Raw genomic sequence first — 144,179 nt, 5'->3', positions numbered from 1 at the left:
AAGTGTAATGCAATTTTACTATATTGCAATAAAAATTGATTTATAGCGTTGATAACAGATTAGAACCTCATCAAAAAAGCGGTCAGAATATTACGCGATTTTGGCTTTCAGCCAACGATATTTACTTTTAAATGACATCTGCCAAATAGTATTACCGAAATTGGTATGCATAAGTTGCTTTACCCGCTGATGAAATTTATAGCCAAATATGGCGGTTTCAGCCTAGATTTACAGTAATATTCTACAAACCTTCCAAGTCAATTTTCTTCAACGGTCGCGAAGGGAAACCGGAAATATTAATAGAATGGATATAATGGAACGTTAACTAGAAAACGTTCGAAAAATATTGGGTATCCACTTGCCTGTTTCGGAAGAAATCTCGGGTGAACATGCTGTAAAATGGACTTTTCCAACCCTAAAACTTAATTTTATTAGTATATGGTAAGACTTACGACCGTGAATTTTTGTCAACGCACTAAACTCTTTAATGGCTATCAAATGTCACCAACGTTAACGCTGTGTTCCTAGGGGGAAGCTAACTTCGTCGCTAGGGAGCGCAGCATTAAAATTTTGGTGCTACGTTATTCCTGTTGACTTCCTGGTAACAAATATGTAAATTTTATATGTGTCTGGTAATTTTCTAATTTCTACCGCATTTTGGGCTTTTCAAAACACTGTGCGAAGTGGCCCTGATATTCACAAACCTGGAACCGAACTGTCCTTAATACACACATACCTAGCACCGAAGTGACCTAGACACCGACAGAAATGGCAGCGATTTGGTCTAGTCACCAAAAAAACCGGCACCAAATTAACTATTATACCACCCAACTAAGCATTGTTATCCGCCCACCGGTTTAAAGGCATTATAAGTCATGGCTTATGCCTTACGTGGTGCTTTTTGTATTAGCATAGCTTATTATTCAAATTGATAAAAATTAAAGAATTTGCAAGAAAAACTTGTGAAATTAAAGATTAAAATATTTAAATTTTTATTTTCAAGTTTAATGAGACTGAATGACGAGCCGCGACTGGAAACATCTCACCAAAATATAAATATTTTTATCTTAAATATACTGAGTCTTTCAAATAGATTTAATATTGTAAATAAGGAGCCAAACAATTGGGATCTAGAAATGGTAACGTGTGGCAAAGATTCAAATTGGGTGGCACCAACGTGACCTAGACACCGACATAACTGGCAGCGATCTGACCTTAACACCCACATGTCTAACGCAGAAGTGTCATAGACACCGACATAACTGGCAGCGATCTGACCTTAACACCCACATGTCTAACGCAGAAGTGTCATAGACACCGACATAACTGGCAGCGATCTGACCTTAACACCCACATGCCTAACACAGAAGTGTCATAGACACCGACATAACTCGCAAAAAACTGACCTTTACACCCCAACACTTGGCACCGAAGTTACATGTACTTCGACTAAACTGGCCTTAAGTTACCAGGCCACCGACAAAAAAAGCACCGAAGTAACTGGCCCGAAGAGACTTTTAAACCAACCAAAATGGCACCAAAGTCACTTAAGCACCCACATAAATGCCAATGAATTGACCTTGACATCCTCATACCTAGCACCGAACTGAATTTACTTCCTTAATACCTGGCACCGTATTGACCTAGACACCGATTCAATGTCCAGTTAAGTGACCTAGATACAGAAAAAAACTCGCACCAAACTAGCCCTAATACACACATACCTGTAAGTGAAGTGACAAAGACACCGACATAACTGGCCCAAACTGACCTAGACACCAAACTTACCTTAATACCTGGCACCGAAGGGAACTAGACAATGACAAAATTGGCATTGAAATGACATAGACTGTACATAACTGGCCCGATGTAACACAGACACGAACATAACTCTCACCAAAGGGACCTAGACACCCTCAGTTTTATTACTCGAATACCTGGCAAGGAAGGTACGTAGACACTGTAAAAACAGGCACCAAACTGTCCTTAGTATTCATATTCCGGATAGCGAAGTGACATAGACACCGACATATCTGACCCAAAGTGACCTCAACATCGACCAAACGGACAGCGAAGAGACGAAAACACCCACATTCCTGGCCAAAATGTCCTAGACACCCATAAAGCCAGTATGAAACTGACCTTAATACACCAAATACTTGGCACTGAATGGACCTAGCCACCGATACAAATGGCAGCGAAGTGACATTGCCTCGGATTTAACTAACCAAAATAGGACCGAATTGACCTAGAAACTGACATATCAGGCACAAATGTGACCTAGAACCCCACATTCTTGGCCCAAATTGAACTCGACACCGACAAAACTGGCCCCAAAGTGACCTTGACACCCCCATACCAAGCACGTAATTAAGACTGCATTTAAGTCTCTTCGTCCAGACTAGAATTTAAAAATAATATATATCCAGACTATTGCATCACTGCATTTTAGACACTTCGTCCGGACTAGAATTGAAAAATAATGTTTCTTGCATTTAAGTAACTTCGTCCAGACTAGAATTGAAAAAAAAACACACATTTGTCCAGACTACTGTATCACTGCATCGTCAAGACTTGAATTGAAAAATAACATTTGTCCCGACTATTGCATCACTGAATTTTAGTCACTTCGTCCAGATTAGAATTGAAATATAATATATGTCCAGACAACTGCATCACTGCATTTTAGTCACTTCGTCCAGAACATTGTACAACGTTTAGCATATGTGAACTTGTCCCCGTAGATTCTTTACAGTCACAGCTGCCTAGATTGTCCAGAATCAACTGCGTTTTAGTCACACCCCTAAAATCGTGCTTGCTTTCCACGATAGAAATAGTGAACATGGGATGACTTCATCTGCGTCACATGTTTTCAGCGACTGCATCAAAACATGTATAACATTTATATTGTCCTTCGCTTAATAAACTACATGTAAAGGCAAAATGTTTTACGACATGATTCATCCAGGGCTCAATTAAAAGGAGGTACGGTGCTTGGTTGATCGTATGGGGAAATGTTTTTATCTATAATGTTGGAATAGCGAAGTCGTATTGTGGAATTAATCTGCTTAAGCTCTTACTTTCGTTAAAGCTATAATAAAATCATCTTCTTTACATTCATTAGAATTTCAATGTCTTCGTTGGGTTTTGTTGATTATGCTATTATCTCCGGAGTTCAAATTTTGACGTTAGTCTTAGGCGTGTATTTTGCGAAATCGAAACAAGGTCTGAAAAGTTTCGAGGATTTCGCCTTGGCGGGAAGAAACGTTCATTTCCTGCCTCTCTCAATCTCGCTTATGACAACCACAATATCCGGGATTTCCATGATAAGTGCGACTTCGGAAATATACGAATTTGGAATAGAACACGGATTTGGTTTCTTCTTTTACGGAATTGTTGGACCCATTGTTTCAGCGCATATGATAATTCCAACCCTCCAAAAGCTTCAATGCGTCAGTGTTTATCCGGTGAGTAATGCTAACAACAATCCTGCGTATTTATCAAATATTACGGAATTATTGAAAATAAATCCCTTACAAAGCGTCACTGTAAACAGTGTGACCCCTTTAAAATATTACTACAGAAAAAGGCTGCTCGAATAACCAAATTAAAAAGAATTGAAGGTCGAGATCACCAATTTCAAGGTCAAAATCACAACGTTTATTGAAGTTCTTTCTTAGACAGTTGCCCATCGCCATTTTCTATAGAAAGAGCAAAGAATCCTGTATGGGTTAATAAACCTTTATACCACCAACGATTAAAAGTAAGCGCGACCTTCGTTATTTTACAGTTATTTTAAGTTTGAGGTAAGAATTCGAAAATTCATTTATTCAAGAAATTCGGCTGAAACAGATTTAATTTCATGTTTTTGAACTTCATCAGATAAATGTTCTCTCGGAAATTATTTAAAAAATAAGCGGCTTAGTAACCAATTCCGAAAAGAACTATCTTCAACGAAAAATCCCTTAAAGGTAAAATATTAAAAATACACCGAAACAACTGTACGCTACCGCATAGTCCAGTGGAAATGCTCAAATATCATTGTTATTACTTTTTAACTATTATCCTTAGTCTCGGTGATTCGAGTCTTCAGATTTCCTTGTGAAATGAGAAAATTTACGTGGACGTCGGTACTAGTGTTAATTTATAAAATCCGATTTCCCTATAAGTTAGAATTTGCCATAGATCTAACTAAAAGAACTATTTCTCCCATAATAGTTAAAACTCAGTTAATAGTGACTCACTGTGGCGAATTTTTGCCAAATCTTTTTATCTTCTTCAACTTCCGTCGAAAGCGGAAACGACTTTCTCCATGGAAACGAGAAGAAGCGCGCGAACTAAGCATATAGAGCGGAGTTAGCCCTAACGACGCGTGTTTTCACATTTGTGGCGATGGGTTGTTGTTGGCTGGTGAAAACACGAATGGGAAGAAATTAAATGAAAACATATTTTGAAATAATATTTTATTAATTTCAATGTGAACAGGAGTGGTCGTAAATATTCGAAGTTTAAATCTTATCTCTTCGCGACAACTCGCGTTAGGCTAAACGAGCTTCGATCCCCTCGTTGCAACTAAACTGATTTTTAGTAATATTAAATAGACGAAAATTCGAGAATATATTTTGAAATATATTAAAATAGCGGTTTCGTCTCATATAAGCTGTGTTCAGATCTGCAACGTTAAACCTCCATTCGGTTCTGAAACTGTTTTATGGACCCCATCTGGAATAAGGCCAGTTCCCTTAGACAGTTGTGCACCTCTGCAGATCAATCCACTCGAAAACAAACCATTGGAAGTGATAGCGTGACTCTCGACGTTCTCGTTAAAACTTGTCTTATCCTCTTTTTTTCTCCAATGGCAATTACATTTTTGTTCTCCAATGGCAATTACCTTTTTGTTCTAAAATGGCAATTACTTATTTGATCTCCAATGATAATTACTTCTTTTTTATCTATAGACAATCACCTTTTATTTATCTAATGGCAATTACTTTTTATTATCTATGGACCATTGTATTAATTTCTCTAATGGCAATTGCTTCCTTTTTTGTTTTCTAGATATTGAGACGAAAATATGGAGAAAAATTTCAGAAAGTCTACGAAGTGACCACAATATTTGATCAAGTAAAATTTATTTTTTAAATTTAATTGCTAATTGATGAATTTAGAAATAGCATTTGTAGATTAAATAGTTTGAAAATGTATGTTTCATCGAAAAGTTTATTGAAAAAGATCTTAAATTACATTTCGACACATTTTAATTACAAATTATGTATGCTTATGAATAGCTATATACGAATCGAATTCATTTTATTTTTATACTACGAGGAAAGTAGGGATTAATTTTTTTAACAAGAATGTATTTCATAATTTTCATTTTTCTTAGAGATAATGCCTATGTTGATACGACCCGCGGTCTTCATGGTCGAATTTACTTTCTGCTCGAAACAGGGAAGGGAAAAAATTTCTCCGGCGTACGCTTCAATTTTATGGAACTACAATTTTTTAAATGTCAGCTCGAATATAATATTTAACTCTAGAATTTTGAGCTTTAAATTTATACACGCCCTTGCACTCGAATATGACATTCTATTGTAACATTCAAACTTAGATTACGGAAAAACGATTGTTCGTATGGAAATTTTGCAATGCAATAAATTCAATGCGTACGCCATATTTGGGCGCCTTTTAGTTGCGACCTTTGACATTATCTGTTAAAGGGGCTCCAAAGTTCGGTGGCAAAATGTGCTTAAAGTCAGTAAAGTGTGAAATTTACGGTTGACTCTGCCCGCCTCTGCCAAGGCCAAGTGAGGGGTTGGGGGGAATGAATAGCTCAATTTTCTTTTTTTTTTGCCACCGAACTTTGGAGCCCCTTTAACAATATATCCAAAGATGCGTTACAAAATTCAAGACGTTTGTAATTTTTCTGAAGTTAGGGAAATTAAAGTTTCTGAACTATAAGGCGATGATTACCTTCCGTTTGGTTTAGAATACACCCCGTAAAAAACGATAGAAAATATTGATCAGCTTAAGAATTTAACGAAGCGGGATACTACCATCCCGTTAAGAGCCTTTTCAATTTAGCTCGCTACCTATTTCAATGGAATAGTTTTATAAGTAAGAAATTTTATCGGGAACCTTTATCCGCGCAACGTACTATAACTAGATTTCGAACTCTAAGAGATCTATTCTGTTATTTTCCGCAGGAAAGAAGCATTACAAGGGTTAGTCCATATACAGAGAAAAATTATAAAATCTTCTTGTGAATTGTTGGAGCTAGATTTTTGGTCCTACGAATCGTCGTCTGCTGCAATCTACATTATACAGCAGCTGCACGTGTGGGTAATGGAGGTTTATTCAGGGGGTTTGAGTTTCCCAATCTATGGATACAAAAAGGGTTTAACTGATAAACCATTAATAACAAAAATGACCAAAATAAATATAAGAAGAGATCTTCAACAAAGAGGAATTACCAAAAAACGTTATTTACTAAAAAATTTAAAAATAGAGCTATTCCAAGTAATTTAAATGGTGAACGATAATAAAGCAATTTGATTCATTTTGAGGCAAAAGGTTTTTTTTCGGATTTGAGGAATATTTAAAAGATAATATGTATATACAATACAGTCATGATTCGTCCTAATACAGTTATTTAATTATGTATTTTATTTTGTTATATTGATTATTTGTCTTTCTGCACATAAGCCAGCTTTTGGCTTCGCAGTTGTTGTTCAATAAATAAATAAATGGGTCGATTAAGTTGGCCCCCCTTTTTTGATTTCCCAGAAAATTTCTCTATCAATTTTATGCACCCACAATGCGACAAAGTCGAAAAACCAGAAAAAGAGATGCGACTTAACCATTATCGAGATCTAATTAAAATGAAAAGGAGGGCTAAATTGACGTCTGACCCCATAATTTCGTTATTCAACCAGGATACAAAATTATTGCCACTACATATCAATGCGAAGAAATGCGACAGATATAATTTTGATTGCGAAAAAATAGTTTATGAGAAAATTAATAGAGAAAGTGAAGGCTAACTTAACAGTAACCCCCCATATTAATTCATAATTTTAATTAACCTTAATATAAAGAGACGTCAATGCGAATTAATGCGACACTGTTTTAACGAATGTGAAAAATTAGGTTATGAGATAATAGACAAACGAAAAAAGGGGACTAATTTAATGGCAGCCCCCGAAATATAAAAATAAGTTATAAAAATATTTAAATTACTTCGTTTACGCGGAACAATGCGACAACCATTTTTCCAAATGCACATATATAAAAATAGTTCTTCGTAACCAGATTGGAATGTGACCAGTAATAGATGAAATTAAATGGGGGCTAATTTAATGGCAGCACCCAAATTTTAAATATATAATTCGTAAAAAAAAATAAATAACGTCGTTAACGCGAACCAATGCGACAATCATTTTTCCAAATGCGACATCAATAGAAAAATTTCTTCCTTACCAAATTGGAATATGACCAATAATAGATAAAAAGGGGGCTAGTTTAATGGCAGCCCTCAAAATATAATAAAGAAGTTTAATGAAAATAAGTTGCGTGTTTAACGCTAATTAACATGATGTCCAATCGTTTTTTTTCAAATGCGACATCAATAGAAAGAGTATTTCTTAACCAGAATTTTTCTATCAGAATTAGAAAAAAAAATCAATCCAGGGAGACGTCAATCAAATTAATGCAACACTATTTTTAACGAATGTAACAAATAATTTAAAGTGACAAGACGTACGACGGTCAGAATACACACAATCCTTCTAATGTATTAAGTTTGTTTGAATTTTTCACAGCAACCTACAACGCCGGTGACATAACCAAAATATATCCACGGCCACACATAATTGTATTAACACCTATTTTCTTATTTGTTGCTTCAAGTCATACGTTGTAAGCATCGCGTATTACTCCGATAAGTGTCACACTTATTTGTTACTTTTGGTCATATTAGAACGGCCTCCGATAAGTGTCACACTTAATTGTTACTTCGGGTCATACGTTGTAAGCATAATACTCCGATAAGCTTCACAATTATTTTTTACTTCGGGTCATACGTTGTAAGCATAATACTCCGATAAGTGTCACACCAATTTGTTACTTTTGGTCATATTAGAACAGCCTCCGATAAGTGTCACACTTATTAGTTACTTCAGGTCAACGATGTAAGCTTCGCGTATTACTCCGATAAGTGTCACACTTATTTGTTACTTTGGGTCATATTAGAACGGCCTTGGAAAATGCCAGAGAGAAATTCGCGTAAATTCTCTATAACCACGCGTATTTCCAATGTTGGAGTTGATGGGGGTACTTATACGCGGTCCAAAAAACCTTACTAAGAATTAAAATTAAGCAACGAAATTGCATTTTTAGGCTATATGTAAACCACAGCTATTCAAAATTATAACTTTCATGAAAATCGGACTTAAATTAAGGAACGTTATGTCGACTTTGAGGCGGAAATATAAAACCACGAACATTGGGGTCCGGTAAATAACCAAGAAAACTATACTTAAATTTAATATTTACTGATATAACCGAAGTTGTAGTTCAACTGAATCCTAACCTATCCAATAATATTTTTTTTATGTTATCGGACTTAATTTTAAAGAAAATATCTACCACATAAAGCAAAATCACCGAAAATAGGAAATTGGGTAAATGCCCAACTTCTTGGGCTCCGATTTGAAAACTTTATGAAAGGCAATCAATGGTAATGTATGTACATTCGAACGAGATATCATTCACTCTTCTAGCCCTTAACGTTGAAGGGATATGGGCGACACGGCGCCATCGGCGGCATCGGCGGCAACGGCTACACTGTACGTGAGACTAATACACACACATCCTTAGGATTGTGTGTAAAAAGGGGGGCTAATTTATTGGTTGCCTCAGAATATTAAAAATTTAAAAAAATATTAAATTATGTCATTAACGCGGACCAATGCGACAACACCTTTATTAATTGCGACAACATATAATACCTGCGAAACAAACTAATCAATGCACTTTATTTGTGTTTTAGAAGCGATACTTTTATTTTATTCAAGAAAACTGATAGCACCGATTGCATATGATTACGAATCATCTCGATTCGAAAGCGACATCTGGGTGACTGCTTGCGACATCATTTTAATGAATATGACCTTATTTTAAATGAATGGTACATCATTTTAAGTGAATGCGACATCAATATAATAATGTAACATCAATATAAATGAATGCGACATCAATATAATAACGTAACATCAATATAAATGAATGCGACATCTATATAAACGAATGCGACATCAATATAAATGAATGTGACCTCAATATAAATGAATGCGACCTCAATATAAATGAATGCGACCTTTTTTTAAATTAATGCGTCATCATTTTAATGCGAAACCATAAAATGAATGCGACATCAATATAAATGAATACGATATTAATATAAATGAATGCTACATCAATGTAATCGAATGCGAAATCATTTTAAATGAATGCGACATCAATATAATCGAATGCGAAACCATTTTAAATGAATGCGACATCAATATAATCGAATGCGAAATCATTTTAAATGAATGCGACATCATTATAAATGAATGCAACTTCATTTAAAATTATTATGATTCTTCCTAATAACTTTTGGGAGAGCTAACAATGCTCGAGTTTTAATTTCCAAATGACTTGCGTTGAGTCCGTTGAAGAGCCCCCAAATTCGACCCCTTCTACCGGTCCGTCAATGTAGAGCCTAGGGAGCGCCCATTAATAGAGTAGTATCACTCCGTAGCTTTGGCCATGGCCGCCATTGTGGGCGCGAATTTTTTATGAATAGGAAAAAGCATGGGTGACGTTGTGTGACGTAGAACTGCCATTACTCTATTACGTGAGGCGATCGTGGCGATTTTTCGACCCCCCTCCCCCCTTAGTGAGATGTCGTGAGATTTGGCTCGTCCCCCTCCCTCCCCTGTAGAGTCTTCAACTGGGATAGAAGATGTTGGAATTGTATTACTACGTTAATTGGGAGAGCTATTCCGTCTTCAAATTCAAATGACCGACTGAAAAATCATTTGAATTCCTTTTACTAATTTTAAATTATACATATTTTTAAAAATCTTTTACTTTTTAACAATTTAATTTTGACAGCGTTATATTTCCGAATCAATGGTACTAAATAAAGACTAAACAGCAAAGTAGTAAAATTATCACTAAATGCGCGACATTTTTCAACACCCCCCCCCTAATATCACGTGTGATTTAGCAAAATTCGTATTTTTAGTGTAAATACGTTGGCGGGGAAAAAAAAGTACGTGATATTGCCGAAACCCCCCCTCTCCTCCTCGTGGGATTGGGTGAGATTCAACTGGACCCCTCCCTCCCCTAAACGCCATGGGTCGGTGTGTGCAATAACTGGTGGCTTTACCGGGGAGTCAGGGTCCGGCTCTTGTAACCCAGCACGGGCGGTGGCGCGCTGGGAGATGTTAGCTCCGTCCAAATGGTCCTATCTCCACCTCCGACTTCGGTCCGTAGGGGGCTGGTAACTGGGCTTCGGCCCAGGCTAACGTAGAGGGGCCAGGCAACCTGGCTGTCTCGGCGGATTGAGTTGCCTGCTGTGGGGCTGTGGGCCACCGTATGAGGGCACGGCGGATCCATCTCCCGGTCTTTTGGGTTTCCACCGGGATATCCGGTGCCAGCTGTGCCGGGTTATGCGGGCTGCTGTGTGCCCACCGTTCCCCTTTAGGCGCTCCTTCCAATGGGCTTGGCTCTCTGCCTTTCTATGTAGGGTGTCGGCTGGCGTTGCCAGAGCATCCGCTCTTATTCCCACTGCTGTGTGCGAAGTGTCGCGTTGGTTGGCCCATTGCTGCACCTTCTGCTGGGTTGAGCGGCTTGCGTCGAGGGTGCGACCATCAGTAGTAGGGTTCTGCTACCCATGCTGGTTTTGTCACCTGTCCGAGCGTGTGGACGCTGGCGTAGGGCATTTGATGATGGACCTCCGGTGGTGTGGTTTCAATCTTACCGGTACACCGGGCTATAAATCTGACGCATGTCCCCTAAACGCCTCACGTAATTTATCGACGCTCCCCTATGGGCAACTAAGGTAGTAAAATTTTCACTAAATGCGCGACATTTTTCTACCTTCCCCCCCCCTAATATCACGTGAGATTTTTAAAAATTCGTATTTTTAGTATAAATACGTTTGCGGGGAAAAAAAGTACGTGATATTTGCCGAAACCCCCCCTCGGCTCCACGTGAGATTGGGTGTGATTCAGCTCGACCCCCTCCCTCCCCTAAACGCCTCACGTTATTTATGGACGCTCCCCTATGGGCGACTAAGAGAAGCGAGGTGAAAGTCCAAAGACGAGTAAAATAAAACTGAAAATTGAATTAGATTAATAACCATGTCAGGTATTTGGAATTAGGCGCGTTTAGTTGGAAATCAGGCCCTGAACATTGAGTTAAAATTTCAAAGCTCTAGAGCTGACCATAGAGAAAGAAGGAAGGGGAGAGATATTTAGAAAGGGGGCGACGTAAACTCGACGGTAGAGGGAAGCTTGTACACTAACGCGCATCGCCGTTGCGCATCGTCATAATATGTGAGAATTTGAAACTTTGACCCACAGTGAAAGCTTGGATTAACAATAGTAGTGCCAACCTGGATATATCAATCTAGCGTTCCGCGTGCATTTCCCAAGTGTTTGTTACGGGTTCTGCCTTGTAAAAGGCTTCGTGTTACGGGAATTTCGGATTTTCTCCGATAACTTCGCCAAAGCGGCGCTGCTGTCGCAAAAGTCATTTTCATGTCAGGATTTTTCCAAGTCATATATCCAGGTAGGCACTACTATTGTTAATCCAAGGTGAAAGAGACAGCTGTGGTTCTCCACGTGCGTATAGGTAGTGAGTTTTTAATTAAAATGGTTTACCACACAAAGTGCTGCTATAAAAATTGCAATAGCAACACTAGATATACTAGTCAAGAAATTTAAATTATGCCATATAAAATTATAACTACTTTTAGTTCTATAATAAATTTTTACCGATTCTACCAAAATTTGGTAAGCCTTTGCCAAAAACGTAAACGAAAAGAGAAAGCTCTCTCTTGTGTCTTGACTATGTCGTAGTTGCGCACAACGATGCGCGTTATTGTTCAAGATTCAGTCGGTAACCACGGTAGCCATATGACGCGAAGAGCCACTTCGTGAAAAGGGGAAATACATTGAAATTCCCCTTCACCATCTCTCCCCTTCCTTCTTTCTCTATGAGCTAACCGTCCCCGAGTTTTTAGGAACATGACATATAAATAAATTAATAAATAAATAAATAAATAAATAAATAAATAAATTGCTCTCGTCGAGGTAAGACGTGCCTTTTTTCTCTCCGTGTTTCCCGAGTTTTTATCTGCCGCATGAAGGTTTTTAATCTTTTTTCGTGCCAGTTTTCGTTCTACACAGTAAGTTTTAACTTTCTATACAATTTCTTATTGAATTTTAACCCTTGGATGCGACTATGTCGCAATCCATCAAAGAGAATGGTGACGTCCGCCAAGGAAAGGACCCGCCGGACAAGCCAAGGCAACAATATATAAGACCGAAGGCCCCTGCTATGACTCGTGAACATGCAGTTGTCTTCAACTCCGAACCAGTAATATCTTCCATCGATTACGCCATAGCTATCAATGACGTAATCGGTAAGTCAAATACAATTTATTTCGGCCGTATCTCTCGAGGACGTGCCCTAGCTTATCTTAGAACCCCCGAAATGGCTGAGCAAGTAGCCATGACGGGTTTTGAAATTAATAACACCCAAGTAAATGTCGAGCGTTTAACGAAATCATCTGAAAAAATAATAATATCCAATGTCATGCCCGAAATCCCCAACGAGTATCTCAAGTCTCAATTAACTAGATTTTCCAAAGTTACGTCAGACATAACAGACATTTACATACAACCTACCACAGAAAAGGAACCAAGACTAGGAGGACCTCTTTTTACGTTAAAAAGGCAGGTCTATTTACTATTAGAAAAAGATCTACCAGCAAGCACCAATTTTAAATTTCAAGGCCAATCTCATACTATTTATTTCGAAAAAGCCACTACAAAACACTGCACCTATTGCGATAAACGGGGACATAATATCGAAAATTGTTACAAAAAAAAAGGCCGTAGACAATGAAAAAATAGCCAACGAAAAAATAGACTCAGAAGAAAGGGGGATTGAAGAAACTAGACCAAAAAATGTTGAAAATCAGATTTCCGAAACTAATACCTACGCAGCTGTTACAGACCCAGAAATTAACACATCACAGGAAAAAATTAAGTCTCCGTCTCATGTAAATTATACAGAAGATTTCCCCGTTCTCGAGAACCTTACATCTACTCCTAAAAACACCAATTTGGGAAACAACAGTATAAATTGGGCAGACACCCCTGTTCCAAATAGAGGTCAAGGTAATTTAATAGACCAACTGAATCTAAATACTCCTACTAGTACAGAACCAACGAAGACATCACAAAAAATAATAAACGCCCAGCACCCGAAAACCAAACACCACCAGGAACAATAAATCTTGACGACAACACGCAAAAAAACAAAGAACACAACCAACATCAATAAATGCTAACCAAAGTAAATTATCGCCAAAGAAATTTCAGGAATTCCTAGAAGGAGTAAAATTCAAAAAAGTCCCAAAACAATTTGCAGCAAAATATACGACAAATTTTAAGGAATTAGTTGACCAAATAAAAAAGAAACTTTCCACCGAAAAAGATCAAGCGGAAAAAACAAGGTTAAAAACGCTAATAGAAAATTTACAAAAAAATTAAAACCAAAAGTAAATTAAAGTAAGTAAGCTTTAAAATGGGAGTTAAAATAATGAGCCATAATACCAGAGGGTTAAATAAAACCAATAAATTTATAAAAGAGTGTAATATAATTAGTCAGTCATCAGCGGCGTTAGTCTTCTGGCAAGAAACTTTGTTGTTCGGAAATCCAGCTCCTGCAGTCCTTCAAAATAGATATACGTATAATTTTAGTGGTCTAACAAACCACCAGGGAGGCGTAACTACAATTTACAATAACTAATATATAACACACAATGGCGTAACGATTGTAATACAAAACATCGTTCAAGGTTTTATACAATGCTGCATTTTAACTTATGCAAACTTAAATTTTAAACTTTTTATCTACAACATCTATATTCCGCAATCAAACTCCGGAGCCCTACAAGCTTTAGAGAAAATTTTAGATCATATTGAAAGCAATAACGCTGTAAATATAATTTTATTAGGAGATTTTAACTGTACAGTGGATTTTAAACTAGACAGGCTAAACACTGAAGAGAAGAGAATTCCAGTTAAGAACAAGCTAGTACAAATAATAAACAAGTACAAACTAATGGACGTTTACCGAACATTAAACCCGAACGGCAAAGATATGACGTGGCAGCGCGCCTCCGACCCAAACAAGCAAGCTCGTCTGGACCGTTTTTACGTATCCCCTTCAATTTGGCCGAATGTTAAAAAGTTTCAAGCGTTTCCAGACAAAACCAGTTCCGATCACGAACCAATAATACTGGAACTAGAAATAGACCAATGCAACAATAATCGAAACATATCCGATACGTGGTGTTTTAATAACTCACTCTTAAAGGACAAGAAATTTGTCAGTATTTTTAATTATTTTTGGGAAAAACGCTTACGTGACACTCCACAAACTGACGAAGACCCGCTCCCCTGGTGGGAAAAAACCAAATTTTTAATCAAAGAAATCACTAAAGAATACACCTACCAGTCCAGAGTCAATCTTACGTGCGAAACAAAACAAATATCCGACAAGCTTACTCATAATCCGAATTTACCGGAAAACGAAAAAATAAATTTACTAAAGAGGTTGGAAGAACTCGAGAATATAAAAGTGGAAGGCGTCATTACACGGTTGAAAATAGATAACGCAGTCGCCGCGAAGTACCCCTCCAAAGAGCTTCTTAGACAGGAAAAGTACAAAACTGTAAACAACATTTACAGCGTTAGGACTGAAAACGGCGACGTAACAACTACCCAGGCCGAGTTATTTAAAGAGGTTGTCAGATACTATACAAATCTGTTCGCCGACGAAAAAACCGAAGAATGTCAGGAGTACATAAATATATTGCCGCAATTAAACGTTGAGGAAAAAAATGAATCGAATAGTCAAATTCTAAAGTCAGAAGTTGATAATGTAATACAAAGCTTACCGAAAAATAAGTCTCCAGGTAAAGACGGACTTACTAACGAGTTTTATAAATTTTTTTGGCCTGTTATCGGCGACACACTTTTTTACATATTTTTATCGATTTTAAATTTAAACTATATACCCAGCTCTTTTACTATTGCCATAATTATACTTTTGTATAAAAAAGGCGACCCGAAGCTTTTAGAAAACTGGAGACCAATATCACTTTTAAACTCAGACTTAAAAATTTTATCAAAAGTACTCGCGAATAGAATTCGCAAACACATCGGAAAGATAATCGATCATGACCAAACCTCAAGTATCCCTGGACGCAGCATTCACTCGAATTTAAACATTTTAAGAGATGTAATAAACCACTATAGCTTCAACGCAAACGATAGTCTAGCCATTATTTATCTCGATCAGGCGAAGGCGTTTGATCGCGTGAAACACTCCTACCTGTTTAAGATTCTAGATCACGTTGGGTTTGGTAATAAAATATCCAAGTATATTAAAGGCGTTTATTCTTCAGCTGAAGCGAGAATAAAAATAGAGAACACGCTTTCGTCGAAAGTCAGAGTCGCGAAGGGGATTAGACAAGGCGATCCTCTCTCAAGCTACCTATTCAATTTGTCCATGGAGCCTCTCCTTTGCCACCTACGGAAAAATGCAGCAAAATACGCCGTTAAATTACCCTTTACACCAAGGCCATTGACAGTGTTGTCATTTGCCGATGACTCAAATTCATTCATCACCGAGGAAAAAGGCTTCGAAGTCTTAAATGAAGAATGCGCAAAATACAGCTCAGTGAGCAACGCCAAATTCAATTTGGCGAAAAGTAACGGCCTTTGGCTAGGGAGCTGGAGGAATAGGATCGATTCTCCTCTTCATGTCGTTTGGAGCAACCAAGAAATTAATATCTTAGGCGTTAAGTTTACGACGGATAATGATACTTTAAATTCCCACGCTGAAAAAATAGGAATCGAAGTTGTGCAAGATTTAAAAAACGCGTCTAATATAGCAGAGAAGCTAGCTTACAAGTCCAGAGCGCGGCTCTGCATCATTATTCTGTGCAAACTATACTATATCTTACCAGCGTTGCCCTTGCCTTCACAGCTATCAGATACAATTTTCCGCGTTTCCGTTAATCTGTTATGGGCCAATGAAAGACATTGGTTAAACTCACACGACGTGACTCAACCACCATCTATCGGCGGTTTCGGGTTACAGTCCCTAGCGAATCAGTGAAAAGCTTTCGCGTTCACAAAACTACTACGACTATTCGACGGCAAATTTCACCCAGTTGAAGGCGCTTTCGTAGAAAACTATCTCAAGCAAACCGATATATATCGATTCAGCTATGCCATCTTAGCAATGAAAAAAATAACCCTGAAATACGACTTTATACCAAGATATTACGTCGACCTTTTCACGTTCTGGCACACTGTGCCAGTTCGCCTGAAGAAACCAACAAACATCGAGTTGATCTTAAGACTTTCAGTTCTAAACAATCCTTTTTACGATTTGGACTTTTACCACCCTAAATGGAAAACGCCTGGTTTTCAAGTAATTAGTGACATTTTTAATATTGCAACATCAAGTTTTTATAACCCTTTTGTAAATAAAGGACTCTGTGCACCAACGGAGCGTTCATTAACAAAACAATTTGAAAAAATTAAAAAAATAATAACTGATCAGTTCGGTACAAATAGTATAAACGATCCGGATAATAAGTTACCACAAACAAAAGAATTTGTCCTTGAAATGGAAATTAATAACGTAATGGTACCAGTCTCAAAGATATCGAAAACACAATTTAAAACCTATCTAGCACCAAATTCAGAAGCTTTACAAAATAGAATTAAATGAAAATTTAGTACAACTGAAAATTTTTCGTATCGTTTAAGCCCAATTTGGTACTCGTGTTTTTTCTTCAAAGACAACAACATTCTTTGGAGAATTACGATGGGTAACATTACGACACCAATTTTAGCAAATAAATTATTTAATGTAAACAGCGTCTGTTCATTGTGCGAAAATTACCTTGGCGAGTTGATACACATGTTTTTCGATTGTCAAACCACTCAAGAATTTTTAGAAGGCATTTTAAATTATATACAAAAGTACCGGAATATGTAGTCTCGAAAATGAAAAAATTGTTATGCTTTTAAAGTTATAGAGAAAACGATGTGTGCAAATTTTGTGTAACCATTGTTGTTTTCTAATAAACGCTTACCTAATTGTTGGGTAGGCTTAAAAAAATAAATAAATAAATAAATAAATAAATAAATAATATGCAGATTAATGTAGAACGTCTCACAAAATCACCAGAAAAATTTATTATATCAAACGTTATGCCCGAAATTTCAAATGAATTTCTAAAACCGTTAATCACAAAATATGCGAAATTGACATCGGATATTACCAAAATTTCTAATAATCCAACGGGCGAAGATGAAGCCTTACTAGGATACCCAATAATAACTTTTAAAAGACAGTTTTTGCCCTCCCCGAACGCGAGCTACCCGAGAGGATCAATTTCAAGCACGACAACCACTCTTACGTCATTTTTATTGAAAAAGCAAATACGAAATTGTGCAATTTTTGCGACAGAAGGGGACATAACATCGAAAACTGTTATCAGAAAAAGGCCCAGGACAGAGAAAAAGCGATAAGGGAAAATGAACCTACAGGAAATAAACCAAATACTGAAGACCAGTCTAATAAAGAGCCTACTTACGCCGAGGTTGCTAACCCGGAAGTAGAAAAGTCGTTAAACAAAAGCTCGGATTTTCCCGCCACCGAGGGATCCTCCTCTGCACCAAAAAAGAATAATCCAAAAAAATACACCCGATTGGACATTTCCTGTAAATAGTCAACCAATTTCAAACATTTCTACTACCGCCAATTCTATAAATATCTCTTTAAGTCAAACAAATAATAATAAACGTCCGGCGCCTATTTCCAAATCACCCCCTGGTTCTGCAAACCCAGAAAAAAGCATCTCTAAAAAACAATGTATCTCCAGCAGCCCAAAGAAAGGTTTCCTATCACAAAAAAACTCGAAGAATTCTTAGTAGAGGTTAAAGCAAAAAAAGCACCAAAACAATGCGCCGCAAAATATACGACTGATTTCAAGGCCCTAGTAGAGCAAATACAAATAGAAAAACTATCGAAGGAAAAAGGACTCGCTGAAAAAACTCGCCTGTTAAAACTATTCGAAAATCTCCAAAAAAATTGAATCCAAAAGTACATAAACAGAAGTAAGACTTACCTATTAAATCATGAGTATCAAAATCCTTTGTCACAACACCAGGGGTCTTAATAATAGAGCTAAATTTATTAAAGAATGCAATCTAATCAAATTAACGTCTGCAACCTTAGCTTTTGGCAAGAAACGCTTTTATCCATGAATCCAATTTCCGAAGTCTTTCGCAATGAGTATAAACACTTCTTTAGTGGACTTACCAACCACCAGGGCGGTGTTGCAACTTTGTACCATAATAAATACATAGTACAAAACGACGCAAAAATTGAAATTTCGATTTTAGTCCAAGGATATCTTCAGTGCTCTATTTTAACTTATACACGCTTTAATTTGATTTTATTTTTGTACAACATTTACATACCCCAATCCAACACAGCGGCGCTCAACCTATTAGACAAATTGGTTGAGCACATGGAAAACAACAACGTCATAAACGCAATATTACTAGGTGATTTTAACTGTACCATAGATTTTAAAATCGACAGAATTAATACTGAAGAGACTCGCTTTGTCATTAAAAAAAAACTAAACCAGATAATAAATAAATTCCACCTAATGGATGTATATCGCACGCTTAATCCAGACGGTAACGAAATGACATGGCAACGAGATTCCGATCCGAACAAAAAAGCAAGATTAGACCGTTTCTACGTAACCCCTACCATCTGGCCAATGGTGGACTCTGTACAAACAGTAAACAGCGCCCCCAACTCTGATCATCAACCTATACTGCTGTCACTTAACACAAGACTTCCTAAAACAAATAGCAACATAAGCGACACATGGTGTTTCAATAACTCTCTGCTCTCTGATGACAGGTACAACAATATTTTTAAAATAACATGGGAAAATCGTGTCAAGGAATTACCTAAAGGAGACGAAAATGCACTATTATGGTGGGAGAAAACAAAACAAAATATAAAAACAATAACAAAGGAATATACTTACCGTTCGAAGCTTAACCGAGTAAACGAATCCAAACAGATCTCTAACAAGCTGATTAACGAACCCAACCTTCCGGAAAATGAAAAAATTAAAATAGTAAAAAGACTTGAAGAATTAGAAAATATAAAGGTCGACGGAATACTGACCAGAATAAATATAGAAAATGCAGTCGCGGTTAAATACCCATCGAAAGAACTCCTGAGGCAAGAAAAAAACAAAGCCGCTAACACTATGTCGAGCGTCAGAATAGAGAACGGCCACGAAACTACTACGCAACCCGAACTTTTTAACGAGGTAACAAATTTTTACACGAACCTATTCGCCGACGAAAACACGGATGACTGTCGGGAGTATATAAAAATACTCCCACAACTCTCCGAAGAGGAGTTTAAAGAATGCAACAGCACTGTCCTAAAATCCGAGGTAGATCAAGTAGTCAAAGCCCTACCAAAAAAGAAATCCCCAGGCAAGGACGGTCTCACAAACGAGTTTTACATACACTTTTGGCCAATTATAAGTGAAACTTTATTTTATGTTTTTACTTCTATTTTAACTTTACAAAATATACCCAGCTCTTTTACTTATATACAAACACGGTGATCCTAAACTTTTAAAAAACTGGAGACCGATCTCACTCTTAAACTCGGATTTCAAAATTCTTTCAAAGGTTCTAGCGAATAGAATTCGTAAGACAATCGACAAAATGATCGACCCCGATCAAACATCAAGCGTCCCGGGACGCAGCATCCATTCAAACCTAAACATTATAAGAGACGTTGTGAATCATTTTAGCTTTAATTCAAATGAAGGCGTGGCGATATTATCCCTCGACCAAGCAAAAGCGTTTGACCGCGTCAAACACTCTTACCTTTTCAACATTATAAGACACGTCAATTTCGGACCAAAAATTACAAATTTCGTCAGAGGAGTATATTCGTCCGCGGAAGCGAGGATAAAGATTCGAAACACGCTGTCTTCAAAATTCAAAGTTGCGAAAGGAATCCGTCAGGGCGATCCGCTCTCGAGCTTCCTTTTCAATCTCTCCATTGAACATTTCCTCTGTCACCTACGAAAAAATCTAAATCCGTACTCCATCAACTTACCTTTCATCCCGAGACCGTTGAGCGTTATATCGTTCGCGGACGACATTAATCCGTTTATCGCCGATAATAGAGGTGTCAAAATTCTAAATGAAGAATGCGAAAACTACAGCGCAGTCAGCAACTCAAAATTTAACCTCGACAAAAGCAACGGTCTCTGGTTAGGCGACTGGAGGAACAGATCCGATACTCCGATAAATGTTGTTTGGAGCAACGAAGAAATTAAAATTCTAGGTGTTACTTTCACGGTCAGTGAAAATATACTACAAAACCACGTTAATAAAATTGAAGAGGAAGCCACGCAAACGTTTAATAACGCCATCAACGTAGCCGAGAAATTGGCGTACAAATCTAGAGCCCAGCTAGCCAACATCATCCTGTCCAGACTCTATTATATATTGCCAATAATAGCCATGCCCGTTCGAACGTCAGAAAGAATGTTTCGAAGCTCCATCAATCTAATCTGGGCAAATAAACGACACTGGATTAACGCCGAGAACACCATGCAAAGTCTTGCCATTGGTGGTTTTGGTTTACAGACACTATTAAATCGGTGGAAAGCTTTCTCAATCTCGAAATTATTTCGCCTACTCGACGGAAGGTGTCATCCCGTGGAGAGCGCCTTCACGCGATACTACTTACGTCAGACAAACATTTACAACTTCAGCTATGAAGTGCTAGGTATGAAGAAAATCGAATTAATCTACCAACACATACCAAAGTACTATATGAACTTGTTCGATTTTTGGCACACCTGTCCTTTCCGTTTAAAGAAACCGATGGACATTGAAACCATTATAAGACTCCCCATATTATACAACCCGTTTTATGTGATCGATTTTTACCACCCGAAGTGGAAGACCAAAAACTATTCTTTTATTGGTGATATTTTTAACCGTGAAACCTCTGACTTTTATAATCCCTTTATTAATAAAGGCCTTAGGGCCCAAACGGAACGTTCTTTGTCCAACCAACTTAAGAAAATAATTGAACTTATTAAAAATAATATACTTCCTGCAAAATTTAAACAACATAGACTATACAGCAACAATTCCTAAATTTGAACTAGAACTAAATTTTAAAGGCCAGTGGCTCCCCATAGATAAGATTTCAAAATACCAAGTAAAAGATTATATTATGCCCGAAACAAATGTTTTACGAAATAGAATTCTAAAACTTTTTAACATGACCGACAACTTTTACTTTCGACTAACCCCCTTATGGTACCCTTGTTTTTTCGCCAAGGAAAATAACATTCTTTGGCGAATTACTATGGGAAATGTAACAACACCTATTTTAGCGAAAAAACTTTTTGGCCTCAGTGATATATGTCCTTTCTGTGAAAAAAACCCCGGTGATTTAATCCACATATTTATCAACTGTACTATAACTCAAACCTTTTTAAATACATTCTCACAATATATACACGATTTTAATCCTAATTTTACCCTGGGAAATAAGATATATTGGCTTTATAAAAGCGATGAAATACCTTTTTACAAATTGACTTGTATCCTAATCAACGTTCTTAAACTGGCCCTGTATTATACATATCACACCTGTATGAATGAAAAACTTTTAGACCCGCTAACCAGCCTAAAAAACTATTTTAATAAAAAGGTATATCTGTGTGCCCTTACCTCCTTTGAATTTTACAAAAAAGATGATCAATGTACTTTCTTGGAATTTGTTAACACCGGGATATGTACCCGCGAAAGCGAAAGCATCGTAATGTTACGAAAAATGTGAAATTGTGTAATCAAAATCATTTGTAACTTTTATTTCCGTTAAATAAATGTCCACCAGGTGTTTACTGGTGGGCTTAAATACAAAAAAAAATAAATAAATAAATAAATTATTAAATGATTATTCACTACATAGCTGAAAGCATAAGTTCCCTAAAATAAATGTTCATGTGTGTTGTGATTATGTACGATTGTTTACCTTAAAGGCTATTGCCTGCTAGTACAACTTGTTTCTCCCCCGACCTCCAAACTCAGTGAAAAAAAGCTCTTTTTCAACCGAACCAAAATTATTTTTACACTTTCGACTATGCCCTACAACTTTTCTATTGAAACATTTTGCGTTACACCTACCGGTGAAAAAATAAATTTTCCAAAACGGCACAAAATCGTTCGATTTTTCTGAAATTTAGTAACCAAAGCCTTCCATACCTAACAAATAAACCCTTAAAATTTCAGAACCCTAGCATAAATACATTTTGAGAAGAATGGCCTGATCGAGCAAATTGAGACACCCTGTAAATGAACGCGACATCAAAATAAATGAATGCGACTTCATTTAAAATGATGTCGCATTCATTTATATTGATGTCGCATTCACTTAAAATGATGTCGCATTCACTTAAAATGATGTCGCATTTACTTAAAATGATGTCGCATTCACTTAAAATGATGTACCATTCATTTAAAATAAGGACACATTAATTAAAATGATGTCGCATTCATTTATATTGATGTCGCATTCACTTAAAATGATGTCGCATTCACTTAAAATGATGTCGCATTCACTTAAAATGATGTCGCATTCACTTAAAATGATGTCGCATTCACTTAAAATGATGTACCATTCATTTAAAATAAGGACACATTAATTAAAATGATGTCGCAAGCAGTCACCCAGATGTCGCTTTGGAATCGAGATGATTCGTAATCATATGCAATCGGTGCTATCAGTTTTCTTGAATAAAACTATCGCTTCAGAAACACAAATGGAGTACATTTAGTAGTCAGTTTCCCAGGTATTATATGTTGTCGCAATTAATAAAGGTGTTGTCGCATTGGTCCGCGTTAAAGACATAATTTAAAATTTTTTTCAATTTTTCATATTCTGAGGCTACCAATAAATTAGCCCCCCTTTTTACTTTACCTAATTTGTTGCTTTCGTTAAAAATAGTGTTGCATTAATTTGATTGACGTCTCCTTAGATTGTTTTTTTTTCTAATTCTGATAAAAAAATTCTGGTTAAGAAATACTCTTTCTATTGATGTCGCATTTGAAAAAACGATTGTCGCGTTAATTAACGTTAAACACGCAAATTATTTTCTTTAAACTTCCTTATTATATTTTGGGTGCTGCCATTAAATTATCCCCCATTTATATGTCGCATTTGGAAAAAAGGTTGTCGCATTGGTCCGCGTTAACGACGTTATTTAAATTTGTTTTAAACTTTTTTTTAATATTTCATTGGCTGCCATTAAATTAGCCTCCTTTTTTCGTTTGTCTATTATCTCATAACCTAATTTGTCGCATTCGTTAAAAACAGTGTCGCATTAATTCGCATTGACGTCTCTTTATATTAAGGTTAATTAAAATTATGAATTAATATGGGGGGTAACTGTTAAGTTAGCCCCCCACTTTCTCTATTAATTTTCTCATAAACTATTTTTTCGCAATAAAAATTATATCTGTCGCATTTCTTCTCATTGACATGTGTGGCTATGACATTGTATCCTGGTTGAATAACGAAATTATGGGGTCAGACGTTAGTTTAGCCCCCCTTTTAATTTTAATAAAATCTCGATAATGGTTAAGTCACATCTCTTCTTCTTGTCGCATTGTGGGTGCATAAAATTGATAGAGAAATTTTCTGGGAAATCAAAAAAGGGGGGCCAACTTATTCGACCCTAAATAAATAACTATAATGAATTTTGGGAGTTTGACATCTTTAAGGGGGAAGAATACAGTAAAAGCCTCATTTTCGTTCAAGCTGAACGTTACTGTTTTAACAATTACATAATTGAATTATATTTTTCTTCTTAGGCTGAACCTTCCTCTAGTGCTTAAAATAATTTTGATAATTCTAATATTAATAGTCAACAAGATATAAGGTCCTACCTAAAGGGTAGTTTGGGCGCTTGCCCAACTTGTTTAGCTCCGGGGGTCCGAATTAAAACCATGAATATATCTAGCTATGAATATACAATAGCAATAGCCTCTCTAACCTCCCGCTAAAATTTGGGTTGGGCTTATCTAGTCACGTGATCAATCACATCTGCTCCGACCGAGTGAGGAGCATGCCGTCATTTCCTTCAGTCTCCTGATTAGCTGAAAACGCGTCACTGGTCTCGAAAGTTGCCACCCAAATCAAATCGACATGATAGAAGGGCTATATCGTAGGGTTGGATATTCATAGCTAGATATATTCATGTTAAAACGTAATAACTTATTTACTTTTAAATTTAAAATTGTCAAAATTATTTTAAGCACTAAACAAGAGGTTGTTCTACACTTAAATATTAATTTTATAAGTTAAAATACAAAATTAAAAGAGTTCAGCTTGAAATAGCGCAAAAGTAGACAATGGCCACTGTAGTCTTCCCCCTTTAATGAGAAGGCACTTAAGATCTATGGATTTTATGTTATAGAGATCTTAGAAAAAGAAATTAAGCATATTTTTCTACCAAATAGATAGTTATGGCTGGCGTGATTCTCTATGTTCCGTCGCTAGCGCTGACATCGTTCTCTGCTTTGCCATATTGGGCTTGTGTCACCATTTTTGGAGCAATATGCACATTATATTCTTTTATTGTAAGTAGAAACCCAATCACAACAAGTTAAATATTTCGGAACCCATTGTATTTAAATTATTTTTGTTCTGAATGCTTAAAATAACTATTTCCTCATTCATTGGTGCTTACTATCTCTCCGAGATCAAAAAATAGCGCTAGGAATCTGTAATCCATTCTCTTCATATTTTTTCAACAAATTATTAGCTGTAGCCTAACTCATTTAAGGGTACAATTATTTATAGTTTATATATAAACAAAAGAATGAAGTTAAATCAATGTAATATTTTCAGTCCTTTATTTAGCAACTTTTCAGATTTACCTTTCGAAAATTTTTAATCAATTTGTTAAATTTTAAAAATTTTCCTTTAAAAGGCCCAAGCTCCTAAGCTTATGTCAAAAACTTATATTAAAAGGTGTTCTGAAATTGAACACAATATCTGAACTCCATCGTGCAACACCCTCCTAGAAATGTTCAAAAATTAGAACGTGTTGAAACGTATGTGTTCAAGTTTTTACGTCGTGTACCTTACTTCAATTACATTTATTATTTAAAAATAATTTTCTATTTAGCTAAAGGATTAATGAAAGGCTTTTATTTAAAACGTATCCTCTCTTATACATAAAAATATAATTCATTTAAAAAGAAGAAATTAATATTAAACTACGGTAAAGACAACAAACATTCTTCCAAAGTCAGTTTCGGAGGGAACGTGTCCAAAATCGAGGTGGTGATCTCTCGTTGGATGACGATAGCCATTTATTGCACCAGCGAGCGTTTTACTTCATCAACTGACGGATCTTCCGACCTGTGGCAAAGAGCCAAATGAGGCCAGGGTTTCGACGGCCAAAGCGTGAAAAGTGAAACGGTTCGCAAGCCTTAAATACTTGACCCTCTTCATTGGCTCAGCCTGGGAAGCGCACTGACGAAGAAGAATCGAAAATCGAATGGTTCCACTCAGGTAAAGTCCCACAGCAGCGATGTACCCCCAATTTGGGGGTTTCAACACTGAACCGCCGGAAATCTTCGCAATGTCACGGACCGCACCATTACCCAAGTAATATACCATGAGCCACACTTACCGGCAGGATGGACGAAAATTTGGTCAGCCAAACGCCGGCCGATAGCTATCCTTAACGAGTCATTGTCCAGTAACGTGCCCAGGGAAGATGGCAAGGCGTGCAACATGATAGAGTTTTACGATATATCCCAAGGATCGGATGGCAAATCCAATAGGGATGAACTTATCTTTTCAACTAGAGGGTGTCCCCCAGCACTTAAAGAGGGCTGGAGATCCCTGGATAAAATGTCTGGTTGGGAGAGCTCAAGCCACTTTGGAAAGTCCATTCTTATATTAAATATTAAATTTAATATAACTTTGTAAATTTTTAAATATTTCATTGTAAATTTGAAAAATATTACTTTATAAACTCAAAAATTATTACCTCGTATATTCAAAATTACAACTTTTTAAATTCAAAAACATTGCGCTTCTTATTTCTTATATATTTTTTTGAAAGTTCAAAACTACTACTTTCTAAAATATTATTTTAAAATAATACTTAGTTTTGTAAAGCTTTTTAAGTGCTTTTCCGAGCTTGACAGAAGTTGGTTATTAACCAATTTTAAAAGTGCGGGGCAAAATTAAGTTTTTTAAAAGTTTCTCTTATTGTACTTTGAACATACGCAATTGATGTGAAACACTTATCCATAAAACACGAATGAGTTTAGAATCATAAACATTATGGTTAGTTTAACAATTTCATTATTGGCGGATAATGTGAGGTCTTGTATTTATACGAAAAATACAATGGTTATTAAGTAGACAATTAACACATATTTTGCAAAATCCGAGCGCTAGGATTGAACAATAATCTTAATCCTTTTTCCAGGGTGGGATTAAAGGAGTGATCTGGACTGATGTCCTTCAAAGTGTCCTGATGCTCGCTTCCATTTTAACCATCATTATCGTTGGAACTGTGGAATTTGGAGGATTGCTACAAGTATTGAAATATTTAAAAGACCATGGATTCTTCAACATAAGGTACAATAATAATTTTAAGGTTACTTTCATAAAACGTTTAGTACAGTCGACAGACAACATTAATTATCAAATACTTTTGATTGGTTTTGTCTTTAATTATTTTTCTTATAACAGGCTTTACGATGCCAAAGGCGAAAAGTATTCGTTGCTGAACGTAGCTTTTAACGGAACGTTTCTTTCTTTAATTTTAATATCAGCAAAACAAACAACTCTGCAGCGATTCTTGTGCGCCAAAAATTTCAAAGAAGTGAAAAAGTAAGAGTTAGAACAACCGATTGCAAGGTCAAATTTTAAGAAAGAACATTTTAAAAATTTTGCCCATTCTGCTTGTTTTCTATAATCGCCTTCAGTAATTATTATTTTAACTACTTAGGAGCTATGAAAAAAATATGAACACAAACATACAAATTGAACAGCTTTCGATTTACGCTTTTCTTATCTTAATTTACTCGGCTTTAGTTAAATTATGTTACCTTATTTTTTTCGCAATTAAATCATATGAAAATTGCCCTCCACCTCTAAAATATGTATGAAAATTGCTAGCCCTTTAGAAAAACTGATTATCATTTTCATTGACTAATTTTGACATCTGCAATTTACGTTAGGGTGGCGTACACATCGTTTCTCCTGATAAGTATATTTGGAATACTTTTAATATCTGTCTCTGCAGTACTGTTTACTGCTTTTGGCAGTGAGAGAAACTCCGAAACCAAGGTCGATAAGGTAAGAGCCAATGTATTTAAAATTTCTTCATTGTTTGTGCGTGTTAAATAAAAGACCGAATTTCGTAAACGTTTTAATTATAGTTTAGAAAATCATAATTTAAAATTATTAAATAGGATTTGAAGTGAGAAAAACTATAATTTAAACGCACTTTAGACCTTAAAATGTATTTAGAAAGCTGATATTTATCTATTCTAATAAGTGTGACCTCGACTTTGAAAATGGTGGTATTGACCTTCAGAATTAGGTTAATTTCCTATTTTTTGAACATATGACCTTTGAAATTTTACCAATTCAGTTGGGTCCAAGAACTTATAATGTTTGATAAAAGAGTTATTCTATAATTAATTATTTATATTTTTTATCCAAAACTTACATACACTGCACTGATCGAGCAACTCATAATTTATAAAACATTCAAACAATAAGTCTGCAACACGCAGGTTTTGGCAGAAAATAATTCCGTTTTAAAAATATTTTTTTTAATACGCTTTTGATTGCCAGACTCAGCAAATGTAGAGTTCAAGTGTTTAAGATAGGGTGCTGCCATCTATAATACTAAATATGAAACAGTTGTGTTGAATAATATTACTTTCGCTTATTTTTGACGTAGGTCACACTGAACTTTATTTCAATCCATTTATCTCAATACGTGGGCTTGTCTGGATTGGCGATTTCGGGCGTGTTCTGTGGCTCTCTGACGTCCCTCTCTTCCATCTTCAACTCTTTGGCCGTTGTCATCATGGAGGATTTTATCCGGGGATTATTTCCAAGGAGAACCATTGACGATGTGTCCGTGGTTAAAATTGGAAGTATGTTTTACAAATATTTTAAAAATACGATATTTCTAGGTGATTAAGAATTATTGTAGGTATTTTGGTATTCAAAAAGTACCTAAAGTTCGATTTAATTGGTCGGGACAGCTATCACGATGTATGAAAATGGAGGGGTACCGAATTTTCACAGATATTTAAAAAGCTGCTGTAGCTTTTTAACCAAAAAATATGATCAAACGAACAATTTTTACAAGATACAAATAGCTATTTATTATGTTAAATTACCAATTATTTTCGTTTTCGTGGGAAAGGATACACTTCCTAGAATTGGGCGAGGATGCAGGGGTCCTTATAGGTCCCGTCACCAGAGGGTCGATACGTCTAAGTCAATTGTAGCGCCTAGTACCTTGTTCAAGGATCTGTTATAATTCTTTGACTTTAAACTGCTTCGGCACGGTCAACGACGGGATGTAATGTAACCCCTCTAACAAACTAACCAATTCCTGTCTATCATCAATTTTATGTCCAAGGCCTGTTCACTCGTGGCCTCCTTAGTTCAATAATTGTATTATTTTTTCTATTTCTAGCCATTTTTATTGGACTACTAACTATTATCTTAGCGTTGGCGGTTCCTTATATTGGATCTGCCACTACCGTGCTATTTTTAATCAGTGGAATATTCAGTGGTCCATTGGCAGCTGTGTTCTTGCTAGCGTTCCTTAAAATTGTTTTAAATTGGAAGGTAAGTTTTGTAATGTCTTATCTTCTTTCAATAATTGGTTAACCCCTATTTTCAAGAAGTGAAATACTTTTAAAAATAACTATCTCACATTTGAAACCACTAACGCAGTTAATCCATTTGGTTTTGGCGATATAATTCCTTTTTGAGCTTATACCTCATTTCCTCAGACTTTAATAAGCACAATTAGAGCTCTGAGCATAAATCAATTGTTAAAAATAATCAGCTATAGGCTTTTAAACAAGGCACCTCCTTAAGCTCAAGTCATCGAGCGACTTTTATTGCGTAGAAACCGTGGCCAGGTTCGTATGACCAAAAGTTTTTACAAAAGATAGAAGTATATAGGCTCTCAAATTTAAAGGAAACTTTTTTTATTTATTTCCATTTAGAAAATTTCTCTGTGCTTAATGTCATATTCAATAATGCTAAGGTTTAACCTAACTGGAAAAAAATTTAAGAGTTCACTTTATGAATCTAGGCCGTGACTTCAGCTGTGGTTTTGGTAGTTGCATTTATATCTTGGTGCACATATGGATCTCAGTCGAATGACATGAATGCAAAATTCAGACGACTATCAATTTTGAAGTTGAATGACTTTAATTCTTCTACGAACGGTAGTTTGGAACTACGTTCCAATGAAGGTGAATACCCGTAAGTGTACTTAATTTTTGTACAATAATTTAAATCAATATGTTTAATAAAGACGCAGCCCAAGTTGTAGAATCATTAGCATCGAAATTAAACCTCTAGTTATTCTTCAGTTAGAATTCCTGGTGCCACAACATAACAGAATTTTAGAACAGATTCTATCTGATCATCTGATAAATATCAATAAAATGTAAATATCTCATTTTTATCGTAGAAACGACGTATTTTGGCTTTATGCATTTTCGCCAGTTTGGTATATGGTAATTGCTTTCGTTTTCACTTTTGGAATAGGAGCTACGTTATCTTACATCTGTAGTAAGTACATGATTTTCAGAAATTAATAAAATGAGGTAAAATTTAAAATTATGGTATTGATTTATTCTGAATATAGTCCTAAACTAATTTCTGAATATCCAGATGGAACTGCTCTTTACGTTAAAAACGGCAAGCGCTCTTTTTCGCTTCCTTAAACGTGTTAATCATTGAGAGATGATTTTCAGTTGAAATAATTTGAATTCTGTAAAATTATCTCTGGTGCCAACAACGTTCAAATAAATAATCGATTTTGTGATGTCATATTGTCATGGACCGCTGTCTTTTTCTGGTTCAGTTACTTTCATCGATGATACCGATTAGCACCTTTCCCATTTCCGGTTGGTCACACGCTACTCATCGGTTGCCCATCGAAGTCGTCAGCGGGTGGAGTCATTCATTCCGATGAGTGACTTATTATGACGGGATTTATACACTGATCGAGATTTGTCTTCATTTTACGATAACATGCAAAATGCGATAACCATTATTTCTTTTGTAAAACAATAATCGGTGCTTCTAAGCACTCCTCTGGTGTGTCTGTCTGTGGGTCTGTCCGCGCTGCGAACTCGAGTGCAGTTTCTTGAAATTGCTGCGTTCACAATTACTTGCAATTAGGGAAAAGGTTTTTACCAAAGAGCCCTCTTATTGTTATTGGGGGTAGTATAATTACCTTTATCGAATTGTGATTGCACTTGACGAATCTTTAACGTATGGGACGGACCGAGGGCTGAGGGTTACGGCAAACGTATCAACGTCCAAATAGCAGGGTTTCCACCATATATTCACGGTATAATTCAAAGAAATATTTTTCGATCGCACAGGGCGGGTTTCGAACCAGAGCCCTCCTGCATAACAGGCGAGTGTTCTACCACAGAACCACCGAAACAATTCTGTGCAAATTATAAGCTCAGCTTACGCGGAAGAATATTAATAGTTTTTAAAGTCTAAATTTTTTACGTTAGAAATTATAAAGGTCAAATCTTGTTTTAGCAAAGTCAGCAGAGATAAGAGAGTGAAAGGGTAGAAACCGTGGGTGGTTCACATATTTAGTTTTAGTCTATCGGTACTTTTTAACCGTTAAGTGTCAGTTATGAATACAATTTCAAGTGTTATACAACGTGCTTTTTGGTTTTGCTTACTTTACTTGTAACTTCGTAATTTATTTTACGTGTTTTCTTATCGGCTTTAAATGTGTGAAACATTTCCATTAATGTGGTTACGTTAGTTTTATTTGTTTGGGTTTTTTAGCCATTACTATTTAGTTAAGGGTTTTTTGTGTGCGTTATAATCCGGGAATTTGTCTAAGTATTTGGTTTACCTTGTTGTTTGATTGGGTTATTATTATATTTTTTATTGCATATTTCTGCTAATACAATGTTTATTACTGTGGGTATTTAGATTGACTTTCTTGATTCCTAAGTATTTTAATTAACTTGTTACTTTATTCGGTTATTATTATATATTTTTCTATTGGCAATATTTCTTGTTTCATTTCATCTATCGAAAGTATTGATACTTATGGGGATAATTCATGTCTACAAAGTTTTATTTGCATTAATTTTTACCGGCTTCGTTGGGTTGTCGTCATGAGCGTACGCCGTTTTTACCTATCCGAGGGGACAAAGTCCCCTACGAGGGGTTATACAACCACCGTGTCTGCCTGTGGGTCTGTCGGTCTGTGGTCTGTGGGTCTGTGGGTCTGTCAGGCCTGCGAACGCGTTCGCATTTTCGGTGCAAAGTGTAATCACTGCGTACGCTGTTTCTCAAAGGGTTGGCAAAACCACCGTCGTGACGGTTTGGTGTATTACGTTTTTGTAATGTTTATGCGTAGGTTGTGAGTGTTGAATTTGTTGTGTTTGTGTTCTGATGGTTGTGCATGTTGAGTCTGTTGTGTTCATATGGGCGTTTTCTCTCCAACTTCTTCTTAATGACTTTGGGACGGACCGAGTACTGAGTGTAATGCTACCTCTCAACGTCCAATGGCAGGGTTTCCACCAGTTGTACACGGTATTCGTCTTAGTATCAATTTGCGATCGCATCGGGCGGGATTTGAACCCGAGACCTCCTGATTGACAGGCGGACGTTCTACCACAGAACCACCGACACTTGTTACGCATTATTGAAAATTAGACTTTCAGCTTTATCGGAAGCGTATTTAATAGAGTACGAAATTTTGGTTTAATTGAAATAGAATTGAAATTGAAATTATTGCATCGAAGAAATTCTAATTTAGCGTTTCTCTTTTGATTAAAAACAAATGCGCCACCCAGGTTTCGAACCCAAACCATTCGGCTTGGCAGTCGAGCGCTCTACCACAGAACCACCGATAGCTGCTAAGCTTAACTGAAATTAAGACAGGCATCGTAAGCATATTAGGTAATAAAGTCTTTTTTTATTAATGAATTTATGAAGGCCTAATCTGGTTTTTTTTTAAAGGTTAAATCTTGTTTTAGCGCAGTCAGACGAGATAAGAGGGTTAAAGGGTAGACCCTGTGGGTGGTCCACTTTGTTAGTTTTTTTTTATTTAACGACCTATATATAGTTGTGTTAATTCAAAGGAGATAATTTAACGTTAATTGCTTTAAGAGCTGGCGGTTAGTCAAGTGGCTCTCTGTGCTTTGTTGATGGTAAGGTTTTTGATTCTTGTAAATATATTTGGTGTGGATATTTGGATATCTACGATTTTTAACGCAGTCAATGATTTCTTGGGTGTGCGAGTCATTATATGATATTGGAAATTGGACGGCATTGGTCTTTTTCATGCGGTATGTGTCACAACGTCAACTGGAAGTTGAAATAAAATGAGCGTTAAAGATGCGGCAAGTATTTCGTAAGCGAGAAAAATACAAATACCATCTGTAGATGTTTCTTTCATTAAAATTTGCTTAGTATTATATTCAACTGATAAACATGTACTGTAAAAAGGGTTAAATTCAATTGTGCATTGTTTTAGTGAATCTAACTCGCTGTTGTAACTACTTAATTTATAATATTCTGAATAAATTAAACTCGATTGTTTCGTCTCAATTATTTAAATTAAAATTAAAATTTTATACCGGGCAGGGTTTGAACCGAGAATATGTTTTTCGTAAATAACTCTGAATTGCGGAGATATCTTTGGGGGTCGTATCGAGAAATTAATACTACTAGGGACCATACTTCCGAGGAGAGGTATATTTTGGCTTGCCAACTTGTTATTAGTGCTTTCACTTATAGTTTTGGTATTCGCCTTAACTTTTGATTTTCCACATTAATTTGTTTAAGACCTATAACCCAATTGGTTGGTGTTGTCTATAAAAAAGTTTATCGCAGGTTTCGTGAGCGTTCTAATAAAATTATTTTTTTTTTCTATTTCTAATTTTGTAGCTTTGTTAATTTAATAACGTTTTGGGTCTTAAGTTTGTTTTTTGGTATATAGATATTGGAAATTTGTTTAAGGCAATTACATTTGTAATATGTATTATAATTATACTAAAAAATATTCTACTGGTTGGGATAGCTCTGGGATTACGTTTTTTCTGGAGAACGCTGATAATATGGTGTAATATCGTTGAGTGCTGTGTCCAGTAGTTAATACGCCCAAGGGCAAATTCTTCCGAATAGAGGTATATTTTCGCAAGCTTGCCACCTTGTTAAAAATTAATAACGTTTTACATACAAAGGCATCATTAGAAAATTCCTTAAAAAGTTTAAGTAGAGTTTATTTTTTCTTTTTTTATATAACAGACGATACTACGCTAAAAAATCGATTTTTCAAACAAATCGTACACTTACTTAATGCTTCACGTTACTTAACGGTTTATTTTCTTCGAAACCGGTAACTATTACGTTGAAAGTATCGGCGTTGAAGAAATGTTATCTAGGAAAAGTAAAACAATGTTCGGTGTCAGTTTTATAATTAGCCAGTTTTTACGAAATTAGCATTTGATGAAAATTAAAATTGTCCTCAAAAACTATGTTTCTTTAGTAACTTGATACACAAATTAATTAATGTTAAACATCATATCATTTGGGACCTTTTTTTCGAATTAAATGAAGATTGATATTAATTTTGCTCGGTGTAATAATTGGCAATCGTTACTTTTCCTAAAATTATTTGGAAGAATTTGGCAGTAATGTGGAGGCTGACAGAAAAAGCATTATATCAGAATGCAATTGCCTTACAGCTAAGAGATATTTTAAATATTCTTCAATAGAGATACATTCTTCATTTGTATTCTGCTTAACCGCACTTTTTGTTTTTCGAAAATAATTAATGATTGAAATAAGTTTCTTAGAATTGATGTTACTATTTCAGATCGGTTTAATTTATTCCGAGAAAATGACAAAGATTACAACAATCATTTTCCAAGATCATTTGTTCTCAGCGAAGATGAAAACAGAAAGATGGCATTGTAAGTTGAAAACCTTTTGAAACTATTAATACACGGAAAAAGTGTATAAATCAAACAAAGTGGAATTGACGCACTCAAACGGAAGATTAGGTATATTGAAAAGGCATAAGTCACATATCAACAATAACTTTGAAAAGTGTAGCCTTTCCATAAAATTTCTTCTAACTGTTTATTTTCTTTATCAAAGACAAATTGGACAAAGAGTTACCCAATCCGTAACGCAGAAAATTAGTCATCTTTATAGGTGTTGGATTTATTGTTGGAATAAACAGCTCTACGGCGAGCGTCGACGCCCATTTATTTAAACAATTTCTTTCGGGCGTTAGCAATGGTGGCAATTATGATGAATGGCGGTTACACACCCTACTAGAAACGATCCGTTAGTTAGGATAATACATACTCCCGAAATTATTTATAACCTATTGCCTTTATTAATAAATTATTTAATTACTTTATTATTAAAGTAGTTATTTCCGTAGTTAGCAAAATAAAAATTTCCTTATTTACCAAGCAATTTTCTTAATTGGTAAATTTCCAATTTAATTGTATATTGAAATACTCATTTATAAAATTAGTTTATTATCAAATCTATTAAGTCATAATTAAGTCAATAAACAATTTCCGTAATTAAATAATTTAATTATTTATCTTAATCGGTAATTAAAAAATGTTTAATTTTTTTACACTTTGCGGGGTGCTTGAAATTTCCCGCAGTTGGTTTTAAATCAAAAAGTAATTTCTTCGAAAGTGTATTAGTAAACAGTAATTTATTTTGGCGGGTCGGGCACGGGTAAAAAGCTTAGTATCCTGTTGAAGTAGAACATTGTTGTTTGACGGTTTCCGTAGAAGATCAGAGATAAACTCGTTCAGTAGGCGAAACTATTTATAACAAGATCTGATAAATTTCAGATCTGCCTCTGGCGGCAAGAACGAGGTAAATGAAGGAAGAGAAGTTGACGATGTAACCTTGCTGTAATTCTTTGAAAAGTACCTTTTCTAAAAATAAACATTTGTTCTTGATAATTTGAATAAAAAATACATTTAATTACACATTTTAACGAAATTAGGCATTTTAGATTTTTTCATTTGTTGAGTTGTGATTTCCGAATTTAGGTGAAAATGTGACTAATTCAGAGATAAATGATGCTTTATTTTCTGATTTTATTTAAAATGTTAAGCCTGATATGTTTCCTTTAACTCTAGTAGCCCTTTAATAGTTTAAGAATTTTTTTTGTTTATCCCAACTTTTTGGTGACTTAGGTTGCCATTACGTCGGCTTATAACAAAACTGCTACAAGTTCAAAATATTAAATTAAGGAATCAAAATTATCGTTATTATAAAGACACTCGTAGCTTAAAAATGATATGGACTTTAATATAATTCATGCATTTTAATATTCGATACTATTATTTAACTCCATTAATGCCGAAATATGATATTTTAGTAAGTTAATTCAAATTTCATAGGTATTATTGAAAAAGTCGAAAAAATTCATAAATTTACTTTTGGAATTTATATGTTAGAGATCGGAAATATAAAAAGGCAAGTGGCAGATTTATTCGAGAGTTCAAACTATTTCCCCGGGAATTTTCTAAAAATTCAATTCTAAGGTTGTTTGACCGAAATAATGGAAGATTCGATTTTTCAAAATATCCATCCTTATTGAGTACAGTAAGCGTAATTTGACCTTTGAAAACGAAACCAATGAATAACTCTGCAAATTCTTTAACCATGATTCTAGCCGAGGTCCGTCCACCTTTATGTAGAACCTTTGAGGTTTCTGATAACGAGGCAGTGGCGGCTTAAGAAGGCTGGGTCACCGGGGCGGCAGTGTTTTGTGACACCCCAAAGGACCGTGCAGAAGTTTTCACTGGTCCGTCTTCTTCAAGTTTAATCGTTCTGATTTGCACCCAAACCCCCTCGAGCTTCTCCGATGGGACCCCTGGCTACCCTGGTACCCGGGGCGGACTGCCCCCTTGCCCCCCCCCCTTTACGCCACCACTGTAACGAGGGCTTCGCCTGATAGCTTCACCGCCACCGTCCTGGGATTCACTCATAAACGACGGCTCCTTTTGAACTGCCATCGGCGATCGTATCCGTGTGCCACACATTTGCAACTGGGGCAGCCATGTAGAATCTCTTGGCACCTAAGGTTTGAGATGCAAAAATGAGCAAAGGTCGTCTTTCCCGACACGGTTGCCTCAGTAAAATACGCGCTCTCGTTCCCGCGGGTGTTCCGTCGATTCTCGAGCACCCTGGTTTGTCGCGAGAAGATGATCAACAACCGGATGGCTGGTCGTTGATACCATGGTCTGGTTGCAACTCCCTGGTTTTGGATTTTACTTGCACTACGTGTTTGGATTCTTCTTCTTCAATCAAATGTTTATAATTAGCAGTGGCTGGATGGATCTCAAATGAATATCAAAACGAATGGCTATCTGTGGGGAATAATTAATTCCCGAACATTGTTAAATTATTTTCCGGGGATATGAAGGACGTTTTTTTAATAATTCGTGAGATAATTTTATTTAAATGCTGACAAAATTTGGACTCTTATCTTCAACTATTAGTCCCAGGTAGCAATGACAACGTTTCAGTTTCGTTGGTTTTTGGTTTTTTACACACAATCCTAAGGATTTGTGTGTATTAGTCTCACGTACAGTGTAGCCGTTGCCGATGCCGCCGATGCCGCCGATGGCGCCGTGTCACGCATACCTCTTCAACGGTTAGGGCTAGAAGAGTCAATGATATCTCGTTCGAATGTACAGACATCGCCATTGATAGCCTTTCATAAAGTTTTCAAATCGGAGCCCAAGAAGTTGGGCATTTGCCCAATTTACTATTTTCGGTGATTTCCTTTATGTGGTAGATATTTTCTTTAAAATTAAGTCCGATTAAGTTAAAAAAAAATATTATTGGATAGGTTAGGATTCAGTTAAACTACAACTTCGGTTATATCCGTAAATATTAAATTCAAGTATAGTTTTCGGGGTTATTTACCGGACCCCAATGTTCGTGGTTTTATATTTCCGCCTGAAAGTCGACATAACGTTCCTTAATTAAAGTCCGATTTTCATGAAAGTTATATTTTTGAATAGCTGTGGTTTACATTTAACCTAGAATTGCAAATACTTTCCTTAAATGTAATTCTAAGTAAGGTTTTTTGGACAGCGTATACGGACCCCGCAATTTCTAACATTGTAAATCCGCGTGTTTATAGAGGTCTACGCGCCCGTTTCCCTCTGGCGTTTTTCAAGGCCGTTCAGAGTGGGCCGCGCTTTCAACGTATGAGCAGAAGTAACAATTAAGTATGACACTGATCGGCCTAGTCTTCGGCGTATGACCAGAAGTAACAAATAAGTGTGATCAGAAGTAAAAAATAAAAGTGACACTGATCGAAGGAATCTTCGATGCTTTCAAAGTATGACTAGAAGTAACAAATAAGTGTAAATATGTATATATGTGTGACCGTGGATATATTTTGGTTGCGATACCGGCGTTTGCAGGTTGCTGTGAATATCTCAAACAAACTTAACACATTAGAAGGATTGTGTGTATTCTGACCGTCGTACGTCTTGTTGGTTTATATAACGTTTTAAGGAAATTTCTCAACTAAATATCACCGTTGATTTATTTCAATTTACAAATATTTTATTACTTATATATAGAAAAATACCATTCTTTTTAAAAACATTTATCATATTTTCGGAAGTTATCATTAAAATTAAATTTATAAAAAAGATACTGGTAAATGATAACTCCGTTTTTCTTGGGCATCAGCATTTTCTAAAACTAATTATTCATTTCTGTAAAAATACATCTAAGGAGACGCTAAAGCATCAATGTTGCTGCGCCACCTAGGCTCAAGTATTTCAATTTCAAGTACTATTCAATATACGTTAAGGCAAAAACTACTGTGAAATTAAACTTAAAGTAATTGATTCAAAATAAAATATAAAGCTTCATAAGCAATTTGTTAATTTCTATAGTTTTTTTAAAGCTGGAAAGTCCATTGGGTAAACATAAGTTTTATATAAGTATAGTTATGATACAGTTAAATACATTCGGATAAGAATTTTGTTATTATATTTAATACATTCAAAGTATGTATTTGCCGTTGTTAATTGTTAGTAAAACGCTTAGGCGCTCTAATGTTTTCTCTTAAGTTTCGATATTGGGATCTTGACCTACGATCGTTTGGCAAACCTCTCGCGTTTATCCCTTGTTGACGTTGGTCAGTTGAGCTGGTGCGAGATTGTATTGGTGTGTTTGAGCCTGTGATATTTATTTGGTTTGCTTGATTTTGGATAAGTAGAAGGAAAGTAAGGGTGTGGCATCGATCCCGGGTTCGGGTTTGGGTTCGGGATCGAAATCCGGGATTTAAGGGATGAAATGGGGGTAAAATCATCGAAAAGTCAATGTATTTAGGGTATTTCTCGCGACGATTTGTTTTCCCGTATATCAACATATTGTGTCCAGGCCAACTTGTTCATTTATCTACCCTTATCTCGAAAGATACTTGAACGTATATCTTATCAAGTTTTATCGTACGGAATAAGTTGAAATGATGTAAAAATTGATAACCTAGGCGACGCGTGCGCAGATTACCCCGGGGGACGCGGTTAATTTGAATTGAAGTGTTTTGACGTCATGGAATATTCGTTGTTAAAGTAGAATGGAAATATTTTTAAACTTCATTTTAATATCATTGTAGTACGCTTGACACTTGAACCAATCTCACGAGTATTTCTTAAAAGAATATCTCGATCGCGTTTTATCGTACGAAATAAGTGGAAATTATGTAAGTTGTATGATTAATAACCTAGGCAGGAAGATAGCGCGCGCGTGCGCGGATTACCTGGGAGGCGCGGATTGCCCGGGGAGCGCGGTTAATTTGAATTTAAAACATGGATTCCCTCTCCGAAATAATTCCTGTACCCAAAATTGGACCGCAAGTTTTTTCTTTTAGGGGAATCTCTATGGGAGTTTAACATTACAATAAAGCTAATAGGTCCAGTTTGGGGTACTTTTGGTCCGAAATGGGGTACATAGGGCCGAAAATGGTGACTTTGGTCGTTTTAAGGGTACTTTTGGTCTATTTTGGTCCATTTTTGGGTACATCAGAAAAGCAGTTGGAAAAACGAAGAGCCTTATTTTTCCACCCATCTCCAAACTCCAGAAATTTATTGCTTTAATTTATTTATCGCTTCCGTAGGTATAAAATAAGATAAAAACCACTTACCTATATTTTAATTACGGTAAATTAAAAATACTTAATTAGTGTACTAAGTTACGTTTAAAAGAACCTTTTGTAACAATTCCAATATGTAAATATAGGTATAAGGATTGAAAAAATACTTAAAGTGGTTTTACTGATAAACTCTAAAGGAATTTAACTTTAAAGGGTATCTTAGTTTATTGTTTTTAATTTTATTCAAGTTGAAAACGTATTAAGAGTCCTTCAAAGTAATATAAAAGGATTTTATTTACGAATTTAATTCATATTTTCTTCAAACTTTCAATTCGCTTTTATTACTATTTAAATACGGTAAAATATAATTCTTATACACAAATATAGTCAGAAAGATACTATAAAACACTAAAATTAAAATTAAATTAAATTTGTGTGGATAAGATTTGTAAATATCATTTTGAAACTAATAACTTTCACGCTTTATTTAAGTCAAGCCAATAAAAACAATTACCTATATTTTAAATACGGTAAAATATAAATACATTTCCGATATGTAAATAGGTAGAATAACACTATGAAAAGTTCCTTTTTCTTCTTTTAATACGACAACACACAACTCTGATACGCAAATATATAAAGAAAATATAAAAAAAAATTTACTCTACGTTCGATACGTTAAAATACATTTCCGATACACAAATATAGATAAAGAAATACTATAAAATGTAAAAAGGTAGAAAAATACTACACATTAACCATTATGAATTTAAGTTTACAACATCCTTCACGTATAGAGCATAACATATATGTTCAGAGTTAACTTGTTTCCTCGTTATCTTTATCGCATGTGTTTTAAATAGCGTATGGAATAAGTTAAGAATGTACTGAAATGGTGTATGTTTAAACCTCGTAAAATAAAGAGTAAAACATATGTTCAGAGTCGGCTTGATTACTAAAGCGAATAACACAGAGACGTTTCCGGTGTAGTCGCGTAGGAAGAAAAATACTACAACACTCTCTATACTCTACATTCAACACGTTAAAATATACTTCCGAAATGCCAATATAGGTAGTAAAATACTACAAAATCTCTATACTTTACCTTCAATACGTTAAATTACATTCCAATATGTAAATATAGGAGGAAAAATACTACAAAAGCCTCTTTTCTTGGCGTTCAATATGTTAAAATAGATTTCTGAAATGCAAATGTAGGTAGTAAATACTACAAAATCTCTATACTCTACCTTCAATACGTTAAATTACATTCCAATATGTAAATATAGGTAGTAAATACTACAAAAGCCTCTTTTCTTGGCGTTCAATATGTTAAAATAGATTTCTGAAATGCAAATATAGGTAGTAATTACTACAAAAGCCTCTTACTCTACGTTCAATACGTTAAATTAATGATATGCCTCCGATCGAATCGTTCATTTTTTCCTATTTAAATATACGCATTTAAATTAGAATTGCTTCTAGTGTTCGGCAGTCGATTAATTTTTATCCACAAATTTTCCGATTTATTTAAAAAACGTTGGTAAAAAGAATATCATTTTAACTTATTTAATTGTGTTTTTTACCCAACCAAGCATTTATTTGAATAAAAGTGGTATTTATTTAAATAACCAATAGTTAAATAAAAATTGTTAAATGTTTAAATAATCGAAAGTGAACAAGCCTATTTTTTAAATAAAACAAACAGACTTTAGAGTTGATAAGATTTGTAAATATCATTTGAAACTAATAATTTTCACGCTTTATTTAAGTCAAGCAATTACATTTTTAAAAATGAAAGAAGTTAAACAATATAAAAATTTGTAAATATTGTGAATATTTTTAGGTAATAAAGAAATTAAGAAATGTTTTAATTAAAATATCTTTCATTTTCTACTACATTTTTAAAAATGAAAGAAGTTTAACAATATAATTATTCTAATATAATTTCAAAATCAGGTATTATTTAAAGTACAAATGCATAATTTAGTGAAGCAATTCTTATTTAAATACTTTTATTTAATTAATTTGTGTATCTGAAATGTATTTATTGAAAAATAAGTGGGTTTTACTATTTATCACGGTTTTATATATATATATATATATATATATATATATATATATATATATATATATATATATTGGAATTGTTACAAAAGGTTCTTTTAAACGTAACTTAGTACATTAATTTATTTTGGAAGTTCAAAACGTATTAAGAGCCCTTCAGAGTACTATAAAAGGATTTCATTTACAAACTAAATTAATATTTTCTTCAAACTTTCAATTCGTTATAATTTGAATTTAAATGAAAACATCATGGATTATAGGTGCGTAATCTACCATTAGACTGAACGGATTAAAAAATACTTAAAGTAAGTGGTTTTACTGATAAACTAAAGGAATTTAACTTTAAAGGGTATCTTAGATTATTGTTTTTAATATTATTCAAGTTCAAAACGTATAAAGAGTCCTTCAAAGTAATTTAAAAGAATTTTATTTACGAACTAAATCCATATTTTAGAAGTTAGTTTGTATGAAATACTTACTAATACCTGAAAAATAGACTTTAGAGTTGATAAGATTTGTAAATATCATTTGAAACTAATAATTTTCACGCTTTATTTAAGTCAAGCAATTACATTTTTAAAAATGAATGAAGTTAAACAATATAAAAATTTGTAAATATTGTAAATATTTTTAGGTAATAAAGAAATTAAGAAATGTTTTATTTAAAATATCTTTCATTTTCTACTACATTTTTAAAAATGAAAGAAGTTTAACAATATAATTATTCTAATATAATTTCAAAATCAGGTATTATTTAAAGTACAAATGCATAATTTAGTGAAGCAATTCTTATTTAAATACTTTTATTTAATTAATTTGTGTATCTGAAATGTATTAATTGAAAAATAAGTGGGTTTTACTATTTATCACGGTTTTTTATATATATATATATATATATTGGAATTGTTACAAAAGGTTCTTTTAAACGTAACTTAGTACATTAATTTATTTTGGAAGTTCAAAACGTATTAAGAGCCCTTCAGAGTACTATAAAAGGATTTCATTTACAAACTAAATTAATATTTTCTTCAAACTTTCAATTCGTTATAATTTGAATTTAAATGAAAACATCATGGATTATAGACTATTAGACTGAACTAATTAAAAAAAAATACTTAATGTAAGTGGTTTTACTGATAAACTAAAGGAATTTAACTTTAAAGGGTATCTTAGATTATTGTTTTTAATATTATTTAATAATTTTTAATTTTTGAGTTCCCTATATTATTATAAACTAAATTAAATATAATTTTTGAAAATTTGTGATAAAAGATCTGCTCCTTCGTGTTTTACATATATTTAAAAACTCGAGATTTTAATGAATTGTTTTCAAAGCATGAAAAATATAGCAGATCCTTTGATTTTAATTGTAGTTAGTAGTTACTTAAAAAAAAGTCGCTAGCTGACTTGGAGCTGGTGTAGTTAAATTTTAAAAATGTGTATTTTAAATTTTGTTTGTAAAAGTTTTTTTGAAAAAGTTTAGTATTATAGTTTAAAATTATTAAATAAAATAAAATATAAATTATACATTTGGTTTAGTATTTTACTATTGCAAGTAAAATTAATAGTAATTTCAATTACTTTTTTAGTTTTTTTTTGACAAATATGCAAACTATTTAGTTATTTCAAAAACAAATAGAAGAAGCTAGACAAAGTGAAATTGTTATGAAAAATAAAATTAAAGATATAAAAACTAACCAATAGTATTTCGAATACCAAATAATTCGACGTATTTGTTTTTGAAATAACTAAATAGTTTGCATATTTGTCAAAAAAAAAAACTAAAAAAGTAATTGAAATTACTATTAATTTTACTTGCAATAGTAAAATACTAAACCAAATGTATAATTTATATTTTATTTTATTTAATAATTTTAAACTATAATACTAAACTTTTTCAAAAAAACTTTTACAAACAAAATTTAAAATACACATTTTTAAAATTTAACTACACCAGCTCCAAGTCAGCTAGCGACTTTTTTTTAAGTAACTACTAACTACAATTAAAATCAAAGGATCTGCTATATTTTTCATACTTTGAAAACAATTCATTAAAATCTCGAGTTTTTAAATATATGTAAAACACGAAGGAGCAGATCTTTTATCACAAATTTTCAAAAATTATATTTAATTTAGTTTATAATAATATAGGGAACTCAAAAATTAAAAAAACGAAAAATCAAAAAAAATTACTTACTTCAACCTTTCTCCCAGTTATTAGTTTCGTTTTAAACTTGGTTTACGTTTTAGTTTTACTTTGCTATTCTAGAAAATTCCAAAATTCCTTTAGAGTTTATCAGTAAAACCACTTACTTTAAGTATTTTTTTTTAATTAGTTCAGTCTAATAGTAGATTACGCACCTATAATCCATGATGTTTTCATTTAAATTCAAATTATAACGAATTGAAAGTTTGAAGAAAATATTAATTTAGTTTGTAAATGAAATCCTTTTATAGTACTCTGAAGGGCTCTTAATACGTTTTGAACTTCCAAAATAAATTAATGTACTAAGTTACGTTTAAAAGAACCTTTTGTAACAATTCCAATATATATATATATATATATATATATATATAAAACCGTGATAAATAGTAAAACCCACTTATTTTTCAATTAATACATTTCAGATACACAAATTAATTAAATAAAAGTATTTAAATAAGAATTGCTTCACTAAATTATGCATTTGTACTTTAAATAATACCTGATTTTGAAATTATATTAGAATAATTATATTGTTAAACTTCTTTCATTTTTAAAAATGTAGTAGAAAATGAAAGATATTTTAAATAAAACATTTCTTAATTTCTTTATTACCTAAAAATATTTACAATATTTACAAATTTTTATATTGTTTAACTTCATTCATTTTTAAAAATGTAATTGCTTGACTTAAATAAAGCGTGAAAATTATTAGTTTCAAATGATATTTACAAATCTTATCAACTCTAAAGTCTATTTTTCAGGTATTAGTAAGTATTTCATACAAACTAACTTCTAAAATATGGATTTAGTTCGTAAATAAAATTCTTTTAAATTACTTTGAAGGACTCTTTATACGTTTTGAACTTGAATAATATTAAAAACAATAATCTAAGATACCCTTTAAAGGTAAATTCCTTTAGTTTATCAGTAAAACCACTTACTTTAAGTATTTTTTAATCCGTTCGGTCTAATGGTAGATTACGCACCTATAATCCATGATGTTTTCATTTAAATTCAAATTATAACGAATTGAAAGTTTGAAGAAAATATTAATTTAGTTTGTAAATGAAATCCTTTTATAGTACTCTGAAGGGCTCTTAATACGTTTTGAACTTCCAAAATAAATTAATGTACTAAGTTACGTTTAAAAGAACCTTTTGTAACAATTCCAATATATATATATATATATATAAAACCGTGATAAATAGTAAAACCCACTTATTTTTCAATAAATACATTTCAGATACACAAATTAATTAAATAAAAGTATTTAAATAAGAATTGCTTCACTAAATTATGCATTTGTACTTTAAATAATACCTGATTTTGAAATTATATTAGAATAATTATATTGTTAAACTTCTTTCATTTTTAAAAATGTAGTAGAAAATGAAAGATATTTTAATTAAAACATTTCTTAATTTCTTTATTACCTAAAAATATTTACAATATTTACAAATTTTTATATTGTTTAACTTCTTTCATTTTTAAAAATGTAATTGCTTGACTTAAATAAAGCGTGAAAATTATTAGTTTCAAATGATATTTACAAATCTTATCAACTCTAAAGTCTGTTTGTTTTATTTAAAAAATAGGCTTGTTCACTTTCGATTATTTAAACATTTAACAATTTTTATTTAACTATTGGTTATTTAAATAAATACCACTTTTATTCAAATAAATGCTTGGTTGGGTAAAAAACACAATTAAATAAGTTAAAATGATATTCTTTTTACCAACGTTTTTTAAATAAATCGGAAAATTTGTGGATAAAAATTAATCGACTGCCGAACACTAGAAGCAATTCTAATTTAAATGCGTATATTTAAATAGGAAAAAATGAACGATTCGATCGGAGGCATATCATTAATTTAACGTACTGAACGTAGAGTAAGAGGCTTTTGTAGTAATTACTACCTATATTTGCATTTCAGAAATCTATTTTAACATATTGAACGCCAAGAAAAGAGGCTTTTGTAGTATTTACTACCTATATTTACATATTGGAATGTAATTTAACGTATTGAAGGTAGAGTATAGAGATTTTGTAGTATTTACTACCTACATTTGCATTTCAGAAATCTATTTTAACATATTGAACGCCAAGAAAAGAGGCTTTTGTAGTATTTTTCCTCCTATATTTACATATTGGAATGTAATTTAACGTATTGAAGGTAAAGTATAGAGATTTTGTAGTATTTTACTACCTATATTGGCATTTCGGAAGTATATTTTAACGTGTTGAATGTAGAGTATAGAGAGTGTTGTAGTATTTTTCTTCCTACGTGACTACACTGGAAACGTCTCTGTGTTATTCGCTTTAGTAATCAAGCCGACTCTGAACATATGTTTTACTCTTTATTCTACGAGGTTTAAACATACACCATTTCAGTACATTCTTAACTTATTCCATACGCTATTTAAAACACATGCGATAAAGATAACGAGGAAACAAGTTAACTCTGAACATATATGTTATGCTCTATACGTGAAGGATGTTGTAAGCTTAAATTCATAATGGTTAATGTGTAGTATTTTTCTACCTTTTTACATTTTATAGTATTTCTTTATCTATATTTGTGTATCGGAAATGTATTTTAACGTATCGAACGTAGAGTAAATTTTTTTTATATTTTCTTTATATATTTGCGTATCAGAGTTGTGTGTTGTCGTATTAAAAGAAGAAAAAGGAACTTTTCACAGTGTTATTCTACCTATTTACATATCGGAAATGTATTTATATTTTACCGTATTTAAAATATAGGTAATTGTTTTTATTGGCTTGACTTAAATAAAGCGTGAAAGTTATTAGTTTCAAAATGATATTTACAAATCTTATCCACACAAATTTAATTTAATTTTAATTTTAGTGTTTTATAGTATCTTTCTGACTATATTTGTGTATAAGAATTATATTTTACCGTATTTAAATAGTAATAAAAGCGAATTGAAAGTTTGAAGAAAATATGAATTAAGTTCGTAAATAAAATCCTTTTATAGTACTTTGAAGGACTCTTAATACGTTTTCAACTTGAATAAAATTAAAAACAATAAACTAAGATACCCTTTAAAGTTAAATTCCTTTAGAGTTTATCAGTAAAACCACTTTAAGTATTTTTTCAATCCTTATACCTATATTTACATATTGGAATTGTTACAAAAGGTTCTTTTAAACGTAACTTAGTACACTAATTAAGTATTTTTAATTTACCGTAATTAAAATATAGGTAAGTGGTTTTTATCTTATTTTATACCTACGGAAGCGATAAATAAATTAAAGCAATAAATTTTTGGAGTTTGGAGATGGGTGAAAAAAAAAATAAGGCTCTTCGTTTTTCCAACTGCTTTTCTGATGTACCCAAAAATGGACCAAAATAGACCAAAAGTACCCTTAAAACGACCAAAGTCACCATTTTCGGCCCTATGTACCCCATTTCGGACCAAAAGTACCCCAAACTGGACCTATTAGCTTTATTGTAATGTTAAACTCCCATAGAGATTCCCCTAAAAGAAAAAAACTTGCGGTCCAATTTTGAGTACATGAATTATTTCGGAGAGGGAATCCATGTTTTAAATTCAAATTAACCGCGCTCCCCGGGCAATCCGCGCCTCCCAGGTAATCCGCGCACGCGCGCGCTATCTTCCTGCCTAGGTTATTAATCATACAACTTACATGATTTCCACTTATTTCGTACGATAAAACGCGATCGAGATATTCTTTTAAGAAATACTCGTGAGATTGGTTCAAGTGTCAAGCGTACTACAATGATATTAAAATGAAGTTTAAAAATATTTCCATTCTACTTTAACAACGAATATTCCATGACGTCAAAACACTCTTAAATTCAAATTAACCGCGTCCCCCGGGGTAATCTGCGCACGCGTCGCCTAGGTTATCAATTTTTACATCATTTCAACTTATTCCGTACGATAAAACTTGATAAGATATACGTTCAAGTATCTTTCGAGATAAGCGTAGATAAATGAACAAGTTGGCCTGGACACAATATGTTGATATACGGGAAAACACATCGTCGCGAGAAATACCCTAAATACATTGACTTTTTGACGATTTTACCCCATTTCACCCCTTAAATCCCGGATCCCGACGATCCCGACGATCCCGATCCCGGGATCGGCGTGTCGACCTTACTTTCCCTCTACTTGGATAGTTGTCGCAGTTTGTGACGGTTGGTTCGTTGAGGGCCTGACATTAGTCATAGGTTGAGGTGTTAGTTGATTTCTCCCTCGCGATGCTTTAATATCATCATATACGTTCTCGTAGATATCTCGCTGTTTCGGGATGTAGCTGTTATTTTTAACAGGTTTCACCATAGAATAGTTTCTACACTGCAAATCTTTTGAACACCTAAAAAACGTTTAAAGAACGCCTGTTGAAGGCCAAAAAGTGAAACCAAATTGGAGCATCTGACATCTGTTGAACGCTTGGGCAGATGTACTCTTAGCGTTTATTAGGTGTAATAAAGTGCACTCTAGGTGTACGTTAGACGATCTTTATCCGTTTCCACAAGTGCACTTTTCGGAACACCAAGAGAACAATAGTGAAACTAAATTGGAGCATCTGTAATGCATACAGAACATCGGACATCGGCGGAACGCCAACCGAAAAAAGCACCAGAACACTAAATGAACACAAAGGGAACACTTAACGAAGGCATGCAGCTCAATGCTTTAGCTCCTTGATCACTGTTAACAATTACTGTTTAATTTACAGTAATTTACCTGGAATATGCATGCAAACTTAGCAAGTAAAAACCGTTTGCTACAGTATATATAATGTACATTTGGATGTATAAAGTGCAATTAACAGTATTTTAAAAATAGAACCTTCAATGTACTATCCTGTTGTGACAAGGAATTACGCTGTTGTTATAGGCACAACGAAATTAAATTTAAATATCAGTTATTACATATTAAGTATGTACAAATTTTTTATGTTAATAGGAATTTTCGATTTAAATATATAAAAGTAAATTATTGAATGAACTAATTTATTTCAAAGACGTGGTACACCTATATAGAATTAAAACAACTTAAGTTAACAAAATTTACTAAAAATAGATTCACAATTTTTACAGTGGTTAAATTACAATGCTGCCCACAAGCCCCACATTGGTTAACATCAATTATATTTATTTATTTTTTTAAATTTCAACAAAATATAACTTTTCTGGCTATTTAAAATTTAATAGTCCATATAATATTACACAAATTCTACCAGTTTACTATTCTTCAATCTTGATTTTCATAAATACTGCAAAAATATGTTTTATAATTGAAACTCTTCAATGTCTTCTTTGAGTGTACTGCAGCTAAACAATAAAATAATTTTAATAAATGAACTATAGGGTTTAAGGCGGGTTTTTTGTCATCCAAAAGTTATGATTAAATGCAATTGCAAAAAGTAGAGAAAAGATTTTAATGACTACTAAAATTTCATAATAAAAAAAATCATAATTATTTTGTTTTAATGGTGCCTTACACAATAGGTGATCCCAGACCAATAAAGAATTATATTTAAAGGCAACTTCCCTTAAATTGCAGGCTATAAACACTGAAGCTTATAGTTGCGTTGGTTAAAAAAAGTGGTTATGTTTTGGGTTCAATAATTGCGATTCTGGGTTAAAATTTGAATATATTAAGGTTATCACATAGAAGAAAGCTTCAATGAAAATTTTCCATCTCCTACCATAAACAATGGGTGAACACAGAATAACCATGCCTATTTTCAACTATATTTAAAGGCAACTTCCCTTGCATTAAATTCTGGAAACACTGAAGCTCCGGGACCGTTCAACACGATACCTTTTAATAAATGCAAATTTTTACCCAGAAGTACAACTATTGAAACCAAAAATATTTAGCCATTTCATTTTTAACCTACACAGCCTGTCAGACTTGGGGAAGATTGTTTTTAGTGAGATTTCAATCACATTTGAAAAAAAAAATTGCTTGAGCTTTTAAATAAATGGTATAGGGTATCAAAATTTCAAACTCAAATTTAAAACAAACTACCTAAATGAAAATTTCCCATCTCCTAATATAAAAAATCAGTGGACACAGACTGATAATGATTATTTTGAAATATATTTAAAGGATAAATTTGCACATCTTGTTTCTGACGCGTTGTTCATTTAATCCCCCCCCCCCTCACTGATGTTCGAGAAGAGATACAAATTTTATTTTCGCCTTCCCTAGCAAATGCGCCAGCGTGATGCCAGTAGGAGTATGGGGGCTGACAAAAAAGGGGTAAGCTCGTGGTTGGTGCTCTCTCTGTCTCAACGTTACAGGGTTCAAGGTTCAATTTTCAATGTTTAATTGTAACTCGTACATACGTACACGTTATTCTAAGCACGGCCAACTTCGATCTTGCGCTATAGATTAAAGTTGGCCGTGTCCAAAAAAAGGCGCCAGCTACAGTGATTGCTGATCGGTGGTTTCGAACTTCCGATGTCGTCACGTGGGCTTGGGACTAGCCGAGAGCCACTGAACTCTGCATTTTTTGTGTAAACTGTAAACAAATTCTAGAAATTTCTTTAGGGCGCGGTAAATAAAACTAAAACCAAACCAAACCATACATTATTCGCGAGATTAGGATACGTGGCTCACCATGCAATTGGAAAGCAACCATTGTGAGGTCGTTTGACTAGTCTCAAATTTAGAATTTTTGTTTAAAAGGTAAAAATTATTTTCATAAGTTATAACTTACTACTTGATATGAAACTTAAAGGGCTTTAGATAAAAATTGGTAGGGATTTTATAGTGGTGCTTTCTAAAAGTTTTTGAAACGTAAAAAAATCCATCAGGTAGGAAGTACTAAGATTTGATTTTAATTTGATTTTTAAACTTTGTGGGTTTTTAGAAAAAAAATTGATCGGGTATTGAGGTATTGTTAGAAAATTTGATCGGAATAGTGATAGTGACGATATATTAAAAAATTTGAGAGGAAAAAAATTGATCGATTTAGGTTGTTCATCTTTGATTTGAAAATGATGTTGAAACGTTGCGGGATTTAAAAAAAAATTGATCGTGATAGTGATATTGGCGCCATCTTGATGATTTTGAGAGATAAAAAGATAGATAGGAAAAACAAGTGCCCATCTCTGATAGCGATTGCCTTGCTCTCTAATGATTCTGGTAGTAGTATTTGATTTCCTCTGACTAGCAACCCATCAATTTCAGATATTTCATTTCGTATCTTTTTGTAAGCCTTCCAACATGGCGTGTCGTTGTCATTCGGGTTTACTGTATCCCACTTGATCTTGTCGCTAAGAGCCTCTTGAACAAAAATCAAAACCCGGTCTTTCATAATTTCATCTTTTACGTCTTTTAGGGTTATGGCTTCTAAAAATGGGTCCAAAAGTGACGCTAACCGCGGTTCATCCCTTTGGGTATCTGAATTAAAAAATGGGTGTCTGGATAAGTAGTCAACTGGATTGATCTTCCCCGGTTGGTATTGTACTTCGAAGTCGTTCTGCTGAAGCCTCAAAATCCACCGCTGAATTCGAATAGACGTTAGTGATCGCGGATTGTCGAAAATTGTCACTAACCGTTTGTGTTTAATTAAATATAAGCCTAATAAAATTTATAAATATTTAATTAAATATAAGCTTAATAAAATTTATAAATATTTAATTAATTATAAGATTAATATAATTTATAAATATTTAATTAAATATAAGTTTAATATAATTTATAAATATTTAATTAAATATAAGATTAATATAATTTATAAATATTTTATTAAATATAAGATTAATATAATTTATAAATATTTAATTAAATATAAGATTAATATAATTTATAAATATTTAATTAAATATAAGATTAATATAATTTATAAATATTTAATTAAATATGAGATTAATATAATTTATAAATATTTAATTAAATATAAGATTAATATAATTTATAAATATTTAATTAAATATAAGATTAATATAATTTATAAATATTTAATTAAATATAAGATTAATATAATTTATAAATATGTAATTAAATATAAGATTAATATAATTTATAAATATTTAATTAAATATAAGATTAATATAATTTATAAATATTTAATTAAATGTAAGATTAATATAATTTATAAATATTTAATTACATACAAGATTAATATAATTTATAAATAATTAATTAAATATAAGATAAATATAATTTATAAATAATTAATTAAATATAAGATTAATGTAATTTATAAATATTTAATTAAATATAAGATTAATATAATTTATAAATATTTAATTAAATATAAGATTAATATAATTTATAAATATTTAATTAAATATAAGATTAATATAATTTATAAATATTTAATTAAATATAAGATTAATATAATTTATAAATATTTAATTAAATATAAGATTAATATAATTTATAAATATTTAATTAAATATAAGATTAATATAATTTATAAATATTTAATTAAATATAAGATTAATATAATTTATAAATATTTAATTAAATATAAGATTAATATAATTTATAAATATTTAATTAAATATAAGATTAATATAATTTATAAATATTTAGTTAAATATAAGATTTTATATTAGGGGGATTTTGACGGAAAAATGGCGGACGGCAAACTCCCTAAAACACATCGCTTAGCGCCATCTCAATGTTTTTTTTTCATTTAACTGCCAAGGCCCTTCTGTCACCTTCAGCCTGATAACGCAATGTTATAGTTTATATTATCCAAATTATAGATTTTTTAGTAATTATTAACCGTAAAATGAGGTTTAATAAGAATTATGGAGGATCATACTTCTTTCAAAGAAAAGGGGAGATCTAAATCATTTAATCGTCAAAACAAGGGTAAGTTGTTATAACTAACTTTAAGCATACATTTTTAATATTGAAGTTGTAGTTTTTACAGATATAATTGAAGTTATCAACAACCATTCTTACGCCAACCCAATAAAAAGATCTAGTCGTCAGGGTAAGTTGTTCTAAACATATATTCAAGGTTTCTTTTTGCCAGATATGATATAAAAATAATTTCAGAAATAACCTACAATGCTGAATTTATTCAAAACAAGGAAAAGGAACTTTTACCAAGAACATCGCAATCGATGAAGACAGTCTCAAAAATAGGTAGGTCACCTGAGTTAATGGTAAATATTTTTTAAAAGGTATGGTATACGACATTCAGAGTGACTGTGAGAAACCGCTTGAAAGGCTTCCGGAAGATGTTATTAAATACTTTGACATATTCCAGACCCAGCCTTATTCTTTCAACATATTTGGGAATTTGGCATTAGCTCATAACTTGATGAACCATGACAATTTTATTGAAAGCGCTGAGAGTTGTTTTTTAAATTGTGTGGTATTAGGAAATGAACTTTGTCCATTTAAACTTGCCAATTTGAATTGGCTTTATTTTCAGTATTTCAATTACCTTCGCGCACACGATAAGTTTACAGCCATATTTAACCAAAATATTTAATTTTATTTAAAATATTTAACCAAAATATTTAATTTTATTTAAAATATTTAACCAAAATATTTAATTTTATTTAAAATATTTAACCAAAATATTTAATTTTATTTAAAATATTTAACCAAAATATTTAATTTTATTTAAAATATTTAACCAAAATATTTAATTTTATTTAAAATATTTAACCAAAATATTTAATTTTATTTAAAATATTTAACCAAAATATTTAATTTTATTTAAAATATTTAACCAAAATATTTAATTTTATTTAAAATATTTAACCAAAATATTTAATTTTATTTAAAATATTTAACCAAAATATTTAATTTTATTTAAAATATTTAACCAAAATATTTAATTTTATTTAAAATATTTAACCAAAATATTTAATTTTATTTAAAATATTTAACCAAAATATTTAATTTTATTTAAAATATTTAACCAAAATATTTAATTTTATTTAAAATATTTAACCAAAATATTTAATTTTATTTAAAATATTTAACCAAAATATTTAATTTTATTTAAAATATTTAACCAAAATATTTAATTTTATTTAAAATATTTAACCAAAATATTTAATTTTATTTAAAATATTTAACCAAAATATTTAATTTTATTTAAAATATTTAACCAAAATATTTAATTTTATTTAAAATATTTAACCAAAATATTTAATTTTATTTAAAATATTTAACCAAAATATTTAATTTTATTTAAAATATTTAACCAAAATATTTAATTTTATTTAAAATATTTAACCAAAATATTTAATTTTATTTAAAATATTTAACCAAAATATTTAATTTTATTTAAAATATTTAACCAAAATATTTAATTTTATTTAAAATATTTAACCAAAATATTTAATTTTATTTAAAATATTTAACCAAAATATTTAATTTTATTTAAAATATTTAACCAAAATATTTAATTTTATTTAAAATATTTAACCAAAATATTTAATTTTATTTAAAATATTTAACCAAAATATTTAATTTTATTTAAAATATTTAACCAAAATATTTAATTTTATTTAAAATATTTAACCAAAATATTTAATTTTATTTAAAATATTTAACCAAAATATTTAATTTTATTTAAAATATTTAACCAAAATATTTAATTTTATTTAAAATATTTAACCAAAATATTTAATTTTATTTAAAATATTTAACCAAAATATTTAATTTTATTTAAAATATTTAACCAAAATATTTAATTTTATTTAAAATATTTAACCAAAATATTTAATTTTATTTAAAATATTTAACCAAAATATTTAATTTTATTTAAAATATTTAACCAAAATATTTAATTTTATTTAAAATATTTAACCAAAATATTTAATTTTATTTAAAATATTTAACCAAAATATTTAATTTTATTTAAAATATTTAACCAAAATATTTAATTTTATTTAAAATATTTAACCAAAATATTTAATTTTATTTAAAATATTTAACCAAAATATTTAATTTTATTTAAAATATTTAACCAAAATATTTAATTTTATTTAAAATATTTAACCAAAATATTTAATTTTATTTAAAATATTTAACCAAAATATTTAATTTTATTTAAAATATTTAACCAAAATATTTAATTTTATTTAAAATATTTAACCAAAATATTTAATTTTATTTAAAATATTTAACCAAAATATTTAATTTTATTTAAAATATTTAACCAAAATATTTAATTTTATTTAAAATATTTAACCAAAATATTTAATTTTATTTAAAATATTTAACCAAAATATTTAATTTTATTTAAAATATTTAACCAAAATATTTAATTTTATTTAAAATATTTAACCAAAATATTTAATTTTATTTAAAATATTTAACCAAAATATTTAATTTTATTTAAAATATTTAACCAAAATATTTAATTTTATTTAAAATATTTAACCAAAATATTTAATATTTTTAAAAGTATTTAATCAAATAAACGTTTTTTAGCATCAACATAACGATCAGCTCTTTTTCTTTTTAACTGTCTTGAGACATTTCAATTTCTAGATTTAGGAACTAAAGCTGCAAGCTGCTTATTTTTTTTTGTCAGATTGTTCATATTGTTGAAGTGTTGGATTGTCAGCATGACCAATAATACCCCAATGTCTTCCAAAATGATTTTCAATTAGATCCTGGTTGAAACTCGCAGTGTAAATATATTTAGCACCCTTTGTTAGTAGGAACTTTGTAGTCGCAATGGTAGAATAAACTAAATAAGAAAATATTTGTTAAGCAGAATATAACGGGTTACCAGTAACTTAAACATACCATTTATTCTTAGACCTTCAAGAGTTTCTTTGCTGACGAGCATTTTCGACTTATCTATTCCTTCTATTTCTAAAGCTTCGATCTCTTTTTCCCACTCGTCAAAGTAACCTAAAAATTCTTGCTCCAGCCACTAAAGATTAAGGTTTTGATAGTTAAATAAGATTAAATTTGGTTTTTGCATTATCATTACTTGATAACGCCAATCATCGCAACTTTCAAATGGTTTCTTGATTGGTTTCCTTTGACAAACGCCTCATTACAATTTTTTTATGTTGACTATATCAAAATACTGATCCATTAATCGAGTCGGCTTGGTTGTTTCACTTGCTTTCTCTCCAACTAAATAATCCATCGCATTTGCAGTTGTACTGCTTAAAATATGTGTAGCTAATTTAACACGCATTAATTCACTTGGACCGGGATAAATGTGACTATAACTTAACTTCGGAGCAAGGCGACTGAGAGATTGGCAGTCTTTGCGATAGGTATCCACAAAATGGGTCCATGAAATTGATTTGCCATTTTTAACTAAATCACGTGTTTTCCTTAGCGAACCACTGTTTAAAACATTATTAAAGAAAGTCTTCATTAAGTGACACGAATCAGACACAAAATATAGTGGATCGCGATCAGGGCTAAAAATATTTTTACATCGGTACCCTACTTTGTCACCATATTGAAGTTGGGTTCCTTCAATGCATTGTCTAATAAATCGTTGGTTAATTCCAGCTTTGTCACATACAATAGTTAGTATTTTAAAATTAACACCTTGCAAATTTGCTATAGCTTCAAACACTATAGAATAAATGTCATCACTTTTTAGGGTTTTACATGGGAAAAACGCATACGCAAACTGAAACTTAGTTGTTAAGCCGCGAACCGTTATTTGCAAAAATTTTGAGGCTAAAGGAATGCAATTCTCAATTTTTATGTTGTGTACCCATTATCTCAGCTTCTGTTTCTTTTATGTCATTTCTAAAATTGTTGAGATTTTGAAATCCAATTAATTATCCGGTTTTAGTGTTAATTACAAGGTCCTGTTTAATTGTAATTTCTTCGATAATCAAGGAGTAGTATTCTTCATGGGGTTCTAATTCATGATTAATTTTGCTTCGTAATACTATCATTTCTTCTAGTGAAGTGTCATGGAAACCACTTTTGGATGTACAATCAGCACTGTAGAACTGAAGCGTTCGTTGGGACGGAAGTACGAGGACTTTGTCAGGGATTTATATGAACTACTGCTCTGCAATTTCATGTACAAGCACCATTTTATAATTCCTGGGTGCTGTTTCTTAGGACGAGTTTTATTTTTAGAATTAATTATTTTCATTTGCTCTTCCAGTAGTAATTTTTGAAATGAGTTAACGTTCTCCAAAGAATTTTCGTTAAGAATGTCTTTTAAATATTGGCTGTCATCATAATCAATGTCAACTCCATTATTCAAAGATTTCTTTATCTTGGCTTTTTGGTACTTTAAACTTTCTCTAAATTTTTTTTGTCTTTATGGTAGACAATTTGGCCTGAGTTTTCAGTCCATCAATAGTCAAATAGCGGTGATTTGTGTGTTTGCTTATGTTAGATTGGCCAGAAATTTGTTTGACTTTTGCCTTCAAAAGATTTGCAGCTGTTGTACATGGCTGGCATTTTTTTTCAATACGAGACTATCTTCACAAAAATTCAAAGAACCTAACTTGACCCGTTTGAAAGATGGATCATTTTCTATCCCTACCCAAAGTTTACTATTACCAATGTCCGAGATAATTTCTAGTAAATCAAATAAGGTTGAGATTTTGTTATTATAACAAGCTTTTTTCAGTTCTTTGTGATAAACTATGATATTCGTGTGTAAATTGGCCATAATCATTGCAGAAATAAAAACTCCCGCTGAAAATTCCTTGGAAACCTTCTAATTAATATTTTCCACAGTGACTTCTCTGTGTTTTTAGCTGAATAGCGTTCATATTCCATCTTCACATCATTTATGTGAGTTAATAACTTATGCAAACGGGAGTAGTTGTGATCAAAGTTGAATAATGTCAGTGACGTTTCGTGAAATCCTTCAATTGATGATACAGGAGGTGTTTTGTGAAATGCTTCAGTTTGTGATACAGGTTCTTCATTAACAATAACCTTCATTCAAAGTAGAAGTCTCACAATTTGAGAAGTCACCTAAACATAGTTCAACAGAATAAATCCATTAATTTTCTGATAAACCCTACATTTGCTTATCTTCATTATCATAATCAATTTCCCCTTTTTCTGGGTCAGGCTGCTCTTTGGTAGGCCCTTCTTGGTTTTTGAAATGTTTCCCACATACATAATGATACCGAGTAATGTTGTTTATGTTTAAGTTCTTCTGATTAACAATTTAAATCCATCGCAGACATTTTTCAAAACTTCGTGCAGGTTTAATGATGGTTGGTTAACGGAATTACTATCAGTGTTGGAAGACACAAGATTTACTAATAATTCTAAAAATTTAAACTGCAAATTGTGGGCTATTAACGCAAGTCACTCTGAATGTCGTATACCATAAATTTTAAAAAAATATTTACCATTAACTCAGGTGACCTCCCTATTTTTGAGACTGTCTTAATCGATTGCGATGTTCTTCGTAAAAGTTCCTTTTCCTTGTTTTGAATAAATTCAGCATTGTAGGTTATTTCTGAAATTAATTTTTATGTCATATCTGGCAAAAAGAAACCTTGCATATATGTTTAGAATAACTTACCCTGACGACTAGATCTTTTTATTGGGTTGATAACTTCATTTATATCTGTAAAAACTACAACTTCAATATTGAAAATGTATGCTTAAAGTTAGTTATAACAACTTACCCTTGTTTTGACGATTAAATGATTTAGATCTCCCCTTTTCTTTAAAAGAAGTATGATCCTCCATAATTCTTATTAAACCTCATTTTACGTTTAATAATTACTAAAAAATTCAGAGTGAATTCGAGGTGATACACAGTATATGGCGGTTTGTAAAGGGGTGCCAAACCGACCCCGACAAAGACTCTAGTCATAGGTAGCAAAGCGTTTTGTCTACTTAGAGATAATGATCCACTTATTATAACATTTATGCTATTCTACAATCCTTTGATTTCACTATCATAAAGAAGGTGAAATGGTATTGTTCATTTTTAGAAAACCTTCAATCCTTATTTAATATACTCTGAAGACGAAAATTGGCTTCAGTCAAGAAAGAAAAAGCTCTTTCCGAGTATTTTCCGAAATCACCAGTGGGGTATAGATCAAGGTTATTCTCAGGGGGAATATTTAAAAAATCCATAATCCTTTACATATTAACATTTAATTTAAATAATAAAGTAAGTAAATTAAGGTTCAATTATAACAAACGTGTTATCGATATTAAACCCATCCGAACTAGGTTCGAACCCACCTCGTTATGACGAAATGGCTATGGAATATTAACGGCTATAACCACTACCCCACACTTCACCGCCCTGATGAATTTATATACGACACATTTATTTTCTAGAAGACCAAGGCTTACGAAACTCGAGCTAATGAATTGCATGGTGGCCGTTTTATTTCATATTTCATGGACCAAAGTCATTTCAAAAGAGGCTAGCACAACACCGTCAATTGTTTTCTAACCCTAGATGCTATCGCCACCTGGTGTAAATTGAAAATCAGCAAAATTCTTGAAAAATCATTTATAAACTTTCTTTTCAAAATTAATAGAAATAATATGGCTAGGAAATCAATTAAAACTATAAACGAAAGTCCTGTTAAAAACGTTTCATCACAAACCAAGCCGTTTTACCTGTACAAGTGTCTAAATTCTAAAAGTTACTTATACTTATGCGTACCTCAGCACCAAAATGTCTATTTTTTAAGTTAACTTTCACATAGAGTGTAGGCATCGAGTTTAATCGATTTTAATGTTAATAAATGCTACCCCCCCCCTCCCCCCCTACGCGCGAGTCCCTGAATAAAATAGCCACGTGTTTATGTTAGATTTATTGAAAGGCTTCATCTGAAGGTCATGTCCGGCTGAAGGATGTGTTTGTCCGAACTGCTTGAACGCTTTATAACTCTTTCTCCTAGTGAACGGAAATATAGATTTAATCAGCCAATCAAGAGAACAATATCTTCCCGTTTATCCAGAATGTAATCATTACTACCAGGAATATCTAACTGCATTAGTAGTGCAGGCGTTGTTGTCAAAAAAAGGGTTCCGCTTTGATGCTCTGTAAAAAGCGATTTAACTCTAGATTATAATATAAGGGTCATTAAAAAAAATAAAAACAATGTTACTACCGAGGGGATGATCACTCCGCGTAATCGGTGTACAGAGCCGTACCTTTGACTGTACTAATGGGATTACGCGTAATCTTTGAAGTCCCTGCCTTTCGCAGTGGTAATCTAAGTGTAATCCGGTGTATAGACTTTCTAAGAGTGGTTAGCCCCTCGGTTACCACTTTGGCAGGTCCGTTTAAGGGGGTGAAAATGGGGGATGAAATTTCACTTTTCGGAAAATGGTTTTTAATTTATTTTAAAGCAACTAATTAACAAAAAAATTCTCTAAATGGCATTTTCTTACTAAAACAGTGGCGCATTTATGTTAATTTTTGGAAATCGCTCAGTGGCGTCGTTTAGGAGGGGCGCGTCATAACTCTCATCCCCCCTTTTCTTCAATCTCATTCATGACCGGTGGTAACAATTATATATATTTAAAAAAATTAAATGCTCGTAATATTTACTTAACATAGTCTTCGGGTCTTTCAAAAACATAGGGAATTACCCTTTTGGCCCACTAATAACGTTTCTAGAATTTTTTTAAGGTGCCCCTCAAATCATAAATCTCGCCACTCATGAGAAATAATTTATTTTGTTTTAGAGTTTTATTACTATTGATTTATATTATTGCAGTATCAAATAAATATAGTTAATTACCAATAGTACTCGAGATGTAGAAATTAATAAAAAATAATTAACATCATAAAAAGTTTTTTAATTTTTATCAGGTACGTAACGCGATTGACTATTTACATATATTGTGATCATTTTGGGAAAAAAGACACTTAAAAAAAAGGAAATTTGTTTAAGTCGAAAAACATCAAGAAAATATCTATTCTTCTTCGTCGACAGATATCTCAAAATTCAATATTGGAACATTTTGGCAATTATCAGCACAAATACAGGCGTCTGTGCAATGCAGGTCATTTTTTCATATGGGGTTTCATTGCGCCCCTGGTAGGGGGATGGTTTTCCCCATGAAAACTACGCGAAGAATAAAGCTGCCAACGTAGCATTTCGTGGGTCTCAGCCTGCTACTTCGGGCTGTTCAGTGAGCATACATATTTCAAAAGATTGTCATCGATTGCTTGGTTCGGTAGCGTTGCCGGCTCTCCCAAAGAAGAAAAGGCATAAAAGATGTAATCATTGCTGTTCAGAAATACTTTGGAATATCCAAAAAAACAATTTCCCGTTATATCCGATCCTGTAAATGCACGGTAACCAAGTATTGCCCGTGCCCGATCTTCTCCTAGGGCACTGTACGTGGAAGCGACATTTAGTTTAGTGTCACCCTTTTTTAAGAAAAATGTGGTCTTATATAGGTAATAACGGGAAAAAATATATAAGTAGAAGTGAAACATCGGTGTCCGTAAATTCGACAAAGAGATTGACTGTTTTCTTAACATAGAAAGCGTGTAATACTAGGAGAGTGTCGGCTTCGTCGTGTGTGTGTTCTTCAGGGACATGGGCCTTGGTAACAGAGCCATACGTAACAAAAAACATTTTTAATTTATTCGACTGACTGTGACTGTGTGCTAATATATATTATCCCAAGTATCTTGTTAGCTCTGCTTTCGTTTTAAATGAAGACAACAACTCTTTGAGAGGAACGTGAGCGTTATTAGTCCTGTCGTTGATGTGATAATAGGTCAAGCTATTATTTGTGCGTTTATTTCTTGTTTGTGTTTTGAGGGACCCATTCTTGTAGGTATCAAAAACCAAGAAATGACCATCTTCTGAATTGTCAGAGTAAATAAATTCCCTAAATCTTCGCAGGTTTTAATTTGTTCATTTTTTTTCATTGACTGCACTACTGCCATACCTCAAGGGATCGGAGTGTGCAATAACAGGTGGCTTTACCGGGGGGTCGGAGTCCGGCTCTTGTAACCCGTAAGGGCGGGGGCGCACTGGGAGATGTTAGCTCCGTCCAAATGGTCCTATCTTTACCTCCGACTTCGGTCAGGTGTGGGCTGGATACTGGGCTTCGACCCAGGCTAACGGAGAGGGTCCAGGCAAACTGGCCGCCTCGGTGGATTGGGTAGCCTGCTGTGGGGCGGCGGGCCTCCATATGCGGGCACGGCGGCCCTGTTTCCTGGCCTTTTGGAGTCCACCGGGATCTCCGGTGCCAGCTGTGCTGGGTTACTTGGGCTGCTGTGTGCTCGTCGTTCCCCTTTAGGAGCTCTTTCCAAAGGGTTTGGCTCTACCTTCCTAGGTAGAGTGTCGGCCGGAGTTGCCAGAGCATCCGCTCTCATTTCCACTGCTGTGTGCGAAGTGGCGAGCTGGTCGAACCATTGCTGCACTTTCTGCTGGGTTGAGTGGCTTGCGTCGAGGGTGCTACCATCAGTAGTAGGGTTCTACTACCCATGCTGGTTTTGTCACCTGTCCGGGCTTGTGGTCGCCGGCGTAGGGCATTCTGATGATCGATCTCCGGTGGTGTGGTTTAAATCTTACCGGTACACCGGGCTATAAATCTGACCCATGCCATATCATCAATAAGCAGTACGTTAAGCGACCCTATCTCGGAATCGTTCATCTCAGAGTTTCCGTATAGCTTCCTTTTTGCAAGTGAATTAATTTCCTCCGCAGTGGCAACGTTTAGGGTTAATAAGTCATTTTCAAGCTTAGAAATGGTTAAAGTTTCTCTATCTGAGGCACAATTTTGGCTTTGTCAGTTGGTAAGATTAACAATCCATCTCCGGAGAAAAGCCCTCTTGAATAATCTTTTGAAATATGTAAGCTCACTGAACAGCCCGAAGAAGCAGGCTGAGACCTACGAAATGCTACGTTGGCAGCTTTATTCTTCGCGTAGTTTTCATGGGCAAAACCATCCCCCTACCAGGGGGCGCAATGAATCCCCATATATTAGAAGCGCATTACCTGTGCTGCGTTTGGAAAGGTTCGTGAGAAAATCACCCGCGCTTACCACTTCCAGAAAGCTCAGAATGGAAACTAAATGATAACAACCCGGGAAGCTACAGGGCGGTTACAAGCTCAGAATGGAAACTAAATGAAAACAACCCGGGAAGCTACAGGGCGGTTACAAGCTCAGAATGGAAACTAAATGAAAACAACCCGAGAAGCTACAGGGCGGTTACAAGCTTCGAGTTACCGGCACCCGAAGCTATCTTAGAGCTTATAAAATGCGGGTGTAAAAGTGGCTGTAAAGGCAACTGTTCTTGTCGAAAAAATGACCTACATGGCACAGACGCCTGTATTTGTGCTGATAATTGCCAAAATGTTCCAATATTGAATTTTGAGATATCTGACGACGAAGAAGAATAAATATTTTCTTGATGTTTTTCGACTTAAACAAATTTTTTTTAAAATGTCTTTTTTCCCAAAATGATCACAATATATGTAAATAGTCAATCGCGTAACGAACCTGATAAAAATTAAAAAGTACTTTTGGTGATGTTAATTATTTTTTATTAATTTCTACATCTCGAGTAATATTGGTAATTAACTATATTTATTTGATACTGCAATAATATAAATCAAAAGTAATAAAAAACCTAAAACAAAATAAATTATTTCTCATGAGATTTATCATTTGAGGGGGTACCTTAAAAAAATTCTAGAAACGTTATTAGTGAGCCAAAAGGGTAATTCCATATGTTTTTGAAAGCCCCGAAAACTATTTTAAGTAAATATTACGAGCATTTAATTTTTAAAAATATATATAATTGTTACCACCGGTCATGAATGAGATTGAAGAAAAGGGGGAATGAGAGTTATGACGCGCCCCTCCTAAACGACGCCACTGAGCGATTTCCAAAAATTAACATCAATGCGCCACACTTTTAGTAAGCAAATACCATTTAGAGCAAATTTTTTAGTTAATTAGTTGCTTTAAAATAAATTAGAAAGCATTTTCCGAAAAGTGAAATTACATCCCCCATTTTCAGCCCCTTAAACGGACCTGACAAAGTGGTAACATTGGTTTTATTTTTTGTTAATGACCCTTATATAATTATCTAGAGTTAAATCGCTTTTTACAGAGAATCAAAGCGGAATTTCAATTTCACCTGAACTATAGGTAGTCTGACCACTGGGTCCAACGTGGGCGGGTGCTACATTGTGGTTATCATGGTAACGTTCCGCGTACCTACGCTATTGAATTTCGTATATTTTCACATTGAAAATATTAATGTTTCCAAAATTTTATCAATTTAGGCCATAAAAATGAAACATACCCTCGGAGGCTTTACGCAGATTCCATTGTGTGAGAAAATCATGGCAAACCGCGTACATGTACACCGCACCAGGGAATCTAATTTACCGCGTATCCTGCTTTTCCTTACGATGTCAAATGTTAAAATTACTCTGTATATGTACTAATTAATTAATGATATTTCCTCTAATATTTTCCGAAACTAGCTTAAAGAATAATTGCGCCCGCGTTCGGGTCTTTCCCGAAAAGCTTTTAGAAAATACAATGCTAGCCTCCGTAGGTGCATGTTTAAGGCGATTAACATCAGGACCAGGAGCTGAATACCTAACTTGTAAGGGTAATATTAAACACGTTTTCATCTTTAAGCAATATGTGCAATATTAGAAAAAAATGCTCTTGTTCTGGTATTTAAACTCATTTTCTGGGCTGGTTAACGACTGAAATCCCTAGTGCCAAAAGTGTTGAGTTTACTGTTTGGTCACTTTCACGTGTCTCCTCGTTGGTTTGAAACGAGTAGAAAGTAATCACCCATCCTTAACTCAGTTTATTAAGGGTTTAAAGCCTATCAGGGCCGTCGTGAATGGGCCCGGGTCCCGGAAAAATAAAGTTCAAAGCCCCAAAAGAGCAGTTTCTACTAGGGATAGCTAAACTATTTCGGAATAAAACCCGGAAGATGAATAACTGTTTGTTCAAACACGGGCCCCAGGTAATTTGAACCAGCTACCCTCTGTCTTTTTGGCCTGAAGGCACACGAGAGAACACGTTGAGATTTCAAACACACGCTACACCAAATGTTACTGAAATTTCACGCGTTAACCGGTGAAGAAATTTACTGGTAATTTAAAAAAAAATTCCTTCTAAAAGTCTGTCAATTTGTAATAATAAAGGTACTTATTTTTAAAATATTGATTTAACTTTGTTATTAAAAGAACGTATCGTCGCCGTTAAAACAAAACCACGTATCTTTATGGTGGCCTTTTTGAGAAAAATGGATTTTTAATTTTGCAGGGACTTGTGAAATCGCGTGTTAGGTTTTTGCGTGCGAGTTAATTTTATTTTTAAATAACTTCGTTTCAATATTGAATTTATGAGGATTTTAATTTAAAAATATTTTGCTAAAGGGGAATTTTTAGAGATACACGGTCTCGCGTCATGTAGTGAAATAGAAGCTGAAAATAAGCAAGATACGTGCTTTTGCGTGAAATGCGTTGTGAATATCAAAGATACGTTTAAATGTTTTCTCGATTTAAAAAAAAGAAATTAAATTGCTACCTATTAATGTTTTTAATGTTATATACGTAAATTGGGTGGTAGAATCTAAATATGTCAATTTTTACAAAACCACGTATCTCAAGTTACGTGGTATTGTTAAAATATTTGGATATTAAGCTTCGCTCACAAAACCGGTCGTTCTTCCAAAGTTGATAAACTGTTAACACTACTCGTGTTGACCAAGAATGTTTTGCAAAAATGTTGGCCCATGCGCACAGGCCTTTAAATTTTCATGGATGAAATGGATACATTCATGGTAATTTCTGATTACTTTCAGGGTATGAGAAGTTGTAGATTCTCTCGTTGGTCGCCCTTTCGCTCAAACAAGCCATCCTTTGCCGGTACTGACGCTTTGGACCAAATTGTTTTAAATTAGCATACTCGATATTAAAGACAGTTAAATTCAGGCTCAATAACTAAATATATGGTTTTTACATCATTTTAAATTCATTATATGCGCCAATTTAAAAATAAACAGATTGTTTCCAAAATGGTGATACGACCAAAGTTCTGCAGTTTATTGAGGTCATTTGGAATTGACAATATTATTTGACAATTGTTCCTACGGACCGCCGGTTAAGAGATACGAAAAAATTGATATACTACTGCCACCTTATTAATTTAACGTAAAACAAATAAGTTCCTCAATGTAGAAAACATTTCATTCACAGCGAACATCACGCGGGAATAAATTACTTTTCATATAAAAGCAACGTGCCTCCTTTTACAATAGACACTTTAATAAAACCTGTTCAGCGATTTTTCTAGAAGTAAAAGTGTTATATTTCAAAGTACGCTACATAATATTTCCATATAGAAGGGATTTAGCTTTACAAATAACACTAACAAAACCTCTTCACTATTTTATTCAGTAAAGCCTAGTTCCCATTTCACGAAATATGTCGACGAATTAATTTTAAGCATAGCGAAAAAAAAAGCGCATTTTGTTTAATCCCTAGGGGTAGGTTCTCATTTCGCGCGAATATTTAAAAACGCTAAGCTTCATATCGCTTCAAAATTAACCAAATGGAGAATTAAGTTGAAAATGTCAATACAATGAATTTAAATTTATTAAATATCTTATTGGTTTATTCAATATATCAGAAATTTTTCTCCAAAAATCAAAGGCTTTTCGGATTATAAATATATTTCTAATATTTCGAATGCGTCTAGAACAATACGAGGTATTACTAAATCTAGTGAGAAAAAGGATTGCGAAGAAAAATACCAGATTTCGAAAAGCAAACGTAGCGGCTCTTACATTTCGGGATGTGCCGTCAGAGTTTTTCTCCGATTGGCTGAAATGTTATTTCGCTAAGACACCAGTGAACAAAAAACATAGATCGTTCGCTTCGAACCGCGGTGGCGCGATTTTGGTGGCGAATTTGAAAATGTTCGCAAATTTTATTCGTGCACGTCAATTAAAAGCGCGAAAACTGCTTTTTTTCGCCAAGTGGGAACTAGGATTAACTTACCCATGCGCGTAGCGGACTAAAGAAAAAGACAGCGTAATTTATTGAAGCGCCTATTAAATTATATAAAAGCGTGGTCACGAATTTTCCTGACCATGAACACAGATGTTATTTTTTTTAGGATAATTCCTGCAAAGAGTATGACCATCAATCGATTTAAAGGGAATAGAAGCTAAATAAAACTATTTTATTCAGTAACTTGTCCGCTAACACGCGCAACAAGTTTTAAATAACGTAACTAGCGTAAATCATTCCTGGCTTGGGTTAAACTTGATGGCACAAACGGAAATTCGTCGATCAACTTTAAACATACAAGTTCATACTCCCTTTAAATACATTTTCTGGTTAATATTCGTCTCGGCGGCGGCCACGACAGCAAAAAACCCGTATTCATTAAAAGTCAATTAAAAATTTAAGCTACGTCATTTAGGATAAACCCTCCACATGCATAGCGACCCAATACTTCAGAGGATTGCCGACAGATTGATTCCAAGCACCGTTATGGGTTAAGGGGTTAAAAATTAAACGAGCGAGTATTAGGCCTAATCATATGCGCCAGCAGGGGGGGGGGTCAAACGGGGCAAATGCCCCCCCCTTTAAGAGCTATTAATGCATTTATATAAGTTGGAAATTCCCTCACCATTTTGGAGAATGTCTCCCCTTTGAAAACCTTCTGCGGGCGCCCCTGTGTCTAATTACGGACAAGGAGACTACCCCGATTATTATTATTATTATTATTATGATTATTATTCGTGGCCTCGGTAGTTCAATGGTAGTGGCGTTGAGCTTTCGTTGAAGCCACCTAGCGAAAGGGGGCCAGCCATTGAGGAGTGGTGCCGTCTACTACCTCTTTTATCTATTTCGGAGGCATCGGATAATTACTCGTTATTGAGGCTACCATGGACGAAGAATCTAAGGGGAATCACTGTTCGCGATATTTTGACACGGTAGACGTGGCCTAAATTGGAAGGCTTACTGAGGTACACTAGCCGCTTTTAAGCGCCTCAAGAATTCTGTTCAACTACCACTTCGAGGGGCTAGTCGGGGCTAAGGCGACAGTTCGTGCGAGAAAGTTAGGTTAGGCTTAGTTCACAAAATGTTTTAAGTTTCAAAATGAAATAGGTTTTAGTGAATTTGATAAAATAAAAACTAAGGCAATTGCTGCTTATTGGTTATTATTACTTAACACAATAGTTATTTACCATTACTTTAACTTATAAAGAACCAATTTCAAAAATAAAAGGTCTAAAACTTACGAAGCCTCATCATTTAACCGACAACATCGGCGCCATTTCGTCAAAATTCAACACGAACTCTTCAGCTTCTCTACCAAACTACGTTGACTTCAGCGACACCAAGTTTGTCCACATTGGAACAAAAATACCCGCGACTTTCCTATTCCCAGTATTCAGGCGTGCTTTTTAAAGTCTGAACAGCGAGTCCCCTTGAATCCTTGGTCCATGGGAGTACCAATGTAATAAGCCGACATCGTTTGCCTGAAGGACCTCTAGCTCGGTCACGCCACTAGCGGCTGAAGTTCAATCCCTATTCTTACCACGGACTCGTTGAAGACGTCGTCGTCTTCAACCATGGACATTTGCGAGATACTTGAAGAAGTGAGCTTAAAATTGGCTGTATCGGTGTCCATCGATCTCCTTCTTGGTATGTGTCTACCCGGGGTGAACGTCCCGCCTGACAAACAGCGGATTCTGCTCCGATTGCCTGCCCACGTGTCCTGCCCGTTGCATATCCGCCACATATTGGGAGTCGAAGAAATCCGATTCTCCTTCAACGGAATTCTTAAGGGCAAAGTCGCGCTATAACCAACGGCTCGAGGCTTTTCAGAACGGTGCGCTAGTTGCCTTACCAAGTCCTGATTTTCCGATATGTCCACTGCAAAAACCAACAGCAAATTTAAGATCTTCACCTTCAACCATTTCAACTTCTTTTGTTTTCATATAAAAATTAATAGAAAGTCTAAATATAGAATGGTGCTCTTACTTCACAAGAGAGGTTTATTACTTAAGTCTTCACACGTGCGGTTGGCGCTGGCGCGAGATATTCTAAAATAATTGGGTCGTCATCGATACGTCACCCATCATATATTGCTGCGTTCAAAAACTAAAACCGTAATATAATCGGATATTTTGGATTTCGTAACCGTTTGATCCGATTGCTTATCATGACATAAATGGTTGTGGAACACCATAACGCTCAAACCCCGTTTAAAATGGATTAATAAAAATGGTGGAAAGCAGAAATCTTCTTCCAATTTTAAAGCCACAATTTCATCGACTATAACCCTCTAATACGTGCCATTGCGTACCATAACAAGACGTACGATGGTCAGAATACACACAATCCTTCTAATGTGTTAAGATTGTTTGAGCTATTCACAGCAACGTGCAACGACGGTATCACAACCAATATATATCCACGGTCACAAATAATTGTATTTACACTTATTTGTAACGTCTAGTCATATTTTTAAAGCATCGAAGATTCCTTCGATCAGTGTCACTCTTATTTTTTACTCCTGCTGATCACACTTATTTGTTACTACTAGTCGGCCGTTGAGCGTCACACTTATTTTTTCTGGTTATTCGACAAAGATTAGTTCGATCAGTTTCATCCTTATTTGTTACTTCTGATCACACTTATTTGTTACGTTGAGTGTCAGACTTATTACTTCTGGTCATACGCCGAAGACTAGGTCGATCAGTGTCATACCTAATTTTTACTTCTGGTCATACGTTGAAAGCGCGGCGCACTCTGAACGGCCTTGAAAAACGCTAGAGGGAAACTGGTGCATAGACCTCTATAAACACGCGGATTTACAATGTTGGAAATTGCGGGGGTCCGTATACGCTGCCCAAAAAACCTTACTTAGAATTACAATTAAGTAACGTATTTGCAACTCTAGGTTACATGTAAGCCACAGCTTTTCAAAAATATAACTTTCATGAAAATCGGACTTAAATTAAGGAACTGTATGTAGATTTTTAGACGAAAATATAAAACCACGAAAATTGGGGCCCCGTAAATTACCCTGAAAACTATACTTAAATTTAATATTTACTGATATAACCGAAGTTGTAGGTCCGCTGAATCCTAACCTATCCAATAATATTTTTTTAACGTTATCGGATTTAATTTTCAATAAAATATCTACCACATAAAGCGAAACCTCCAAAAATAGTAAATTGGGCAATTGCCAACTTCTAGGGCTCCGATTTGAAAACTTCATGAAAGGCTATCAATGGCGATGTATGTACATTCGAACGAGATATCATTGACTCTTTTAGCCCTAACCGTTGAAGAGATATGCGCAACACGGCGGAATCAGTGGCATTGGCATCGGCTACACTGTACGTGAGACTAATACACACAAATCCTTAGGATTGTGTGTAAAAAGTCTTTTTTTGCGATAGCAACGAAAAGACAACGTTGCAATAACTTTTGTTCGCGAATATACTGCAGATTAAGAAAGGGAAAACATCTAGTACATTGGGCGGCCTAGCAACTGTAATTTGGAATTTCACCTATTTTTTGTTGAACTTCTAAAGGTTCCTACGAGTGCCGTGATATTATAATATATTAATCTATTTTAGAAATGTCTATTCCGTAAATTTCAAAGTGATCAATAAATATTAATTGTATATTATTATTTTTAAACCAAATTGTAGCGTAATTTAGTACTATGCTGATAAACAATCACCAAATCGCATGTCAACGTGGCAATCTCTGCATTACTTGTTCTCTACTTACCCTGTACTCGTCAAACGGATTTGGTTAAGGTTTGCCTCACTTGTAGTACTAAAATGAAATAATTATAATTTAAATCTTATGTAATGTAATTGATAAATCATAACTTTCAATTACAACGCAATAAACAGTACTTTCCAAAATTATATAACGTGCGCAGTAAACTTAGAAATTCAAACGTAAATAGACCAAATTCTAAATTGCCGCTTCCGATTTACCGGAAATTCGTAGTAGTATCTTTCCGCCAAAGGCAATAGATATTTTTCCTATATTAACTTGTAACTGACTATACAGGGTGTCTCAATTTGCTCGATCAGGCCAGTTTTCTCAAAATGTATTTATGCTAGGGTTCTGAAATTTACAGGGTTTATTTGTTAGGTACGGACGGCTTGGGTTACTAAATTTCAGAAAAATCGAATGATTTTGTGCCGTTTTGGAAATTTGTTTTTCAACGGTAGGTCTCACGCAAAATGTTTCAATAGAAAAGTTGTAGGGCATAGTCGAAAGTGTAAACATAATTTTGGTTCGGTTGAAAAAGACTTATTTTTCACTGAGTTTGGAGGTCGGGGAAAAAAACAAGTTGTACTAGCAGGTAATAGCCTTTAACGAATTGTAGGTAGCATGCATTTCAGTTATAAGATTTCGAAAAATAAACAAATAAAAATTAGCCCAAGTGACAAATGTTTTTTAATGACTTCTACAAAATGTTTTCAAAAATGCCACCTTCTGATGCATTGCACAAATATGCACGATGTTGCATATTGCGAAATGCTCCCCGAACCATTTCTGCAGTCACCCGGCGACATGCTTCGATGATTCTTTGTCGTAAATCTTCAACGCTCGTCACTGGTGTTTGGTATACGTAGTGCTTTACGAATCCCCAACGAAAAAAAGTCGAGTGGCGTTAGATCAGGGGATCTTGCAGGCCAACGAACAGGACCAGTTCTTCCGATCCATCTTCCAGGAAACTCGTCGTTTAGATATGCAACCACGTCACGATATTGGTGAGGTGGCGCCCCATCTTGCTGGAACCAGATGCGTCTGTACTCGGCCAGAGGAATGTCGTCCAACACGTTGGATATTTCATTTTGAAGGAACTCCAAGTATTTTGATCGTTCAGACGATTTGGTAGGAAGAACGGGCCAATAATTCTGTCACCTAACAGACCAGCCCACACATTTAAGCGAAACTGCACTTGGTGAAGGTGAGGAAATCCCCAGTGTTTATTCTCGTAGTCCCACATATGATGGTTTGACGGTTGAAAGTCCCATCTCTTCCGAATGAACATCCTGGTGTGCGTCAGCCATGAGGCAAAACCAATTACAGAAGTCGAGTCGGCGCTGTCTATCACCGTCATATGCAGTCCTTGGTGAAGTGTAGAGGTCGGGGATGGTTAACTTTTATTCAATAGATAAACCTCTCAAAATTATTCGAAAAATGTTTTGATCAAGTAATTTCTTATTCTGTATTATCCGATTAATTTTATGATAAATTTGTAAAATTAATCGGAAAAACGACGTTTTTTTCGATAAAAAGCTCAAATTTTCCAAATAATACATGTTTTTTAATCATTTTCCGAAATATTAACCGGCAAAATTCTTTGTTTACATTTTTTTCCCGAAAAAAATCAATTTAAACATAGATAATGATTAACCGTCCCCGACCTCTAGTGAAGTGTCGCTCGATAAGGATGAAAATGGTGTCTTTTGAGTGTTCTCCAAACGTAGTTTTGATCCAACCCTTAGTCAAAGCTGGCAGTCCTGACGCTCGCTCGAGGATAGGCGACGATTTTTAGACCAAAAAGGACACAGTGGTAATTTGTTTTAACTAGTTTCCAAAGTTTGGTTTATTCGTGAGTCTAGCCAAATACCTTGTATAGAGTAGTATAAACTACTCATCATTTTTTATCATCGCCAAATGTCCTTCTACGTGGGTGTGAACATACTGTATTCAAACACATTGAAAAAATAACGCATGTTTCTGATTTTAGGGGGTTTACCCTCGCGGGTTCGAGTTGGGTTTATAAATTTTCGGGTCAGACGGCTATTTTGAGACGGCTTAAATCTCTTTGTGGGTGGGTATTAGTAGCTCTTTTTAATGCGAGTTCCTACTTCTATTTCTCCGGTAACAAATACGGATCATTGGTGTAATTCAATGTGGTGTAGCGAGAAGAATATTTTTCGATTTAGAAGCAATTTTGGTAGAAAGAGTCCCCCGGCACGTATAATGTACAGTACAAATTTCAACTTTCTAGAAAACATATCACTTTTTCGAGCAAAAAAAAACAACTGTATATTTTTGTATATGTAGATATTTTTTTTTAATTCCGACAAAATTAACTGATGCATAGCAGAAGTTTTTTTTTACAAATTTTAAACTTCCCGTAGAACGAATAATTGTTATTCTCTCTGTTACAAAGACAAAATAAATATTAATTTATTTATTCACTGTTAATGTTGTGGAACTGGTGTTCTGGAAATTAAGCGCAATTACTGTGCCAAAGAAACAAGTTGGCAAGCCAAAATAAACCTCTCCTCGGAAGAGTTTGTCCATGGCGAAAAAACGGGAGGGTTCACTTAGCCTTTGGGCTATGTAAGTTTATTTGAAAGGAGATGCTAGCGTCACCTGGCTGTAGTTCTGTACTAAATAGCGCGGCAAAATTGAACTTCTCCTGTCCATGGACTGTCTATGATATTATTTATTTTAAATTTCAAGACGTGGAAGTCAATGGCTCAGCTGTAAAAGATCAACCTGGGTTCGACTCCTAAATATCGTCAACCCATTTTATCTGTCGGTGGTTCAGTCGAAGAGCACTTGCTTGACATGCAAACGGGTTAGAGTTCAAATCTCGCTCAGCGTGTTTGATTTTGTTCAATAGACAAAGGGCGACATTTGAAATCCTCTACGAAATAATTTAAATCAAACATGATATCCCATTATTTTTAAATAACCAAAATGTAAAACTCTTTAAACTATTTATATACGCGTCCGATTAAGCTGAATTTCTAATTTTCAAATCTGCTAAATTTGTGTCTGTGGTTCTGTGGTAGGAGGGCCCGGGTTCAAAACCCACATGACGCTTTCAAAAATTGATAATAAGTCGTGTACCGTGAACAGTTGGTGGAAACCCAGCCATTTGGATGCTAAGACGTTTAACTTAAACATTGGCTCTTGGTCCTTCCCAAAAGTCAATATATAGAAGTTAGATAAAAGAAACCCCGTACATACACAACAAGAAAAACACAAACACAACACACACACATCGCAACACGAATTTTAATTCAGGACTTTTAAAAATAATAAACCCTTTTCCAAAATCCGAGAAACTTTGAACGTGGTTATTATTATTTACCCCGGTACTGCGAACGCGTTTCCGCAGACAGACCGACTGACAGATACACCCATACAAACAAACAGACATGACGATTGTAAAACCCCTCCGAGGGGTAAAAACAACCGACAAATTAGTTAAGAAACGTAAGCTAAAATTAAAGATGAAAATTTAAAAAGTGTAGTTTATGAATTTTCGTGTTTGTGTTCAAAAGTATACATTGAAGTAACTAAACCTTCAATTACACAAAAAAATAAAGAACATTAAATTTGTGTAAAGAAACGTGGAAATTTGGCAACGTTTCTTTAAATTTGTCAAATAAACGCTTTTTCTGAGCAATTAATATCATAAAGGGAATGCCACCTGCAGAGCAATCATTAAGGAAGACCCCTTCAATTTTTCAAACAACGTTGTACAGTGGCGCCAAAAATTACTAAAGCCAAAGGCAAACGTTGGTGTTTCACGTCAAATACCTGGGGTTATATTATCTTTAAACAATCTGGCGATTGCAAATTGAATTTGTCAGATTTCACGATATTTGATATGTTTACTTTTACACCGGTTGAATTGTGGCATTCATTAAACAACATTAATAATTAAACAATTCACGAATTAACATCAGTGATTGCCACCAACTCAAAAGTGATCCGAACCACGTTTCAAAATGGTGTGCAATGAACATTTTACTCGTCAACGAAAAACGATCCCATCTATGTTCAAGCAAAAAATTGATTACAAAGCAGTAACTCGAACCGACACTTTGAGAGAATTGGCACCATTCCCGACTTAGGCCTAAATTTTCGAGAACACGTGGCAAGGGTTGACGGGAGCTGCAGAAGAACGCTGTTTGGAACATTCCGACTAGCCAACGACTGATATCGGTGAACTGTTTCAAATTACTCTACTTCAGTTTAGTAATTTTTCTATGCTCACATTCGACATACTCTCTTAGAGAGGCTGCGCAAAATATCTACTAACCAAAATTTAACAGGTTGAAAATAAATTTATCGAGCTTGAATACACACACTTTTTAAAATGCTATCATGCACAAGTTTACCAAATTTTACTATTTAAGCTTCGAAACGATAAATCTATATTCTGCGAAACGAAAACTGTAATTTTTTAGAAAAATTTTTTTATGTACCCACCAAAAGCACAAATCAACAGATTACCTATCTAAATAAAAGATTTTATCTGTGATGTCAAGATTTCAGAAATGCTAACACTGCCAAAAATTACCTTTTTTCATATAAATAAACCGATATTTTAAAGCTTAATTATTAACGACACACAGTTGTAGGTTAAGAATGGAAAAACATCTAATGCATATGCTGGAAAAGTATCGGTACATATTGCATGTAGATTTTTCTTTTTAAGTATCATTATAGCTGCTCATAAGCAATCATCAAATTGCATGTTTATGTACTTCAACGTGGTAATCTCGGCATTACCTTTTTTTTACTTTCCCTGGACTCGCTATACGGAATTTGTTTAGCTATGCCTCTCTTGTAGTACTAAAATTAAATTATTACAACTCTTTTTATATATTATTAATGTGAATTAATTAATAATCATTTTGAATTATTACGTAATAGACATTATTTCTCAAATTATATGACGCGTGGACGTCAGAATGAGCAGACGGCCAAAGGAACGCCGGGGCAGACCGCCCTGTCGAGAGGAGGGCAACCAGCCCAAACCACAAGGCAGACGGCCTTAGGAGGACCCTTAAGGCATACCGCCCAAGGATCAAGGGGGCAGGCCGCCCACTTCACAACAGCATCACCGGCGTCCTTTGAGGCGAGGCATAAGCCCCATCAACGGATGTCAAGGACCGTGGCTACTTGGGTGGCACCGATGGACGTTGGCCTGTTGACCTATTTCAGTGCCGCCCGGTGGCCCAAGCAGCAGATGCTTGGGGTAGTGGGACGCCCCACTCCCCATGTCTGCCAGAGGTGTACCAGGGGGAAAGTAGCTCCGAGGGTGTATCCTTCGGTAGCTGTCCCTACGGTGCAGGGGGCTTCCGTTGCCAAGTCAGTCGAGCTGATTCCGGTCGCTGAGCTTGGCGCCGCCCCTACAACAGTCTTACCCCCACGAGTGTCTGGATCCGCCGTCACGATGGATCTGGACACTTTGTTAGTGGGAGATAACGACGTCTCTCCCCTCGATTGTGGCGACGAGCACTTTCTCGACGCTATGGACCACCTAGACCTCACACCCGACGCCTAATTTTTGGGTGGGGGTGTGTAAAGCCCGCATTTGCATCCGCAAATGTAGGCTTTGTCCCTAACAGACTTTCCCTTTACTTCAGAGAGTCCTCTCGTTGTTTTGGGCCATCGCTGCTGGGGAAGGTAGGGAGGACTCATCCTCGCTGGCGTCGTCCACCTTCGGAATTCTCCGAAAGTGGCGACCTCTGACCCGAAGGGTTAAGAGCGGGGTAAAGTTACAGGTGACGCTTACTATTGCACCACAGTGAGTCCGCAAATATTTCTTGGCTGGCCTTCTTCTCCAGCCAATATCTTCAGCCTTTATATTGTAAAGCTCATATATACATCCTTCGAGTTATTTCTGTAATGTTGTTTTGCACGTTAAATTTACCATTTCATTATTATTAGTTATATTATTGCCCCACATGTTTTTTTTTAATTGTGCTCTACCTTGCGAATCAAAACATTGGCTACGCCACTGTGTGTATGTAGTGCTTTACCCAAAACCTGAATTGGTACTTATACAGAATTTGCGGGTTTGCAACATATTTTATAAAAAACTTATTTAATTTTTATTCTCATTGTAGTAGCAATATTTTTATTTTAAATTTGGCCAAAAGTTTTTGAATGATTACTTTAAAAACGTTTTATAGCTAATCAATTCTGTCATCGCAGTTCAATTTATGATCGGTTGAACATTAGTAATAAGCTTGCCAATTTCATCGGTATTTTTATGATAAGTGCAATTTCGGTTGAAAGCGTAGAAACTAAGTATGTAAATGATCTATACAACTTTATTGCAAAGAGTACATTATCCGTTGTCAAACACTACATAATTGACCTTTTTACCTCTCCGAGGGGACTTTGTACCCTAGGAGGGGTTATACAACCACCGTGTCAGTCTGTCTGTCTGTCTGTGGGTCTGTGGGTCTGTGGGTCTGTCTGTCAGGCCTGCGAACGCGTTCGCATTTTCGGGGCAAAGGGTAATCATTGCATACGCAGTTTCTTGGATCACTGCGTACGCAGTCGAATAACCGTTTTAGCAGTTTAAAGGTTGGCAAAACCACCGTGTGACGGTAAGCGTTAACGGCTAAATTTGCGATTACGTTACGTTTGGTTGCATTTGTTTTTCGTTAACGATCACCGTCGCGCCAGTTGTTATGGGTGCGTTCTCTCCAACTCCTTCTTATTGACTTTGGGACGGACCGAGTGCTGAGTGTTATGGCAACCTCTCAACGTCCAATGGCAGGGTTTCCAAAAATTGTTCACGGTATTCGTCAGAGTATCAATTTGCGATCGCATCGGGTGGGTTTCGAACCCGAGACCGCCTGCTTGACAGGCGGACGTTCTACCACAGAACCACCGACGCTTATTACGCTTCATTGAAAATTAGACCTTCAGCTTTATCGGAAGCGTATTTAATAGTGTGAAATTTTGGTTTAATTGAAATAGAACAAGTTTTCGTGTAAGATTTAAATTATTTTAATATAATATGTATTTGGGTATTAGGCAAAGGAAGGGTCGTATGTTATTTTTACTGATCGAGATAATGTTGTTTTTTGTCTATTCTTTGATCTTAATTTTTATCTTTGGTTTTTACCTCTCCGAGGGGACATAGTCCCCTAGGAGGGGTTTTACAATCACTCTGTCTGTCTGTCTGTCTGTCTGTGTGTCTGCCCTGCGAACGCGTTCGCATTTTTCGTGCAAAGGTTAATCATTGCGTACGTAGTTTCTCGAAATCTCTGCGTTCGCAGTTTCTCGAAGGGTTTGCAAAACCACCGTGTGACGGTGAGTGTTAACGGATGCATTAGCGGTTTGGTTTCGATGGTGTTTTTTCGCTCACCGTCGTGACGGTTTGGTGTATTACGTTTTTGTAAAGTTTATGCGTAGGTTGTGAATGTTGAGTTCGTGTTATGACGGTTGTTAGTGTTGAGTTTGTTGTGTTTGTGTTTTGATGGTTGAGCATATTGAGTTCGTGTTATGTCGGTTGTGGGTGTAGAGATTGTGGTGTGTCTGTGTTATGATGGTTGTAGATGTTGTGTTTGTACGGGTGTTTTCTCTCCAGCTTCTACTTAATGACTTTGGGACGGACCGAATGCTGAGTGTTATGCAACCTCTCAACGTCCAATGGCAGGGTGCAAGAGATTTACTCTAACCACTCAGCCACCAACGCTTGTTACGTTACTGTGTTTTTCTAAAAAACAGCTTTGGCGAATGTCATTTACAAAGTTATAACGTTAGGTACTATAATTTATTTTACATAATTTTAAATATTTTTAAATTATATTAATCTTATATTTAAGAAATATTTATAAATTATATTAATCTTATATTTAAGAAATATTTATAAATTATAATAATCTTATATTTAATTAAATATTAATAAATTATATTAATCTAATATTTAATTAAACATTTATAAATTATATTTATATTATATTTAATTAAATATCTGAGTATTTAAATTTATTTGATCGTGTTCAGGAATCGAACTCGGGTCGCATCGTTACAATGCAGATAGTTTACCGCCGAGCCATTGACTTCCTTTAGGAAAATAAAAAGTAAAGAAACCATTATGATAAGGTGGGTTTTTTACCTTTTAATAACGCTTAGAAAAAGGATAATTATTCAAAACTCCCGCGGAAACTATATAAAAGTAATAATATAGCGCCACCGTGTGGAGAACTATCAATCAAACCGGGTAAAAAATATAATCTCTTCAATTTTTCGAACTTTAGTCAAATCTCGAGGGGTCAAAAAAACACGAAATAAAGGTATATAAGGCCGTTGCCGTCAATTTAGAAGATTAAGTCTTTCTTAGTTCTTGGCTGTCAGACGAAATACTACAGGACGGGGTCCTGGTGTCGCACAAAAGTTATGAGGTAACTTTGCGGTTTTAATTAGTATGTTCGGTCTACGGTCAAGAAAAGAGTTAAATTGTGTTTCGCGTTTGGAACGTGAGTGAATGGACTTAAGTGTATGAACAGTGCGTGCTTAAGACTGAAAGTGTTAAAGTAATTGTGAACTCACTCAAGTCAGCTGTAAGATAAAATTGATTGTTATTTTTTTGAATTGGAATAACCAAATTATACCCTTGAAATTGTCAACTTGACCTGTGAGGCTAATTAAGTAGATTGGAAGTAATTAGTAGCGAACAGCTCTCAGCTGTTAATTAAGACGGAGTTTATAGTTAGGTAGTTTGAATTTAGTTAAAATTACTCAGTATAATTTATAATATTTACTTAAGTGTAAGTGTGTTTTGGTTTATGTTTCAATCACGATGAACTAAGACAAATCTAGTCTTAGACACTTAAGTACCAGTTCTGTACAATTACGTAGAAGGGATATATATTGTTGGGCTATTTATGAAAGTTAAATCAAGAACGTTCCATAGACTGTTCTGAATAAAAATAAACATTTATAATTTTGTATAATTCTGGTTGCCATTTTATTTTCTAATCACTCACCCACAATATTACAGTTCTGGCAATCCCGAATCAAATAAATTTTCGATATAACGGCGACGGGAAATATTCTCGTAAATTTATCGCGCGGCCTTAGGGAATATTCTTTTAACAAAAGTTCGATACACTATCGTTTAATTAAAATCAGCCCGATTCCGTTAAAATTATAAACCAAAAAGCGAACGGTCGTTATAATACCCTCTGTAGATATTTCTTTCATTAAAATTTGCTTCGTATTATACATGTATTCAACTTATAAACTTGTACTGTAAAAAAGGGTTTAATTCAATTGTGCAGTGTTGTAACAACTAACTTGTGATATTCTGAATAAATTAAAATTGCTCGTTTCGTCTCAATTATTTTAATTATAATCAAAATTTTATACCGGGCGGGATAGAACTGGAATAACATTTTTAACTCTAAATTGCGGAGATATATCTTTAAGGGTTATCTCGATAAATTAATACCACTAGGGACTATTCTTGCCAACTTGTTTGAGATTATTTTGTTTCCACGAAAACGTCCAGTTTTGGAGGAGACTTTATAGTGTGTAGGTCGTGTTGTTTAGCTTATCCTGTTTCATGATAATAACGTCGAAAATTCATGTTTGTTAATGGTAAGGTGTCGCACTAACTATTCCGTCTACGGTTATTTATTGATATACGAGCTGTGGTTTAATAAGTGGCTTTCTGTGCTTTGTGAGGGTAAGTTTTTCGCTTCTTGAGTAGAAGGAAAGTAAGGGCGAGGCTCCGATCCCAGGTTCAGGTTTAGGTTCGGGATCGAGATCCGGGATTTAAGGGGTGAAATGGGGGTAAAATCATCGAAAAGTCAATGTATTTCTGATATTTCTCGCGACGATTTGTTTTTTCGTATATCAACATATTGTGTCCAGGCCAACTTGTTCATTTATCTACGTTTATCTCGAAAGATACTTGAACGTATATCTTATCAAGTTTTATCGTACGTAATAAGATAAAATGATGTAAAAATTGATAACCTAGGCGACGCGTACGCAGATTCCCCGGGGGACGCGGTTAATTTGAATTTAAGATTGTTTTGACGTCATGGAATATTCGTTGTTCAAGTAGAATGGAAATATTTTTAAACTTCATTTTAATAACATTATCACGTAAGTGGTACTTAAATATGCTTGGCACTTGAACCGATCTCACGAGTATTTCTTAAAACGAATATCTCGATCGCGTTTTATCGTACGAAATAAGTGGAAATTATGTAAGTTGTATGATACTTGATAAGCTAGGCAGGAAGATTACCTGGGAGGCACGGATTACCTGGGAGGCGCGGATTACCTGGGAGGCGTGGATTGCCCGGGGAGCGCGGTTAATTTGAATTTAAAACATGGATTTCGTCTCCGAAATAATTCATGTACCCAAAATTGGACCGCAAGTTTTTTTCATTTTAGGGGAAGCTCTATGGGAGTTAAACATTACAATAAAGCTAATAGGTCCAGTTTGGGGTACTTTTGGTCCGAAATGGGGTACATAGGGCCGAAAATGGTGACTTTGGTCGTTTTAAGGGTACTTTTGGTCTAATTTGGTCCATTTTTGGGTACATCAGAAAAGCACTTGGAAAAACGAAGAGCCTTTTTTTTCCACCCATCCCCAAACTCCAAAAATTTATTGCTATAATTTATTTATCGCTTCCGTAGGTAGAAAATAAGATAAAAACCACTTACCTATATTTTAATTACGGTAAATTAAAAATACTTAATTAGTGTACTAAGTTCCGTTTAAAAGAACCTTTTATAACAATTCCAATATGTAAGTATAGGTAAAAGGATTGAAAAAATACTTAAAGTAAGTGGTTTTACTGATAAACTCTAAAGGAATTTAACTTTGAAGGGTATCTTAGATTATTGTTTTTAATTTTATTCAAGTTGAAAACGTATTAAGAGTCCTTCAAAGTACTATTAAAGGATTTTATTTACGAACTAAATTCATATTTTCTTCAAACTTTCAATTCGCTTTTATTACTATTTAAATACGGTAAAATATAATTCTTATACACAAATATAGCCAGAAAGATACTATCAAACACTAAAATTAAAATGAAACGAAATTTGTGTGGATAAGATTTGTAAATATAATTTTCAAAATAATTACTTTCACGCTTTATTTAAGTCAAGCAATTACATTTTTTAAAATGAATGAAGTTAAACAATATAAAAATTTGTAAATATTGTAAATATTTTTAGACAATAAAGAAATTAAGAAATGTTTTAATTAAAATATCTTTTATTTTCTACAATAGTTATCTTTTATTACTATAAATATTCCAATATTAAATGGGAACCACGTATGTGTAACAATTTCAATATGTAAATATAGGTATAAAAATACTATAAAAACAATTACCTATATTTTAAATACGGTAAAATATAAATACATTTCCGATATGTAAATAGGTAGAATAACACTATGAAAAATTCCTTTTTCTACTTTTAATACGACAACACACAACTCTGATACGCAAATATATACAGAAAATATTAAAAAAAAACAATTTTCCGATACACAAATATAGATAAAGAAATACTATAAAATGTAAAAAGGTAGAAAAATACTACACATTAACCATTATAAATTTAAGCTTACAACATCCTTCACGTATAGAGCATAACATATATGTTCAGAGTTAACTTGTTTCCTCGTTATCTTTATCTCATATGTTTTAAATAGCGTATGGAATAAGTTAAGAATGTACTGAAATGGTGTATGTTAAAACCTCGTATAATAAAGAGTAAAACATAAGTTCAGAGTCGGCTTGATTACTAAAGCGAATAACACAGAGACGTTTCCGGTGTAGTCACGTAGGAAGAAAAATACTACAACAATCTCTATACTCTACATTCAACACGTTAAAATATTTTTCTGAAATGCCAATATAGGTAGTAAAATACTATAGAAATAATATCAGCCATATTTTGATTTTCTTCCAAGTTAAGTGTTTCAGATAACGTTTACTTATTCCGCACCTTCCATCCATTTTTCACATTAATTTGATATAACCTTGTATCTTCCTACAATTCAGTTTTATGCTATGTACAATTCCCTTATTCATTACATCATTCCAAATTTAGTCTAATTCATTCACGGGCGTTGATCTTCTGAAATGGATATTCCAATAAAACCTTTTTCTTATATTAAGTTAGTAGAAACCACCTATGGACTGTGAGAAGAATGATAAAATACGCGAAAAAGTAGATTAGTCCATAATTAAAACAAATTTGTTTAGGATTTAGCTATATTATCCCTTTTAATTATGGACTAATCTACTTTTTCGCGTATTTTATCATCTTTTTCTTATATCATCGCTTCTGATTAATCTGAATGTTGTCAATATAAAAAACATCATATGCTATATTTAAATATAAAGGATAAACACTGCTTAGGTTAAGGATAGATTGAAATGGAATATTTAAGTAAAAAAGCATAAATTTCTGAGGGCCTTTTCCTCCAAAATATCTAAAAGGGCAAGTACATTCTCGATAATTATACAAGTTCTTTGGAATAAGAGACGTTTTTATCAAAGATAAGCCACGTTTATACCTTATTGTCATTAGTTCCATAACAAGAACCACGTTGTAACGTGATAATGGCTACCCCTATCGAGAATTTTCGGCACTAAGAAATTCTACGTTTCTATGTATTATATAATTTTATACGGGTTTTGACAGATTGATATTTTAAATATCCGTGAAACGTAAACTTATCAAAATAAGAAATGGCATACAATGAGATTAGATAACTAGATAACGATCATTGATAATAAAATTCTAATCGTTTAAATTTAACATATATTTTTTACTAATAATAAAAATATTTAAGAAACATGCTATTATTTTTAACATATATAAGACAATTTTTTTATTCACTATATAATCCAATTTTTTTTTTCAAACTTAGAAGTTAGTTTGTATGAAATACTTACTAATACCTGAAAAATAGACTTTAGAGTGGATAATTAAGTATTTTTCAATCCTTTTACCTATATTTACATATTGGAATTGTTACAAAAGGTTCTTTTAAACGTTACTTAGTACATTAATTTATTTTGGTAGTTCAAAACGTATTAAGAGCCCTTCAGAGTATTATAAAAGGATTTCATTTACAAACTAAATTAATATTTTCTTCAAACTTTCAATTCGTTATAATTTGAATTTAAATGAAAACATCATGGATTATAGGTGCGTTTCACATTTCAGACGTCAACGGGGGCTCGGGGCACCATCAGGGCGAGGGCGCGGACGCTGGGGCACGGGCGCCACCCGCGTCTCAACGTCTGACTATCATCTGGCAGTTCCATACTGGGCTATTTGACCATCAAAATGAACAAATACACGTATATTTGAACATTTCCTTGACTACATGACTGAAAAATTGTTTAAAGGTCCATCTACTTGGTTACAAAATTTGTTAAATACTTGGCTTTAAGGCCATCTAAATTAAAGTTAGAAGAAGCTAGACAAAGAGAAATTGTTCTGAAAAATAAAATTAAAGATATAAAAACTAACCAATAGTATTTCGAATACCAAATAATTCGACGTATTTGTTTTTGAAATAACTAAATAGTTTGCATATTTGTCAAAAAAAAACTAAAAAAGTAATTGAAATTACTGTTAATTTTACTGGCAATAGTAAAATACTAAACCAAATGTATAATTTATATTTTGTTTTATTTAATAAATTTAAACTATAATACTAAACTTTTTCAAAAAACACTTTTACAAACAAAATTTAAAATACACATTTTTAAAATTTAACTACACCAGCTCCAAGTCAGCTAGCGACTTTTCTTTTTTTAAGTAACTACTAACTACAATTAAAATCAAAGAATCTGCTATATTTTTCGTGCTTTGAAAACAATTCATTAAAATCTCGAGTTTTTAAATATATGTAAAACACGAAGGAGCAGATCTTTTATCACAAATTTTCAAAAATTATATTTAATTTAGTTTATAATAATATAGGGAACTCAAAAATTAAAAAACGAATAATCAAAAAAAATTACTTACTTCAACCTTTCTCCCAGTTATTAGTTTCGTTTTAAACTTGGTTTACGTTTTAGTTTTACTTTGCTATTCTAGAAAATTCCAAAATTCCTTTAGAGTTTATCAGTAAAACCACTTACTTTAAGTATTTTTAATCCGTTCGGTCTAATAGTAGATTACGCACCTATAATCCATGATGTTTTCATTTAAATTCAAATTATAACGAATTGAAAGTTTGAAGAAAATATTAATTTAGTTTGTAAATGAAATCCTTTTATGGTACTCTGAAGGGCTCTTAATACGTTTTGAACTTCCAAAATAAATTAATGTACTAAGTTACGTTTAAAAGAACCTTTTGTAACAATTCCAATATGTAAATGTAGGTAAAAGGATTGAAAAATACTTAATTATCCACTCTAAAGTCTATTTTTCAGGTATTAGTAAGTATTTCATACAAACTAACTTCTAAGTTTAAAAAAAAAATTGGATTATATAGTGAATAAAAAAATTGCCTTATATATGTTAAAAATAATAGCATGTTTCTTAAATATTTTTATTATTAGTAAAAAATATAAGTTAAATTTAAACGATTAGAATTTTATTATCAATGATCGTTATCTAGTTATCTAATCTCATTGTATGCCATTTCTTATTCTGATAAGTTTACGTTTCACGGATATTTAAAATATCAATCTGTCAAAACCCGTATAATACATAGAAACGTAGAATTTCTTAGTGCCGAAAATTCTCGATAGGGGTAGCCATTATCACGTTACAACGTGGTTCTTGTTATGGAACTAATGACAATAAGGTATAAACTTGGCTTATCTTTGATAAAAACGTCTCTTATTCCAAAGAACTTGTATAATTATCGAGAATGTACTTGCCCTTTTAGATATTTTGGAGGAAAAGGCCCTCAGAAATTTATGCTTTTTTACTTAAATATTCCATTTCAATCTATCCTTAACCTAAGCAGTGTTTATCCTTTATATTTAAATATAGCATATGATATTTTTTATATTGACAACATTCAGATTAATCAGAAGCGATGATATAAGAAAAAGGTTTTATTGGAATATCCATTTCAGAAGATCAACGCCCGTGAATGAATTAGACTAAATTTGGAATGATGTAATGAATAAGGGAATTGTACATAGCATAAAACTGAATTGTAGGAAGATACAAGGTTATATCAAATTAATGTGAAAAAATGGATGGAAGGTGCGGAATAAGTAAACGTTATCTGAAACACTTAACTTGGAAGAAAATCAAAATAGGGCTGATATTATTTCTACCCTCAGAACACACATTTTAAACTTTATATACCGACCGATTTATTTAAAAAACGTTGGTAAAAAGAATATCATTTTAACTTATTTAATTAGGTTTTTTACGTAACCAAGCAAATATTTGAATAAAAGTGGTACTTATTTAAATAATTGTTTGTTTTATTTAAATAATAGGCTTATTCACTTTCGATTATTTAAACATTTAACAATTTTTATTCAACTATTGGTTATTTAAATAAATATTATTTAAATATAGCCGAGCTTATTTTATTCATGGATAAAAATTAATCGACTGCCGAAGACTAGAAGCAATTCTAATTTAAATACTTATATTTAAATAAATAGGGAAAAAAATGAACGATTCGATCGGAGGCATATCATTTTTACTACCTATATTTGCATTTCAGAAATCTATTTTAACATATTGAACGCCAAGAAAAGAGGCTTTTGTAGTATTTTTCCTCCTATATTTACATATCGGAATGTAATTTAACGTATTGAAGGTAGAGTATAGAGATTTTGTAGTATTTTACTACCTATATTGGCATTTCGGAAATATATTTTAACGTGTTGAATGTAGAGTATAGATATTGTTGTAGTATTTTTCTTCCTACGTGACTACACCGGAAACGTCTCTGTGTTATTCGCTTTAGTAATCAAGCCGACTCTGAACTTATGTTTTACTCTTTATTATACGAGGTTTTAACATACACCATTTCAGTACATTCTTAACTTATTCCATACGCTATTTAAAACATATGAGATAAAGATAACGAGGAAACAAGTTAACTCTGAACATATATGTTATGCTCTATACGTGAAGGATGTTGTAAGCTTAAATTTATAATGGTTAATGTGTAGTATTTTTCTACCTTTTTACATTTTATAGTATTTCTTTATCTATATTTGTGTATCGGAAAATTGTTTTTTTAATATTTTCTGTATACAGGGTCTTTTTTTTTGCTCGGAAAAGTGTTTTTTTTCAAAAACTATTTATAGTACCGATTTCAAATTTGGAAGGTCAATTATCTATACCGGGGGACATCAGTTTGAGAAATTTGAGCGTTTTCGGTAATGTTTTTCACCAATTTTGAAAAATTATTTTTCGACCACTAGGTGCGAGAAAAAAAATTTCTATTATAAAGTTGTAGGCCGTCATCGAAAACCCTTAAAAATTGTTCACTCGACGAAAAACAATTTATTTATCAGTGAAAATTCGAGCTTGAAAAATTTACAAGTTGGTGAAGCCAAATTACGATTGTTTGAAACGATAATTGAAACCGAATTACCTAATCCAGTTGAAACTTTGGTTAAAAAACGACCGGATTTAAAAAACACGAGGCTATAGGTCAATCCTAAACATGCATTGGGTATTTAAAGGAAAACTTTGGGAGATTATTATCAGTGTTTGATAATATTTCGAACAATGCCTCGTTATTCAGTAGCTGAGCGTACCGAGATAGTTGCCATTTACTATGGAGAAGCAGCGCAAAACCTTAGAAGAGTGACTGAAATCTTCGCAGAAAGACATCCAAATGGAGCACCATCTGTAAATACAGTAAGACGAGCAATTCACGATTTCAATCAATTTGGTAACTTGCAACCTAGGTTTCGCGGATTGGGTCAACCGGATTTATACTTCGAGAACAATGTACTCGCGTACTTTGTGGCATATCCTCGTCACAGTTGCGCTAACGCCGCTGCTGATTTGGGTTGTTCTGCAAATCGTGTGTGGAAAATTCTTCGTAAGAATCGCTATCACCCATACAGAGCTACGCTCCACCAAGGACTAATTGACGGAGACCATCAAAGACGTTATGAATTTAGCAACTGGTTACTAAATGCTGACCAAGAAGATAGACAATTTTTGCGCCATGTTTTGTTCTCCGACGAAGCGTCATTTTCTAGAGATGGGCCCTTTAATCATCAAAACAGCCATCTTTGGTCTGACATCAACCCACATTGGGGTTTTGAATATCATCACCAGGTTCAATTTGAACGGGTCAATGTTTGGGTTGGACTTGTTGGAAACCGTTTGATTGGTCCCTTTTTCCTGCCGACGAACCTCAACGGCCAAAGGTATTTACATTTTCTACAGAACGAACTGAGTGACGCAATCGACGACCTTCCATTGGCTGAAAGACGTCAGTTGTGGTTTCAGCAAGATGGCGGCCCTCCGCATTTTTCCCGGCAAGTAACTGAGCACCTCAACAACGAGTTTCCTGAAAGGTGGATAGGGAGAAATGGTCCAGTGCATTGGCCAGCAAGGTCACCTGACCTAACACCGCTGGATTATTTTCTCTGGGGATTCGTTAAAGCAAAGGTATACGCCACACCCATTGAAACTAGGGAGGAACTCATTAGACGAATAATCAGTGCTTGCCGAGACGTCACACCAGAAATGGTAGAGAAAGCGTTTGAGAACTTAATTGTCCGCGCACAAACCTGTGTTGCAGCCAATGGTGATATTATTGAAAATGTTTTGTAAAAATTTATGTGAATAAAATATCTGCATTTAAAAACCAAACGTGTACATTTTTTCAAGTGTGAAAACTCTACTACGTTTGTATTAGACTTGTTCCCTTTTCAATTATCGTTTCAAACAATCGTAATTTGGCTTCACCATTTTGTAAATTTTTCAAGCTCGAATTTTCACTGATAAATAAGTTGTTTTTCGTCGAGTGAACAATTTTTAAGGGTTTTCGATGACGGCCTACAACTTTATAATAGAAATTTTTTATCTCGCACCTAGTGGTCGAAAAATAATTTTTCAAAATTGGTGAAAAACATTACCGAAAACGCTCAAATTTCACAAACTGATGTCCCCCGATATAGAGAATTGACCTTCCAAATTTGAAATCGGTACTATAAATAGTTTTTGAAAAAAAACACTTTTCCGAGCAAAAAAAAAGACCCTGTATATTTGCGTATCAGAGTTGTGTGTTGTCGTATTAAAAGTAGAAAAAGGAATTTTTCATAGTGTTATTCTACCTATTTACATATCGGAAATGTATTTATATTTTACCGTATTTAAAATATAGGTAACTGTTTTTATAGTATTTTTATACCTATATTTACATATTGAAATTGTTACGCATACGTGGTTCCCATTTAATATTGGAATATTTATAAAAATAAAATATAACTATTGTAGAAAATAAAAGATATTTTAATTAAAACATTTCTTAATTTCTTTATTGTCTAAAAATATTTACAATATTTACAAATTTTTATATTGTTTAACTTCATTCATTTTAAAAAATGTAATTGCTTGACTTAAATAAAGCGTGAAAGTAATTATTTTGAAAATTATATTTACAAATCTTATCCACACAAATTTCGTTTCATTTTAATTTTAGTGTTTGATAGTATCTTTCTGGCTATATTTGTGTATAAGAATTATATTTTACCGTATTTAAATAGTAATAAAAGCGAATTGGAAGTTTGAAGAAAATATGAATTTAGTTCGTAAATAAAATCCTTTTATAGTACTTTGAAGGACTCTTAATACGTTTTCAACTTGAATAAAATTAAAAACAATAATCTAAGATACCCTTCAAAGTTAAATTCCTTTAGAGTTTATCAGTAAAACCACTTACTTAAAGTATTTTTTCAATCCTTTTACCTATATTTACATATTGGAATTGTTATAAAAGGTTCTTTTAAACGTAACTTAGTACACTAATTAAGTATTTTTAATTTACCGTAATTAAAATATAGGTAAGTGGTTTTTATCTTATTTTATACCTACGGAAGCGATAAATAAATTATAGCAAGAAATATTTGGAGTTTGGGGATGGGTGGAAAAAAAGGCTCTTCGTTTTTCCAACTGCTTTTCTGATGTACCCAAAAATGGACCAAATTAGACCAAAAGTACCCTTAAAACGACCAAAGTCACCATTTTCGACCCTATGTACCCCATTTCGGACCAAAAGTACCCCAAACTGGACCTATTAGCTTTATTGTAATGTTAAACTCCCAAAGAGCTTCCCCTAAAAAGAAAAAAAACTTGCGGTCCAATTTTGGGTACATTAATTATTTCGGAGACGAAATCCATGTTTTAAATTCAAATAAACCGCACTCCCCGGGCAATTCGCCCCTCCCAGGTAATCCGCGCACGTGCGCGCTATCTTCCTGCCTAGGTTATCAAGTATCATACAACTAACATAATTTCCACTTATTTTGTACGATAAAACGCGATCGAGATATTCGTTTTAAGAAATACTCGTGAGATCGGTTCAAGTGCCAAGCATATTTAAGTACCACTTACGTGATAATGTTATTAAAATGAAGTTTAAAAATATTTCCATTCTACTTGAACAACGAATATTCCATGACGTCAAAACAATCTTAAATTCAAATTAACCGCGTCCCCCGGGGAATCTGCGTACGCGTCGCCTAGGTTATCAATTTTTACATCATTTTATCTTATTACGTACGATAAAACTTGATAAGATATACGTTCAAGTATCTTTCGAGATAAACGTAGATAAATGAACAAGTTGGCCTGGACACAGTATGTTGATATACGAAAAAACAAATCGTCGCGAGAAATATCAGAAATACATTGACTTTTCGATGATTTTACCCCCATTTCACCCCTTAAATCCCGGATCTCGATCCCGAAACTAAACCTGAACCTGGGATCAGAGCCTCGCCCTTACTTTCCTTCTACTTTCTTGTTAATTACATTTTTTATTGGTGTGTATATTTGGACATCTACGATTCCTAATGCAGTCATTGATTTCCTGGGTGTGCGAGTCGTTATATGATATTGGAAATTGGACGGCATTGGTCTTTTCCATGCGGTATGTGTCACAACTTCAACAGGAAGTCTATGAGTCGTCCACTACCAGATGTCGAATATAGCTATTCTACGGTATTTTCATCAAGGGCGAGTGTTGAAATAAAATGAACGTTAAAGATGCGGCCAGTATTTCGCAAGCGCGAAAAATACAAATATCCTCTATAGATATTTCTTTCATTAAAATTTGCTTCGTATTATTTACTGATAAACTTGCTCTGTAAATAGGGTTAAATTCAATTGTGCATTGTTTTAGTAAGTCTAACTCGCTGTTGTAACTACTTAATTTATATTATTCTGAATAAATTAAACTCGGTTGTTTCGTCTCAATTATTTAAATTAAAATTAAAATTTTATACCGGGCAGGGATTGAACCGAGATTACATTTTTAGTTAATAACTCTGAATTGCGGAGATATCTTTAAAGGTCGTCTCGAGAAATTAATACCACTAGGGACCATTCTTCCGAGGAGAGGTATATTTTGGCTTTCCAACTTGTTTACGCCGCATTCAAAATAAATTATCGATTAAAGTGATAACGGGTTTATTACATAGTAAATACGGGTTAATTACAGAGTAATAATGGGTTGATTACAGGAATATTATAAATCCGGTACCGAGACAAAATGTGATTACAGGGTTACAACGGGTTGCCACCATAATGATAGCGGTGATTACTAGATGATTAACTAGTTGATTATAGCAGAATGATTACTGACCAATTTCAAAGCGACTACGGCAACTTTTAAAGCTAAACAGTTCACTAATTACAGAAAAGCTACTAAAATAAATAAAGATTTAAAATTTTTGCGAATGAGACAGGAGATAGTAGTAGATCCAATAGAAACAGCTGAAAGAAAACATGGAGAGTGGGAAGATCACCCGGGACGCTCTGTCGATGATGTTGTCTTTGGGTTTGTTCTGTTTGGCCTTCTTGCCCTTTTTATCGGTGCTTATCACGACTCGGTTCATCGGTCGTTTCTTCAGAGACGATCCTGGTGTGGTCATTTGGTCAAGCCACGGAGGGACAAGGGCCTTTTTCGGTTCTTCTTTTTTCGGTTCTTCTGCCGCTTTTTTCTGTCAATTAAACCAGAAGTTTTAAAATTAACTATAACAGCTAGTATTTAAACTCAGTAAAAAATAGTAACATATATTTTTAAATTAAACTTTGAAGAAGTTGAAGGGTGTATAACACTAGAATCGAATGCCAAGGTTGCATATCCTCATACGATATTTATATTTTTTCTATACACCTCGTAGCAGGATGGGGAATTGGAATAATAAAACTACGATCGCGCCACCAGTGTAAATTTATCAAAGCATGACTTCTTCTGCTAGGGTTATACTTTCATTTCTTGCTAGTATGATCGAAGGCTAGGCATTTCTATAGAAGCATTTATTTAATACTTTCATGAGACAACTGAAAAAGTTTCAATATTACCACTTTTGTTATGGCTAATTCATAGTGGTTTGTTCCAGAGGTAAACCCTGAAATTGTTGCCTAACTGGTAGCATTGTCAAGCAAGTCTAAAAGTGCCTATTTTCAGAAAATAATTAATTTCATTTTGTATCTCGATGAATAACAACTAAAATCTAATAAAGCAAATACAATAATAAAGGTTAATGAAGAAAAATTAAAAAAACACGAATATTTTGCGTATGTAAAGTAATTTTTATTTATAATAAAACGCGACTAGTTTCAGCACACCTCTATGCTATTGTCAATGCAGAAAAATTTCGTGTTTTTATTTAATTTTCCTTTAATATACACGCGTAAGGTGTTGTATAATTTGTTTTTTAAAAAAAGGTTAATGCACATTATAAAAAATTTAATTCTGAATCTTTCCAATGAAACATCGCGGTTAGAAGCTCTAATTGCGGTTTTCAATAAAGGAAGCGTTGTTGGTCATATTTTCTTTAAACGTTAAATATGGCTGATTATATTATAGCAAAGAAACACAGTTTCACTACGAATAGTTTTAATATTTCATCGTTTGTTCTATATCTTCTTACCGCCACCTTATTTCGAACGTATGAACTGGCCACGGTGAACTCGATCAACGAGAGGAACACCATGATGAGGCAGGCCAGGAGCCAGACGTCCATCGCGGTCATGTAGTTCAAGATGGGCAAGCCACTTCGCGCTCGCACAATTTGAGTGGACAATGTCAGAACTGCGGTGACACCGACGGTGACTCTCCCGGGCACCGCGTTCACATCCAACCAAAAAGAGACGAACGACAAACAAACTGTCAAAAAACTGGGCGTGTAGATGTTGAAGAGGCTAGCACTCAGCGAACGTTGAAACAGAAAATTGGCGAATAGGAATTCGGTGATGACGTTCACCTCTGAAATACAAAGAAAATTTGGCATTCCATAATAAATTAAAATACTTGTGTTAAGGATTAAGAAATTAATAATAATCTATTCTATCTTCTATATACAGGGTTTTTTTTTGGTCGAAAATGTGATTTTTTTCAAAAACTATGTTTTCTGGAAAGTTGAAATTTGTACTGTACGTTATACGTACCGGGAGACACTTTCTACCAAAATTGCATCTAAATCGAAAAATATTTTAACGTTTTTTTAAAATTTAAATTTTAACCGCTAGGTGCTATAAGAAAATTGTCAACGAGAAAATTGTAGAGCGTCACCGAAAACGTACAAATAGCGTTGGCGCGAAAAAATAGACGTCTTTTCACTGGAAAAATACGACTTAAAAGAGTGACAAGTTGGGCAAGCTAAAATAACTTCCTTTGAATTCCATTGGGAGAGTAGTGTAACTTTATGAAAGTCAAAAATTTGTTAATCTGGTGTTTAATGCAATAAACACCGCTGAAAAATCGAGGAGACAATGGCGAAGAAGGTATTACACAATTTAACAAATAATAACAAAAATTTATTGCGACTGTGATAAGTAATTGGTTAGTTTAATAAAAAAAATTTTGTTCATTCACGTGAATTATTATTAAAAAAATTTATACTACTGCTTTTAGAGTACTTAACGACTCCCTTCAGGGTGTTACACTTCTCCCTTAAGGGTTCAACAATATTTATCGGGTGTTATATCACTCTTTTTACAGTGTAATATAGCACCGTTTATGCATCTTTTCAAGTTTTAAATTAAGGAGCAAGAAAAAACCTTTAAGGGTGTATATATGAACATTAAAGAGTGTGTTTTTTAATTTATTTTAGACCCATAATATACCATTAAAAACATTTTTAAGAGTGAAGAGTTAAAGATAATTTAAGGCGGAAGTAAGTGGTTTTGTGTTTCTGGGAAAAAAAGAGATGGTGCTGAAACACGTCTCTCGCTGGTGTTGTCAGAAAAATATTTTTATTTCAATTTCACGTGATTTAGTTAAACTCATTGTACTGTTAAAGTTGAAAGCAGCGCGCACGCATTTTATAAACGTACTCGCGCTGAAATATCAGCTCGCGGAATAAAACGATTATTTAGCTAGTTATAATTTTACTATTTTTTAAGAAAGCTGTTCACCAAGAACGTAGCAACCTCTCGCGTCAGTTAGGCTATCTCAAAAATACGATTTTAATTGAATATAAAATTAGTTCCTTGAGCTAGCGGTGCCATTTTCAATCGTTAACTAGATTTATATAAAACCTATGGAGAGCACTTTAATTTTAAAAATCGGTCCATTTTTTCAAGCGCGCGCCTTTTCCAAATACTAAAGTTTGTAAAATATTTAAAATTCAATATTAAAATGAAATTCGAACATAAATCTTCAATCATTGACTAGTTAAGGTTTCAAACATAATTATGCAAAAAACCAAGGTTTAAAACCTGATTATTGTAGAATTAGGAAGTGTAGTAAGAACGTCTTATTCCTAGAGTTATTGCTGACTTCCTCCTTAACTTTTATTTTTTTGTTGCCTCCAAAGGCCTTCAATATTTGCAACTAGCACTAATTCTTACCCTGCTAATATTCAGGGCTGGTGTAACAAAAGCCGGGGTAAAACGACTTCTTATAAGGACAAGTGTATTACTGAATGGGTTCCGCCTATTCTGAAAGTCAAAATGTACGATATTTATTCTTATTAAACATTTCGCTTGTCACATATACACATATTAAATCTAACGTGCTCTCTTTCACGTACCCATCCTATTGGGCCTAATGCCCACCTTTACGCACCGAATAGGCTTATCCGTGTTAACTAATTATTAAAAATTACTCTTCAATACTTAAACACGATTAGAATTTGGACGCTTGAAAATGTTACGAAGACTAAAGTGTATTCTATTGTGAATTGCATTCTTCAAGTGTTATTCCCATAGAGATAGAAACAAGTAGATACCCTGTGAAATCAGCCGAGTGTCGACCCCCCCGCGGCTTACGTATCAGAGGGACAAAAATAGGTGTGCCACCTTCATTCGTAAAAACCTTTTTATTCACTTTTTGTGGTTTTGAGGTGGAAAACGGAAGATTGTATATGGCTCGAAAGAAAAATTTATTAATTTATTAAATGTGGGAGAAAAGAGGTAAAATTACATATAATAAACAAATTAAATAAAATTACGAGTAATATGTAAATAATTATCTTTCGTATGTATAATACACCTATCTTCGATATGGCGGAGGGAAAAAGACAATGAAAGGGCAGGTATGTAGGTACTTCGTAAAGTGGGTTTTGCGGAACTTTCCGCAGGCGCTTTGCATTTGTTACCAGCGGCTTATCACAATTTTCCCTTGGCTTATCACAATTTTCCCTTGGCTTATCACAATTTTCCCTCTGCTTTTCACAATCTTCCCTCTGCTTATCAAATCTTCCGGTGACTTTTTGCACTGTTTAATTGGCTTATCACAAACTTTGAACTTCACACAGTCTTTAGGCTTGTTCATTTCTTTAAAAACTCTTTTCCCAATTGCTTCTCTCTTCTTTGGTGTAGTCTGTTGATCGGAAATGTTTGAGCATGAACTCTGGAGAGTCATTTTTATTTTCTTAGTATGTAATGCATTTTGATAATCGTGTTTTGGCCCTTTGGAGATAATATAAAGTTCGTCTCATGAGCTGCTACAACCTTTTGAACTGATTATTTCATCTCTTTTTCGTACTCATATCTAGCTGTAATAAATTCATTACTGGAAGCGTGAATAAATATCCGTTGAATTTCTTTCATAAAAATTAATGCTTGGTCTTTGGAAATTAATCCATCGGTGCAATCGAGAAAAATTCGTTGCAGTTCTTCTTTGCCGTTAGCCCTTTATACTTTCCAAAATTACTTCTTCTTTTGCTTGTTCTCCAAATTTCGCCCATACCGCCTCCTCCAATAGTTAAAAGAGAGCGGTCAAATAAATCGGAGTCGTACTAAAGAAATTACAGTTAAAATAATTAGTGATGATTTTTAAGTAAATCAAACCAAAAATGTACCTTTTGCTCTTCATTTGTTAGAGAAGTAGAGCTGGCTCCATTATTGGTTATGTCAGATCCATTTTAGCGAGTAGAGTTGTTTTAATTTTCTGCTAGGTTTCTTCTCATCAGACAAAAATCACTAAAAACTTCTTCACCATAAATTTGCAATATGCACAAAAAGGCCTCATCATTTATTGGTAAATTCAACACTTCCTTTTCAAAAATATTGTGAAAATATGGCAAAATGACCTGAAAGGCTTTAGTGCTTATATGTTTTAACCACTGCATTTTGGTTTTCATGCTTTGCAGCCTAGTACCTAGCAATGTTGGCCTCGAAAATGTTTTTAAAAGCTTCCTTGAAATGTCCAAGTATTTTAGGTAAAAGATTTATCCTGCAATATACCTCGTGCACTTTTTCATGATCACTATCTTCTCCAAATAGCTTCATTAACCCTTTAGGGAACTCATCTTCCATATCTTCCATTGCTAAAGTAAACAAAATTATATTCATCCTAATTGTCAATAAATAATAATTAAACATAAATTTTAATTACCTCCAGTTGAAAACACGTACTGGCTCTGCTTCAGCTCAGCCACGTGTAATTTTAAAATTGTCGTCTGCTAACGACACTTCAATTCAAAACAAACCTTTATATGCTTCAAATATTATTTTATGTTTTTATATACTTCTTAAGTTAGTTTAAAGTGTATATCAACTTAAATTATATTTAAATTTTGGATGCATAAAGACGAAAACAACCATGAACAAAGAACTATTTTTATGGCGCCTTATTCATTTCCTGAACGAAATAATAATACTCCTCTTTTACCATTTTACTTGGCGCAAAGCGCGCGTATGAATATTAGCCCATAGTTCTAAAGACCCACAATAGATGGCGCTGAAGTGTAGATAATTTTGAACTTTGATGACGTAGAAATCTCCTCCTCTCACAGACCCCGTTTTCATTTCGCGACAAGCTCTCATTAAGCAACGTACCCTTCTGACACACTTTTGGGTCTTATGCTGCTTTTGCCCATATTGATATATCAAACTATTATAAATTGAAAAATTAGACAGAAAATCATTACAAATAGTTTTAAATTTTTCATTGAAGAATATATTGAAAGGAACACTCTGTTATCGTTCACTGATAGGTAAGCCTTGTCAATCATCCAATTTTAAAGCTCTACTGTGACTAATGAAAATTTATATTTGTTTGAGGAAAGAGAACGTCTATTACGTTAAAGGGAAATGTTACAGAAGTCAGAAAGCCTCCACGGTTGTGGCTGCTTTAAATTTGCCAGTAGGCATGGCTTTGGATTCCTATTGTGTTGCGGGTTTAGAAGGTACTTGCAATCACCTAATAGCCATACGTAGGTTACTGGAATTCATTAAAGGTTAAGAGGGAAATGGTCAAGCATCATAGGAAAAGGGGTGATAAAATACAGCCTTTAATAGCGTTTTCCATTGGGAACCTCCGAGCACTAACGGAGTGCTCCAAAATCAAAATCGTATTCCATTGGAAAAAAAGGGGCAACTCCGAGAGGGAGGATCGTCTTCCATTGACCAAGGTACTCCCTCCCGGAGTGCTCCTGGAGTGCTCCCGGAGTGCTCCCAGCTGCCGCAACTCAAGAGTCGGAGAGAACCAAAAAAGTGCCCCGAAAACGTTTCGTATTTCATTTTGAGTAACCAGGGCGAATCCTCCGAGCGCCTCCTACAGAGAGCAGTGACTTCATTCAACAAATCCGGATCACACTCGGACGTTCCCAATGGAAAACTCTATAACAGTAGTAGATATAAATTTTCAATCACCAAAAGAAAATCGTGAGTTCAAAGATATGAAATGCAAATTGTATGAAAGTAGGAAAGCTACCAGGGAAAAGGAAGATTTGGAAAATGCAGTTTCGAAACTTTCGTGCCATTTTAATTTTTTTGGGAAATTTTCACAAGCGAACGTTGAGTGGAAACTAACTAAATTGGGTGTTAAAGATAAATAAATAAAGATAAATAATAAGCTAGGCTAATACCCAAGGCACCACCTTAGGCCTAAGTCATCATGCGACTTTTGAAGCCATGAATTCAGGTGGCCGGGTTGCGCCTAGAGGTTCACCGCTAATTTATCAGCTGCAAATGATTAATGGGGAAGTAATCCACAATCTAGCGATTTATAAACCTCAACTTTGAAATGTGCAAAATGAAAACATATCGCAAATTATTATACCTGGACATCTTATGACCACTGCCGTAATACAAATAAGAAGGAATCAACAGTATTTAAAGTGATATATTAAACAGATTTGTTTACTGTAGAAAATGTAAGTAAATTTTTTGTTAATATTCACATATTTATCTATCGGACCTTTCTGCGGACAGTATAAAACTCCACAGTCACTCATAATTAGGTTTAACACTTGGTTACGAACGTAGCGGACGAAAAATTATTAATTTACCCAAATTTTCTCGAAAAGCCTCGTGTCTAACTGCTTTACTATATTTCTAAACGGTATTCTACACTGTAAACTTTCAAAAACAAGTAAATATTTAAATAAATATAAGCGCTTATCATTTTTATAAACTGAGCGGGAAAACAGAAGTAGGATTTGAGATTTACCAATGATAAGCTGGAGATTATTTTCCCAAAAAAAACCTGCATCGCCCTGCCATCTACACACAGGATCATTCATTAAAAAACTGTCCTATATGGCAGCTGCCCCTAGAGTTCATTTTACTTGTATGTAATATAAGGATAGGTGTTATGGGTTTTATTGTCCTTGGAAAAGGATGTACTCGGTGAGTTTTTTTCTAATAGCTTCTTTCTGGAGTTATTATTTATTTATTTTCCTTAGTCGTATGTTCAAATAAATATGGATGATTCTTTAGATCAGGGCCTTAAGATGGTGTAACGGGCCTAGTTCTTCATTAAACATGTGCTTTTTTAATGATGGAAAAATGTCTTCTGAGAGTAACTGGCGCATTACAAAACACTGTATTTTGAAATTATTGTTTTTAGCGACGGTTTTTATTGGCCCAAAGAACCTCACCGGTTTCTCAGCTAATTTACAAATCTTAACAACACAAGTCGATAGATGACATATATTCCACCCTTGTCCTTTAAAAGGAGTAGAAGTTTAGTTGGGTCTTTTGCATAATAATGATCTGTTAGTGGGGTGTTTCTCTCCTCTAAAGCAGTTAAACAGGTTTGGCATTTTAATTCTTTTATTACGACCAAACCACCTATATAATGAATAATATTTTCTCTAAAGATGTTAGATGAGGATGTTTCATCAGTACTATACATAATAAAATACAAATATTTCTCCCTCCCAAGATTCTTCCGAAATAACACGACTGACATTGTTTTGAACTTAAACCTCGCAGAAATTTGGGAGCGATGACATTACCACTTTTTGATGTTTCAATTTTCATGACCGAAGTGTTTTTATATGCTGCAGTGAATTGTCTACAGGTAGGGTTATTGTTCCACCCAACTCTCTGACGAATTGTATTAAAAACAATTCTTAATGGTCTTGAGATACTTTGTAGGTTAAAAGGTACCTATTAAATTAATAAATGGTTTACAAAACCTTTTGCAATCAGTAACAGCGCAAGTTTTAACCATTTTCAGATTTAAAAAGTTTAAATTTGTTGTATTATATTCTATATTATATGTTATTAAATGATAGTATTGTTGTACATTAGAAAATTCACTTCATTTATGAAAATAAAACTGTAAATACAAGTTGCTTTAAGCCTATAAAGTTTAGTTTTTGAAACTTTCAATTTCAAATTTTCAATCTCGCGCAATTTTAGTTTCCCCACTAGCACATGGGTGACGCCACGTATTTTTGACCATCTTATAGATACGACGGGATGGGGGGGGGTGAATTTTCCGGTACAAGCACGAGCCCACCCCGCCTCTCAATAGTTTCTCTACTTATATCTATCTCTATGATTATTCCCTTCATAATATGAAAATTGATATCCTAAAAACCAAACCTGAACATGTTAATTCAAGGACATGATCTATGGCTTCGTGTTCTATTGTAATAAAATCTAAATTCGGCTTTACCGCGATTTCCGGCCTCTTATAGAAAGTTTCAGAATTCGCGGCAAAAATTCGCATAGGACCGATACAAATGAACACAGTGGATAAGCCGCTCAATAAGCCCAAAATAGTGAATTCCATTTGTGGCCGCTACATAGGCTGTGGCGCTATTAACATTGAATCCTACGAAGATAGTTGGTTTTGAATTCATTATGAAAAAGATTGAGAATTAATCGGAATATTCAAGGAATTGAAAGGTAAATTAATTCTTTTTATACGTTATAATCACTTTTTAAATATTTTTACTTTTGTGTTTCCCGCAGAAAACAATATTTTAAAATCCAAGATGTCAGCGGCTCTCGCTACTCAAGGTTCCTAGAAAAACACTATCGCTACTGAGTCTGCTGTTACAGTTGACAACACGTCGATGAAAAGAGACTGCTGGATAATCACAATTTACGCTTGTAGCTAAGCCAAATGCCAATATTTTAATAACTGGGAAATGGAAAGTAAGTTATTATTTAAATATTTACAATAGTATGGAGAAGTTTAAACAAAGTTATAATTTACATATTTCCAGGAATGACCGCCGTAAATGTTGTATTAAACGTTTCACATTTTGAGAAACTTTCTCGATTGCGGTTTAAAAGTAAGTTCTTTAAGTTTATCGTAACAAGCTGAAATTATCCGTGTTATATTATCAACTAAAGGTGGAATAATTTGTCACAGATAATTTTGCAGAAGTTGAAGCATGAGTGTCATTGAAATCACACTGTAAAAGAGGACATTTAGAAAGTTTCGGCAATAGGTAATATTCAATTTTGTTACAAATTCCTGAGTTTCTCGTTAATATAGAATCGTTCCTTCTATAAAGGTCAAAACAATTGAGATAATCATGACAAACTTCCGCTTTGGGTATTTTAAACCAACTCTGTCTGATAGTTAAATTAAATCAAGGAGTTGAGAATAGTAAATCCCAATTCAAAATTTGATTCGTTTAATCAATAAAACTAATATTATTTGTTTGAATTTGGTTACTTGAATTTTAAGAGGCAAGAAAATGACTAAAAATTATTTGCATTTTTGAGGGGCTACTATGAGATTTTTAGGGTGGGCTAATTTTTAATTTTAGGTCACTATATCCCACCCCCAAGGGCCTAGAGATGCCAGTACATTTATAACCAAATTGTTAACAGGTTCTTTGAAAATGTCAAGCCCCACAATTGTCATTTAAAGATGAATTCTGTACCTTTACGATAATCTGTGTCACTAAAATGTAAACTGAATACTACACTTGATGCTGATATGTCATTTATTTTGTAATATGATTTTCGGCCACCTTTTTGCAGAGTTTCAATACTTTTTTAGATTTGCAATAAGGAACGCAACACAAAAGTATTTAATCTAGTTAAGTAAGGGTAACTAATTGTCGAATAAAAATTACATAATTTCTAATTACCTGTTAACTGTATTATTACGCTTCAATAGTTTGTATAATAGAGTGAATCCATTGACTTATTGAAAAATGAAATTCAAAATCATATAAATATATGTTGGAACTTATTCTTAAAAGGGTTTCAAACAATATAAATCTTAGAACATGTTAATAATCAAAATAAACAAATTCCACCTAAATACACATGTTAGTTTCTCTAGAAGATAATGAAGATTATATAGTTATATGTATGGAAAAATGGCTACAACACATGGTAAAGTTGTAACTAAAACTATCTATTGTTAACTTTCTTGCTAAACAATTGGAAAAAACTGAACTGAAACCTAATTTTTTAAGTTATAAATGGAAATGTAACTATAATTTAAAAATTAAAAAAAAACGCTTTAAGAATATTTAGGTACTTTTTAGCATATTTTGCCGAAGTACTGCGATTTATTTTTATTAAATATACGGTCTTTTTTACCAGTTTTGTCGTTTAATTCTTATATATTGACCGTTGGTGGCCTCCTACTTTTGATATCATTACTTTTTAGCAGCACGTACTCATCAGTTGTTGAGTTTTCCACCATAGAGTATGATGTTAAATCGGTAGTAAAAAGACGCGTTATTAGGGTCAGGACGAGGCGCTCCCGGCGGACGACGATGACACTAATCGCTAAACTTTAGTTTCGCGCCAATGCACTGATTTGAAATTCTTTGGGGGGACCGCTATGGGGCGAGAGAACGCGAGCGCATGCGCAGTGGGCCGTGGAAGAACCGTACGAAGTTTCTTTCGCGCCTTTGTCGTAAAGTTTGGTCAGTTTTAGTTTATTTACTGACTTTTTGAAACTTATAAATAGATTTCAAAACTATTGTACTAGTAATTTACAAAAGCAGTCAAAGCACAGAATAAATGTTTAAATTATTACTATTTCCCGCCAAGGCCTAAAGTTTGGATAAAAGAACAGCTTGTCTCCGTTTTAGGCTCACTATTTCGTCTCAGATATTGTAAAGATAATAGAACTGAGAGCAACTACTATATACCGCGGTCCAGGGCTCATTTCGTCGTCTTTTATATATGACATAGGATGTCATCGCCTACCTCAAAAACCATCATAGCGCCACCACTGCTTGGCGAATAATTCACTGTGTTGAGTAGTTCTAACCACCGAAAGAGTAATCTAAAGAATGTATTTATTTATACTCAGGTAGAATAACTACGTTAGGACGATTTTAAGTTAGCATTGCTGCCAATTCTCCTCATTCTCTAACTGTAGGGTCCCTCACTATAAAGTAAAATAAAATCAGCCCCGTAGTTCATTGGTTTCTAAATCCGAAGTCTCCCGACGCCGTTGAAGCACAAGTCGGTGACGTTTTTTAAGTATAAGGAAATGAGGTATGTCAATTGCCTCAACAAAGTCGATCTCGCTAAGTTGAAATAAATTCACTTCCGGTTTGATGTTATGTTAAGGAGTTGACATTTATTTTAGAGAAACTTAGGATGAATACTTACTCGCGTTGATCTTTTCAGATTTGGTTTTTGGGAGGACTTGAACGGCGAAATTCATAGGTATGTCGTCCAGTGTAAAGTCTGAGAATGCTGTTGACCACTCCAACTTGACATGATTTTTCCTTGAACGATCTAAAACCAATTTCAATAAGTGACCAGCACTTCAAACATATCTTACTTAAAGAATATTTAGGAGTTGATGCAGCATAATATCTTTAAGGTTTTCAGTACATCTAAAAGAATGCCAGGCAGACCAAGCAAAGGCAGTAGAGTAGTAATTATATTGTAGCCCCTTTGAAAATTGCGTGACATTAGTAAGACCAAAAATAAATATAACTAACAAAAGAGGACGTTTTATTACTAACAACCAATACGCGCGGCAAGTGTTAGTTAAGAAGTCGATGTTACGTATACAAAATAGATCAGTCACATTGCATCTGGGTATTTTTGCGACAGAGCTTTAGAGAAAGATTAGCAGCTACAAGTTAAGTCAACTGCTTCAGTATACACTTTGATATTTTCCTTGTTTAGGTCTTTTTAGAAAAAGACGATATGAAAGTACTACAGCTTAAAAAAATGTTCTAATATGTGGCTTTTCTATAATGGTGTTTTAAATAAAAAAACTAAATTGTTCCATCGACGGTACAAGGCCTGAGTTTCTTTAAAAGTTGTTTGGGGTTGTTAAAACACTAAAAATCTGGGGTTTTTTATATAATTGGCTCCAAAATTGCTATTAATAACTGATAATTTTCTAAACTAGTAGGTTTCTGGCCATATCAATGCATATTGTAAAATGACGTTCTTAGAAAAAAAACTTACCGACCACAATCTTTTAATATGAACAAAACTTTAAAAACCGAAAAGAGCATTTGTAGAGGTTAATGGTAATACTTATAGTATAGGGAGCTGTTGGCTCGCGTGGCATGTAGGGCTTGCTACCACCCTCCAACGCATTAAAACCCGGGTACCTATTTAAAGGCATTAAAAGTTGCTGGATGACTTGGGTCTAAGGTGGTGCCTTGGGTATTAGCCTAGCTGATTATTATTTTTATTACATACAGGGTGGCTGATTTTACTCTGAAATCACACTGTTCTCCAAATTTATAATAGGTTACGTTTTGAAATTTTTATAGTATACCTATGACGTAGGAAACATTATAATTTATCATATTCGGAAATTTCGAAATTATCTATGGTTTTGTTTGAAATAAATTTATCATGGTCGGAAATATTACATATTTAGGTGAAAGATGAAATACTTACGTAAAGATATTTGAAGGGAGCATTTCTGTGAATCCATTGGATAGTAATGGAAATTCATTGGACAGGCTGCGGTGATTTTATACCTGAAATAACCAGATATCCATTATACTACATGTAGTTAGACTTTCAAGCCGTCTATATACCCTATTTTTAAAGATGAATTTTTTACATAGAAGCCGCAAAAGATAAACGAATACTTTACGTGAAACACTGCATTTTCTGATATTTTGTAAACCATTTTGTACGCGCTCAAATTAACACTGAAATGTTTTGCTATTACATATACATATTGGTTTCGGAGGAAGAAATTTCCCAAAAAATTTTTAGTTATTTGGATTAAAAATCTCCAAAGTAGGCGAAACAGTTCATTACACTAACAACTTTGTGAGAGAGTAGTCTTAAAGTAGCTAAAAGGTTAGGGTTTCGTTTATTTCATTATGTAGATATGACTACGATGAAGAGGAATTACATTTATTATTTATGTCTTTAATAATGTTCTATATCAAATTTATTTATAACATTTATTTTTGTAGCTGTCACTTTAAAATGAGTTCTTTAAATTTCTCATAACTATTTCAACATATCTGATCGTTTTCTATTCATTCCATACTAGTCTTCTACGATGGAGATCTCAATGTTTTAAAATTAAGGTTCAAGAAGCGTGCAGAGTCTTATTGGCTAAGCTCTGCGAGTTTTAAAACAATCGAGTGTGAAATAACAGTACTAATGACGGTAGGTACCAAAGTACTTTACCCGATAGTATACCTTATTTAACAATTAGGGTTATAACTTTCCCCACACAACAGCGGATGCTCAACATAACACTGTAGCAGATCTCGTGAGGATCCAATACTTTCCACAGCCTATGACGTAGCCAGGAAGGCAAAGAATATGTTGGTATGTACTATTTTTTTACTTTTTTTTAATATTTTCAATTGCGTGACTCCCCCTCATCCCCCCCAAATCAATATCCTGGCATTGAGTCTTGGTGCTTTAATTTCATCATTTTAATTGATTTCGCACAATATTTCGGTGAATTCCAGGTATTTCCTTAAATACCTTCAGGTGTAATGACTACCTCCGAGTTGTATATCTGAGTACTACAAACCATACTTAAGTCAAGAAAAAAGAAATATGCCGGACATTCATTTTAAAAGCGCAATTTTTCTGTTTGCTTGGTTTTTTTTCGAATTGTTTTTGCCCTTTTGAAACCGCGCCCTTACAAGGACCAAATAAAGATTATTTTGTATTAAAGCTTCCTAGCAAATCACTAAATGCATTTCATTGAAGCTTCTATTGTGGTCTTCAACAATGTTGTTCACGAACTAAGAAAGGTTAAAGTTTATTCGCTTAACTTATAAAAGAAGTTTAATTTCAAATATTTCAGCTTCACTATTTACTAACTTTTTATTTGAAATTCGAAAATCGAGGAGTTACTAATGTCGTGAGGTAACTCCTCGAACAAGCGGAAAGCAAATCGAAACTAGTCAGACCACTAGATTAGCCCCGTTAAAAAAAATTACTTATGTACAAAAATAAAGAGAATTTTTGTTTTAATGCAGTAGTACCCAAGTAAACTTTTCTTCAGACCGCCACGTTGAAGGTAAAATAGATTAATTGATTATACCTGCTTCTTCGCAAAAGATAACCATTCGGAAGCATGACTTTGTAGAAAACATTCGGAGAAGTATCGCTGTACAGCTCGACTTCTTTGGCGTTTTGGAACATGGTATCAGGTTTCCAAATGCATTCGACCACTGTTTTGGGGAGTAAGAGGGATCCTTTTATCGACTTCGCTTCTTCTGTCGAGAAGTTCATGAACGGGTCTGTCCAAAATTCGAGCAGATCTATCTGCATACCAAATTCCTGAAAGTGATAAAAATAATTTAAAATTTTTGGCTGTTGATTTAAATTTAATTTGAAAATCAATATTTTAATAATGTTTCTGAGGGTTTATTACTTTATTTCATAATAAGGATTTTTTAAATCTTTAATTTATATCACACAAAGTATTTCGGAGGAGAAATTACGCAATGGCAAAAAAAGTATGTAAACTAATTCCAATAGAAAGCCAACCTACGCAAACTAAAATATTAAATAGTTATTAAATTTAATTTGGATTTTTTAATTAAGATTACTGATATAAGCAACGTATCCAACAATTCCACTGGAAAAGAGAAACTATAATTTTTTAAAAAATAAATTAAATAAGGTATTGTTATCAATGAAAATTTGGAAACTTGGTGCTTAAAACATATACTTTTTTCAACCAAGAAGCCAGGGAATTACAAAAACCTACAGCCATCGAAACCTATTCAACTGACAAGGAGACGACCCGAGGTGTAACCCACCGATTTTGCTTAAACTCGGCGAATTAGTAGATCTTTGCGCTTAATAATCTGTATATTAACAACGTGATTTTCCGAAGATTAATTTAGAAGGAAATTTATTTAAAGAGCTAAGTTTATTAATAGAGTTATATTGGTTTATAGAGTTATTCCATTTCTAAAAACACAGAAAAAAACATGTTTCATAGAACCATACGTTTCCGGCGGAGGCACGGGCCAACTGTGTACCCCCTCCGCCTTTTGACTTTGCCACAGAATGAGCAGATTTCCGTTGTCACGTAAATTTACTCGTATCTAAAAACCAGGGGGTAAGTCTTAAGTTAAAAAACTGTTTATACTTTTTATTTTTACTTTAAATTTCGAACAACCAAGTGGCAGAAGCATAGATTACAAATATGGTGTGCAAAATTGAAAAAAATCAATAGATTCACAGTTGCATAACTTACTTCATTAAACTATGTCGATATATTTTATTACTTATGAAACATATTGTATGTAATCGTTTTGGAATCACCCTATATAACAACGCGGCGAGTAACATTAGCACCTCGATGAATACTTATTACTTAAATTAATTTCAAATACTTCTGGCAATAGTGATAAAACAAATACTAATACGAACCATTTTCTTTTCCGAAATATCGTAAATGGCATTAACCCAAATGCTCACATTTAAATCAATAGGTCGATCTAAAAACGGGCAATATATTTAAAACAAAATATCAAGACCATGAAAATCATTGTCAATGCACTTACTAGGTGGTAGTGTAAAATCCAAATCCTTGGTGCATATTAAAGGCAAATAATTTTCCCATTCTAACGTTTTTGCGAGAAACCTAAAACAAATCTTTATTTTTAGATACAACAAAAATGTTTTATTTATGCTTAGGTTCAAGGAATAACTCGAGGTGATTCATCACTATCATGTTCTAATATTCCCTCACGGAAAGTTTCAATAGCTTGAGAAGATATACGATTTTTGCCATTTAAGAAGAGGATCGTTCTGGCAGACAGTGAGTTGGATTGAGGGAGAAGGTCAAAATAGTCTCAGTGAAGCTCATTCTTCCATAAAATAAATACGTTCGTGGTTATACTTTAAGTTATAAAAATGAGACCAACAGTGCAAATTGGTCAAGTAATGAAGCCAAGGTAAAGCGCTGATACCCTACAAACTACGACCTTCTAATTCATTAAATAAGAAAACATTCTAGCTTGATTTATATCTATCATCTTTTCCTTTGCCTAAGTTTTTTGGTAGAATAGTTCAGTTTAGATAAAGCTATGCAAATTTGATTGGATAAATTTATTGATTTATTCTTTAGTTATTATTTTAATAAATCTGAAACTCACCGAACCAACTCAAAACCATACATTTAACATATTTGAAATCATGAGAGTAAGATGATTGAATTAAGTTGGTTTTATTTGGTTATACATGTATAGACAATAAGCTATGCCGAGCACATTTCGAATTGAGACATTTAACTATTTAATAAAAATTATCTTAAATTGACGTTTTAAGTCTCTTAATAACCGGTTTTTTCGAGATTAAAAACGCCTTATAGATTCTTTATTGTGCTATTTATAGCAAGTTAAACGCATAAAAACTTAACTTGTATTTTCAAAAACTGATAATTTTGCGCTCGAAATACACAAAAATTAATATGCAATGCTTAAAATCGTGCTGGATCTTAATAGAGGAGAGTCATAAAGCGCTTTATAGCCCCGATTCTGAAGGTATCTTTACCCTTCCTGCATGGTGGCAGATAACGTTGCTAAACATAACCATTTTGTAATAGAAAAAGGAAAAGCCAGTATTCTCCCAGAAAATCGCAAGTGAAGAGGGACCAATGAAGTGGGATATTTGCAGTAACGTTTTTTACACCTGATTATTGATTTAAATTTATTTGCAAAGTTAGCTCGCTTAACACTCGATTTTGTGACAAAATCCATCACAGGTTAGTTAAATACCGTAACCCAAGGAAAGCAGGGGAACTGCAAACTTCCCGATCTGATTTAAATAAATTTGATTTAACTAAAGATTTAAATTAGTTTTATTCTTTAAATCATTGATTTTTATCACATAATGTATTTCAATGAAGGAATCCAAATGATGGAAAAAGATCGGTTTTACAGCCATTATAATACAAAGCCAAACAGAGAACTAAAATAATAACTGAAATAATAAAAAGGAACAATATTTCATTAATTTCTATCGAGTTTTATATTATTTAACCGATAGAAATAACGTCGCCAACCAATTAGACTGGAAATAAACTAATTCATGATTAATAATCAATAAACTCAATAATATTAAAAAAATCTGTTTGAATTGAAAAAAGTGCCTTCCTGAAATAAATCGTGATTTAAATGATATATTTCAACTTACACAACTGTAATCTGGGTGTGAATCAAAATAACGGTAAATTTCGTTAATGAAATGAAAGCGTACATTAATGTATAAAATGTCTTAAATATTATCGAAATGAGACTGAAAATAGTGTACCTAGCATTTGAAAGCGAATCGTTTTCGCTGGATAACGTTGTTCAGAATAATAACATTGCTTAGCAATCGCCCTAATGCCATACAACCTTACGTCTACATTTTTTTAACTCAAATATTAATACACTAATGGAAGTCACTAAAATATTAAAACATAACTTCATTAGCCCGGCAGCGCAGTATTGATATTCTCAGAATTACGGGTCTAAGGCGTTCTTTTTACTTTCAAAAAACATTAAGCATGCGAGGCATTTAATGAACCCAGAAATACACGACCATATAAATAAATATATATATATCCCTTGTATTTTCGATCCGTAACGTACTCTTCATAATTTCTAAATAACCTTTCGTGCAAATGAATCGGCTCGATCTTTCTATAAAATGCTTTTCTTTCCTAAAATGTAAACCCAATCGGACTTTTGAAAACAATCTTATTTTTGGGCACTAATAGCTTGTGTCCTTCGATCCGATACTTCATGATTTGAGTTACCATGGGAACCTGTGCTTCAAACAGTGGATAATAAACTCGTTTGCAATTAGGAGCTTACGATGTTTGATACTCTCCTTTAACCCCAACGTAAAAAGTGAAAAATATTCCAATGGCGTAGTCCGGATTTTAAAAGAAAGGTACCCAATGCTCTCTCTCTCTCTCTTGGCTACGTTACTAAAATTATCTAACACTTTTCAATTTTAACTTCATTTACCTTATAATTATTAAATTCAGCCTATTTACTTATTAATTTACCTCTCGATAATATATCATTCTTTTATAAATTAGAAAAGCAAATTCGAAACCACGACTTTAAGATCAAATAATTTTGGTTTCAGTATAAACTATGTTACCTAACTCAACTTTTAGTAACATTTACCAGTTAGTATATTACGTTACGTAATTTGTGAGCGGTCGCTTTATAATGGTCAGCCCCAATTTAATCCCTCATTTGAGTTTTAAAATGTCAAAGTTCATGACTTATAAACTCCCACCAAGTTAATACTATTTTTAGGAATTCTTATCAAATGGACAAAGCTAACCGTGTTATGTCAGTAGGAATATAAAATGGCAATCAATTAATAAGTTATCAATAAAACCATAGTGTTATCTACCAACGGCACGAGGGTGATCAATCTTGTCACAGGTGTGTGTCGGAAAACGTCAACTCTAGGGAACCAATGAGACACGGCTCTCATTCGGTTTTTTGTAGGGAATCAGATTACCCTATGAGCGTAAGGTCGATTGGGAGTACGCTTAAAATCGTTTCAAACATGGTCATTTCCAATGAGTATAAATAAAAAAATCTTGTTTACGCTTCATAGGGGTATTTAATTACTTATGAAATTTTTTACATTACGTGTTTTTTATTCTTATTTTGAAAACCAAGCAGGATAAAATAGAAATAACCTTAAAAGTATCTGGAGATAAATAGCTCACTAATAAATGTAAAAGGCAACTTTCTTGCTGGACATTAAGAAAACACCAAACGAAAGGATGAAATTCTTGCTAAAATTAGGTTCAAATAAAATAAACAAGTGGTCTACAGGGACACGACCGTAAAAGCAGTGTCGCCAGTCATAGTTTGGTTACAATAACAGATGACCCATTTAGTAGACGACGGAACAGACAACTTAATGGCGTTAATTAACTGAGTCTCCATCAACTGGGTTAAAGGGAATTTTCACGCACTGATTTTTCGCGATTAAAGAAAAAGTCTCATGCGACTAGAAACCGCATATTTGAAGGTTTTCACAAAATAATTTTATCGAAAATTAATTAAGGTACAATAACGTACTGAATGTAGAGTATTTTATTTACTTTAGTTTCGTAACATGAACATGGAATTTTTTTGTTCAATTTTAGTGTAGTAACCTAGAGTAACTCACTCACATAGAGTGGAAGGCCTTATGGAAGCGCATTAAACATTAATACCAACGGGCTAGCTCGTTTAAGAGGTTTAAATAAATATATTCCGATGAGCGATGGTGTTGTTTTTACATTTTTTTGAATATAAATTTATTACCTTTAGGCCACCTGGTTTATTTCACGCCTCGAAAACAAGACGTTCCGTACGAAAAGTTTAACAAGTTTCGCTGATAGCCTTCCACTCTATAAGTAGAAATTTGAAATTTTTATGGTTAGGTAAATATATCGGGGAAATTGTAGAAATTTCATAGTTTTCTGAAAGACACTTTCAATAAAATTATTGATAACTTGTAGAGCGTCATCTGAAACCTATAACTACCTTTGGCTCGAAAAAGACCTATTTATCTTTGAAAAACGCGACTTGAAAAATTGATAAGTATGGCAAGCCAAAATAAACAATACGTAGGAGGGTGGTGGCAAGCTCTTAATGAGACGCGAGCCAACAGCTCCCTACGCTAACTATTACATTTAGTTTCAAGAAGATTTTATAGAAGGGGAAAGTGAACAGCTCGGGAAAAACCCCTTAAGCCAGTGGGGTGAGACCTAGCAAACTCAACGAAGAAGGAGAAGGAGTTGTTCCGGGTTTTCACCCAATGCCACAAGCTTGGATCGAACCCGGTTCGTCTTGCTTCGAAACGAAAATGGGTCCGCCAAATTTTGACTTTGAGAACACTGTTTTTGCATATTTTGCCGCATACCCATGAAGAAGTTTCGCCACCCGGAGTTCCGATTTAGGTTGCAGTAAAAACCGTGTTTCAAAAATTTACAACAATGTAGGTACCTCACAGAGTAGAAGGCTATCAGCCAAACTTGTCAACACTTTTCGTACGCAAAGTCTTATTTTCTAGGCGATAAATAACGAAGTTGACCTAAAGGTTATGTACAATATCTGGATAAAAAAGTAAATTTCTATTCTAAAAAATGTAAAAACAACATCGCTCTTCAGACTATGTTTATTCACGCCTCGAAAACAAGTTGACCAGTTAGGATAAATGTTTTATGTACACTCTGTTTTAAAAGTCTTCGACAGGTGAAATTTTTGCCCTATTTTTAATTCTGCTAGAAAACCATAATAGATAGATCGATGAAACCAATTGCAACTATTATTTATTTTCTAATATCTTTCGTTATTTATTGGTTTCGTCCGCCAAAAATTAATAGTTTTGGCAGCTACCGTTAAACTCATTTTTGACAACTTTTTAAATATTGGTTCTTCGGCACTGACTCGCGCGTTTTTGAATTCACAATGGTCGATTCATATTTGGAAATTGGGAAACACTTAAAATGCACCAAGCGATTATTAATAACGTAAATTCGACAGCGATCCAACAACATGTTTAATTAAGGCTGGTTTAAAATTGTGCTAACCATTATTCTAAACAATTTCTAACGCAAATAGCTTTTTAAAAGCTTTAGCGTATAAAAAAGGATATTCCTAAAACCACGTGCTAAGTTGTTCTTGGGATTTGTTTTTTTTTAACCGGCCTTTAATTAAATATATTTTCAACGTTATTGAATCGCTGTCGAAGTTCCGTTATTAATAATCGCTTGATGCATTTTAGGTGTTTCCCAATTTCGACGAAAGTTTGTAAACGCGATAACTTCTCAACCGTTGGTTGTAGAGGGAAAAGTTTTCCACTTTCTAAATATGAATCGACCATCGTGAATTCAAAAACGCGCGATTCAGTGCCGTAGAACCAATATTTAAAAAGTTGTCAAAAATGAGTTTTAACGGTAGCTGCCAAAACTATTAATTTTTGGCGGACGAAACCGATAAATAACGAAAGATATTAGAAAATAAATAATAGTTGCAATTGGTTTCATCGATCTATCTATTACAGTTTTCTAGCAGAATTAAAAAGAGGGCAAAAATTTCACCTGTCGAAGACTTTTTAAACAGAGTGTACTTCCATAGGCCGTCCGCTCTATGCGAGTGGGCTACTCTTTAAAACTTCCTTTGGCTTAATGACGCAAATTTAGTTTTAGCAAGAGGGCACCTCCCAAAACTATAACAGAGGGGTCAATAAATTCCTAAACAACGAGTTTTCTCACAGATGGATTGTACAAATTGGTTTAGTTCTTTGCGCTACAACTTGCAAGGTCTCCCGATCTGACACCACCAGACCTGTTTTCTGTGAGGATTTATCAAAGAAATGGTTTAAGCAAATCCCATTGAACTTCACCAAAAATGATAGGGCATGCATTTGATGATAAGTTTGTCCAATCTTAAGCTTGCGTTGCAGCCGATGGGGTATATAATTGAACCAAATTTCTAAACAAATATTTAGCGTGTTTGAAATAAATTATTTTATTGCATAAAACCCGAATTTTGTTTTTGAACGTGCAACTATTTGGCGTGTGGCATTTACATTTTATTAAAACTTGTACAGGTTACCGTCGATTCCTATGATACGTGCATGTGCGCATATCTTTGATATCTCTTTCCCGGTTCAAATAAGTTTATTTTGTGTTGCCCAACTTATAAATTTTTCAATTTGGGTTTTCAGTGAAAAATAGATCTTTTCCATCAAAAAAAATATTCGTAGGTTTCAGATAATGCTCTACAAATTCTCATTTGACAAAACCGATCTAGCATCTAGTGGTAAAATATTTTTTTCTAAAAGTTAAAAAATATTTCAGACAACGATGAAATCTCACCAATCATTGTCCTCCGGTGTATTTAATTAACTATGAATTCAGTTGTTTTCGTAAAAAAATCACTTGTCCGAACAAAAAAAACACCGTGTATTTTCAATTCGGTATGTAAATGAAAATGTCACCCGAATAATTTTTTTCAGGGATTCTGCTCTCTTAAGAATGTAGATTAAACTCTAAACATTACTCATATTATGGGTGATTTGTGGTCATCTGGTTAGATTGATTAATGATCCTTTGTTAGATATAGTTAAGAAATATTAATTTTTACCTTTGTCGCTATTAAAAATTGTATTTAATTAAAAATTAATGACAATTGTAGTAAAGATTATTTTTATACTTTTGAACAGATATAACTCGGTGTAATTTTATATTTTACAAACTTTGATCACGCTCTTTTACACCTAGCAAAACTGTAAAGCATATCAATTTACTTATAACGTAGTCATTCTTCGTATATATAATTGAATATGTAATTAATTAAATGTTGTGTGTAACTTTTAATTAATTTTTATATAGGATTCATGTTTTTATTCGTTTATAAAATGATTCTAATGAAATAGCCGTTTTAACACATTTCAATGTCAGATATAATATTAATCCTAGTTTTAATTTATCATTACGTTGGAGCGAATACTTTATCTAGCCAAAAATACGACTAAAATTTTTCGAATTGAATTACTGAAATATGTTCTTGGAAGTTCAATTAATATCTCATTAGCTTTCAGGGTCAAATTTTTATTTCCATATGACGAGGGAATTTTCTTAAGTCGGTCTAAAAAAAACTGCAGAAATTTAGATAGACAGATAAAGAAAGTAAATCTTTGAGACTGAAATATCTCTTAATTGTTTCGCTTTGCAACCAAAAATCAGAAATGATTGTGATTTCAAAAATCAATCTTTTATCATTTATTTTCTTCAAATGTGGGTTTTTTCGGGTGATATTGAGTAAAAAATAAGTAGCTTTAAGCATTTTTATAGAACATTACTCGTGGCTCTTCCAACCGCGATAAGGTATTTATTGTGTTTTCAATTGTAACAATAACAGAATAAGCGAATCTATTCAGCATCCGCAAACACAAATCTGAATAAAAACCGAAATAAAATTCCGTTTAATTTATCAGGGATATCACATAGGATATAAAAATTCAGTTAATTTAACATTAGTTAATACTTTTTAAAATTTCTCTTTTAACCTTAAAAAGTAAAACCTTTTATTTTTTACTAATAAATTAACATAATATTTTATTAAAATCAATATTACGTAGCTTTTAATTAAAGGTTTGTTTATATTTAAAAATTTAAATAAAGGTATCTGATTTTATGTGATCAGATAAAATGAATTTCTATGTAATCCGTATAAATTGAGACTACGAGATGGATATTTCTTAACTGACTAAAATTAGGCAGATTTAAGGTAGTGGGCAAATTTGGGACCTTTAAAGGATCAGATATTTAAAATTTCGAGTTATTTCTTGAGGAATAATTTAAAAAATAAAGTATATTTTAATTAGGTAAAATTGAAACTCCTTACGCTAGATGTAATAACAAAATAATAAAAACACGACCAGTTTTACTTACACATTTTCTGTCGTGTTTTTATTATTTTGTTATTATAAAGTATATTTTAGTTTATTTTATAAATGTTTGAAAATAATTGTTGTCAATTTAAGTTACCTTTTCGTTAATTATTGTACATATTTATCAGATGGAAATGTATATATTTTAAATACCTTTGCTGAAATTTGGGCCTTAAAATCGTTATATTAAATCCTAAAGGATTACGTGTGTACTTCCAGGGTTTATATTTTGGATAAATTGTGCAAACTTCGTTTGTGGCTAGCGCGCTTGTTTACCAAAAACTATCCGTGGTTGTCGAGAACTTGATATGCAACGTAAAAGCAGACTCTAGATTTCTGTTATGGAAAGCTTATATTTGGCCCTGTGGTTGGTGACATTCGGGAAGTCGCCGTCGGCTAAACTGTCGTTACCTAATTGAAGAAAGAGCCGATAATTCCTCGACGACTTCGGACTCAATTCTTCCTATGGCAAAGCGCTTTTTAGCGGGAGGCGTTACTTTATGTTTTCTTTCACCGCTAGTTTCAGCATGCTCAAGCCTACGCTCTCCATATGTCTTAGCCATACTTATATTGGGTAGCTTAGCTTCATACGTGTTGATAACATTGGTGTTTGAATAAAAAAAAATGAAAATGGTGTACCTCTTCGCTTTTGCGTGGAGTTATATGCGCCATATTTTAAAAATTGTAAATTCTGATAACTGTTGATATTTATCCCAGGTTTTTTAAATTTGACTATCAATAGAATACTTAAAATTATCTAGAGAAAGCTGCTAAGTATATTCGTGAATCTTGGGATTTTAGAAATAATATAAAGGAGGCGTCTCCAAATACTTCAATCAAACAATGTATAGGCCTAACAATCAAAATATTTAAATATTGTAATTACAGTAAAATTTCATTCAAAATAATGGCATGTTTCCCGTTGGTTTTCGTTGGGGCAGGGCTAAATAATGAGTGTGTGAATTCGTGGGAAATTTTCTCTCTAGTAATAGGAATTTTGATTTTCGAACATTGGCAAAGCTCAAGCTGCGAGAACGGTTGAAACAAACCGACAAATGTTATTATTTGAAAGATTGCAGGGCGTAACATACTGTTTTGATGATGTTATTTGAATAGAAAGTCAGAGTTCACTTAATTATGAAATTGAAACTATTACATAGACTACAATTTACTATATCATTGTATAATTATAATATGGCAATACGTATTATTTAGCTAAACCACATCCATCGAAATTAACATTCTAAGTTTAGAGTAAGGTTGAAGTAACGTAGTTGGTAGTTGAGGAAAATGCATTTTCTGTCAGAGTTTACCAAATTACTTATTTAGATTTATTGCAAAAGTGAACAAAATTTACTATTATATTGCTATATTTTAAATAATGGATTTCGTTGTTACAAAATTGCAAACTATTTGGTTTTTAACCGATATTTGAAAAGCCAATGCGTCAAAATATCCTGTGTTCGAGATACTTTTGGTATCTGATCGGTTAACTGGCCCCATTTTCGTCATCTAAAATATTCAATTTGATATTTGATTCGATCCCACAAACTGGTATTTGCATATTTCTAGAAATTTTAGTAATTAACTATAATATAAATTTCGATAATATAAAAAACGATAAAATAAATTACTATAAAATAAATTACTATAAAATAAATTAATAAAAGATAAATTACTTTAAAAGAAATTACTAAAAAATAAATTATTGTTAAAGAAATTACTTAAAAGAAATTACTATAAAATTAATTATTTCGAAATAAATTACTTCTAAATAAATTACTAATAAATAAATAAATTACTACTTAATAAATTATGGTAAAATAAATTACTATAAAATAAATTATTTTAAATGAATTACTATAAAATTAATTACAATAAAATAAAATAAATTAAATAATTGTAAAATAATAAAAATAACTAAACTCTAAAATTTTTAAAATAGGTCTATAAAATAATTAAAATAAATTTGCTAAAATAATATTAAATTAACTTTGCTAAAATATAAAAACGAAATATATAAAATAAGTAAATAAAATAATTAAAGTAAATATGCTAAAATATAAAAAATTTAATATACCATATAATTATAAAAAATATACTATTAAATAAATAAAACCAATATATTATGAAATAACGATAATAAGTATACTATAATTTATGAAATGTAAAATGCGCTGGCACTCGCAGGGTGAAGACGTCTCCATTTTCGCTCCGTGATCTCTAGTGTTTTTTTTTGCCAAGCTAAGGCTAAATTTTGTTTCTGCGATGTCCGACCGAGAATTTGACGATCTTGGTGCCGCTCACTCCGGGATGGATCCGCCCGACCGCCCGAAGAAGAAAGAACGAACCCCACCACCAGCGGTGACGAGGGAACAGGCCATAGTTTTTCAGGCAACCCCTCAGGTAGCTGCCAAAACATATGCAAAAGCAATAAACCAAGTCCTCGGTAAAGGTAATACCTACTATATATCTAGAATACCAAAACAAAGAATATGCGCTTATGTTGCTACCACTGAAATGGCTGACCAACTATGTGTTGACGGCTTTGAATACGAAGGGGAATTGGTAAAGTGTGAGAGAAGGAAACGTCCATCAGAAAAAATAACTGTATCTAACTGCCCACCGGAAGTGCCAAACGATGTAATACTAAATAGACTATCAAAATATGGCAAGGTGACATCAAACGTAATTTACATAGATGTAAACAATGAAGAAGACCCTGACCTAGTAAAATTGTATAATTTCAAACGAATAGTTTACATGATAAAGACCGATTTACCTAGAAGCATAAATATGCGCCATGATGACGACCGTATAGTTTTATTTCTCGAAAAAGGCACTAGTAATTGTGAGCGCTGTGGAAAATGGGGTCATACCGCCGACAGATGTTACGATAAGCCTAAAGTAGTTGAGATAGAAACCGACACCATGGAAAGTGGCAACCAACATAATGAGCCAATCCTAGAATCCGATACGCGCCAAAAAAGCGCTAATTCAGAAAACTTAAATAAAAAACGTACATACGCAAACACAGTTGATAACGATAACGGCAGCGACTTTTCTCCAGAAGATTTTCCAAGCCTACAGGGATCTAGTATTCAAATAAGTAAAAAATCAAACAACAACCCAGTAGATGAAATGGACAAATCTCCAGTAAAAAACATTCCAAATATGTCGGCTTTAAATAGCGCCGTGTCTATGGCACGAGGGGCTTTTGAGTCTTTAAAACATATGACAGCAGGAAAAGCGTTCCGAAAATTGGCTCCACATCTAACGAGAGGCCAACGGAGTCATACGACTCTAAAAAGATTCCGGAAAATAGACAATCGACCCCGAAGAAGCGCGGAGAAAAAAATTCGTTTTTAAAATTAACTGATGACTCGGGAGATAGTATTAGCGAGAGCGAAGCAGGCGCGAAACCGATTTGAACAGCGCTAAGTGAAGATAGATTTTTAGTCTACCTAGAACAGACTAAACGAAAAAAAACACCCAAAAAATTCACAATGACGCGGTTTACGACCGATATCCCAAGTGTGATTTCACAACTCGAGAATCACGAGAAAACGGTAGAAGATGAAAAAGATTTTATGCGCATTGATAAATTGATACAAAACTTAAAAAAAAAACATAGTAGAGCGGTTTTCTTTTTCGCCTCCTTTGTATGTCTTTAGTCTTAGCATCTCACAACACCAGGGAGTTAAACTCCCCCTTTCAATTCATTAAAGAAGTAAATTTATTAAAAATGGCAAAGGCTTCCCTCTGTCTTTTACAAGAAACATTCATAACAGATTCACCACAGATAAATATTTTTTAAATCCGTTTTTATTACATTATAATGGATTGTCCAACCACCAAGCGGGAGTCGCCACCGGAATTAGTGTATCGTATTACTTGAAGAATGATATTGATTTTAAAGTTACCACGGTCGTAAAAGGATATTTACAACGCAACGACATTCTTTTTAAAGACTCAAACTTACGTATAGGCATATACAATTATTATGCACCACAGGAAAACAACCTCGCCATAAGCATCTTAGAAACCATATGTGATGACATCCAAAAATGTAGCGTTACCAATATTATAATAGTAGGAGATTTTAATTGTACCTTGGATCCTAAACTGGACAAAGGAACAAAGACTTTCAGTTGGCAATAAACTTAATGAATTAATTGGGCTATTTAATTTGAAAGACGTCTATAGAACCTTAAATCCGTATGGCCGTGACTTCACATGGACACACAGTTCAGATTTTGGTAAGAGAGCTCGTCTTGATCGCTACTACGTATCTCCGACTATATTTCCCCTGGTAAATAAAATTTATTTCTATCAGGGCGGAACAAATTCCGACCACCTACCAATTTTTCTTGAATTAAATCTAGACGGTATAGTTAGAAACACCCCTCATAGCGACAATTGGTGCTTCAACAATTCTTTGCTAAAAGATACAACGTTTCAAGATATATTTACATATTTTTGGGAAAACCAATTCAAAACACTGCCGGAAGAAAATACAGAACTACTCCCCTGGTGGGAAAAAGTGAAATATACGTTGAAAGCTTTATGCAAAGATTATACTTATCGGTCTACAAAGAAAATGTCCGATGAAATCATCCAGATCCTGGGCCTCTATTCTGAGAGAGTCGATAGGTTATCCACTAAAACCTTTCCGACTATTTTACCGACGGTCCTTTATCGACGATTTCTAACCGACGGAAATTTTCGTATTCTAAGCGCGTCTGTACGTACAGTGGATAATAAAATCGTCGATAAACTAGCTTAACCACGGGAAGTTACGAAATATTTTACTGAGTGACGTAATGCTGAATATGACCAATAGGAAAGCGGGTTTTTCTCGGTCTATCGGGCCACATTCCTTAGAAGTGTAAACAAAAGAGCAGACGATACCAATGCTTCCTCGTGCTATTGACTTTTTATCATTAGAGTTCTTGTTATAAGTTTATTTTCTGAAAACATGAACGAAAAAAAAATTAAATCAGGGAGAATAAGAGAGGAACAAAGATTTTTAATGCTGGAATTTATGGAGACCCATAAAGAATTAGCAGACGGTAAATTTACAGCGAAATTTACAAGGGTGACTGCCCAAAAACTATGGGCTGAATTAACTGAAATGTTAAATAGTTGTGGAGTAGGCCCTACTAAAGACACTGATAAATGGAAAAGGGTATATATATTAATTTTAAAGATAACAAATTATAATGTTTTGATTTCAATTATTAGAGTTGGATTGAATGGAAATCTGACACCAAGAAAAAAGCTGGCCATGCGAAAAAGATATCCACAGGGACTGGTGGTGGCCCCAAATCGAAGGATGTGGACTTAACCGATATTGAAATGAGGTTATTAGCTGTAATGGGATAAATTTGTGTAGAAGGCGATAAACAAGTGGATGAAGCTGGATTTGCACATATTCGCGCAGAAAATATTGAAGTTGAGGTAAAACTCTGATACTTGTAACCAAATTATTTTTTGACAATTATAAATTAATATACTCATATTATAATAGAATGAAAATCTGCCTTCAGTTGCAGAGCAGGTACCCCCAGTAAGTTCATGCGCCATTGGCCAGGCTATGGTACCAACACCTAACATAGCTCCAAGAAACCAACTGCCAAGGCGTACGCTATCTAATTCAAGTGATCACGATGATTTCATAGGAACTATAGGAAATTTTGTATTTACGCTTAATGAAAGTCGGTCAAATGAGCAGTTATTGGAAGAAAATCCTCGTAAGTTTTCTACCATACCAATAATCACGATTCGTAATATAAAACTCAGTGTTATTTAAGTGCTAAAATATTCGTAAGTTATAACGAAATACTAGATGATTTAAATGTATGTTTGACAATATAAATTGTCAAAATTTAATTTAATCTCATTTATTAACACTTAGAGCCATTTTAAAGAAATACATTTTAAAATTAGTTTTCTTTAGGTGAATCTTCAAATAAACCTCTGCGTAAAACAAGTGGTAACTATGGTTTGCCTATAACTAATATTAACAATGGTTCAGGGCCTATGTCTAGCCGTACCTACACGTCACCAGAAACCAGTAGTAACAACAATGGTTCACAGCCTACCACCAGTGGAAACTTACATTCACCACATATCACAAATGCTAGCGGTAGTTATGCTACGAGTACTAAACAAGGAAATGATACTTCTCAAAAGCCAAAGCCCGCTAAAAGAGGTAAATAAAATTATAAATTTGTATTTACTATTCTATTTGTGAGCTGGTATAAATTTTATCTATATATTTAGGTAAAATAGAACACTATGCTGTAGCAAGTGAGACTCTTCAACAGATGGAAAATGAAAAAAATTATATTTTAAGGAGCATTGATTCGTCATTATCCAACATAGCTGCTGCCGAAACTAGTAAAGCAGAATCTTTGGCAATAATTGCTCAATAAGTACTGCGTTTTGTAAGAACTACAAGTAGTATGTAGAAAAATCTTTAAAATAAACCCCTTTCTTTATTAGTCATAGCTTTGACTGTACTAAATTTTAACCCACACCCTTTGACTTTACACGCACATCATAATAAAACATTATTATTTAAAACAAATTATTTGAACTACTTAGGAGTGGGCAACCCTGCCACTGGTTAAAAGGCCATATAAATCGCAAGATGACTTATAATAATCAGCTTGGCTAATACCTTCTTATTAATTATTTACCCTTATTTTAATCCAGTTATTTAACCATAATCCTGCAATTGAATTGATTTCTAGCTTCAAGTGTTGTTATTTCAATATTTAATTGAAAGCAGTGGCAGGAGGGTGTTTTGTGTCTTAGTCATAGATCCCTTGTCATGGTCCAAAAATACATGTTTCACTATAAAATCATTTTAATTATTCCAGACTTTTACTTTATAGGATCAAGTTTCTATTTAGTTTTATTAAGGTCTTGAAACAGTTTTTTCATTTGCCTAGCGATCAAATCGCCTGACCACGAGGTTTCTTGTCGCTTGCCCTGGTGCAAGCCAATTTTCATTCCTTCTAGGTAAATAGTCAGGCACATCAACAATTGCGTCTCTTCTTAGTCTGCCTTGTCTTCTTCGTTCTTGACGAAGCAGCCCATTTTCTTCGTGACTTTCTTCTTCACTTTCATTGTCAGTGTCAGAGAACACATCATCTTCAGGCTGGTGATCAGAGTCTCTTCTCATGTTATGAAGCGTACAACATGCATAGAATATATGAGCAGCAGCCGTAGGATGATAATGAAGGGTGCGGTGTTGGAGAAGGCAACGAAACACTTGTTTTAGCACTCCAATACACCTCTCTACGAGGCAACGGGTTTTTGTGTGTGCCTTGGTATACCTACCCTCTGGAGTACCTTCATCAGCCCCTACTATGGGAGTTAATAGCCATGGCCTCAAAGGATACCCACTATCACCTGTAGCAAAATTAAATTCCTTTATATAACTCATAAAATAGCCAGTGAACTCAAATATTAGATAATGAAATATTACCGAGTAACCATGAGCTTTTCCTTCCATTTATGAATGACTGTTCAAGGTACGTTGACACATATGACATACCAAAGATATGGGAATCATGCGTTGATCCTGGAAATTTGGCATTTGTATTCCGTATGCGTAGTTTATGGTCACAAATCTATTTAAAAATAAAAGCTTGAGAAACATCCATCAAACTTCATTTCTTGTCACCTTACAATTTGTGCGTTGATTGAATGAAAGTTTTTTCTGTTGACATATAAATTCTCTCTATATATTTCATCTGTTGTTGAGGGAGCCACAATGACAATGTGAGTCCCGTCTACAGCTCCTATAATCCCGGGGAAATTTGCCACTTGACTTAATCTTTAAAGGGTGATATAACAAAATTAAGTAAATATTAACAGTTACGACAAACAAAAGTGTTAAGCAATATATTACCCTATTTTAATTTCCATTTCTTCTTCGTCGGTTACTGGGAATTGTACATTTTCAGGCATTAATATATCCACAATTGCCTTGCTGCCTTTGGCCACACAACGGCTAACAGTTGGCTGACTAACCGCTAAAAACAAATCTTGAGCAACGGCAAGTTGGTATGACCCAACTGCGTAAAACCGTAAGGCAACTAGAATCTAATAAAACGAAATAAGATTATGCATTGTGTGTTATAGTGATGGTTCAAATAAATATTTACCTTGACATCTACAGGTAAAGCTAAGGCATTGTGTCCAGTGAGATGTTCCGCCAAACGATCACAAAGAGAATAAACTAATTCCTTTTTAACGCGAAAAAGTCTTTGGAACCTATAGTTACATAATTCAAAAGCTTGCGCCCTATCTCTGAAAACTCTGCGTCGTATTAAATCGTTTTCGTCGGCTTCAATGGCTAATGCCAAAATTTCTAACCTCAATAAGTTGGCAGCCATCTTGAAAATAATAACATTTTCAATCGGTAACGCGCTAAAGACTGCTCTAACCCAGTCTTTACGTTTACCGACGATTTTCCGTCTTAACTATCGATGATATTCGTACCGATCACCTTAGAATTGTAAATTTTCACCTTACCGATGATTTTTTACCGTATCGACGATTTTTAGTGGTTAACTTTCTTATCGACTCTCTCAGAATAGGGCCCCAGGCCAAGTTGTCCGATGAGGCATCCGTCCCTGAAAAAGAAAATGAAAAATTGGTAGAAAAGTTGAAACAACTAGAAGATAAAAAGGCGGAAGGGATACTTACAAGAGCCAAAGTTGATTTCTCCCTAGCTTCGAAGTACCCCTCGGAGCGCCTCGCTTTAGAGGAGAGCTTCAAGGGGATAAACAAGATAACTCGTGTCTTAAAGGGAGATGGTACGGAGACAAGTAATAACAGAGAAGTCCTAATGGAAGTAAGAAAATTTTACGAAAACCTTTTTAGCTACGAACAAGTCGACCCAGAAGACCAGTACCACAAATCATTACCAAGTCTCTCACAAGATGAAAGGTTGATATGCGAGTCAGATTTTTGTAAAAAAGAACTCGATGAAGTCGTTAAAAATCTACCAAAACACAAGTCACCTGGGGCCTATTCTTGTCTTGGCGATACGCATGTCGTTATGGCGGAATCGATAAAATATCGCCATAACGACATCGACCGGCGAAAACCGTATTCTTGTCTCCAAAACTCACTTCGACATCGCCGTATCGCCAGCGAATTATAACGACAGGGCTGGCGATGTCGGAATCGCGTTTCTTTGTCGTTAAGACGTCATTTTTCGCTTCGAATCGCGGTATTTTCAAAATGGCTGCTTTACAGCTCGCATGTTTTGAGTTTTGGCGTCTGTCAGAAATGGAAGAAACGAAGAGTTTTGGGTGGTAGAGAGTTCTAAGAGATAGATCAAAAGCTTTTGAACTTTCGGTAAATTAGTTTAGAAGTTTATTTCACCTAGATAAGTATTTAGTAATAGAGATTTGTGAGCATCTAAAAGCGACGTTAGAGTCAAACGCGTCTAATGTAAGAGTTACGGATCTCCCTGTAGATTCAAAGGTGAGCCATGAATTTAAGAATTAAATTTCGTAATTATTAGCGTTTTAATAATTATATGGTTCATTAGGCGTTAGTGGCTGTTCGATTTTGTGCTTACCAGAAAGCAGCTAGTTGGCAAAGATTTGTTTATTGATGTCAGTCAGGCCACGGTCAGTCGCTGTCTGCATCAAGAAACCGATGCAATAAATAGCATTTTAATGCCAAAATGGATAAAATTTCCACTGAGTAAAGGGAAGCCACAAAGTTGAGGTAATTATCAAATCTTCTCATAGCAGATAAATATTAATTTAACAATGCGTATAGATTTATGGAGAAGACCAGATTTCCCGGGGGCCATTGCTGCAATAGATTGTACGCACATGGCAAATGTTGCTCCAAATTCACGAGATTCAAATTATCGTGAACATTTGTACATTAACAGGAAAGGATACCATTCCTTAAACGTGCAATTGGTAAGCTTTATTTATATATATATATATAAATAATATACATGTACATTCAAAAATTTACATAGTTTTTATAGCTTTGCGATTGTGATTTGGTAATTTTGAATATCAAAGCCAAGTTTCCTGGGCGTACTCATGATGCCCACATATACAAGGCATCAATGGTTTCAAGATATCTTTGAAAAAAGTTACCTAGCAACCAAGAACTTTAGAGATCATTCCTAAGGTAAGTTTTGAGTATTAACTTCTCAATATAAAGGTAAGTATGAGGGTGTATAGGTAACGGAAAACAACTATTTTTCTTTTCAAAACTTTATTAGTGAAATTGTAAAAGATTCTTCAAAATAAAAAATTAGAATTTTTCACTTACTTTGTTTTAAAACTAAGCATATGAAACTCAAATAGTTTTTACAATACAAATTCTCCTTTGAGAACTAGCTATATGGCACCAAGTTTCCAACTGATCTTCCAATATCTTAGTTTGCTTATCAAGATTTGAATTTATTTTCTCAAGAAATTGTTGAGCCCTCGCATATGGCCCTGTTGCCTTTGTTGGTTGCGACCTTTAAACGGTTTAAGCCAAATTATCTTTTCCAAATTTTAAATATTTTTAAAGTAAATGATTTTCTACTTACCTCGTGCAGCTGGAGAAATATTTTTACCTTGGGAGTGATTAGAACCAAAGAATATAAAGCCCCAGGAATGGAAGGATTGATATTATTGGCCGCGTGTTTTGGCCGAGCTAGAAACTTCCGGCAAAGCAAATCAGAGTAACGGAAACGGTTACCGCAACCAGGTCTCTCTTTGAAAACGAGAGGTGCAAAAGTTCCACTAGACGGAGCTACACCTTCCATTCCTGGGGCTTTATATTCATTGTTAGAACTCACAGACGCTACTGGTAAACTATGAATAAATCTTGGAGATCTGCGGGAATGGGAACCAGTGGGAGAAGAACGGGCGATAGTGACTGAATATGGAGGAGCCATTGTTGAAGAATATGCGGGACTTTGATCTAAAGTAGCCAATGCCGCATCCATTTCCTTCAATTATCTGTTGTTAAAATCAAGAAATGTTAGCATGAAATGTATTCATGAAAGAATACTTACCCCAAAACCAGCTTCTGGTACTTCGTAGTGGCCAAATGTACCCCCTAGGCCGCTCAATAAACGAGAGCTGCCCTTCCTCAGTTGTCTTAGTTCTAGTTTGGGAAGTTCCAGTCAGCCAAACTCTGGAACATTTATGCATAAGTAATAGAAGTAACAGTATTTCTATTACAAAAAAATTACTGCACCTCCAGTACGGTCCACCACAAGCATTACGCCTTTGGACAAGACTAATGCACATCGCGGTGTACTGTACGCCTCGTTTGTACAGTTTGCATCAAACTTACGGCTAACGAAACGTTCATTAGCCTCCATGTATTCTAAAATTAAAACCTTTAGATTTCCGCAGAATTTTGTGGCGCGACTCAATGTTATTTAAAAAAAAACTACCAACGAAGAACAAAAATGACAACTGCGAAAACGTAAACAAACGCAAAAATATTACAGCAGCCGACAGATATAAATAAGTGCGATTCGTATTGGACGATTAGAGGGGCACGTCACCGGATGTTGACGTCACAACTCACCTGGCGGTATTTTCGTTTTTACGACATTTCTGATAGCGACAGGGGGACAAGAATAAGGTTCCAAGCGAATGTCGTTATCTCGAATGTCGGTATGGCGAAGTGATAAGGCGGAATCGTTATGTCGTAACCGAGACAAGAATAGGCCCCCAGGTATCGACGGCTTGACCAACGAATTTTACCAGCAGTTTTGGCCAGTAATTGGAGGGGTACTCTTTCAAGTGTTTTCGTCGGTATTACGTTTAGACTCAATCGCAAGCTCCTTCTCTATTGCGACTATAATTTTAATTTTTAAACAAGGCGATCCAAGACTTTTAAAAAATTGGCGACCCATCTCACTCTTAAATGGGGATTACAAAATTTTAGCGAAGGCCCTAGGGAACCGAATTCGTAAGGTAATTGGTAACATCATAGATGAAGATCGGTCCTCTAGCATCAATGGTCGTAGCATTAGGTCCAATATTGCGATTGTTCGCGACGTCATCGACTACTTCGAAGAGCACAACCTTCCTCTGGCTATAGTAACCCTGGATCAAGTGAAAGCATTTGACCGAGTTAATCACAATTACCTTTTTAAAATCTTGGACCATATAGGCTTTGGGCCGATTATTTCAAACTTCATAAAGAAGACTTACCTGGCAGCGGAGGCGAGATTGAAAGTAAACAACGTTATAACATCCAAGTTTAAAATCAAGAAAGGCATAAGACAAGGTGACCCCTTGTCTTTGTACCTTTTTAATTTGTCGCTAGAACCATTCTTGGCTCATTTAAGAAAAAAACTGGAAGCGCACTCTGTGAACTTGCCCTTTTTGTCCAGACCACTTATCGTTCAGTCGTTTGCCGACGATGTCGTTACCTTCCCTACAACCGAGGACGCGTTCAAAATAATTAAAACAGAGTGTATACAATACGGGAAGGTTAGCAATGCAAATTTTAATCTGGAGAAGAGTAGCGGGCTATGGCTCGGATCGTGGAAAGGGCGCAAAGACGCCCCCTTAGGAATTACCTGGAGCAGTAAAAAAATTAAAATCCTTGGCTTAACATTTACACCGGGTAAAAACATATTGAGGGAATCCGTGGAGAAAACCACCAAAGAGGTATACACGTCCCTAGAAAACATTAAGCGCGTAGCTCCTCAATTATCTTATAAAGCTAGAGCCCAAATCTGTAACAATGCATCAGTCAACTAAGGCAAGACAATCCAATTCTTGATCCAACTAATGTGCTTGCTTATTTTAAGGCATTGAAATCCACCAAAAACTCTTCTTTTGGTAGCATCATTTGACCAACTGCCAATTTCTTGGAATTTGTAACAAAGGTAAATGAGATATTTGACACCAGTTTCAAACTGTTATCACACATGACAAATTTGAAAGGCCGCTTACAAAGATCCATAGCACGGAGAATTGACAAGAAATGGTTCCAGGCTCCTGAAGGTTCAACATGCGCAACTGAGTTTCAAAACATGATATCTTTTTTTGAGGAGTTCTGCATAAATAGTACCCTTAAAAAACAAGATCTTGATCACCAATATACAAAAACACAGAAAAGATTGGACAGAAAACTATTAAAAATACAACACTGAACGTTATTTATCCATGCAAAGATATTCGTATTGAATTAATATTTAGTTCATATTAACATTACTTGTTAAAAATTAATTATTTTATTTTAAATTAAATTATTATTATAATTTATTCCACTCCAATCTAATTTAATTTATAAACTTCCTTGTTAGAGTTCTTCTGTTCCTGACCAAGTCTTCCTGTTCATCTAAGACTTGGCTTCCTTTACAATTTCTCGTGATTTTTTAATTATTAAAAATATTGGGGTTTTTATTATTGAAATATTGTAATTAGTAATTTTTTGTACTTACATTTCTAATGATATCCACGATTTTTTTTTAAAGAATTCAAAATAACAATTGAAGAAAAAGTTATTGCAGCTGTTTTGTTTTTATTTATAATTGATTTTATTCCGTGGCGCCATCGAACGTCTAAGACTAACATAAAGGGTCGTCTGCTTCTTCTAGGCGCTCGCGCTTCAAAAACGTACGACAAAATTTTAACATTGCAGGAATAGGAAGAGGCGCCTCTCTATAGCGAAGCGACTTTACCCTCTCTGGTAATAGTGTAGGGAGCTGTTGGCTCGCGTGGCTTGCAGGGCTTGCCGCCACCAACATCCTACGCATTGTCACCCGGCCACCTGAATAAAAGCCATTAAACGTCGCTCGATGACTTAGGCCTAAGGTAGTGCCTTGGGTATAAGTGAGAAGAAACCACCTATGGACTGTGAGAAGGATGATAAAATACGCGAAAGAGTAGATTAGTCTATAATTTAAAGGGATAATAAAGCTAAATCCTAAACAAATTTGAAGAAATTAAAAAACTTACTAATAACTCGTACCAATAGGTCTTCGAGCAAACAAAAAACGCGAATCTCGGATCAAATAGATCTTCGAGTAATAAACTAAATTACAAATAAATAAAATAGCCAGATTTCCCGCACGGTACTGATGAGTTCCAAATAGAACGAAACCGGTCTACCGTTGGAGTTTCTGGATTTTTTATTTATTTTTAATTGCCTATATTGCCTAGGCGGCCTTTCTTGGAGCAGAAATTTATCTAATTTTGAAATAAATTCAATATTTTGGAGGTTAATGGTTTTATTACAATCAAGGGGTAGGAGCGCTTGTTACGTAATATCTCCATTTGTTTCTCTTTGTTACGTTTCAAATAATCTACATTATAACATTATATTCTAACAATATTTAAAGTTCTAAAGCAAATTGTTTAATTCTACCAACCTCGCAGTTGGGTAGCGATAGCATAGGGCCAGGGGCCCTTTTCATTTCACTTTATTGAGGTTTGGGAAGTATGGTGGAAACGTGGATATTCTTGCACCACAACCTCAGTAACAAATTTTTAAGTCGTTCGAAACCTATCGGGACAGTGACACGAGATATTATCAGTATGTATAAAATAGCCAATAGATATTTACCTTTCGAGACATGAAAGGCCCCTATCTGTACTGCAACGCCACGGTTTTGATCTACATATTCTTAGGGGCATTACATAATAACCACAATATCGGCGCCTGTTTAACCTACTTTTTGGTTTTATTTTAGGTCAACAAATCGATTTTATAGGCTTCATAGCACCCTCTTCGAAACATAATTGTCTAAAAAGGCAACACCTTATACTAGTGACTGCACCAGGTTATTCAAGAATATTCTGGTGCAGTCACTGGGCACCCAAAGCCATATTCAAAATATAACGAAATTGAATCAACCCATGCTTCCTTTAGAAATACAAATAAAACTTAAAGGAATCGAAAAGTAACCGCAAAATGTGTTTGCTATTTTTTATCTTCTGGGCCGCTTGGTAGAAATTTGAGGTCACTTTCCATCTAGGCCTACATGTACGTTTGTGCCGCTAATGGACGTGATTATATATTACGGTTGAAAGTAGGAATGTTTCGCAGCCTTTGACAGATTGTTTCTATTATATCCAGGTTTTCAGTGCAAGGAGTTTGAACGGTTTATTTTAGCCTGCAAGTGAACGAAGCCGCCCTTCGCTCACGCCGTAAGCGACTGCTGGTGAATAGTGTTCATCTTCGCTTGCGCCGTAAGCGGCTGCCGGTGAATAAAGTTACTCTTCGCTCGCACCATAAGCGGCTGCCGGTGAATAAAGTTACTCTTCGCTCGCGCCGTAAGCGGCTGCTGTTGAACGAAGTCTCTCTTCACTCGCGCCGTAAGCGGCTGCTGTTGAACGAAGGTGCTCTTTGCTCGCGCCGTAAGCGGCTGCTGTTGAACGAAGGTGCTCTTCGCTCGCGCCGTAAGCGGCTGCTGTTGAACGAAGTCGCTCTTCGCTCGCGCCGTAAGCGGCTGCTGTTGAACGAAGTCGCTCTTCGCTCGTGCCGTAAGCGGATGCTGGTGAACGTGGCGCCTCATCGCGCTTTGAGAGAGGTCGCTCGCCGTAGTGGTAATGAATTTTACTCGAAAAAATCTCTATCCCTTAAGTTTAACAGCGGATTTCGATTTATCAAGTGTCTCGCTCTAAGTGAACGGGATATATTATTTCTGTAATATATTGCTCTGAGTAAGCGAACTGAAATCTAAAATTTTTTCTCTTAATCAATGATCGTTATTTTTAGGATTTTGAACACTCCTATATTCTGCCCACCTCTGTTATGGAAACCCTCAATCTACGCCAAAATTGAGCAATTTTTGATCCAGACATCACTCAGAAGGTGAACGACTTGGTAGCTCTCTTCAAAATCAGCACCACGTTTGTTTCGGCTGCCGATAAAGTCTTTCAACTTCCTTCCGTCCTTAAACGAAATGCATCGACATGGTATTCAACTCAACTGCGGAGTCCCGGGGCTGGAGCAAAATCTCGGAAGGACTGGGAAGCCGCTGTCATCATGGAATATCGCCGCTCGACTAGAAGCGTCTTTAATTAACTTTTAAGCAAAACTCAGTCCGTTGGAGAAGACCCAGTTAAATACCACCGAAACACCCTTCAACTCTGCTCTCTCACCAATTGCTCGATGATCGAAACGGGAAAAGTCAACTTACTTTTGAAAGTTCTCCAACCGCATAATAATCAGCTAGGCTAATACCCAAGGCACCACCATAGGCCTAAGTCATCAAGCGACTTTTAAGGCCATTAACTCGGGTGGCCAGGTAACAATGCGTAGAATAGTTTTTATGGATTATAAATCCGTTTAAATGTCCTTCAGGAGGAAGAATACCTTGGTGAGTTTCGAATATTTGACATTAGATGTCACTTCAACAGACACTGTGTTCCTACTCCCTAAAAAATGGTATTAGCTTACTTAGGATAATTCCTCTAAAATACCTTGTTAGGTTTATTACAAGGATAGTTCAAATACAAAACGTTAGCTAGTACACTCGTCAAAGGCGTATAGAAAGTAAAATATTTTCAAGTGGGTAAAGCCTTAGAATTTCCCCAAGTATCTGCGTTCTTTTGAACATGGTACAGCAGCAACCACCCCCTCCTCTGATTTTGGATGAAGGATGATCGCTCGCTCACCTTCGCAAACCTTTCCTCTTCGCTTGACAAATTGACTTTTGCATTACTACTGGCCTCGCGTTAGAGTTAGGTTTAAACGACTTCAGAATGCAGATCACATTTACTAACTCTTGTCACTAGTAAGAGGTGATAATCATCCTTAATAAAACACACCTTTGTACTTTATTTGCTGTGTTTATACCTGTTTGAAAAACGTATTCGGCGCTGCCCTAAACCTTCGGTTCACTTGTCGACTCGTTAGCCTTCTCTGAAATTGCTACTACAATAATTAATCTGGATAGTTGTTCACACGTTGTAGAAGCTAATATGCATTAACATTAATGGCTGGCTTTGCATTTTAGTATTAAGTGAATTAGACTAGAAATTGTTAAAAGGTGCTACCTCCTCAACGGTTGGACCTAGAGGGATAAAAATGAGGCCTTTTGAAAAAGAATCAACCATTGTGAATCCGAAAATGCAAATCTCAGAGACTTTTCGCATTTCCGGCCAAGAATTTAAATTTTCGTTAAAAGTAACGATCATTTACGATTGAGATAATCAAAAGAATAGCAATTGCATTTGGTTTCATCTTTCTAGCTCTAATAGGTTTCGAGACATTTAAAAAAAACTGCGCAAATCCCAAGGTCCGAAGACCTATTTAAAAGACTGCACGGTCTGTATCTGAATCTATTCAATAAAATGAATTTATATTTAATAAGGTGGTAAAGAACCGAAGACATTCTACAGAAAAAGATATTTTAGCAATGCTCAAATTATTTCTGTGCGAATATCAGTTCAAACAATAGTTTCAATGATTTTCCCATTCAGTTTATCGCATTGGACCATTTCTGAAATTTCTTCAAATATTTTTAAATTGTTCCCTAAAAAAGCCTGTTTTGGCTGCGACGTGTTTGCGAGGATTTATAATATTTCATTTCCATTGATTATCATCCAAAACTACCGAAAAATAGGAACAGGGAGGATAAGTTTTCTTGGAAAGCGAGATACGACGAAGAAATACAGATCAAATCATCAATCTTTCACTCGCTCTCTATCTTTCGAAATCTCTTCACAAAGTGTCTTGTTAAATTGCCATCGTTAAACGGAAAGAATTTGTCCCTGAACGGTAATGTGATAATAATTGAACAATTATTTTCCTATTTTAATAAATCAGTTCCGAAAAGTGGTGTGTTCTTTTACGGTTTTTCTTGGCAAGAAACAATCGCCGTAAAAATTTTTACGAAAAAATTGATTTTTTTCTTTCGGGTTTTAGGTACTTTAAATTTTCTAAGTTTCACAGTGCTAGCACCATTTCAAAAAGATTGACCAAAGGCTATTCTCCCTATCAACTATTTTATTTGGCCCCTCCACAGTATGGGTCAGTTTGAAAGGTCAAATAGGTAAAATTATTCGCCGCGAAGAGAAAATATTTGATTTTAATAAATGTCAGTTTTGTAACACATTTTATTGCAAATTTACTCAGTCGTTTAACTGATGAAATGGATCGTTTTTGGCTTTTTTTATGATCCTTGTCCATTAAGTATATTTAATTACGAATGAATATGGTCGATTAATTATTTTTCACAAATCCTGTAAAGTTTGTCGATAATACTGGTATCAGAAAATACGATTAACCCAACTCGGCGATACAGCGAACTATATTCAACCAAGCTTTTGCTAGTGTTAACAGTTAATTTACGAAGTAAAAGTCGTTCGCTCTGTCGTTAAAAATTAATAAGGTTTCAAAGAAAAGTACCCAAAGTAGACATTAATTTCCAAACATATAAATAAAATGTATTTTAAGATCTCAGGTTTTTGGTTCTTTAATTTTTTTACGTTTCACAATACTGGCGCCATTTTAAAAATAAATCGTATATTTACACATTGAACTCTCATGTCGTAACCCCTGTCAAAAGCTCTTCTCTCTAACAACTTCATTAATTTGCCTGTAAAAGTATGGGTCAATTCAAAACGTCAAATAGGTATAAAAGACTTAAAAAGGGAAAAATTATTCACTGACGAGAAAAGCCGTTATTTTTTCATGAAAGTTAGTTATGTATCAAATATTTTTGGATATTTGTTAGCTCTTTTATTTATGTTCTTACTCGTTGAATATATTTCATTTTGAATAACATGGTCACGAATATTTTTATTTTACAAGCCCTTTAAATGTTGTGGATAATTTTGTTATCAGAAAATACGTTTAACCTAAGGCAGCTATCTAGCAGACTATATTCCGGACGCCGGCAGCCACTACCCCGCCTTTGGTAGTGCTTACAGGTAATCGCGATTTCCAGTAACAGTAGACTTCGTTCAGTCAGTCGTAAAGTGTTTATTAAGGTTTAATGCAAAGTGCCTATAGTATACATAAATTATTAAAGTTTATTTTTAAATCTGAAGAGTGAGACCTGGGCATTTTCTAAGGTGAAAGGAAATAGAAAGATGATTAAGTTATGCAGACAAAACTAAACAGGTTTACCTTGAAGTGTGAAAGAAGTAATTTGTAATGATAATAGAGCAAAATAATTACTTACCAAAAATATAAAATAATACATAAAAGTTTAAAAGCAACCCACTGGTTTTAATTTGAAAAATATTTCTGATGAGAGAAGTAGGGTATTTCCTCGCCTCTCGTTGATTTTGATAATATGAATAAAAATTAAACATTATTAAGTCACTTTCTAAAAAGATAACGCTAGTAAAATATCGTATATAAATAATTAATTTTATTTATTGTTCAACCATAATAATGGGTGTTCCATGCTGTATGCTCTAGACGCCTTATATTTTTTATGGCTAGAAAATAACTTGATAGTTTTTTAATTATGGATCGTAGTTAGACAGGACCATGCTAGCCCCTCGTGGTGGTTTCTTAATTGTATTATTAAAAGGTTTTTAAACATATATTGTAACGTAGAATGTCTCAAAACACAAATGATACGTTTCTTATTATGTTGATATCGGTGAACATTCACTATGGCAAGGTCGATGACTCTCATTTGGTCATTTGAATCAGTTATAAGTAAACTTCGCTTCAATTATTTCCAGTGGCTCAAAAATTGTAAAATTTTAACCTCTGGCAATACTAACTGCTAATAAGGTTCCGATTTAAGGAGTATCAGCCCATTTGAACGATAAGAAAATGAAATTTAGGAGCGGCGTCTTAATAACAACAAGAAGACCAATAATATAATTTTTATTGAAGCGTAAAAAACTCTCATGCAGACATAATTTAGGTAAATGACTACGTAGAGTGGCTCCGATCCACCTCACGCTCAAAGAGTAACCTGGTATCACAATAAAATAAAAATATAGAAATTATCTTTATCTTTACCAACTTTTTATATTTTAACCTATGACACTTAAAAGAGATCTAAATAAACAAATATATAATTCTAGAATGCCGCATCAGCCAACTAAAATTTAAGTTATTTTGTAGTACAAACGACCAAAGGTCATCCAGTATTTTTCTTGAGTGTTGAAAATGTCTTAAAAACAATGGATTAGACTTAACTCAACTAATTTTCTGTTGTAGATCTGTCTAAACAACCATGTCGTACTCGTCGTGAATCTTACTGTTTTGTTAATGTAGAGCCATATTCCACAGGGAGAGAGACCTCCAAAGGACAAACAGCTTTTAAAAGTGGTAAAAACTTCATATTACTGAGTAAATGTGTTAAAATAATGATTATTAACTTTATTTGAAGTGTTAATTTAATGGCATTTTTTACTATTGATATGCTTTATATAAACGTCCTTACCGAATGTTTAAATAGAATAAGCTAATATAGTTGGTCTACTTCCTTTTATTAGTAATAAGGATGTGTGGGGCATAACTTATCTGCCTCCCAGACGCTTGGATTACCGGACTTGCCCACTATTCCCGGTAAGGTGACGTCCCTAGCGGGGTTTTGATTTTACCATGGTCTGCATTTCGGTGATCTGCGCTAGCTGTGACGTCAGTGGGAAGCGTAAATAGCTGCTGCTACCTTCATTTATTACGTATTTGTATTTTAAGATGATGTCCAGAATGAAAAATTGGGTGTCTTAACCGGAAGTCCCACCACTCGGGACTGGAGGGTATTTTCCAAGACCTAATATTTTGTCATCTTGCTATGCGCCTACATAACTCGCTTTATATTGGTTACTATTTGTATTTTATGAAATTGTAATAATAAAAAAAGGTAAAAACGTCCTCATTGTGTAATTCAAGTCAAGTTCATCGGCTAAAGAAATTATGAAAATCAGTTAATTTCCAGAATTAAACGAACAAAATATACCAACGGCTACATATAATTATCGGACTCTATTCCCCATTAGGCTTATCGTAATAGAAAAACAACGATCCATTTAAAAATAAAAGTAATATAATTTTCAAATTAAAATTAGTGTTTAGCTTATCTACGCAAAATATTTGACATCGCGACCGAGGGACAAGTCACTCCGCGTAATCGCTGTACAAGCCCGTACCTTTGACTGTACTAATGAGATAACTTGTAATATTTAGAGTCTGTACCTTTATTAGTGTTGAGTACGTGTAATTGGGGTACAGGCCATCTGACGGTAATTAGCCCCTCGATCTGGTGGATGATGCTCGTAGCTTTGCATCCTTCTCCCCCCAAAACAAAACAGAAAAGAAAGGAGTAAGAGCAGCGCGAACGGAGGAGGAGTAAAACCAAAACAATAATTCACGATGAGCCGACCATTTTCCGATCGCTTGCGAACGAGGTGTGGTAAAAAAAAAGATATTAGTTCAATGAAGAACGTATTCAGTAGTGCAAGAATGTTACTGAGTATGTTGTTTTTTCGATGCTCTCGGGCAGTTTTTGGGACTTATCAAATGGAGCTTGTGGAGTCGGTGAGGATGTAAATGGTTGTTGTTGTTGTTGGATCCATTAGCAGTTACAAGAGCCGTATGTATGAGGTTTATTACTCTGCTGGATTGGAACTTGCCTTGTTGGTGGAAACTCCGGTGGTCCAGTGTTGGGCTTCGTTGTCTGGTATGATTGCACTTGGTGTCATTTGTCATTCATGAAGGTTTCGATAGTTTCCCTTAAAAAGTCTCTGGTACTTGTTCTATTTGAATGGTAACTGCTGGACTAGTTTTTCGACTACCACTTTTAAATTTTAGTTGAGGTGGTTCAGCGGGTGATTAAAGGTGATGATGTCGAAATGGTCCAATGAAAAGGAAATCAATACTTCTACCTGCTTAGAGTTTAAAGCGATCATTAACGTATCGGGTGATAAAGAACGGGTTAGTTGAACTGCGTTTAATATGTGTTTTTCTTCTTCGCAATCAAAGTGATAGTATTTCATGGCCTAGTTGGATTTGTCCGTCATGTGTTAGAAGCCAACAATACCTGGAACGCTCATGTGGCCTTATGGTTTCTAACTTGGGATAATGGCAGAGACCACCATTTCCATAAAGGCACATGGAACTGCTTTCAGAACCAAAGTTCCGGATAAAAGGAGCGATCACCTGTCTTGTACAAAGGACATTATACATTACTACAGGTTGATATAATATCTCTACTTTTAATTCAGGAATCTCTTTGATCTTAGGTTAGCTTTTTATCGTTAAAATCATTCCCCAAAAGTTAGGTTTCATTATTAGCGACTTCGCATTTCCCACTTTTCTGAAGTTAAGCCTACGTTTTTTAACTTAGACCAAACATATTCGCGGAACTGTCCTTGTCTTCGGGCACAACGTCATCCAAAAAAACACATTTCTCAAAACAAGCTCACTCACCAATCGTTGGAACGACATTACCTTAAATTTTTACCTCTCCGAGGGGACAAAGTCCCCTAGGAGGGGTTATACAACGACCGTGTCTGTCTGTGGGTCTGTGGGTGGGTCTGTGGGTGGGTCTGTGGGTGTGTCTGTGGGTGTGTCTGTCTGTCAGGACTGCGAACGCGTTCGCATTTTCGGTGCAAAGTGTAATCACTGCGTACGCAGTTTCTCAAAGGGTTGGCAAAACCACCGTGTGACGGTGAGCGTTAACGGATGCATTTGCGGTTTGGTTTGGATGGTGTTTTTTCGCTCACCGTCGTGACGGTTTGGTGTATTACGGTTTTTGTAATGTTTATGCGTAGGTTGTGAGTGTTGAATTTGTTTTGTTTGTGTTCTGATGGATGTGCATGTTGAGTCTGTTGTGTTTATATGGGCGTTTTCTCTCCAACTTCTTCTTAATGACTTTGGGACGGACCGAGTGCTGAGTGTAATGCTACCTCTCAACGTCCAATGGCAGGGTTTCCACCAGTTGTACACGGTATTCGTCTTAGTATCAATTTGCGATCGCATCGGGCGGGATTTGAACCCGAAACCTCCTGATTGACAGGCGGACGTTCTACCACAGAACCACCGACACTTGTTACGCCTTATTGAAAATTAGACCTTCAGCTTTATCGGAAGCGTATTTAATAGAGTACGAAATTTTGGTTTAATTGAAATAGAATTGAAATTGAAATTATTGCATCGAAGAAATTCTAATTTAGCGTTTCTCTATTGATTAAAAACAAATGCGCCACCCAGGTTTCGAACCCAGACCATTCGGCTTGGCAGTCGAGCGCTCTACCACAGAACCACCGATAGCTGCTTAGATTCACTGAAATTAAGACAGGCATCGTAAGCATAATAGGTAATAAAGTCTTTTTTTATTAATGAATTTATGAAGGCCTAATCTGGTATTTTTTAAAGGTTAAATCTTGTTTTAGCGCAGTCAGCCGAGATTAGAGGGTTAAAGGGTAGACCCTGTGGGTGGTCCACTTTCTTAACGACCTATATATAGTTCTGTTAATTCAAAGGAGATAATTTAACGTTAATTGCTTTAAAAGCTGGCGGTTAGTCAAGTGGCTCTCTGTGCTTTGTTGATGGTAAGGTTTTTGCTTCTTGTAAATACATTTGGTGTGGATATTTGGATATCTACGATTTCTAACGCAGTCAATGATTTCTTGGGTGTGCGAGTCATTATATGATATTGGAAATTGGACGGCATTGGTCTTTTTCATGTGGTATGCGTCACAACGTCAACAGGAAGTGAACGAGTCGTCCACTACCCGATATCTACGGTATCTTCATCAAGGGCGAGTGTTGAAATAAAATGAGCGTTAAAGATGCGGCAAGTATTTCGTAAGCGAGTAATTCCAAAAAGCCTCTGTAGATATTTAATTAAAATTTGCTTCGTATTATCTTTAACTGATAAACTTGTTCTGTAAAAGGGTTTAATTCAATTGTGCATTGTTATAGTACGTCTAACTTACTGTTGTAACTACTTAACTTATGATATTCTGAATAAATTAAAATTGGTCGTTTCGTCTCAATTATTTTAATTATAATTAAAATTTTATACCGGGCGGGATAGAAATGGGTTAATATTTTTAACAAATAACTCTAAATTGCGGAGATATATCTTTAAGGGTTATCTCGAGAAATTAATACCACTAGGGACAATTCTTCCGAGGAGAGGTATATTTTGGCTTGCCAACTTGTTATTTCTGGATTCTGTGACAAAAGCAGTATTGAAAGCGTTATTTGAATGCCAATATCTATATATATATATATATATATATATATATATATATATATATATATATATATATATATAGATATAGATATTAAGGATATTGGCAAATCGAGAATCATTCAAATAACGCTTTCAATACTGCTTTTGTCACAGAATCCAGAAATAAAAATTTAAGGTATATATATATATAATTAAAAATAATTAGGTAAGCTTTTAACCAAGGCACCACCCTAGGAACAATTCATAGAGCCACTTTTTGGTCTAGTGCTGTTATAAATTTAGATTTTTTCGTTCTACGAATTAATTGCTTTATTGTAAGGGAATACATATCTTTTCGAAATTAATATTAAAATTTCTATAGTCTACACCAAATCTAATCTTCCCACATTTATGTTACACCAATATTACAGGAGACGCCCATGGATGTATACAGGGTTTTATTATTTGGTCTTTCAACATCTGTTTAATTTGTTTCCCTATTGCACGTCTCTGTAAAAGAGGTAACCTTGATGCGACGTTTCCTGTGAGACAGATTGGTCGAGCGGTCACTGTTGCGTGGTCCACGTGATACCCCGACTTTTATCTCTGGAGACACATTAAAGACTTGGTTAGCTACATAGATGACCTGCGACAACGAATAATTGATGCCTGTGAAACTATCCTTAACACGCCTGGAATCTTGAAATGGGTTCGAGAATCATTTGTAGGTGGTCATTTTGAATAATTTTTGTAATTAAAATAAATTTGTACGTGTTTTAAGGCATTTGAAAAATAAAAAGATCCGAACTTAATTAGAAACTTGCATTTAAACTACGGTGACACTTTGAAACACCTTCGTTTTACGTAAAATGTCATTTACACACTTATCCTACTTATTCTTATTCAATATCGCACTTTTGATACTACTGATCGTTTTCTTATCTTTTTCAATAAAAATATAAATGCTAAGTAAAAGGAAACACTTGGGTTCCAGGAATAAAAGAAACTGCCCACTTGCCCGTTTTTCGACGTTTTGGAGATCGATTTTTGAGGGTCAATTACTCGGAAGCAATATATTTTGGGACCCATGTTTATTAGACATTGTCGACTCATTATGACCAAAAGAACACGTCACTTAATTTTTGACATGTTTATCCTGTTGAGAAAATCCTCATTTTAGACCAAATTAATATTGAGTTATTATAGTACTTGTATTAGGTTATTGTTCAAGGTGATGAAACTTTTTGGAATTTTAAATTTAATATTCCAAATATATTTAAATATAGAGGGCATTAAGTGTACTCAAATGTCCGTGACATTTTGCTTTTTATCTTCTGTAACTAAGAAAGCAGATCATCCCTGTGGGATACGGTTTGAAAAGGGCATCTGTAGATTTCCGACGTCACAAGTGCCTCGACCGAAATATAAATTACCGAGACCACATATTAAACCGAATTAAAACAACTTTGACAGGTAAAAATCCAAAATTCGCTTTCAACACTGCAGAATTCATTGAAGTACCAACAGCTGGTCTGAAATTATGTATGATTGTTGTTCCCTCATTTCCAACAAAACGCGCCTATGTCTTTAAATTACATTTTAATGAGAATGCCAGGTTCTTAACAACTTAGCAATGAGTATTAGTCAAAATATTCCCTATCTTCCATTTGAAGTTATCAACTCGTATATTAAAGTTCGCACATTTATACGCATCAAATAATTTAATATTACATTATTTGATAAACAAATACCCAGTGAGGATTCTAAAAGATAAATTAAATATAAGTTAAATTCATTTTTGAAATGACTATCAACTATAATAACCAACTACCAATCCAAAATTTGAAATAACCGGGTTAATAGGAAATTTGTTAATTAAATTTCAGAAGTGGTAAACATTTTAAGTCAAATGTAAAAAACAGTGTAGTCAAACTAGATTAAAAGTTTTTTTAGAGTTAATTTGTTCGTAGAATACAATTAAGTCAAAGTTCCTTTAAATAATTGTAAACATTTGAAAACTTTAAGATAATGTTTTTATTACGATAATATTGCTTGCCAGTTCTTTGTATTTCCAAATGTATTTTAAAGCAACTTTATAAATGAAATTTACTATTACTTATTGCTCTGTTATATTTGGTGTTATAATTGCTAATTTTACTAGGGAAGGAAATGTTTTTACAGATATTGAAATGTTTTTAGTATTTGAAAGTGGCTATAATAGGCAGCCCAAATTATTTTTGTTAACCGCTCAGTATTAATGATGTAATTAGATGGCAAATGAGCTATTGTTTCAAAATGTATTGAAGTTTATTTGTTGTGGATTTTTAACCTTTTCTATAATTCTTTAAATACCATTTCATCGCTTATAAGTAATAACTATAATAAATGCAATTAGCCTTTTAGGTTTACATAAAGAACGTAACAGCCTATGTGATACATTCATAAACTGCTGAATAAACTTATGCTAAACAGAAGATTTGCAATTATAAAATGTAAACACGTTTGTTTGGACTAAGATCCAGAAGTTTAAAATCTTAATGCTAACCGGATAGCTTATTCCCCGTAAAGTCCCCAAAAATTGAATATTAATAAACATTCGAAAAACGTTGACTTGAGCCTACTGTCGTGCCTAAACTAATTTTTTTAATTTCTTATCAAGTTAGGAAAATCAGAAACAACCTTACAGTTCGTCTACGAAAATAAAGTAATGGCGAAATAATTACCTGGCAGTCATGGTCCTCTCAGAGAAAATGAAGACGCAAAGACCTTACCTTAATAGGATATTCACTAAATCTCTAAAAGGTTAATCACCGTGTGCAAATATAAAGAAAATACAATTTTTATTGTGGTTATATGGTACTGGGAAACAGGATAGACAATCGAAATTCTTCAAACAATGACCGAGAGGCTAATCATTCTCTGAAATTCTGTACACCGATTACAGCGAGTGCAGCCTTTGGTTATGCTTAATCTTTAATTGATTAGGCAATCACTTTAATAATAATCAGCTGGGCTAATATCCAATGCACCGTGTTAGGCCCAAGTCATCGAGCGACTTATAATGCCTTCACTTATACACTGATTACGGACAGTGGTCAGCCCCTCGACAATGACTTACAAAAGTTATTATAAAAACGATGGACCCCTCCTTTGTGAATTGTCTTAAACAGTTCTTAAAAAGCAGAAAGGTGTTGGAGATTTTTCACAAGAAACTGTGCGCTTATAATCTGAATTGAAGGTTAAGGACAGGATATAGGAAAACAGTTTAATGGGCAAATTAAAAAATAAGATATTAAGGGCCATAGCTTTTAAGTATTTGATGATAATTATTACTTCATCTTTTCATTTTAGCACTAAATGCCGTTGGTGGTTCTTTTCCACCTCATTTTGCTTGCTTTTCACGTGTCTTTCTTTCGTTCATTGACATTGTCACTTTTAGTTTCCTTTCGTAAGTAACGGTTATGGAAGAAGTCTCCGAATGAGTAAATATAATAAACGTAGATCAAAGAACAAATGATCAGATGAGGTAATTTAACGTCGCACTTGTGTCCTGTCGCCACCACGCCCACTGTGTACAGGGTCACCATTAAGTTAATTACCATCTGGACGATCTGGCCGCAAGTAATAAAAACTGCCACGAATTGGGGACACTTAATCCTCATGGACATCAAAGCGTAGTACGCGTACATGGGAGTGTGGATTGTAAAGTTCAGACCAGCAAAAATTCGAACAAAAGCCGGAGCATCACCATAAAAGTACGACCAAGTGAAAACGGTGCTAGCGTGATGAAAGGAATGTAGAAAGGTCACTTTCTTCTTACGGGCCACCAGGAAGGCCGTGTCTAATAATTCCAATACCTTAGAAAAACAAAACACCGTGATCCAGAAGAAACTGACTGGGTCGTCGAAAAGGAACTTTTGGTCGCAGGCGACGTGGTGGAAGCCGAATTCCCTCAGTAAGTGTATTACGTTTTGCCAAGAACGCACGGCTCCCATCAAACTGAGAACGGACAGAAAGCTGTTCCAGCCAGTCAGCAAACCACGCAACTGCATCGCTGGACGCGATTTCATGTACCGTTGACCTCCCCAAGCGCCAAGCACGTAAGCCAGTACTATCCAGTAGGAAACATTGGCGTTTTCGGTATAAAGTTGGAACACCCGAGTTTGGTTGTAATTGATCTCGAAGGGGAAGACGACGGAATACTGGGCTACATCCTCTGAAGGCATCATACTTAATAATTTCTACGACTGTCCAAAGAAAGAAATGGGAGCTGCTTACACCTTCCCTGGTTCCTGAAAATGATTAATTAAGTAATTTATTCTATATGTTTATTATTTTATTAAAAATAAGAACAATAGTATTTCTGAGGACATATGATATTAATGTTTGTTTACTATGGCACCGATTATATTTTGGTGCAAACCAAAGTCTCTAAGTTCAAAAAAGCCATTA

General features: G+C 34.0%; 3 protein-coding genes across 3 annotated transcripts; all 3 read right to left on the bottom strand.

Annotated features, from left to right (window-relative positions):
* Positions 1-59,923: 59,923 nt before the first annotated feature.
* LOC149956626 (uncharacterized) lies at positions 59,924-68,995 on the bottom strand. The gene is made up of 3 exons (XM_090166891.1): positions 68,661-68,995; positions 65,905-65,983; positions 59,924-59,994 (listed from the first exon to the last, which is right to left on the bottom strand). The coding sequence occupies exons 1-3, from the start codon at positions 68,862-68,864 to the stop codon at positions 59,924-59,926; spliced, it is 354 nt and encodes a 117-aa protein (XP_090023017.1). The 5' UTR covers positions 68,865-68,995.
* A 22,528-nt stretch (positions 68,996-91,523) lies between these two features.
* Positions 91,524-116,169, bottom strand: LOC149956625 (glycine receptor subunit alpha-2-like). Its single transcript, XM_090166890.1, has 10 exons — positions 116,018-116,169; positions 107,704-107,783; positions 107,570-107,637; positions 106,227-106,465; positions 104,600-104,682; positions 103,340-103,468; positions 96,749-96,831; positions 96,216-96,300; positions 92,989-93,323; positions 91,524-92,052 (listed from the first exon to the last, which is right to left on the bottom strand). Exons 1-10 carry the CDS (start codon positions 116,167-116,169, stop codon positions 91,774-91,776), a joined length of 1,533 nt encoding a protein of 510 aa, XP_090023016.1. The 3' UTR covers positions 91,524-91,773.
* A 26,956-nt stretch (positions 116,170-143,125) lies between these two features.
* Positions 143,126-143,779, bottom strand: LOC149956624 (very long chain fatty acid elongase 6-like). The gene has a single exon (XM_090166888.1). It carries the CDS (start codon positions 143,777-143,779, stop codon positions 143,126-143,128), a length of 654 nt encoding a protein of 217 aa, XP_090023014.1.
* Positions 143,780-144,179: the final 400 nt, after the last annotated feature.

This window comes from Leiobunum rupestre, chromosome 2 (genome assembly GCF_980474605.1).
Source record: "Leiobunum rupestre chromosome 2, qqLeiRupe1.1.hap1, whole genome shotgun sequence".
Taxonomy (NCBI): domain Eukaryota; kingdom Metazoa; phylum Arthropoda; class Arachnida; order Opiliones; family Sclerosomatidae; genus Leiobunum; species Leiobunum rupestre.
The sequence above is the reverse complement of the archived record's forward strand: the minus strand, read 5'-3'. Positions and strand labels throughout refer to the sequence as shown.

Excerpts from the sequence above, each read along its gene's own strand:
- LOC149956626 (XM_090166891.1), bottom strand. The coding sequence starts at position 68,864 with ATGTGGCGGATATGCAACGGGCAGGACACGTGGGCAGGCAATCGGAGC. Across the intron at positions 65,984-68,660 it reads ACGTCTTCAACGAGTCCGTG|CGTCAGTACCGGCAAAGGAT; the intron begins GTAAGAATAGGG and ends TTTGGTCCAAAG. Across the intron at positions 59,995-65,904 it reads CAACTTCTCATACCCTGAAA|GAGAAAGAGTTATAAAGCGT; the intron begins GTAATCAGAAAT and ends TCCGTTCACTAG.
- LOC149956625 (XM_090166890.1), bottom strand. The coding sequence starts at position 116,169 with ATGGCTAAGACATATGGAGAGCGTAGGCTTGAGCATGCTGAAACTAGC. Across the intron at positions 107,784-116,017 it reads TCGGCTCTTTCTTCAATTAG|GTTTCTCGCAAAAACGTTAG; the intron begins GTAACGACAGTT and ends GATTTGTTTTAG. Across the intron at positions 103,469-104,599 it reads CTCCCTTCAAATATCTTTAC|ATCGTTCAAGGAAAAATCAT; the intron begins GTAAGTATTTCA and ends AATTGGTTTTAG.
- LOC149956624 (XM_090166888.1), bottom strand. The coding sequence starts at position 143,779 with ATGCAGTTGCGTGGTTTGCTGACTGGCTGGAACAGCTTTCTGTCCGTT.